The sequence below is a fragment of the Danaus plexippus genome, chromosome 19 (assembly GCF_018135715.1).
Source record: "Danaus plexippus chromosome 19, MEX_DaPlex, whole genome shotgun sequence".
In the NCBI taxonomy this organism is placed as follows: Eukaryota; Metazoa; Arthropoda; class Insecta; order Lepidoptera; family Nymphalidae; genus Danaus; species Danaus plexippus.
Window position 1 is genome coordinate 4,092,016 of NC_083549.1, and position 144,179 is coordinate 4,236,194.

General features: G+C 31.2%; 4 protein-coding genes across 6 annotated transcripts; 1 reads left to right on the forward strand and 3 right to left on the reverse strand.

Moving 5' to 3' along the window:
* Nucleotides 1–581: 581 nt before the first annotated feature.
* LOC116768096 (serine/arginine repetitive matrix protein 2) lies at nucleotides 582–94,716 on the forward strand. 2 transcript variants are annotated; one of them, XM_061523432.1, is made up of 8 exons: nucleotides 582–1,283; nucleotides 2,256–2,391; nucleotides 75,340–75,435; nucleotides 86,885–87,311; nucleotides 89,060–91,117; nucleotides 91,482–91,623; nucleotides 91,804–91,923; nucleotides 92,052–94,716. In XM_061523432.1, exons 1-8 carry the CDS (start codon nucleotides 895–897, stop codon nucleotides 92,236–92,238), a joined length of 3,555 nt encoding a protein of 1,184 aa, XP_061379416.1. In that variant the 5' UTR covers nucleotides 582–894; the 3' UTR covers nucleotides 92,239–94,716. The 2 variants fall into 2 exon arrangements, with proteins under 2 accessions (XP_061379416.1, XP_032514625.2); XM_032658734.2 differs by lacking the exons at nucleotides 582–1,283; nucleotides 2,256–2,391; nucleotides 75,340–75,435 and adding an exon at nucleotides 81,931–82,296.
* Nucleotides 11,045–14,022, reverse strand: LOC116768097 (uncharacterized). The gene is made up of 3 exons (XM_032658735.2): nucleotides 13,311–14,022; nucleotides 13,012–13,224; nucleotides 11,045–12,922 (listed from the first exon to the last, which is right to left on the reverse strand). The coding sequence occupies exons 1-3, from the start codon at nucleotides 14,012–14,014 to the stop codon at nucleotides 11,455–11,457; spliced, it is 2,385 nt and encodes a 794-aa protein (XP_032514626.2). The 5' UTR covers nucleotides 14,015–14,022; the 3' UTR covers nucleotides 11,045–11,454.
* LOC116768098 (putative mediator of RNA polymerase II transcription subunit 29) lies at nucleotides 15,323–19,182 on the reverse strand. The gene is made up of 4 exons (XM_032658736.2): nucleotides 19,071–19,182; nucleotides 18,189–18,769; nucleotides 16,735–16,947; nucleotides 15,323–15,946 (listed from the first exon to the last, which is right to left on the reverse strand). Exons 1-4 carry the CDS (start codon nucleotides 19,077–19,079, stop codon nucleotides 15,538–15,540), a joined length of 1,212 nt encoding a protein of 403 aa, XP_032514627.2. The 5' UTR covers nucleotides 19,080–19,182; the 3' UTR covers nucleotides 15,323–15,537.
* A 19,780-nt stretch (nucleotides 94,717–114,496) lies between the features above and the next one.
* Nucleotides 114,497–122,482, reverse strand: LOC116768036 (uncharacterized). 2 transcript variants are annotated; one of them, XM_061523644.1, is made up of 5 exons: nucleotides 122,026–122,482; nucleotides 116,501–116,788; nucleotides 116,286–116,421; nucleotides 115,692–115,800; nucleotides 114,497–115,570 (listed from the first exon to the last, which is right to left on the reverse strand). In XM_061523644.1, exons 1-5 carry the CDS (start codon nucleotides 122,357–122,359, stop codon nucleotides 115,517–115,519), a joined length of 921 nt encoding a protein of 306 aa, XP_061379628.1. In that variant the 5' UTR covers nucleotides 122,360–122,482; the 3' UTR covers nucleotides 114,497–115,516. The 2 variants fall into 2 exon arrangements, with proteins under 2 accessions (XP_061379628.1, XP_061379627.1); XM_061523643.1 differs by having other exon boundaries at nucleotides 115,640–115,800.
* Between the last annotated feature and the right edge of the window lie 21,697 nt (nucleotides 122,483–144,179).

Sequence of the window (144,179 nt, forward strand, 5' to 3'; positions counted from 1 at the left end):
TAGTATAATTTCGATTATATCAGGTATTGTAAAAAATATCTGTCACCATTAAAGTAATATTTAATGTAAAACAGCAATAAATTAAAATAAAATGTTGTTGTATAATTAATTATTATAAAAATGAATGCAACTAGCTAACTCAGTGATTTTTATGTATTAAAGTCAATGTGATTAGAGCTTTAGTGCTCGATGGAGACTGTGCAACAGGAGAAAAGGTATTGTACAATAGAAACGTCGCCGACAGTTCCCGAGGGAATGAATAGCATTAACCTATAAACCGGTGGAAAGAGTTCACTATAATATAAGTAGTTGGGTTAGCGCAACTGATTTGGTGTATAGCTACAATCTACATCAAATGCACGGATAAAATTAGATATTCAATAACGGGAAGGGGGATCTGAGGTCCGCCATTTTGAAACTTTGGTCGGGCGAGGGCTGTATGCGAGGGGGAATGCGCATGCGTAAAACGGACACCCGCACCCTGTCTATAGGGCTGGGACCTTACCAAATGTGATGTCAAAAAACAAGTTATTCTTTCCCCTCATTCCACTAACCTAGTACGTCTTAATAAAGGGGATTATTTATCGCCCTGATTTCTGTGAGTTGCCTGTAATGTGTTGTTTCGACGATCTCACCACCGACGTCCACAGGGAATCCAGTTAGGACGTTTATCTGGTGAACAATGACAGTGAGTGGGTGATGTTTAGAGTGATTTATAGCACTGGTCACTGAATTTGAACAACGAATGATAATATACTAGGCGAATTTTGTTCCAGTTACTAATAGTGTTTGTTAATTTATAACATCAATGTTGGTGTAATTGTGTATTGCTTTGTGTCGAGCGAGATATCAGTCGTAGAAAAAATATAATGGGATGACAGGAAATACAGATTCATGGAAAAGGTTTGGCGTCGAGTCGGTCTCCATTCCTCCCGAAAGAAAAGGGATGGAAGTGGGACTAGCAGGGAAGTGACGTCATCAGCCCCGCCGGAGGCTGAGTATCAAAATATCCACACATTGCGAACAGCTGATTTGATAAGGCAGAGACAAGGGGAAGAGAAGTCAACACTCCGTTCGTCCTATATCATTCGTAACGGAGATAACTTCATACTAGTAGAGAGGAGACGTCGGAGGCGCCGTAGAAGTGGTACCAGGGCTTCATCAGGTGGCAGGCATCACACTCCGCCTGTAGAGGAGAACGCTCGTACCGAACAAAAACGCCGACCTCCGGCTAAATTGAAAATATTTGGCATCCAATGGCCATTACACTCTAGTGACTCCAGGTGAATTGAAATTTGAATATACTGATATTTTTATTTTTTTAATTTCTTTTTGAACGTTGCTTATTCAACGTGTACGGAACACTTAATTTTATGTAATATCATTATTATCCATAATTTAGTACTGATAAGCGTAAATATTTGATTATTTGATCAAGGTGGATTGCATGACGTGATTACTCATATAAAATGCAATTATCGTATGAACACAGTCTAGTAAATTTGATTTCCAATTATCACTGGAAATCATCTAAATTTATTATTCTTTTTGCTAATATGTTTTATAAAAAAAACTTTTTTAACAGTTATGCAAAAATATTAAAATATTTTTATAGCAACTGTAAATAAAAAAAAGCTGTACTAATTATTTGTGTTACTTGTTGGTAATTAACAATTTGTTATTAATTTTACAAGAATTTGATTCCTAAACGATTCGTTACGTGACAAAGAAATTAATTGTAACCGTTGTTAGTTTGCATAATAATTTCTGTATGGGATAATGGGATCTATTGAGATAACATACGAACCAATGATATATTTCAATAATAATATTACTAGTATGAATTTAATAATAATAACCTAGTGTGAAACTTCTTCTAGAGATTTGTTGATTCCTATAAGATATTAAGTATATCAGAGCCTTATAAAGGTATAAAATTTTACGATAAATAAAAATGTAAAAAAAAAAAAAATATCTTGAATATAGTACTTATTACAAAATAATGATCACATTTTATTATGTATGTGTTTAATATAACTCGTTATTTCTCTTACACACGTGACACGAGTAACGACGTGATCAAAGTTAGTGTGTAAACGAATGTATGCAATTTATCGTTTTAACAAACTTTGACAAGGCCTTTATTTTAATATAAATATGAAAAAAAAAGATAAAACCCTTCAAAAAGTATTTTTATGTTGTACAATAACTATTATAGTATAAGTTTATAAGTGTATATTTTTTATAATTTCCAGACACACTTCAATAACTCGTCGTTTTTGTCGCGGTCGACGATCCCGAGACGACAACGAGCTCTATCGCTCCAATAGCTTTAAATTTGAGAGATTCGCGAGGGAGCAGCCCGCTGACGACTTCAGCACCGGATCACAGGTGACATATACGTATTATATATTTTAAAACTTATCATAGTACTTTAATGTCTTTGAATTTTTTTTAATGACAACTTGCGCTGGTTTTCAATTGTTATGTTAAAGGAACGTAGCTATAATAATAAAGAATTAAGAATTAATTTTAAAATACAAATGCTGTTGAAAAATGTTATTAAAATATGAATATGAATTTAAATTTTTAGCTACAAACCTATGAAATACATTTCATATATTATGTATAGATATTTAACTAACTGTACAATATCGTTCGAGTATCTTTCAAATTGCAGTAACTTATTCTTTAAACTTTAAGAATAATTGAAATAAAACAAAGACACAATTGCTTGTAAAGCATTCTACATGATAGTAGTGAAAAGATCTATAAAACATGTTGCCCATTTTTAAAAATGGAACACACAGACGCGTAGACAGACATTAATTCCACCGATATTGTTTTGGTTTCCTCAATGATAGCGGGTAATGGTTATCATATACCTACCATACTATACAGCTAACGTTTACGCCTAAATTGTATGTATATATGTTATAACACATTCTGAAAATTGCCCTCCCTACAAATCTCTTGTGATGTTACGAAGTGTTGGCGTCCTATAAGGATGCGTTCACTGTGAAAGCGTTACCCACTTATCTAGATGAGCCATCACACTCACAAAGAGCCCTTTTTTATAGTCTCCTCGCCTTGAGATTTCCGTAAGTCATTTTGAATGTTTTGATATTTCATACTCATGTCTTATATAATTTTTTTAAATTGCTGAAGAATATGAACACGAAAAATTATATTTTAAATTTAGATGTTAAAAAATGTTATTGAATAAAATTAATATTTAAATCATTCTGCAAAACGTTTAAATTGTATGTGGAAAGTTTTTCTATGAGATATTTTAAATAAAGTTTTATATAATTTAGAAGACAAACTTTATTTCTTAATATCAAGAGAGTAGAATATTCTTGGTAAGCATGTTTTGCCCAAAAAATTAATTTTCCAGCTTTCATATTTTATTAGAACCTCTATTATTTAAAGGGTTCCATTTTAACATTATAAGTTTTTTTATTTTGATACCTAATAAAGTTAATATCAAAAAGGACTTTCATTTAATAATAAATATTACAAATAACGCGATATCACATGCATTTATATTATCTTACTGCAGCATCGGTTTAAAAATTATATGTATTTGATTTGATGCCGTAACCGAGACATTGCCCTGCAAGAAAACTGAAAAAAGAATAAATATATGTGAATTCTTAACAGCGCCATCTACCGAAGTTTGTGACAAACGCTAGTGACCATGTTTATTTCCCAAGTAGTGTTGAAGGCGCCATCTACCCTAAAACTTTTAGAATATGCTGTTAGATGGCACTTATAGTAAAAATAATTTATTTTGTTCTATCTACAATCAGTTTTACTAAAAGTATTTTTAATTTTTGCTGTATATTCTTGGAGTCAATAAAAGATATGCCTGTTTTAAAAAAATATAAATAAACATGGTCTTAAATGCAAAGTTTTTAACATGTAAAAAAGTGTGTTTCCGTGAGTGTAGTTGTTAATGATCACCAAGAATGGAAAGTTCTATTGATTTACTATTCATACTTCATTAGTGTAAGGCGTAGTCATATCCAATAATTCATAAATCAATAATATTAATATTTTTTAAATTTAAAGGTGTATCTAGCAGCATTCTACAAAAGACTAGACAGCCTTCTGTATAATTTTGTCTTATCACATTAAGAAGGAAGTATTGCAATATGTCACATAAACTATAACCACGCGTTTCCAGGGATTGACCATTAATATCAAGTGTCCAATCAATTATAGCATCCGGCTTACTTGACAGGGTGATTAAGGATTCGCAAACAAAACATATATATTACAAAAATAATAACATTAACTTACATATTTGTATTTTGTAACTAACTTTACAGGTCTCGTATATATTTTTTGTCGACTAGTATTATCTTAATTGTGTTTTTTTTTGTTAATATTATTCAAGCTCAATTTTTTTCCTAATATATCATCAATTTCTAAATATACTTATATACTATTCGTGCGAGACACAATTAAGCAGTAATTACAAATAAGTAAGAAGAGATTTTTGGGTGTAAATGACTGTTATATTAGCCACTCTCTTACCCTTATAGCCAATATAAATCACGTTATCCTCAGATCTCGATTGCCTCATCAACATACTTGTGTACGCCAGACGCGCCCTAATCAAACTAGTCAAGTTGACTTATGGGGAATTCATATGAAGTAACAAAGATAATGTCTTTTTATTTCTTAGCAAAAAATCTTTAAGATTATTTTACACTCTTCACAAAAGATCTATGCTTCGATGTAACTTTAACACGATACATTTTTTAAATGTGATGCGGAATTATGATTCTGGGTTCAGGAATAAAATTATGTTTAATCAAAAGTACTGTTACTAATGAATGCTTTAAGTGTCGGTCAACGATCTCCGTTATAATATACAAGAAACATGATTGTGCGCTCCGATGCTTACAAAATAACAATTGGGTCACATCCCATTATAAAATTAAGAATATTAATCTTGTTTCTCAATCAATTTGTATTATTTATGAGCAAGTATCAATTAATTTATATTTAAAATAAATTTTCTTTTTATTAATATGTTTTAACTTCAATATAAAATACTTAAATTACTCTCTACTTGATCATCAAAATACGTTTAGTTAATCTGTTATTAAAAATCGTTTATAATCTCATTTCCTAAGATATGCGAATGAATAAATTTACTACTGGTGATTAGGTTTTTGCTTTGTGAATACGTTTTGAGCACTTGTGGAATATCGGTTTAATAATGAAATTGTCTCCAGTCTCTCACTGGATTTATCTGAACCAGTTGCGTCCACCAGACTGTATTATTGTGTGGCAAAACTACGTTGCGGAGTTCTTCCATAGGTACATCCACCTATTGTGCATAAACATATGTAGATATAAAATCGTACTGTTTTGTATTAGCCTTTTCATTTTTATTAATTAAAATTGAAATGATATACGTTTATCGTGACTATTCAAACAGTGCTCTTTAATCTTTACGAATTTGTAATGTAACCATTACGTCATATTTTTTTAATAATATTTTTAAAACGATACTAGTAAATAATAATATGAATAAAAAAGTTGAAACTGTTCGTGTCTGTGTAAACGATGAAAATTAGAATTAAGAATATAGGACGCTGAATACCAAGAGTGAATTCCTTTAGTTTTATTATTTTGAAAAAAATATATAATTAAGTTATACGATTCCTAATTTAAAGTACCTATAACTTTTATCTTTTAAATATGTAAAGGTTTTATGTTTATACATATCTTCGAGTTACTGGACCTATAAGAATTTCATTACATGTAAAGGGCGAGAAAAGGCTTTGTGAGTTTGAGGGAGTGAGTGAGTGAGTGAATATTTTTTAACAAACATTAATAAACCTGTTAAAAAACAATAAAAATAAACGAATACCTGCGTTAACTTTAACAACTACCTATACATTTCTTAAATACTGTTTTTTTTTAATTTTAAGTAGATAAAATTATAAGTTTTGTGATGTTAAAAATGGTTAGCTTAAAAGTTATTAAGACAGGAATAAAGGAAGGCCACAGACAACGAAGCCGGTGCAAGATCAAGGCGTATGCGAGATTTTAATCTGTATTTTAAAAAGAAATTAATATATTTTACGACAGGGTAGTTTATTGTTAAACAGTGAGTTTCTGTCTTTTTGTGTTGTTTTGGCTTTTATAAGAGTAAGAGTATCCCTATTTTTGGTTTTGTGTAAATGAAGTATATCAATATCCTTTGTCTATGCCTTGGTTGATGAAATAGGAATTATAAGAAATTACAATATAAGAAAAAGTTCGTCTAAACATACGAAATATGAGGTAATATGGACTATTGGTCCACATAATTCCCTTTCACGGGCAACATTTCGTCTTTGTGTAAAGAAAAATCCCCAGACTGCTTAACTCACCACTTCCGTTATGAGAAAACTTGTCTACGTCGTTTGCTTTTTATGAAAAGTTTTTTTTTCTCACAACAAGAGACGTTTATGGAAAGTGTAAAAATACTTTTCATCAAATAACACTAATTTCGGAGTAGGCAAAGGGATTGCGTTAAGTGAATCATATGAACATAAATACGTTGTAACAAAGCCATACGTTAATATCAGATCAATTTAGATAGACGTTATTTTCAAATATATATAAAAATTTCTTTAATGTATGAAATTTCATAAATTTTCTATTGAACAGCAATGTGATTTGCATGTGCATGTATAGGAAAAAATACATTGTTAATTATCAGTGATATAGTGAGTGCAATACGGAAGCCATTCATAGTTTGGATACAGGCATTATAGAACAAATCTGTCAATGACGCACTGTGATATTATATTTCGTATGAACACTTGTAGTTTTTAACTTTATTACGCGTGCATTAAGCCCGTCTATTCCCTTCGGCCTCTCTATAATCGGGTTGTGTTTCGGATAGCTGTAATTGAAAATGTCGAACGGTGTGATGTTCATTTTCCACTAATTAATCGCTGTGATGACATTCGTCCCGAGTCCCCCCAACGTAGCTATTCATTCACGGCAATATTTTGACTACACCTGTATTTAATATCAGTATAAATTAAATTAAACAACTGGTAATAAATATAAATATAACTAAGAGTTTTTATGGGAATGTATGTGTGTTATTGTGTGTTAGATAAAAGAACATTCCGAATTGTCATGATATTTAAAAATTAATTAATTTAATTAATATCGGAGTCAGCAGTCGAATCTGCCGGAGTGGGTTAGTGTTAGATAGATTTATTAAAATATTCATAATAAAAAAAAACATCAATAACTTCGATTTCACACCGGATATAAGGTTATAATTTAGTGAGATTTTCTCCGTTTCTTTGTGTAGTACCCATCATTTTGAGAGCCAATTAATTACGTTCAAGTTTTTTTTAGTAAGCAGTTTTCAATTTTTTATGTTATCTAAGTTATTTTTAAGTTATTTATAACAAAAGTAATTAAGATTAAGTGTACGGTGTTGTTGAATTGTAATTTATAAATCAAAGATAACAGGAAATAATATACACGAAAACTTTCAAAACCCGACATGTTTTATTAAACACTTTATTAGACACAACAATAAAGAAGGACATATAAATTAATTTTATTATGTATATCAAATATTTAATATTCGGGATTGCGAGGAGGTTATAACGTAAAGAAATTGGATTTGAAGTAAAAATATTCATTTAACTATTAATTCAAATTAAATGTTAAACGCTACAAAATTGAAATGTTAAAAAACCGAGTATGTTTGTTTTGAAGTACTGTATGCGGGATTTTATGTTCACTTAATAAAGTAAATATTTTAATATATTTAATAAGATACACATCTTGTCAAATAAATTATTATTAAATGCATTAATTAATAAATAAATTTTCTGCAAGCCTTTAAATTATAATGTAACTTTAAAAAGTTTTCCCTTTTTTATAATAATATTTTTTTAGGAAACATGACAAAGATCTTATTTTTCCATATACAGGTAAAATAAAATATATAATTTGGGATTCCCTAAAAAAGAACGCTGCTTTTAGTTTTGCATATTGGATTTTTTAACGGCCTTTTATGTCACGTTTTGTCCGAACCGTTATAATTTATTAATAAAAAAAAACTCGCTAAATAAGTGATCATAAAAATGTTAAACAGTCACAGGAATCCTAGATGTATAGCAGTAGGAAATATTAAAAAAAAAAAAAACGTAATAAATACATTAATCGGTTGCAAATAAAATATTTCATTATATATTTGTCATTAATTATATATGTGCATTAATAAATAATTATGAGACGAAACCTCTTAGCATTCAATGGATTCACCGTGCGGGTGCCGGGTCCATCGCTAATACGTAATACTAATAAGTTTTTCTCTATATATTTAGTCCCAAAATTGTATTGTTTGTTGTAAGGCAGGTAGCCTACAAGTTCATGTCCAATACATTAAATGCGTGTAAATTGTTCTCCTCGATATTGGTAAAGTTTCAGACCGTTCCAGTAAATCTCTGTAAGACAAATGTTAAGGGGCGAATGTCACGAAATCTTTTATAGAATGTTTTTGTAATTCACACTGAGTGTTTTGTTCGTAAGACAAGTTATTTCGTTGTACTAAGAATAATTTTAATTTTATAATTGTTCACTATATATATAATATTTAGAACATTAAGTATGTAGTACATTTTATACTTTTGTATAAAATAGACACTAAAACTTTATTACACTGTAACTTTGTTAAACTTAAATAAATTGAGTGTAAGCAAGTAAAGTAGCAATTGGAAGGATTAGGATGATGGAAGTGTTAAGTGACGATTTATCTTGTAATGAGTTTTTAAGGCTAAGTTCCTCCGACGACTCTTTTATTAAACGCACCTCTTTGCGTAAGATTGAATATTAAATAAAGGAAATATTAAAAATATTTAATTTATTAAAATGTATTTAAAATACTCATATCAGATGTTGTATACTAGTAATTTCGGATTTTTGTGTTCGTTACTTTCATTATATTTGTTATTTAGCAGTAAATTGCTAAAGTTTCGCTATTTTCTTTATGAGTCATTATCGTCCTATAAATGGTAAGGACCGGCATAATGTTAAATGATATTTAATTTATTATTATGGTATTAAATAATAGAACTACATATATTACGCCATTTACTGACTAAGTATTTATGTTTTGTTTCAATTCTAATCCGTTATTTCAATATGAATTAAAGTTTCTTGGTAATTATTTGAGATGATATTTTAAAATAATTGGTACGTAGAACTTAATATATTAAAAATATACATACGTTTTCGATAATTTTATACGTAGTAAATGTGAAAATTAATAACGTAGTAAGTACTAAGGAAGCAAATTATTTTTATGAAATATTGTACATATATCAATCTCAGTTAGTTTAAACTGAAATTGAGTACAGTCTGCAATGGTAATATTATAAGGGATGTCCCTCAAACACTGGGGATAGGGAAAATAAAAGAGCAAAGCGAAAATCAGTCGGCAGCCGTGCATTGACTTTGATGTTAACATCAGTTGCATTAAAATTTACATATTTTCTCCTTGTATTTGTGTTTTTACTTTGATGTTGTTTTCAATGTGGTTTGTATTCAGTGGGAATCGATTGCCACGAACTTGTTTATCACAAAGCGACAGAGTATAACTCACTTTGAGGTTTGCCCTTTGTTGTGAATTCGTTTTCGAAGTATGAAAAATGTTAGAATATTTGCTATCGACTAAATCTGATTTGTGGTCGTCCTGTTGTTACATTGGCTTTTATTTTATTCAACTTCTGAATGTTTTGTTGGTACGTCACTTTGTATGTCTATATAATATACATATATACAATGAACGATAAATATGTATTCTGTTATATTAGACAGGGTCATGATTAGAGGCAATGATAATGTACCAACAAGATTTGTTTAGGATCGTCTGGCGTCGCGTCGCAATCACAGTGGGGATTGTGAACATTTGAATATGCTTTACATTATTAGAATCCTATAAAAATTGTATAGAATTGAAGAAATATCTATGAAATTTCAGATGGTAAAATATAAATTGCCTAGATTTCCCATTTGTATTTCATTCCATTCAGTATGACTCGGTTGACGCAGTCTATGAATAAATCTAATCTTAAAGTTTTAGAAAATTTCAATTGAAATAAAACATGAAAACAAGCAATGCTAGCAATAATGACGTAATTGTATTGGAGATGAATTTAATAATGATATCTGTATAGTAAATATATTTAAAAAGGAAGTAATAAGTGCTTAGACAAAATAACTGAAGCGACTCACAGATTTTTCTTGTCACGCTTTCAGTATAAATAGCGAGATCTTGCATCCGACACGCGAGGGATCTTATCTTATTAGTGACTTTCCCGTGTAAGAAGAAGAGAATTAGAGCATCAGTATACAATTTCTAATAATAATTCATTGTACTCACATGAATGTTAAAAACACTAGCTTTTTACTTTTCCGTCAACACTATTTGAAAATGAAAAAATAATTGGATTTCGTTAACAATGATCGCTTCAAAGATTTTATTTAAGTTCCGGTATCTTTTCACAAAACCCCCATTTCCTGGAATGTCAGACAGTCTTATCCGGTCTAGGGTTGATCCTTCAACGGATAATAATTTAAATGATTTCAAAGTGTACCAACTGTAATTAATATTTAATAATTGTTAGTTATAGGTTAATTTTAACTTAGTTAATGCGATTCGGTATTAGTCAAAATCCCAGATGTAAGCTGATGATGTAAGTTATAATTCTGAATATTTACAATACAAACCTTTTTCACAATCCATATTTTCATACAGAGATAGTTTACATACCATTACTGAAAAATTATTATATGTATTGTTTATTTGGGAGGTCTTTAAGGTAAGGCTGTTACGAGTATAGTATTTTCACCACATTCGCCATCAATTCTAAGTGTTCGGTGGAATGACAGTCAAGATTTATACAGTTTGTTTTAAAATATATATATTTTACATCAGTAAATTTTTTAACCTAATAAATGCAAACATAATCGTTATATACATTTTTAATGGATCACAGTAAATTTATCGCTGTAAAGTTGGTGGGAAGTAAGTTTTCATAGATGGTCCCGCTCGTCCTAGCGGTGGTAGACCTGGGGAGTGGAAGGTCTTTATGTGGAGTTGGGGTTCGTACATAATTTGGCTCTTTGAGCTCACATTCTTCTGACGTTGAAGGACTTTATATTTTTTAATTAAACCATGTAATTCTTGCTGTTGTTGTTGATTTAGATTTGAATGATTTTTGTTTTCATCTTGAAAACTTTCGTCTTCATTTTTATCTATTTCTTTTACTGTTGGTATATACAATACAGGATTCTCTTTTTTGCTTAAGTTATTGTTGTATTGTATGAAATGTGTTGATTTACTTTTAGGCTTTGTTTTAGCTGATTCGAAATAATTTTTTGCCATTACATAGTTAAAAACCTCATTAAGATTTAAAGATTTATCTTTCGTCGTTTTTGTTTTATCGGGAAGATTTGCTTATTTTCGATTGCATTATTTGGTTTATTAAAGGGTTCTGGATTATAAAATTTATATATATTGCTATCATCGTTCCGAGGAAGTTCTGTTGTTGATGTATTTATTGTATTGGGTGTTTTAAATAAATTCCTTAGGAAAATATTTTCTTGTAACATTTGCTCTACCGATGATTCTGTGGTAGTCGATTGTTGTGTGAATGTTTCTGGTTTATTTTCATTTAAACTTGGTTTTTGGCTGTTCTGTTCTGTATATTGATAGTAATTGTAAGGTGTAACGTAAATATTTGTATATAAACTTGATGAAGGTGTAGACATATGTTTATGGTGATCTTGAGAAGGCTCCTCGTTGTTTAAAGCTTGAACTTTATATTTTTGTTCAAATTGTTTATACACCGTTGAATTCTCATTACTTTTACTTATTTTCACGGGTTCAAATGGAGGGTTTTCAGAATTATAGGATTGAGTTACTAACTGATTTTCTGGAGAAAAATCATGATTTTCAAATACATCTGATTTTGTATGTTGGTATTCCGTTTTTGCATCTGGTATATTTGTATGAAGATTTGCATTTTGGTTAATATTATATTTATTAGATTCTTGTCTATATAATGCTGTTGAATATAATGTTTCATACGTTGGTGTTGATGAACGCGTTTCTTCTCTTTTGTCGTTATTATTTACGCCAGTTTCTGGTTTTATATTATATATCTGTGAAAATGTATTAGGTTCATTTAAATTATTTTCCAAGTTCGAATCGAAATTAGATGGGGGGTAATGTTTTGCATTGTCGTTTTCAATATTGTTAGAATTTGCATCTGTCTGAGTTAATATTTGAGTCTGCATCATTCGAGTGTACTGCTCTGGTGTCATATCGCTGAAATTTATAATGACATCGTCCCCCTCGGTAAATGATCTAGATATTGAATTTTTATTAGGGTTTTCATTGGCGTTATAACCATACTGCCACCTCCATAGTTGCTTATTTCCTTCATGTTCAAGTTTTTTATCAGCTTCGTAGTTTATCAACTGAGGCAATTTATCTGAATTACTTGCTTTCTGCATTGTTGCCTGGGTTTGTTGTTGTGACAGTGGGCTATGTGCACCTTGAGATGCCAGAAAAGTAATTTGAGGAGTGATTGGTGTATTTAATTTCAATTGATTATGAAGAATATTTTCATTTTTAGGTTTAGTCTGAATATTAAAATTCGAACGTGATGTAATTTGATTGCTTTGTGGATTGGAACTATCTGAAAAGGAAAATGCTTCAGGAGTTTTTCCAGTAAACAAACTTCGTTGTGAAGGTATACTGAGGAAGTTTTGTTTGCTTTCTTCTTTACTTTCATCACTACTTCCTTCATTTTCCCATAAATTTCTTAAATGTGGAGGTTTTCTAGCTTCTTCTGCTAAATTATATTGAATTGCCCTGTAAAAAAATATTTTATATAAAATCCAAATTTCAATATTACAATAAAAACATCTATATTGGTAAAATACAGCAGAATTGAAAAATACCTTTGTATTATTTCGGGAACTGGGGGTGGTGACGGTAGATGGTCACCAGAAGCTCGGTAACCATTAGAGTCGGCGATATAATGTACAGTATATGTACGTCCATCATCCCCGATGTAGGAGTAAGATCCCTCTACGACCTGCTCTTCTTTGTCAGTACCCATATTTTCCATGCGACTATGTTGCACGTAATGGGTCTGATCAGCTCCTAATGCTCTAAAACATCATTGGTACTTTAAAAACTCTAGTAATTTAAACTATTAAATGAACATATTAATTTCTTTATATTTTAAAATGCTCACTCGTAACTAAAGCTGCCATCTAAATCCATTTCATTAGATAAGCGTATTATTGGTATAGCTGATTCTGTTGTTGTTCGTGCGATATGGCCTGGTGCTTGAATGTATTGGGCGTTTTGAGTCGAACCAGCTTTTGTTTCGTCAAGTCCTGGATCAGCCTTTTGAATTTCACTTGTCAGTATCATTCGACGAGCAGCTGGTTTTTGAGTTGCCGGAAAATTACTCGATGATTGCTTATTACCTATTACAACTTGGTTGGGTCGTCCTTTCTCATTTTGACGTTGTGTATTATACAGTCTTAAACTTGGTAAATTATCTATCCTTTCAAATGTTTTTCTATCCTTATTGGTAAATGTACGATTGACCTGATCTCTTGATGTGTAACTTGGCTTCGAGTTGTGATTATGTATATGCTCTTGTTCACCATCCTCAAAAACATTATCATCCGAATTAGGTCTTAGGGTTGAGGATAGAATTATAGAAATTGGAGTTGGAAAATGAGATGGTACTATTGATTGACTTGAAGGGAGAAATTGATAATTGATTTTATTCATATTGTTAATTGAATAATATGGAAGAGATGTTTCAGAATCCGCTGGTAAATAAATGGTACGATCTGGTGAATGAACGGAACTTGGAGTTTGAAACTGGGTTGAAAATAGATTTTCATTTTGTGTATACTTTTGGCTGTCAATCATTAAGGTCATATGAAACAGCAATATATTGAAAAATATCTGAAACAAGAAGATTTGTAATTTTACTATAAATCTTTACTTACATAATAATATAAAAATCCCTTTTATTTTTCTTAAAAACCACTTCCACTCACCCGTTTCATTTTGAACATGCATTAAACTCTATAGTACTTTAAACCAAAAGACACCGTCACTTCTCACTCGATAGAAAATAGACTGGTAATGAAAATGAATTCCGCATAAATTTATACACACGCAGAGATGTGGCCAGGCATTCGTGAAAATATCGTTCAAGTTTTCTCTTGTCTTGTTATTGTAGTCTGTTTTGATGTTGTGAAGTTACGGATGGTAAAAGATACAAGTGTTTTACTGATATACTCCATTCCTACGTATTTTATATGTGGGTAAGTATTTGACTAAAAATGATTTTTATGATGTACAAATAGACAAGTAACATTTTTATGACTTATTCTTGTATTGCTTCGCAATGTAACCAATTTTAACAATCTTTTATGTGCCTGGTATATACGTAAGTAACGGAATTACTAAACGTGATGTTTACGAGCTTGAGAACATTGAATTAGTAAAAAAAATCGTATTTATTAAGAACAGATGATGATTGAAATAGTTACACTGATCAGGAACTTCAGGATTAACGGATGAAAAAAATATTTACAGGAAAGTTGAAATTACTGTAAAGCCTACAAAAGAGAAGAGAATATTTTTCTATCAACTATAGTAAATTATCACAACATTACTGGTGACAAAGATCCCTTAAAAAATATAATAAATTTCAAAATTTATATCAAGCTTTCTTTTATCTTAATGATGTTCTTCTACAATAAAAGTTTTTTTATCAAACTTATACAAGAAAAATTATTGAATATTATTTATATTTTTCTATTTAAACATTAATTAAAAAATATATTTTTAAAAAAACTATAATTTGTAAGGTTTTATCCTGAACTATACCTTTCATTTCTGAATTATAAATCTCTTTCTAACCATTCATATTATATGTTGAATTTAAGAAACAAAATTAAAGTCTCTTGTAAGGTGTTTCGGGTGATGACTATAATTGTGTTTACAGACATCGAATCTTTAAATTTTAAATAAACAAATACATCTTGAGATTTAATTATTTGTTTATAAATAAAGAAACTTTATGATCAAATTTTTATTTTTAATCCGATTGTATCTTAACTCAGTCATTCCGAGAATGGTATTGTTATTCAAATATTGAATTTATTGACAAGAAGAGAATACGATCCACTTCAAGTACTTTGTTATTCGATGTTATATTTTAAATGAAACAGGATGTTTACTTACAAGTTTATTGAAGAAATTATTATGCGTACATCACATCTGTTATTGGCTTTCAGAGTTTATCACAAATTTCTTAAAACTTCAACAGTTATCGAGTTCACAATATATATCGTGATCAAGATAACTGCTTGTTTTGAGGTAACTTAAGACTTATATTTAAGACATGTCACATTCGACTAAACTCCGACTTGAAATCCTATTAAAGATTATTACTTTCCGTAAGAGGGGAAATTCTGAGCTTGAGAATTGTAATAGTTTTGTTCATTGGAGTTGTAGTTTTGTTGTTGTTGCTGTTGGGGATATCCTTGTTGAGGGTAGCCTTGCTGGTAGTTTCCTTGTTGGGGGTATCCTTGTTGAGGATATCCCTGTTGAGGGTAACCCTGTTGAGGGTATCCTTGTTGAGGGTAACCTTGTTGGGGGTTACTTTGTTGGGGATAGCTTTGTTGAGGGTAACCTTGTTGGGGAACATTTTGAATGGGCTGTTGAGGCGCTGGTTGGATTGGTTGGGGAGCAATGGGTTTCGGAGGTTCCTGAGCCTGAGGCTTGCTGCTCTGCTGTTGTTTATTCTTTTCAGCTTCAGCTTTCGCTGCTTCCTCTTTAGCGTTTTGGTCGAGAGCTCTGAAGTGTTTAATAAAAAAATTAAATTACTAAATTTTAATACATGTGATTCACGCATATTATTTGCTACAACTAATTTACATATTTTCAAGCAAAAAACCTGATAATGATGAAAACTTATTGATCAAATGGTATTTTATTTGATAATATTTTCATATAAATAAATTCATTTATGAATAATATACTTTTTTCATTAGAAGTCATTACACTCGGTTATTCATTCAAACATTTTTATATTAATATATTATGAGAAGTGATTCTTGTAACAGTGATATGGATATTTACATAAAAAAGAGAACTACAATAATTTCTTGCTATATTTAAATCGCAATATTATTGTTAAGCAAGTTCAGGTCAAGTATCGAAGTGGAGCCGCCAACAAAAAAACTGTAGTGTCGACTTTTTATGAATTCATATTGTGGTAAGGAATAAAAACGGGAGGTATTCGGTTGCCGTGCATATAACTTATGTCAATTTTTAAACTCGTTATTGCTTGAATATATGCTATGGATATTAAATTAAGCCTAATATCATTTCTCTGGTATAATTTGAATCAGTTAATTGTAATGATCTAAGACTTTTACGAGTATTCATTAAACTAATATTTACGGATTACTACGCGTTATTTTATTATTTAAAAAACTACATAATCCCGTTGTTTCTTTAACTTTGCGGCAACCGTGATCACGGGCAGACGACATGACAATGTCTGTCAGTTGGTCTTGTTATTTTTTTGATGTAATTGTTTTCGTGACTGTATAATATTTCTTTATATAACGATTACTTACGCCTGAATCGCGGGTGGGACTGCGGGTGGTTTAGGGAGATGGTCGCCGACTGCGTGGAAGCCAGTTTTATCTGCCCAGTAGGTTACGCTGTAGACCTTGCCGTCAGCAGCGGTGAAGGAGTAGAAGCCTTTCTTCACAATGCTTTCATCTTCAGTGTTAGGGTCTGTGAAGTAGCCTTCTTCGGCAACATGAGTCCCATCAGCGATCTCGTATCTACAGAAAAGAAAAATATTTTACATATGTTATTTAATTTTTAATTTTTATTATGTTATACATGAATGCTCTTAAAAAGGTCTTTGTCACCTTGTCTTACGATTTTATAATGAAATATAAGAAAGAATACAATTTGATTTAAATATAAAAATATTAGTATTGTACGGAAATACAGACTGCTTTTTTAAATTAAGCAGATAGTTAGGTTTTTTTTTAGCGGTCCACGATGTATACTTAATGAAGTTAGCATAGAGACTTTCTATCTTAATAACTTAATAGGCATCTTATTAAAAAAGTTCCTAGACGGTATAGCACAAAACGTTTTGAATTTTTATTCTTTTAAACTCTAGATTTCTGTGTATCTTGTACTTATAAAACATTTTATAAAGAAAGAAATAATTTGACGCATAAACAACAAAACACTTTAAGATAAATCGTACAATATATATTAAAAGTGCCTTCTTGACCTGAAAAATGATCACAATTAATTTACATAAAAAATGACACATATATAGAGAATACATTTTATTTTATTATAAATTAACTTTTCAAATGTTGCCGTAATATTAAGTTTGGGTTCAAAACCCAAAAAGCAATACAAAAGTAAAGCGTGGGATCAATATACGTTCGTTTTATTTTAGGATGTTTCTAATTATGCAAAGTTTTCGGACGGATATCTAAAAGCCGTTATAATGGATATAAAATAACAGGTTTTCTTGTCATTTCATTTCGCTAAAATACAATAGTTCAAACACCGTTACAAATTAAAAAGACATTTTCAACAGAAAATATATAATTTGTCGCGACTTAATTGATACTTTCTCATTAATATACAAATTTGTGAGATTTTCTATTATTTTTTAAATATATGAAATTTTACAGACTCTTCGAAGTTTTTTTTCGTTACTGAGTTCACCGCAGTTTTTAACTTCGTTTTAGTTGAGTTGTCTTTTTTAGGAATGTAAAGTGTCGTCAGTAAATTAACGTGGAAAAGGGTCAAGTCATCTCGATAAAGTATAAGTATGTCCCGTAAAATTTAAAATGACCAACAAGAGTTAGCCTTGAAGAAATGAATGCAGGTAAAAATTACGAATAAACCCTTTGATTATTGGGGCAAAAATTAAAAACACAATTTATTACGTCGCTTAAGAAAGTTAGTTAAATCTTTTATAAAAAGTTTGTGGAGAAGTTTCGGTTGTGTATATGTATGTATATATAAAATTTCTATTTTGATTACTTACTCATATTTGTAGCTGCCATTATCACCGATGATTTGTTCGTTCTTGATAACCGGGATTGGAGTGGTTGTTGAAGAACTTGGGCTTGGATTTTGGTTCCAGTTGTTTTGGGATCCGGCGACGGCTGGTTTGTTTGCCATGCCAGAATTTGCAGGTTTATTCCAATTATTTTGAGAGCTCGGGTTGGCTGGCTGATTTGCCCAAACATTTTGCTGGTTATTCCAGTTATTCTGGGGCTGATTTTGATTCCATGTATTGGGAGCAGCGGTGGACCAAGAATTTTGAACGTTATTTCCGTTATTTGACCAATTGTTTTGATTATTGTTATTCTGTGGTTGATTATAAGAGATCTGTTCGTTATCAATAGGGGAATATGAATTTTGTACTGGATCTGGCCTAGCGGGATCCTGGGCAGAATTTTGAGGATTCTGAGGGTTCCAGCTTCGGCGTCTTTGAACTACTCGTCGAAAGCTACGAGGTGCATGATGAACAGGCACATTAACAGATGCAGCGACGCGGAGATCGTCATTGGTTTCAATTTCGTCTGCTAGCGAAAATGCTAGGATGGCGATAGTAAAGAAAAGCTGCAAAGAAAGAACAATTTTAAAATTAATAAAGAGTAAAGCATAAAATTTTGCATTTATGTACATGTATTTGATAAAATAAATTATACTTATAAGTTTATACAATTATTTTAGTTACAAATAGGTAAATTTTGAGTTTCAATCACAGTTTGGGAGATTTTAATGAAATCTAATCTAATATAATATTATTTACAAAAATATTAAGAGTTTTAATACGTTTATTTTCTTTTATTCATATAAAAAAATATAATATTTCTAATATTATAAATTTCAAAATACTTCAACAAAGTCAAGGACTCACCAGCTTCATCTTGTTGTCCTTACTTCACCGCGCACTGTCGGAATCTGTTCTCTTATGGGGTCGTCTCACATTTTTATAGGAAAATATCCTGCGTCCTCGCATTCGCATCTCGAATTCTCGTTTGATCTGCCCGATTAGAGACACTGCCATAGAATTTTGGACACTAAGACGGTATCACATTACAGTGTTATATTCAATATTTTTCATATATTATTTTAATATTTTGTTTTAGAGCTTTTTTATGTTAATAGATACGGATAGCAATGAAGGCTTTTAACAGCATGAATGATATAAACTAGATCATATGTACAAACTGTCTACATACAATATTTTTTTTATGAATGACGACAGAGATATAGTCATTCATAAATGATTTAGGAGGTGCCTACGCTTGTTTGCTATATGTTTAACAACTTTTAATATAACGTGGTGAGAATTAATCTAATGGGATTTTGAGGACGTTCTACAACAAACTTTTAAATTTTGTGTATCCAATAACATTCTTGCGATTATAATAAAAATATGTATATACGTAACTTTATTTAGCATTTAATAACGTATTAAAAATGCTTTATTCAAAGTTCATTCACCTTAAGCTATTCTTATCATATATGATTTTGTAATCCATCATAGTAGGAACTAAAATGTAAATGGAAAAACTGTGTACCGAAATTTGACAAGGACGTCAAGTCACGTTCAAGCACCAATATAGAGCATAGATGTAGTCATGAAATGGTCTTATAAAATTTATTATAAAGACACAAAAACATCATATATATATATATATATACATTTAATGTAAGCTCATACCTAGTGTAAATAAATAATATATTTCATATCAGTCTAAATTAAATTCTGCTGTTAAAAATACATATAAAAATTCATAATTACTAAGAAATGTGTATAAATTTATAACTAAATGTGACTCATTTGCTTCGCGACATTGAAATATTGTTTTCAAATTATTTGAATTACTCCTGATAAAAAAGGACATCATTCCCAAAGTAAATAAGTATACAATGAGAGGCGTCTGTATGCCACAAAAAACATATCACCCGATCACAGCAATGTTTAAGCTTTTTTTATGGTTTGCTAATATTTTAAATTCTTTTTACCAACAATCATATTATAATTATAAAATATTACATCTTTATAATTAATAGATAGCATTCCAGTGACATGCCCATAAAATATAATTATCGGAACAAAATACATTTTGTAAATGATTAAACAAACAAAAAAAAGAAACATAATACTCCGTAATGAACGATATAATTCGATTTAATGTTTATCTTTCGCTTAAGTGGATTTATATCTTGACAATAAAACAGGGTTTCATATCAAGGACATCCTTTTATAAAATTTGCATGAAAGACATCCAAATTCATCCGAAAGTTCCACAACCATGGGGTGTGAGAACGGTTTCTACATTCGTTAATTAATTTAAACATTACTTGAACCATAGTGACTTTTAGTATAGACTCAAAATAAAATAAAATTTCCTCTTAATAAGCATATAATTTTATCTCTCAAATAAACACTTTGAGGTATGTAAAAAATTTAACTTTCCTTTGTACAGGATCCCAATTAGCATTGAATATGGGATGAATGTTCGGAATCTCCGCTGATTAAAAAGTATACTTTCATAATTATGTATGATATATAAGGACATCCTAAATAACATATTTGGAGTTAATTTGATAGCATATTCTATGGAATATAAGAATAAAAACGAATTCGTTTCTAACCAACAAAGTTACATGCGAGGATAGATAAATAAGGTTTGAGAACAGCTTTCTTTAAAAGTAGTAAAAATGTCTACGACCGTTTGAAACTTTAATATAATTCTGCCGAATATTTGTGGACGTCTTGTCTGTTCTTAAAGTGTTATTGAGTTATTGGGTTTTATCTCGGAATGTCTCTGCGGTTACGCGTAAATTTCGAATTATGAGGATTATACATCTATGTGGTTGAATGTAATGCGTGGGGTCCCCAAAATGTTTATTGATTTATATTAATGTCCAATGTACGAGACACTGATGTACAAGTTATGGATAAGGCGCGAGTGATGATATTCTTATTTGTTTTCTTTAATCAGACAAGTTGAGTGAACGAGAGTTAAAACAATAAATTCGCTAACGAAGTTATATTAATGATACGTAAGAATGACTAAATGGATACTAAATTACAAATTGCTTTCGATGTTAGTGACGCGCTGAATGTTTATGTATTGTGACAATTAGTATGGAGCCTTAATTTTTTTTACCAAATTTACAAAAGGTTCTTTGTTTGACCTATGTTTGTATATACATACATAACCGCGTTTTTTTGCTTATCACGTTTGACTTCAAAGATTGTTATGTCTGCATTTTTTTTTTCGAAAACTTGTGTTTTACTTTAGTATTGTTAAGATATCTTTGAACATTTACCTTTGAAGTTATGCATAGATATAATTTTAACCTTAAAATATAGGTACATACCTTTAAGGAATGCCTTTGTCGATATTTTGGTTTGATATAGTATTATCATCAGTCTGCAAATCCATCTAAATTCGTTGCATGGGGCCAATTAGTAACGTTTGTATGAAGGTTGTAAGGTTAATTCTTCTTTTTTTTCGAATACGCCATTTAATTATTCTTAAACTTATACAAAATATTGTAACATATTTCTTGTTTATAGCGACTTTCTCGAATATGAACAGAACCACAGCTTAAGTCTATTATATTTTTATATTCTTTACATAATTATGTTTGTCTTACTTCTGTGTTTTACCGTTTTGTTGATTTTAGATTTTTTTTACACACATTCTTTTGTTTTACGCTAATGAAGTGATCACTAATTAGTAAACATTTTCGGAACGCGAATGAATGATCATTTAAAATTATGTTCTAACTGTAAATTGCTTCTGTGGAAATAATAATTTAATTTTTTTAATATATTTTAACTAAATGTACAACCGTTTCATTTTTATATATGTTTTTTTTTTTTAATATTTGTTCAGGATCGAATTTGTTCTCGCGAGATAACAAACACTTATGTAGGTTTTGGGTAATGCAGTTGAAAATAAACAATTACTAAGACATTTTAGGTGTTTTGAATAAAATAAATTTTTTAGTTATTAATATAGTTATTATAGTTCAGATTTTACGATAGTAAAAATAGTTTTATTTTTCACAGTAGTCTTTATTGTTATGTAATTATATGTATACTTGTATAGAAGCTCATTTTAATATCATACAATAATGTATTGACATATTGCGTTTTATTTTTATAAGTAAACATTTCATGTTTAGTAGATGCTGACGTCACGTAAGATGTCTACGGTCAGTTTATAAGTTTATTGACTTATAAAATAAATTAGCAGATTTATATATAAATTTACGAAAAGATCTACATATATTTGTATGAAGTGAGAATATTTTAAAATCTAAACAATAAAAAAATGGATTCTCATGCTGAAGATAAAGTCAAAATACAATACAAATGTAAGAAATTAACTTGAATACATCTTGTTTAGACTCGTCGTGCCTTAGAACTGTCTTATTTGTGTTGTAGTTTCGATTTCAGACTTATATTAAACAGATCGGGTTCATGGTTTGTGGTCGTTTGTAAATTCCATTATTAATGGTCTGCACCACAAGTACACGTATTGTTGGTTTTTATATTAATTATTTGATAGAATTTGAAAAAAATAAATATGATTAAGAACAGCTGTTTTGCTATTTAAACAGAATATCATTAATAAAGAATAGTATTTCACAGCATAATTTGAAAAGTTTCAAAGTATTTTATAAATATAAAAATATCTATAAATTACAAATATAACAAGTCAAACATGAAGTTATCCATCCATCCTAAAATGACCTATTTCATACGTACTAAGTTACTTACGCCGTTTTGTGTGCTCGAATTTTAAGCTTAATATGATCTTTATCTGTTTATGACCAATCTAAATTATTGGTTAATAAAATGTAAGTAAAATATTTTGCTATATTTTCAAGACATTTACGATTTTATTCCCGTTGTACGGATTTCCTTCATGCTAACGGGTCCTTAGTGTCAAATTTTAGTATCTCGACGAAATGTTTGCTTTCTTACCGAAAAAAAAATTTTTATGTTCAAAACGGTAAGGGCCACCGTTTAAAACAAACACGTTTTAAGGTCACCTCGTATCCTAAAAAGTTACTTTTACTTGCTGACCTGTTTATTTACTTTTTCTTTTGATACAAAATATTAAATGTTTACGTGAACCATACATAAGTCCTATATCACAGGCAACCTGTTTTATTCCACACACCAATCCTTACGTATTGAGAAAACGGAATCGTAGTTAACGGAATCATTAATTATAAACGTACGAAATATTTATTATTTTATTATTCATATTACATATAACCTGCTAATAGGCAGGGTTAATTTAAAATGTAGGATCTTTATCATGGAGCTCGGTAGCTTCTAGTGTGGACTTAATAATTAACAATGCTCCTTTAATACATGTATATAATATGTCGCGTTATAATCAGTCAATGGTTGTTTTATATGGAAAAGGTATATTTCGTGTCACTTTTGGGCATCGGATCATTTGTAAATTGCGTATTATCTTAATTGCGATATAAATCACAAAACGTAGTGTGAATTTTTTAACATTGGAATTTTTGATAAGAATTTAAGGCTTTCAACCAACTTCAAAAAGACAGAGGATCTCAATTACCTACCGTCTATATAAGCGGTATATGTGATTATTAAAAAAAAAATCAAATTGTGATAAGTTTGTTCCTATATGTTATGATGATTTTCACAATGAAATAAAGCTGATAACTGTAAATAATTAATGCAATACAATTAACTTTCTTCACAGGTTGAAACGTTAAATTGGTAGAAAAATGTCGCTATTTTCCTTAAAATATTCATGAGACATAAAAAATACTTTATATATAAATGAAATACATGTATGTTATAATTATAACAGAAAAGGAATGTTTGCAATTTATCAATCTCGCAGTGAACTAATTTGACAAAACGATTATAATAATTTTAAATGCCTATAATTTAAAACTTAAGTGGTAATATTTGTAACGTGAAAGATGTCTTACTAGTTCCATATTATTTAATTCGTGTTTTTATTGTTATTGGTTTTAATAAGATGTGTATAAATTTCAGAAGTTGCAAAATTTTATTAAGTATAAATTTTAATATTCCTAAATTTATTTTTAAATTGTTATACTATTTGTGTAATATTTCGGTTTACACGTAATAAACAATATATATATATAAAGGGTATGTATGTTTCTAAGAATACTTAGTTTAAAAATTTTAACTCAGATTTGTATACTTGGAATGATCATTTGTTAAAGGAAAATCAAATCAAATCAAATATTCTTAAATTTGGACGTATTTTTTTTTGTATCTGTAATTTTTTATATTAAAATGATTCCAGGGCGTCCCAGTCCTATAATAGTGATTTACGACGTTTAATTATATGATTGACCCATTTTTATGGTGTCACAAGAATTCACGTTTAGTCGAAAAAATTCTCTGAATAATGCTATAATTTTGACTGACGACTACGAAAAAAATCCGGCTGTTTTATAATATGGTATTTTTGTAACTGGTTTCATATATCAAGATGTTACTGACCCCGTATGAGTCACTCCACTTGTTTACTCTATCTGCGTTATTCTGTGAGAGGTGTGATTGATATCTGATTTGACACTCATATTATCTGTTTAATTTCATAAAGATTTGATAGAAATTCAAAGTTATGTTTTTTACTATTCAAATATCAAGCTGTTCTATTTAACATATGTATATGTTGATATTTAACTTAATTGAATGTTTTAGAAGTCGGATATTATATTCTCATCCTTTTAAGTTGTTTTATACTCACGGATGTGATTCTTATCTAGACACAATCTCACTGTCTTACTCATGTTATAAGTTGAAAAGATTGTTACATTATGTTTTTTTTTGTGGATATCTGTTAGTTTACTAATTATAAGATCCATTGGATTTGAATTAGCAGTCTGAGAAAACTAGCAATTTGTTGTGAAGTAGATAATCATTAAAAATTTCCAGGACCTCATGCTGGTGAGCATAAAAGAAAGAGTACTGTTACAGAAATCTTTATTACCTTGACTTACCATGAGTCAAGGTCGGTCCGGGTTCGACGTACCTAATATCTTTTTTTCCTTAATTAATGAAAGGTGTACTGATTGGGTTTAACTGATTCCAGAGACCAGGTAACTCAGTCGTCCTTTTGTCACAGGGAACTGGACTCACGAAACTCGTATGTTTACATTTAAATGTTTCAAATAAGGTTTTTATCTGAAGATCTAATATTTTATGTTATTGCAATGTTCACAATATTTTTTTCTCATATCTTATGTGTGGTATAAGGCATACTTTAAAAGATATTAATTAGATTTCTTCGGACACTAACTGAATTTTTTGTACTTACCCCATCGAATATGTTACAAAATTGACGCTTTTTCAAGTATTGTTTATTAAAATAAATATTTATTTCAACTGTTATTTAATATAAGAAAATAAAAAGAAACCCCGATTCGTCTCTTCTGAGTTATCTTTACACTAAATTACGCTTAATATCTTTTAGATATTGAGAATATTATTCTTATTTATTAAGATAAGTTGAGAGAATCTTTTCAAGAGTTAAATATATAACATTCATAACTTGGTTTAAGTTTTAAATGCTGATGTATAAAGTACCTGTATTAAAGTTCTATATAACTCGCTACGTGTAACATATTTAGTGGGATGTAGGTCAGGTGCCATTTAAATGAAATTACTATTGACTTCACCTGACCTCCCCGCTTGCTAAGACTCTGCAATGCTTAAAGAACATTATTATAATTATTCTAATAAATGGCGTGTGATATAAAAATTTGTTAGATGTCCTTTCTACTTTAAGAATTTTAAACATAAAAGAAATCTGATGATTTATTTTTTTATAAGTTTATTTTGACTATTTAATTTGTGTAATAAACAGCATTTTACAAAACAACTAGCAATTAGCAGGCAACCTACAAAAATGACGCGTCTCTTAGATTAAAACATCGGCAACTTTCAAAGGGTTTCGTGAATGATGGTTGCTTTTATGGTCAGTGTCGGTTCAGCATCTGATAAATAACAATAATATTCCCCCAGTCAGTAATCATTTGTCATAACTTATTTTTTTAACCAAAGTTTTGCCTTTAAGGAAATTCAAGCTACATATATGTTTTTATAACATTTTTACACATCAACAGCATTACATCTTTATACGACACAACATTATTTAAATAATATAATTATATATAACTCCTTATAAAAAAATCTAATTTTAGAGAAATGGAAAGGACTGAATTTCCAAATACACAACGATAAAATAAGTGTAATGACCTACTTGGAAATCAGGTATGTGTAAGGAGGAAAAAAAATTACAAATAAAAAATATTTATTTAACAAGTAAATAACTTTAATATTTAGAACTTTACAGAGAGTTAGAAGTAAAAATATATAGAAATAATCTACATCACCTAATACCTATTCACCGTAGTGATTAACATCACTTTTGTTATATATATTTTATTGGTAATAATTTTTGTTCGTAATCGTACAAAGCGTTTCGATCTCAATTCCATTTTTAAACCATAAATTCCATTTAAAACGATCTACTGGAACGGATTTGAAGTTGGAAAAATTTAATCATACTATGGATTGCACAAATGCATTGTTCCAATATGGTTTTATAGAATTAATAACCTAATCTGATATATGTAATTGACTTTAGTCAAAGTGAGTTTAGCTTAAATGAATTTATCTTTGCAAATATTTACGTAGGTGTTGTCCAAGAATTGGTCATCGGAGTCCTTTTGCGTTTTTAAATTTGTGTGTGGGCAATGTCAATCCACTTATCCTTCTCATGCATTGTTTTAAATATAATTGTTTTAGTGCGGTTAGTCACTGATTGCTTCTAATATATATATCTGTAAGTATTTGTCTGTGTATGGTCTTTTAGACTTTTTATTGAAATATAAATTACAAAAAAAGATATTATAATACAATACAATAAAGTATCTTTTTTTTTGTTTCAGACTAAAAATCATATATGTATTTATTATCGTTTATACGATACATCTAGTTTATCGTGCTTGCCTCGGTTGTGATATTTTTTAAATTTCTATGTTTTATATGTTAATTTCAATTGTCAATATTTTATCAATACTTCATATAGAACAAAATTTTTCGTTAATAATCACCTAAATTCTAACAATATTATTAACTTTATTATGTGCTATAAAATGAAATCGAGTCTTAAAATTCGAATCTTCATATACAAAAACTTAAAGAACGACCTGAATCACATAAGTTTAATTTTAAGTTACTTGTTTGGTTTCTGGTCTAATCTCATAATGAAAAAATACGAGGAAGATTCCAACGACAACTAACATAGTTGGATAAGAGAATAATTTTGATCATTAAATATATTTTTTTTATTAGTTTATCGTAAAAAGAGGTTTCATTTAACAAGTATCAGGAAACCTTTTCCAGTACGTTGTTTTCATGTGTTAAATTTATATCCATGAATTTTAATGAGACAAAAATAAAATTCAAATAATTTTTATTATTTATTTATTCATGAATACCCTTTTAATAAAAAAATATAACTTTGTTTGATTGTTAAATAACATATAAATGAAAATTATGCACCTGATATAAAGTGTATTTTATTAAAATTAATGCCCGTGTTAGTTTTTTTTTTATATTAAGGAATAGGTGTTATACGTGTTTTTAATGTTTCAACTTTTATTAGCCATCTTAATTGCACAACTTAATTGACCTAAATCCGACAATTAAGGAGTCGTCAAAAGTCGTTTCGGACTTTGGGCAGAACAAAAAACAAACAGAATCGCGGAAATGTTTTTATTTGTATATGAGAATATACTGAATGTTCTTTTAATTTTCTAAGTCGATATGGACGGCCACAGATTGTGGTATTCCAAAACGATTGACATAGTGATTGATATGGAGCTGATTCGGATATAACACGACTCACGCCTCCATGACTGTGGGGTTTCGGGTTCTATTGTACAGATGTTTGTCAGATGAAAAGCGAATTCATATCGACGTATCTGACTATACACATTTTATATTAATGTCAAACTGCATCGCTTTAAATTATTTAAGTTTACCTTTTTAAAATATCCTCTAATTTATTCCTTGATTTTTAACCGTTGAATAACACGTTAGTCAAAATGAAATATAAACTTTTCATTAATATGAATTATTTCTGCCTGTGTATAACTTAGGTTGAAATAATTCATATTACTACGTAATGATCAATTATTTTTTATCCCAAATTAAATTGTCTTGATGTTTAAAAATATACGGAACTGTAATTTTTTGTTTGTATACTTGCTCGGATTTATATCTGAAACGATAGATTTCTATGTAAATGCAGATAACGTAAAAATAAAATATTTAAGGGAAAAATAGGAGAAGTCAAAACCAAAAAATTGTATGAAATTATAAGACATCACCAAACCTGCTTTAAGAATTATTGCTAATGAAATATAATAGTCAACAAGCTATTTATTTGTCTTATCTGATTCAGACGTTAGAGATATGATTTACAAGGCACCTCGTGTAATTTATAAACATAACACATATTTAATATCAGTTATTTATTATAAAAAAAGCATTTCGGTTATTAAAAATTTACCCATTTAAATTAATGAAACACTTTGCATATTTTCACTTTAATGTTATGTATATATTCAGATATGCCAATAGTTTTATCTATAGTGGAAACTATCGTCATATTTTTAGTGGATCCATATATATATCGATAAATATACATTCAGTTATAATTGATACTTAAATATTAATGTTTGTTATCGTTATAAATGTCGCTAATCGTAATAAGTTACTGATTTATGATTGTATTAAAAATCTCATTATTGAGAGGACCTCGTTAGTGTTCATATAATATAAGTTAATCCGTTTTAACACCAAAAAAATTAAGGGACCATGAAATGTTCATTCAGAAATCAATCAAAGGATTAAATAGATTTGTCCTGAACCTGTTTTTTTTCGAGGTTTCGTATTAAAATATCAATCTAATTGTATTTTATTTATGTGCATCAAACACATTGATATGTTATTTTAAATCCTTTGAGATGTGATATTTATGGTACTAATGAATAAGTAATTTATTTAATATGCTCATATCCTGCAAATGATATTTTGACTAAGTCACTGAATTAAATAATGACACATTTGTTTTTAATTTTATATATTTTTTTATTATCACGGTATAAAAAACAATAAGCGTTAGTTCCGATATATGTATGTATGTAGAATAGCAGTTTTTTTACGGGTTCACAAAAGACAAATAACTGAAATTGTTTAAAATTTGTATTTTATTTTGTCACAGTAATAAGAATTATGTTGTAAGAATCTGAAGGACAGGATCATTGCTTAGCTCTATCACGCTTATTACAGTATTCAATACTTTTCCATTCTCCTATTGACCCTTATTGTTCCTTGCACGGTTATATGTTACCTATAAAATTATCTCACATTATTTTAAAAGATACTCCATTTAGAACGTTTTATAAAAATTGGTCTCAGAATTGTCGAGGATAGTCAGAAAACCACATGACTTTAAAAGAGGTGTTGTCTTGTTATCATAAATAACAATAAGAACTTGAACAAATATAATATTAAATTGTAAAGATTTATTTATAACGGCGGTGTAAAAACGTGAACGGTAACAGTGCTTAAAAAGTAATAATTTTGGTGCCATTATTCAAAGTAAGGTGTCATCATTCGAAGAATTTAAACGGTACATTTAATCAATTTCGTTTCAGTTAGGGTTATTTAACGGTTAAACATAACGTATTGAATATTGTATCATGATTCGCGAAACATCACCAAAGGGCACCGGACCCCGTTTAATTGCTCTTCGATATTTTAATCCTCGATTTTATTTTAAGAGTATTCGTCATGCATGAGTCCTATAAATCACGATGGATATACTCTTTGAGAGCTTGTTTTATATTTGTGTGAAACATTGTTAGCCGTTTCTTATATCTTGATTAGCTCGTCTCAAACTTAAACAATGAACTGACTTATCTATCTTTTCTGATAAGACCACGGAAGTGCACTCCAACATAGTCTTTGAAAGGGCAAAAGCTTGACAGAATTTGCAACTAAATCTTTATGCCACACATGTGAGAGTGTTAATTTTCTATGCTTACTACGGATATTAATTAAGTTAAAATATGGAAACATTGATATTTACTTCTTAAAATTCTCACTTAACATTCAATGTTGCGGGAACAAAGTCAATTACGATACATGTAAGAATATTCTGATATATTTTTAGCCCGTCTCTTAGGTTATTGTAGGTTCAATAATGCCCTCTAGCAGAAGGGTAAAATTAATTTTATATTAATATGGTGTCCTATGAGTCAGAGATGTATTTCATTTATGTATAATCATAAAATATTACAACCTTGTATGCATTTATTAATTTATTATTCAAAATAATTACATCTTCACGTAACTTTTTTATTTCGTTTTAAACCGAGTTTTGATTTAAAGCGTCGTAAAATTATTTGTAAGTTTGATGTTTCATTTTCCATAATTTTTATTATGGCAATCTAAAAAGATTTATATGTAATTTCTATGTATATTATAAAAATACTTAACGCATTTTTTTTATTTGGTTAGATATATGATAAGTGAATATAAAATCGTTTTCAGATAACATCAGTGACAGTAGTTCGGCTTAGCTGAAGCCTCGGGTTATATTCGAACAATAAAATAGGTTTACGCGTCGATCGTTTTGATGCGCCATGAGCCCCGTCCGTACCATTTCCGGTTTGTCATCAACTGGCACTTTCGACCATTTCAAAATGGACCCTGATATAACACCACTATATGATTAATAATAATAAATTTATTTTGTCATTTTATATATGAAAAAACTTAAAGACAACATTCAAATTCTCTTGTTATATCTAAACTTGTCTTACTTAAGGATCAGGATTAATTTTTTATAATCGTATGGTCTTAACGATGTAATGTATGAGATCTGTATGGATGTATGTTTATATTTTTATTTGGGATAAAATAGCATGTATTGTTTGAAAGATCAAGTGTCAAGACTATTTCAATTATAAATTAGGCCACTTAATAAAAACGTTTTTATGTCACGGAAGAATATAACAATCCTTATGAAATATTCATATTATATAATTGTTTTTATAATACCAATAAAACGTTGATAAACGTTATTAAGGTTCGATTTGATTAAAAATATCATAAAATATATGGAAATTAACATCATAAATAGGTTAAATTATAAATAAAATGCAACAGTCATTTTGGAGTGGTAAATAAGTACAGGATGCAATAAATAACACAAAAATATGGCCGTCGGTGCGTCTGAAAAGGTGAATATCGTAGCTAGAGTGTAGCAATAATTTAGTCGTTGATCAAGCCCTCTAGTTTCGCCACATAACACCCTATGTAAAGTCTACCCTCCTATTGTTTTGGGATGATAAATTAGCTGAGCTTACCTGTCGCTAGGATTAGCGCCCCATCCACTACCCTTTGTGAAGCATTCGATTCCGCATTTTTATTTGCATTTGATCATTTGATTAATTTGTTGCCGAACAATGGAGTATGTTTTGGGATACTTGTACCATCATCCACCCTTTCCACATCTCGTTTGTGAAGATCATGTAGACAAATTACACGTTTGTATTTATAATTTGTTTGTAGAGGACGAGAATCCTTCAATCCCGCGAAAATATAACCTAAAACGTCCAATGAAAAGTGAGTTGTCCTTGAGGGATCCTTTGACTATTTTTCCAAACTAAGGATTCTTGTAAATACTTTTGAGTTATTGTGAAATGTGAAAAAAAGTGCTATTGTCAAATCTTACGTATTAAGGTAATTATATTACCGATACAAAAATATCACGTAACTCAAATATGATTCTCGTATATTGTTTTTGATATAACATAAAATTTATGATTCTTTTAAAGAGCTTTAGCTTGTTTTCAGAATGTACTTGCCAAACGCATTGATTGGATTTTCGGTAGATATCCGATATTCTTGTAACATTTAAAATACAAGTGCTATAAATCTATAAACTATAATAGTTGAGGGCACTTTTAGATGGCAAAACTTATTTTGAACATCTTAACTCTGCTCTGATCTTGCCAGAATCCTTGCTCTACTTTAGCCGGTATTTGGCAAATTTCCATCACACAGCGGCAATCACGCAATTATCATTGGGTAAAAACCAAAAAGGTGTTACTAGTTTGTATATACAGTACAGGATAAAATTGTCTAAAACTAATTATATTTTGGATACTATTCATTTGAAATTTACATGAATATTTTTGTCTTACTTTTGTTTATATCTTTTTCAATTTTTTTAAATGATGGATGATATTGATTTAATCGATATTATAAATAACAGTAAATTTCCTCGATGATTGGAACTAATTTTTTTTAAATGGATTATGAAATAATCACACTTACACACACACTTACACTTCCTCAATTTGTTTCATTATGCTACTTTCTAGAACACCTTTTAATGGTCTTATATACATAAATACAAACCTTTCTTTACATTAAGGGTTTTACAAAAATTTTCTTGTCTAAATTAAAAACAAATTTTTGATCTTCCTAATTTCATACCTTGTTAGTATGTATATATTTCTATAGAGCACTATAAGCGCATTTAAAAGAATTATATTTCTAATAACCTTTATTCGTGTAGGGTGACTGTCTCCATTAGGATCCCAATAAACCGTGTAAGGTTTATTTCTTTATGGTGCTTGAATCAAAGGATCAAATAATAAAAGCGTTTACCTCTTGTATCGAAAATTTTGTATATTTTAAGACGGTTTTTTAATACCATAATGAAGTTCGTGTTAAAAATAATTATGTTAGTGAACGTTGTTATCACCGTCTCGTCGCGTTTTGTTCGTTATGAATTATTACGTCAGCTATCAAGACGATAAATCACAACGTCTTGAGCATTTTGAGGATCTATTATCATCACGACCTAGCGTCTTAGGTTTCATTTTTATTTTTCCATGAAAAATATGATTAACGGCGTTTTTATTATTAAATATGCATTCTCAATATCCTTAAAATAATTGCACCACTGATGTTAAACTTATATTTCAACATGCATACTATGTTTAATTACAGATCGCATACATTACATATTACTCATTTAATTGTAATATTTTATGACTCGCATTTCATTTCAATGATTCACTTTTAGTTGCACGATATATTTCTATACACCTCACAGCAAACACTATTACGAGAGGGCAGGCTGTTAGGGTGCATACCGTTTTAGGGTTGCAATGCATCTTAGCGGCATACCAATGTGTAGTGCACTAAAGCAGAGACGTACAGAGTAATGACTCTTCACATACGTGTTATTTTAACTGAATCAACAAAATAGAGGCGAGAACTTTATTATTGTAGTCATTTCGGATTGTACCCTTTCACTGCTACAGCTATTGTTGCGAGACGGATGGCAAATTAAAATCTTTGCTGGTGCGATTGTGATTGAGTGTGAAAAAGCTCTCGCTCCAGACTACAATCCTACAAGAATAGGACCCCATCGATCAATATGCTCTATGTGTGATTAAAATCTGCCACGTGGAAATGTAACGTATGTTTCCATTCTTGATATGAAATGAACTGCTTACTAGTATGAATAAATAACATCTTAGAATCTGAGTTGAAAAATGTTAACTTTAAGATACATTGCTATTGAACAAGTATTTTATTTAAATAAATCAATTTGAATTGGTCAATGAAAGACATTTTTTATTTGTTGTTTGACTTCTAAGTTATTTATTTACACTCCCGTCTCTCGACTGCCGTAATTAATCCACCGGTCTTTTATAGCCATAGAACTTCACCCTTGCGCTGTGCAATGTTTGGCTTCGAAAAGGGCAAATTAAATCATATAACGTCTCAATTATTTGAAAAGCGCGGCATATCCACAGACGCAAAAAGAATGGTTCTGCTGGTCCTTTGAAAAGCCCATCGGGGGAGCTCTCAAAACTGTCACTACCAGAACACTTCACTATGAACGTAAACATCTAGGACTGCATTATTTCGGCGCAACTCATACACAGTCTGTCGTGTGGAGTTGGTATACAAAACGTTGTTAAGAAAAGCCGTAATGTATACAATGTTGAACTTCGCTGGGGAAATTTCCTCCACCAGTCGAGGTAATGGCGTCGTGACGGCTGACACGGAACGCATGCGTGGTAGATTCCACCCCATTGGTCTAGGATGACGTCATCGGGGTGAACCCGTAGGTCTGAGTGTCACTAGCAGTCACTCCGCAGTGGCCGGAGGGTGTTTACGTGCCTGTCATGGTGGTATACAAACAAACGTTCTAGTTACTGCCTAAGAGACTCTTTCGTGGTAAATATTGAAGAGATTCCAGTGACAATCGAGTGTTTCCAATATCATTACTAGCCAGTCATTAGAATCATCTTTCAGTGATATAAAGGTAATGTTTCATACATTGTTTACTGTATTTTCAACGAGAGCACAAGCCTAGTGGAGGTTTTTTTTTAGTATTTTTCTTGCTACGAAACATTGTGAAAAGATGAAAGCCAGTCGTTAAAATGTGCGCCATAATATTTTGATACTAGTTTTTTTTGTTCGTTTAAGTTTCCTTTACAAGGGTTTCAGATATAGTAATTTATGAAAGTTGCTATTACATGCGACCCTCATTATTTTACTTATTTATTTGTTGCTCGTCCCAACTTGTCTTTTGCAAAGATAAAAATAGGAATTTTGGACACTGCATCCGTAAATAAATTACAAGCAGATAAAAAAATTATACTATATCACGTATTTTAAACAAAAATATTTTCTATGTGCTCTAAGCTTATCCAAACATTAAAGGCTCGGGTAGAGGTATGAATAAAAGTTAAAAAAAATAAACATGTTGCAGGGTATATAATGCGTAAACACGTCCCCTTTCGACATTCCAAGTGCCACTTTTAAACGAAGTGTTACAAATATTATGATAATGTTGTATATATACTGTATACAAGAAATATAAAAAAAATTAATATAGGAATCTGTTATATTAAGATTCAAAAATAATTAAAAAAATATTCTTCTATTGTAAAACAGACATTTAAGGTTTCCCTTTGAACTATAAATATTAGTAAAATTCAGTTATAGAATCGCAATTAAATCGACTATGTAAATGTAATTGTCTCTTGTTTCCCACCTTACGTTGAGTCGCTAACAATTTGAATCAATATTAAGATCACGTTTTAGATACTGAGTAGCATCCATGTAACGCGATACGTTTGAGAATTAATGTTTTCTGTTGGGACCGAATACATTTCTGGTGTAACTAACCATTACCAACTCACTTCTCTACTTTGAATATTCAGAGGAACAAAACGTGCAATGGATATTTTACAAAGGTCTTTTAGTAAATCTTTTTGATTGTTGGGGGGATTATTTAAATAACCCTTGGGCTTAAAAGGATAACGTTTATTCGAAATAAATTTGTTAGTGTCAAATTCGGATAAAGAATAAAAAAAAAAAACAGCAAGAGGATTCTAAAAACTATACCTGTTCAGTGTAAAGGTTGCTGGTAAATTATAAAACTAAACACTAAATGTTTTAAGTTCAAAGTAACTACAAATAAAAACTCTTCCCAGATTAGTTGTTTATATTTTTTTATCTTGTCTGATAAATATACATGTATGTGAATATAAATATGCATATACGAAACAGATATTATCTTAAAGTATTATGAAAAATTACTTCAAAATTTATGATGGAAAGAACAAATGTTTACAGTTCAGTAAATTTTGTTTGATATTTTGTTTTTAACTATAAGAAGATTTAGCGTTTTAAATAATATAAGTTAATACATTTCATTAGAATGTTTCCAATGAGTCACATTTAAAAAATATTAAATACAGTCGAATAAGTTGCGTGTAATTTCTCACTATTATCCCAAACTTTCCCTCGGTGTATATATTAATTGTAACTATCGTGCAGGCGAAAACGATGGAAGGCTTTCCCTTTGACTCAACATTTCACGTTGAAATATGTTTATGTTTATAGAAAATAAAAAAATAAAAACATAAAATAATCCCCTCCGAAACTGTGACTAAGTGTAAGTTACGAAGTGGCAGTCTTCACGTCGTTACCATCTGCCCGAGTGCCAATCAAATTACTAACTGGCAGTGGCGATCTACCGATTAATAAGACGATTGATTAGCCAATCAAGATTATATTACAAGGGATTACAGAGGGACAAAAAAGCGTTTAAGGTTCATTTTTATCTCAGAGTTTTAAATCTCCTAAGAGCTTTAAAGTAGAGATTGATATGTTATACGTCTTATTATGTACGTCTGTTTATAACATTGATATTAGAAACATTTGTATTTAAACTAACTATTTATAGTCCAATTTATGACTAAGTCGCATCATATGATAGATTTCTTATATTTTTTGTTGTTCTGATTTACAGGTATAAGTAATACATAGCTGTCGTTTCACGACATTTCAACTAAGTATTTTCTCAGGAAATATAATGACTAAATTTATAATAGTATGTCTAAGAATTTAACAAACAAATTTATTGCTATAGTTCTTGAACGAGCACTCTATACATTTTTTTATTCTACTAAAAAAAGGTATGGATTTAATTTTTTTTATGGATTAATACTGACGCTTCAATCAGCGGATATGTTTCATTTATCTCCTTCGTTTTTTATGATGCTTTTACAATATTGGCGTATAATATTCTCTTAATATAGATAGTGTTTTCACATTATTTATACAATGGAAAGTTATTTAATCTCATGTTATAATTGTTTCCATAATATTCATTGCAATCGAACAATTAGTGAATATAAGTGCAATAATCATTGATTACATTACAGTTTCCCCTTTTAAGAGTAACATGAGAAACCACTCAGCTCGTTTGTACGTATTAATCTATTATTTATATTTACTCCTACTTGCCACACAGTCCTTCGGTTTTTTAATTGTATCATCCTGATTCTTTAATTTATAATTTGAATTTAATAACCAAATTATTTTATATCACACAAGCTTTATGAAAGTATTTTTATTTTATAGTACTAAATAAGTATATGTGGAATTATAACATCTATTTATGAACTAAGAATTGAATATAATTTATTTATTTTTTGTTTAATACAACATTAAAATTAAATTAATAATCTAATCTAATGGCAAATAAAAATTAATGTTTCCTCATATAAGTTAGGTAACCTTTAGGATTTAATTGAAATTATTATACTTCTTTAGTCTTATGCAAATAAAAGTTTAAATTAGATTTAAAACGTTAAATATAAGATTATAATAAGGTGAATTTAGTAATGAATAAATCTGTTAATAAATAAATAAAAAAGTCTGAGCACAACATAGCGTGGAAAATATTTATAACGTTTAAACTAATGAAAAGACCGAATATATCAATCTTTTGTTCTAAAGCGTGACGTTCTTAGGGACCGGGAACTTAAGACTGAAAAATGGGGTGGCCATTATGATAATTATTATTTGTTTTAAAAGATGCAACCTCCTTGCAAATTAAGATAATAGGGACGACATTTTGTAAATAATAAATTGCTTTACACGAAGGCTATGTCATTGCATCTTGTTTGTTTATGATAATTAATAAACATAGGTAAGCAAGCGATAACGATAGTTTATGTTTTACGAGGACATTAAGAACAGTTTCGCATTCTCAATCAAGTAGCTGTGTATCCAATACTTTTTATACAATTATTAATTTGCTTCCGCGGAGGATCTTCTCACGCAATTCTTGGATTTCGTTCAAATAAAATTATTTAACATCCTCGGGATCCTTTAAGCGATCTATCACCTTATAAATTATTACTAAACATTTCAAATTTAGCGGACGGATGGCGTTTCGCTAGGAGCGACGTACGATTGAAAAATTGTAGCAAAGCATCCGTAATTTCATACAAGGGGACTGGGGAGCCCGCGGGTAGGTCCGGGGAGGTCCCAGCACCAAGGTGCCGGGTAAATGTCGTAAATTCTTATGTTTAAGTGTCAAGTGAATATGTTTGAATTTGGACTGAATGAAAGCAATCGCCAAGTTTTATATTTATTATGTCTCATATAAAAATTGTAATGGGTGGAATTACTATGGCATTACACATTTTCATGTTTCAATCTCTTGGTTAACCATTAACTCAATGTTTAAATGCTTATCTTGTATAACAATAGACTGACGTAGTAATGAATTATGTATAATAAAAAGCGTACAAGGTATTTGGAGAGTGTAAACGGAACAGGTTGGTTTCATAAAATATTAATAGAGATGCAGCCGCACCCTCGCTGTGGGTCCGCTAGATACTCTTGAGATTTAATATGAACTTTATGTCTATAGAAATAAGCGCTATGCTTCAAACCTGGGTAGGTGTAATAAGTATTTAGTTGCGGGGATTCGTGTTAGGGTCTGATGAAAATACGATTCGATTTGAGATTAGTTCGATATTGTTAATTTTAGCTTTGAAAATGTAATCCTTTTTGGATAGAAAGAAGCCAAGGATTATTTCTTCAAAGAAATCTCTTTATTGTGGAGCAAAAATACAATAATGAAATTAAAGTCTGAATTAATCCTCATGAATTTCACGGAGACGTGAAGTTAATTCATCTATAAACAGTGGTATAATTATTTTATGCATAGAACCTAAAGAAATTTTAAGTTATACTTAAATTATTTTTTTCTATACGCTATCACCTGGAGGCTTGCTTGGTGAGCCAAGTTTGGCAACGCTTTTCGCCGCAGTCGCACATACGTTATATTTTATTTATAAACAACCCATGTTGTATTATCTGCGACAGGGGAATTTGTAATACTTTATGAGTCTATGTCTATCCACTTATTAACCGACCCGATAGAAAAGGTGCTCAAATCGTCCTGTGTTACTGATTCTTTAACTATTTTATACTTTTATAATTTGTTTACCTTAGACTTTAGAATGAGGTTTATAGAAATGCTGGTGGGTGATGGCAAAGGATAAAATTTTGGCGTTTGTTTAAGGTAGTTCCACACCAACAAATAAAATAACACAAAGTGGCTGTAGCAACTATATTCCCCCTGTTTTTTCTGTACATTCTACTAGGTCCTAATTTTTTTCCTAACACGACGATATATCTGACAGAACTCACAAGTCTCAATGATTAGACGTGGATCGATGAAACACGATAAATTATTAATACAAAAGCCCAACTACATCTGTTTCTTGTCTAATCAGGACCTTGGAAAATATCGTAGGCAATTATTAGAAAATCACATTAAATTCAAAGATTACATTAGTAATTAATGGCTTAAGAAATATTGTTTTTATATGTTCCATTACTGCAACTCCGTTAAAAGTAGAAAATAAATGATGGTTTATTTATTTTATTCCGTCATTCGCTTTGTCAGTATTACTAAATTTGAGAAATGTTCTAATTTATTAATAGTAAATAATTAATAGTTGAAGCTAAAAACTATCGTATGTTATCTTGAAAATACGTATTGATTTATTTCATTTATCTCATTTGTGTTTGTTTCTGAGTTCCAAGTTTTTTTTGACACATAAATTTATTCTTCACTTAAGATAACCGACACATTCCTTTTTGATTAGATTTTATATAAAAAGAGTCATATAATTGATAGCGTTAATAGAATTTATCAATGGAAACGTGTTAAATTATGACTTTGCATTATTTCCAAGATTACTATGCAGATTTTTCGTTAATTATTCTTATTAATATTAAGTTGACTTAAAATTGTGTTTGAGAAAGTATCAAAAGTAACTGTTTCAATTTAGAAATGAAATTCAATCAACACATAATATTTTCCTTTACTATAATAGATAAAAATTTTGGCAAACAAATTTATGGACCAGTTTTTATTCAAAATATATAAAATTTTGATATTACCTATAATTTCAAAGAAGGTTGTAGTAATACATAGAAAGTTCAGTGAGTTTCAATGAAATTATTCGTAGATAGGTAACAAAACACTTGAATTGATTACATTATCTTATCTCAATTTACTTGGAAAATTTACTCGATTCCATATAATTTGATGTTAGTATAAATTAATAATATAAGATGATGTTATAGGAATGTGTTGTGGTGAAATAATCAAGAATCGAAGTTTGCATAGTAATGAAATAACGGTCGCAAAGTTGCTTAGGACGTGACAACGACCTTAAGACAAGTTGGATACTGAAGATAGCCAAAACTAAAGATATTTTGGGAAGTTTGTAAATATTCAGATAGTTGCGTCAACTTCAATCCGTAAGACGTGCAACCCCTTGGGAATAGCAGTAATTTGTAACGCTAAGCATCACGGTCCAGACAAGATAAGGGTTTAAATATATGTTACCAAACGTTTATGAAACCTTATGACATTTGAAAAACAGTCATCTTGACATAATTAAAATATCTTCGGAAATAAAATTGCTTAGTACAATTTTTGTGATTTTGCAATAAAATTACTCCAGGCAAAAATTATTTTAAGCAGTGGTTTTTGTGGATTGTAGGGACGAATGGCACATTTAGGAGCGTTCAAATTCAAAGGCTTATCTTAAATAATGATTTTGGTTGTGGTTCTCTTAAACGCTGAATTAGGATTCTCTCAACTTTAACACGAGAATGAGAATTCACTCCTAGACACTTTATTGACAAAACGATTTCGCTTCGTTTTTAAAATTATATGCAGTAATTTAACACGGGGACCTTTAGCTTGTTCAGACATATCTATTTTCAAAAATATTCATATTTCTATTAGTATGACAATTGTACACAATATTACAAGTATCCTTTAATACTTCATTTGAATTATAATTGGGAGATTTTAATACACAAATTACTATAGTACATGAACGAAATAAAAAAAGCATGCAAAAATATTTAGTTTTGAAATATGTGTGAAAATTTAAACTTCATGTTAATTTATTCTGAAGTTTGTTGGAGGGTGTTGCTAACATTAAAATTTGAGCCTTGTCAGGTGCTAAGTCCATAATTTCCCGGGGGAACAATCCTGGATCGCGTTTTAAGGGTTTTCCTGAATGGGAACTCTAATTTCTATTGTTGTCTTGCTCTTTCATAGTAATATCAAGTAAAATTTATTTCTTTTGACCGTGAATTCTGAGACTTGAGACGCTTTTAAAATTTTGAGTTTACTCGGAGAAACTTTTCCATAAGATTTTCTACGTCGTTTCATTATTCGTAATTATGTTTTTTCTAGAGAAAGAAATATTTCATACTTTACTTAAGTGATAACGTACTTCTTATTCTCAATTTTCTTGCAGTTATATTTTTATTTAACAAAATGATATCATGACACATACTAGTCATTTAAATATTGATTTACTTAATCTGTAATGTTAACATGATATTGTTGTTGCTATATTAACATAGAAATGTGTTATTGAATAATACATTCAAGTTTATTTTGTTACAGGTATGATGTTACATGTATAAGCCGAAGCGCCTACGGTATTTTGGTGAGCAATTAAGTCTTTGCGAATTATTTCTCAGCCGTCAGTTAATAGAAGTAAGAAGGAAAATATTTCTGACGTTGTAGTTAGACTTCGTTGTTTTGCACTCAAAGTGAAAACTGCTGCCGTTTATTCATTTTAGGGAAAGAAGGAATTCTTAAAATGCTAACTAAACAACTATTTGAACTATCAAACACATCTTAGTAATGTAGATTAGTATCTACAGTTATAGTATGAAGGTATCCTACTGATTTAAAAAATATATATACTATTTCATTTTTCTCTTAAATTTTTATCATATCCAGGGAATGACAGCAAAATCTTTAAAACTGTAGACTTAAGTCCTGTGAATTCGTATTGTCCAAAGTAGATTTATTGCTCTGTTTCGGAAATGTATAACATCGCTATCTACTTTAACTTTGACCAGAACCTTCTCACAACTCACCGAATAGTAATAATATAGAGTCAGAGATCTATGAACAGTTTAGACTTTATTTACAGGGTTGTCACATTGATAACTTTTTCGTTTAAAACAATTTTTTCCAATTATTTTGACATAATATAAGTTCAATTAATATCTTTATTAAAAATGTGTTTTATTTAACATTAGGTTCTTGATACGTATAAAGAAAATGTGCATTAAAATAATGAAAATTTATATATTATGTGGTTTAAGATATATTTCTAATCCAATAGTTTTTTACTATCCTGATTGAATTGTCTGCGTAGTTAATGTTTGTTCACGGTCTGCGACGCTCCAGCCCTGTAAATAGTGGATCTGATACGATTAGTTGGATCTATTGTTAAGTTACTTAGCTTTGGATATATCCACATTATTATAATAAAATATATATTGACTTTATATTTAAATATATTTCTTTAGTATTAAATATTCAAATAGATTTTAATAAGAAAATCTTAATATTATCTGGTTTTTATATTCAGAATTTCCAAAAGATCTAATCCGATTTATTCAGTTGGTTATGTTGCTTAGATATCGGTCACATTAATTAACAACATTATAATTTTAACGCTCTCATAGTGAAGATGTATATTATTCAACAGTGTACTTAAAAAAAACATTCAACAGTGTATTTAAAAAAAAAACACAACACAGAATTTGCATTTATGCTTTTTCAAATCGATTGACTCTTTATAACGACATAATAAAACTTCACTTAACATTGAAGTCGAAATTTACTTCAGAATATCTTAAATGACAAATGAAAGAGGGGAAAATCGGATTCCTCATTACAACTTTTTAATTACTTGATAACCGAATGATTGCGATTCCTCGAAACAAATAATTTGAATTCAATTGATATTAAATTTTTAAAATAAGAAAATTTTTAATTTTTTATTTATAATTAGAAAAAAACACTATTTTTTTCTTCCTTTTTTTGTATGTGAGGGTGTAATAACTGTATTTTTTACATAAAAACATTAATATAAATCTCATTCTTAAGTCACAAGTAAAAGTATAATTTTTTTACCAAAAATAGGGGAAAACGGTGACGGCATTCAATTTGAAATTAGAGCGCGTCTTTATTCATCTCAGTGACATGTGACACTTGTGGACCAATCAAAACTCCCTGGCTGTATTTTTCCCTACGCTTAAAAATTCTGAACTCAAAGCTCGATCAAGTAGTGTGGAATAATTAAATGAAATCCTAAACTTAAATATTCAGAAAAGGTGATTTAAAATATGTTTCGTTGATAAGTATTAAAATTATATAAACATATTATTTATGTTGTTATTTTTATACATCAATTCTTTAAGGTTATACATAAGACGCGGTTCACGATTTAATAAATAAAAATCTCTACCCTAAAGGGTCATGTTAGGTCAACATAATATGTATTGAATATTAAACGCTCATTATAAACATCTTGAAATCCCCTCAAATAGTAAAAGGCATGTAAGGACTTCTTAACCTTCAACTCGCTGTCTGTCTAGCGACACTCCATATTGTATTTGAACTAAGCCAGTCTATTTTCGCTTCGTTTTTTCCATTTGTTTTAGTTTTAATTGTGTCATATTTTTTATTTACAATTTTTAATTTCATTTTAAGTAAATGTATCTGACGTTGTTTCAAGTTATTTCGACTTGACCCGCTTAAAGATAGTATGAAATGTTTTTTTTTATTGAATTGTAGATACAAAAGAAATTTTATTTTTATTTAATTCATCATATAATAAATTTCTTGCTCGTTACACAAGCTAAATATGTAAGCTTGTAAAGTCACCGATGTAAAGTTGTCATACACTTTAGAATTTCAATATGGGGTTTGAAGTGCGCCGCATGGGACACGAATCGCCCTGCGTCAAGGGACCTTTCCTTAAAGTTTGATTGTAGTACATATTGTGGCTTTTGTAGTCATTGTGTAAAATAATTGTAGTCTTGTAATAGTTTGGTCATTAACGTTCAGGATATTCATATCAAGCTATTGTATTGTTAATGTTAAAGAGGTGAAAGTTTAGAGTAAAACCGTTTAAGAGGCCACCATGCTTTATTTATTATAGTCAATAATTTTAAGAAAGAAAATGAAAAGATCTTGTTAATTTTAAAAGTTAAATACATTGTAACATACCATAAAATTTTTGGTTCAAATTATTTTTATTAAATCTTCCATTCAAACTTAATTCCTAATAAAGATGTGAATAATTCTTGAAATGTTCTTTATTACTGTATAAAGACAAAATTATCGATAAGTTATTTTTATCGTCCATTTATTCGTTCAGTGGATCGCGAGTGAACGGAAACTTTGTCGCTCCCAGAATTTCAATAAAGATGCCAAAAGAAATATCGGTTCAGAACTCGAATGTTCCATTAATGGATAGAACTAAGGAAGGTCCCTTTCAATATGTTGTCTTTTATGAGAAATTCGCGGTACGCAATATGTTTATTTAATGGGTCCATAATTTTGGTGTGGGCCGTTACCGTTTCACGATTAGGCAATCTGATCTATGTAAGGGAAACGTTATTATAATATCGATAATATTAGCCAGTGTTGTGGTCATTGATTTAGGATATGGATTTATGTTACTTCGATATTAAAATTAATTAATTTTCTGCTTTATATTGTTCGTATTATTTCGGTCCTTCATATGACTTAACCTATCCTTAATGTGACTTTTATAACTTAATCAAGCTTGACAGCTTTTTTGTTCTTCATTAATTTATAGGTATTGTATGTTAGTTATGTAGAGAAAACGTTGGTGAAACTATAGGTGCTTATGCGATGAACCAAACTTTGCAAAGAATTTTGTACTCACGATTTGACATTGACTCTACGGATAATAAATCTTTATTAAAGTCACTTTTCTGCTCTAATACGACATCGGTATTTCGATAATGTGCTTGTTATCTCCTGCCTGCCATATCTTCCGCTGCAAGAATTTATCTGGGGTAAAAATACCCCAATAATCAGTATCGAGGGTAGATCAACTTACTTGTTTACCGAAATGCACATGCAGTCTGAATACTAGTTGGGTGATCGATCGGGTGATTTGTCTAGCGATTTATACAACTTATAATGCTGGCTTGTTTGCAATCTGCGGGCCGATAGTAGCTTGGTGAGTGTGTCATCTCCTATTGTCATATGAGAGTGGTTGCTTTTAGACCGTATTTTAAAAATAGACTAGCATATTTTAATTAAAACACATACAAAGGGGTATGCCTTTGAAATTCAAAAGCTTATTTAAACACGAGTTGTTGCTGCATTTTCCTTTTATTATATTTGTTTTCCTCTTTATATTGTAAAATATTTATTAAAATATTTATGTGTATAAGCATTTTTTTTCTAAATTATTGAGATTATTTTTTATCTAATGCGATTTAAAATGTGTATTTTATTTGTAACCAAATATGTAAGATCTTCTTAAATTCTCTAATTATACATCTGAATAAATTGAACAAAACCCAGATTTGGCTTTAAGAAGCTTAGATGGGCCTATGAAATTTGATGACATATATTTTTCTTATATTGAAGGAATGCGATGAAGCAAATAGAAACAGGTTCGTATGTCGGTTAAGGAATCGAAATGTCAGCACAACTCATAAAAATGAATCGATAACACGAATTTAACCCTCGGTTTGAGACCCTTCTATTTTCCGCATTTTGATTTCTCTTGATTGAGTTTAAAATTCCTTTATTTTTCTTTAATATTTTTTTTATGTTTTGGGTATCATTTATACCCATCGTTAATCCTTGTTTAATATGAAATCGGTGTTAATTTTTATATTGGTTCTATGAGATACCCTCCTCGTGACACAGGATTCAGCAGCAGATGTTACTTGGCGATCTTGAGGGGGAATGGTCGGTGTCATCGTTTTATGAAACTATACACAATTTACAACTTTACTTAGACAAAGGAAATTTACATACCGTATATATTTTAGAATATATTAAGGCGCTAGAAAAATATAAAACTCATATTTTTTATGAAGTTTTTTTTTTATCTGCAATAGGAAATAATTATAATAAAAATTTATGTATCCCAACAATGTTTTCGAAGTATTATCAACATAATATCAAACGTCAGTTTGTTAAAATTTCGTTTAATTATTTTGTATTACAAAACAAAAGCAAATCTCGAGTCGTGAAATTACTTTTGAATATCACATTATATCCGCCTATATTAAATCAAAATGTGACAACGTAATATAATTCTTTAACTCAAAACTTTGTTCAAGTTATGAAAACAAACTCGTTTCCATTATCGAATTTTTTTTTTATAATACATGTATATTTTATATTCTAAAACAGCCACTGCAAGATGTAGTAAATAAAGTAGATTTTTCCTTGGCAAAAAAATATACATGTTTTCATTTTCACATCGTGACAGGAGGGAGGACGTATGACTGGCGTCCGCCTCGAAAATCCAATATGACAAATTCGGCGTTACGTGATTGGAATGAGCGTGGGTTCAAATTTATTAGTACTAGGCCCATAAGACACAGCCACCTGAGTTAAAATATCACTTCGATTTAAATATAAAACTAGTATTATTAAAAAAATCTTAAGTATGAATAGTTTAATTGTAATATATTGGATCATGTAAAGCGTAGAAATATTGTTATTAAGTTAACAATGAAAACGTTTGCACAAAATATATACTCCTGCATCACAAAAAGAAAATATTTTTTATTCTTCGTAACCTTTATTACTGTTACAGTTTAATATGTTGGTAAAAAAACATTAAAATATATAAAGATTATTCGTAGTGCTTTGTCTGCAATACAGTTCATTAAACTTTTAGGCCAGTTATCAATAGCAGCAGGTACTGTTTTTATGGGAAAATTATTCACAGCCAGTAATACAGATTATTGGAGTCCCTATTGATTATCATGGCGTTTAGAAGATACTTTCTTCTCTATATCTGATTCAGATTAAGACTAGGTAAAGTTCGGAATGTTTGGTTCTAGCTAAAATTATGAAGGTAGAGCTTTAAGACCTGCTGCCGAGTGTTGCAGAGAAGAGCATTCTTCATTTTTGAATATGATGTTATTAAGAGGCTTAGCTACCTTTTTAAGAATAGTCCCTTCATATAATTTGTGCTGATGTTTTGATACCTATTACTCATAAATGTGGCTCACTCATAGGTAATAAACAATCCACGGAACCGTCACTTAAGTCGGATAATTCCCACGTTGTATTCTGTTGATTAATAGGGTAGTTGCTTTAGTGTTTTTAACATAAAGATGGTCATTTTCTAACTTAGAACGTTGATAAGTTTTAAAATAAATCACTACCTTAAATAATATTCTCGAACGGCCCTATGGGTTAACTTACTACTTAAGGAGTTAAAAGTACATTAGCAACCTAGTTCTAAATTATATTTCTATGTCCCGAGAGAAAACCTTTTGCATTTGGTCAAGATTTTTCCAAATCATTCCTTATTGCTTTGATCGTCTTTTTTGTACGAATCCTGCATAGACAGATAAAATCTTTTTGTGACACGAATGAAGGAAGTTTCATTGTACCTATCAATAGGCCGGTACGAAAACATTTGACTAATACAAAGTTTATGGAGGATTTAAAAAAAAATGTTTATGGCTTGATATCACAGTGATTCACTTGTCCATTTTAATATCACACATTTTTTTACAATATATTGGCAAGAGAAAAAGGAAACAATAAATAAATTATCATATAAAAAAGTCAAATTCTTAATTCTATAGTGATATATTATTTGTCCTTTTTATTTATAACAGTATTTATGACCATACTCAGTGTATTGTTCGTAAAAAAGATTTCTATAGTAAGGTTACATAAAAAATACATACTATTTTATGAATTAATATTATTGTTATATTCTTTATTATATACCACAAAACAGAAAGAAATAAAATCTAACAATGAATTATCTTATTTCTTACAATAAGAGATATAATACATTTAAATTTTATCTACATCAAGACCTTGTAAAATACGAGTATCAGTTAAAATCCACCTACTAAATACTAAAAGATAGCAATGTTTTATTTTAAACTTTTTATGAAGTGCTTCCATTCAAAGATATCACAGTGTAAAATTTATGGGCATTGGAATGGACATGAAACAAAAAGGTTGTATATTTGTTACCCAAACATTGGAACTATTTGTTAACAGCGCAATAAAAGAGTGCAGAGTTTCCGAATAAGATAAATATTTGCGTCCACGACTCCCGAAAAGCATCGTCTGTAACGCTAAAAGGCCTAAAGCAATAGCCGCAGGGTATATTCAGTGAGTATTCCGAAGTGAAAGATTTAGTGGCAATAACGTGCGATGTTAGCTCTAAGCAATTTGATCTTATTGTGCCTTCGATTGGATTAGTCTCGCGGAGATTGAGATTCGGTCTTTTGTGTCTGCTTTAGCTATGGATGTGTTAACGCATCTGATTAAATTAAATGCCGATAATTATTAACGTCATATCATATAACAGAGTTTTACAATGGAAAAAAAAAATAAAAATCATATTGTAAAGAATTTGGCAGACCTTGGAATACAATAAAAATACGAAAAAAATGTCTGAGAAAAATATTTGTTGCAAATAGAAACACAGACATTAAAAGCTTTAAGTATCAAGTTGCTTTATTCGTCATTCGTTCTTTTGGTGCTTTGATTTAAAAATGTACAAAAGTATAATTTGGATACAACATTTGTAACAAGAATCAAACTTTTCCTAACTTTCTGTGTAGTTTGTAGAAGATTGAAACCGAATAAGTTCGAGTAAACAAAACTAGAAAGTTTGATTAATGCCAGTCTCATTGACATTAAGGATGTTACAATGTCAAACATTTTCATTACAAATAAATTTTATTTCTATATTGTGTCACACATACACGCGCTATTTTGAATATTTACAAAGAATAAAATTATAAATTTTCAATATCATGTATAGTATGCAGCATGGTATTTCAAAGAAATCCGCAATCAACTGAAGATTAATATTTTAAATATACAATATTAAATAACCTATTATAGTGAAGCCACCGTCTTTTTTTTTAAATAGAAACATCTCTTCAAAGTTTATTTAATAAAGAGCTTTAGCTAGATCTTATGCCTCTTTGTATCGCCGCCGACTTAAGCGCAGCGAGTCATTTGGTCATTCTTTTCTTAAGGGCTGAGGGGTGAAAATGAAATTAAATTCTCAATGAACGGAGGATCTTGCTTAAAGGGGCTGTATGAGTTATGAGCTGGTGATTCAGAAGGGTACCGATTGAACAATAGTGTAATCGTCCAATTAAGCGTTTCTATGTCTTTGACTTTAAAACGTTTCTTGGCATTCATGAAATCAGGAATCCTTACGGGGTTTCATATTTCATAGAAAGGTGTGAATAATGTTGCTCCAAGAAATAGTCCTTTATTTTCACACACATATACAAGTGACGTCGATATAGAATGTAAACAACTCTTAAAGCATATTAATCTTATTTCGTATACGTCAAGTTAAAATAGTGGTTATTTACTACATAATTTATGTGCTTCAGCAACTTATATACTGAAGTCTGCAAGTGAACCCGCACACATTACCGGAATTTCAGTATAAAACATTGACATTATACTAATAGCTTAAATCCATTCATATTCATAGATGCTGCGGCGCGGTAAAATCGTAAATTCCATGTGGCCCGTGCGTTGGACAGCCGCGATGCGAATCGCTCATAATTTTCGATTTTACGAACAATTGAATTCGCTCTTTAAAAGCTCAGCACTATAAGATATATGAACTTTATTGAACATAGCGATTTGAGAATTCGAGTCTAAATGCACTTCAGGAATAAACTTGAAAAGGCTTGAATTGTATAAAGTCATTAAATTACATTAAATTATATACAAACCTCAGGTTTCAGGATATAGAGTTTTTACAAATCAAGGTAAGTAACTAATCCTAAAGTAATTAGGTTTTGTGCTTTATACCACTTAGGTTAACGAGTCGGGAAACCCAAGGGATCAGTATGAAGATGAGATTTACCAAATTGGTACATGATAATTTTAATACTCTTAATAACCATGCTGTAAATTAATGTTATTTATTCTTTTTTTAACAAAGCAAGTCAGGTAATAAAATCAAGATTGCAGTTCTTCAAGTCTTCATAAGTATCACATAATACACTCAATACACCTTAAAATCTCGAAATATTAAATCCCTTTATTATTCTCGGATATCAAAGTTGGCTCCCTAACGATTAAGTCGGTCCAAATTTCAATCCTTGGAAGATGCAAATCGAATAACATCTGATGAGGGGGGGGGACAAGAGATTTCCTTATTTGTTCGTTTGTTTAGTCGCCTTCTTAAAATTTAAATTAGCAATGGCTTTTCGGTTTTCGAGACTTAAATTGGTTCATTACTTTGAACCACATTTAAAAACGAAAGAGTAAGTCCCTTCTGCATATTAATATTACAAGACGAAGTTGTGCTTCATAGTCTGTTTTTGATGTTCTGTTTGATTTTTTAAACTTAAAAATTATAAAGTAACTTTAATCACAATTTGTATTTGTCATTTTTAAAAATTCGTTACATTCAATATCTGGCATTATCTCATTTGTTTTTTCCTTCCAAATATTTTGTCGTAATAAATCTTGGGAATATGCTAATTTTATTTCATTAAAGCGGTTAGACTATAAGCATTATTGCTGGGTTGAATTATTGCGGGCTTGCCCTTGGATTAACTAATGGTTATTTATCTTGTAAAGGTACCCCTCTAAGAGCATTAACAGCGTGGCTCAATTATTAATACGGTAATTTTAAGAAATTGCATTTACTTCTTAAGATTGTTCTTGTTTAAAGAATTCAAGAAGAGCCCATTAGTCCCTATACGTAATTTTATCTCCCTGTATGTTACTCAGACAAAATTAAAAAACGAATGATTAACTATCACAATTTTTATATATTTTTTTTTGGTCATAATAAAACGACACTAGTTTTATTAGTTACAGTTAGTGTGTGATCGCTGGACTGAGTTATGACTGTATTGCACAAGAATGCCATGAAACATCAATTATCTATTCAAAACACGGTTGAATTTCCCCAAATCAAACAAAAGCTCCAAGCTAGCGATTTATTTCATTCATACGTGATTCAATCATCACCGATTACCATTCGCATCTGATAATCCCGTCTGACCATTTTAATTGTGAGCTCTGACGCCGGAAAATGGGGCATAAATCATCAATTCATTGGCAACTTTTAAATTATTGTCTAGCAACGATAACGACTCGCTTTTGAAGTTTTAATTTGATTTGAATAAAGTGTTTTTGTTTTAATAAAGTTCTGACATAATGGATCTTTTTCGAATGACGATGGAAGAAGAAACAACTTTTGCAATGGTTTTTTTTGAGCACTTGGATGTTTAAAGCACCTTTGATTTTCAAAACCGCTCTCTTCAAAATGAGAATGCGTCTGTTATGTTTTCACACAATGATTAAAGTGAAGTGTCAAAAACAAAATGGTTACACAACCGGTGGGGGGATGTAGTCATTTGGCATACTTTAAAACGTAGAGACGTAGGGATATTAGAGGCTCGGCGGTTAATACTTGAAACGTTGTTTTATAATTTACTTTGTATTTTTCTGACAAATGATCCTTAGTATGAAAATTTCGCCATATGTACATGTACTACTGATTTAGTGGAGCGGGGAACTTCGAATTATACTCATTGAATTTTAAATCTTTTTCAACTGGCGGGGCTCTACCTTATCTGTAAGGTGCAGTCTTTAAACAAACGCTAGAGTGCACTCTATCTCCAAGGCGGTTAGTGTGACGACAGCTCGCTACTGAGAAAATCCTAAGAGATTACGCACTGAGTGATTGCTCTTTCAAAACTGTTAATGTTCGTTGAAAGTGAAATGCACGCATCTCATGATTTACTATCTCGGGTATTTGTTTTTCCACTACATTATTCTCTAGAATATATTTTATTTAAATAATGCGTTTTAAGTCATATTTTAAAACTTTGAGCACATAAGTTATATAAAGTTTGTATTTGTCGTTTCGTAAGTGTTTCATTGAAGCTTTTCTAAATGTGTCTTTGACTTACTTTATTTTGTCACAAGGAATGTAATTTTTTCAACCCGTAAATTTTTAAAACCTTATCCGAGTATGGATTAATATACATTTCTTGTTTAAAATATCCGCATATTATCTCTGAATGTGGCAGCTCTATTGTTTATTATTAAAGTAAAGTAAGAGATTGCAGTCTGTATAAAGGAGAACAATGTTGGTTTATGCCTCAATAAAAAGTATATTCAAACAAAAGTGTTCCATTTTATTGCTAGTTCTTCTAAACTATATCATAAAACGTTCATTTTAAAATTAAAAAGAGGTTATTGGTACAAAGTAGGAATAATTTATAGTTTATTTAGCTGCTTTTGTAAGGATTTCATATATAAATACACAGTGAGTGAGGTCTTCATGTCGTATATGATACACTATTTCCAACTTATCCCGATTTCTGAGGATGTTGTCTTTATCGATCAGACCTTGACAAATATTCGTCGCAGCCATATTTGCTTCGTATTCAACCCAAGAGCAATAATTCGGAGCCTGGGATCATGATATCTATGTATATAAAATATTTTTTACATTTCCGTCTTTTTTGGTCTTAGAAAGGAGTTTTCAAAACTCTATGAAATATTTTTCTTTATAGTTTTCATAATTGCTCTCATACTAAAAATCACGAAATAGTAAATGATATAAACACAAGTGAATATTATTAATCGTCCGTACCTGTCTTAATATAATATAATCGTTGACGTTATTTTTTTTTGATTATAAACATAATATATCAATGTAACGAGCTCGTAAATGGACGCGGTTTTATATTAAACGTAATTAAAATGCAAAACACCAAACATTTCATTTATTTCGTGAGCAATGAATGGTAATAATTTTCCCTGTCGATAGCCAGGGGTTGATCACTACTACTGGATGCGAACGACACCCGATATAACCCGCGTCCGGCTACACTTCCGCATCCGTTCGTTTGTGTCATTGTTCGTTTAATTTGCAATCATTAAATTAAAGATCGTCTATTAATATATATTTTTATAAATCCGGCTATTCGTTAAACATAAGTTATTTTTAAACTTTAAGTCAATGAATAAAGTCTTTAATATTATTGTCATAATTTACAAATTAATTTTCAATAAATGAACAAGTTCAGTCATTTATTCCACTTTATTTCAAACTCACATCCAAAAATGATTTCGCGAATGACTCAGCGATAACTGTTTCCATTTACCTGAATTATAAAGGCACATCCTAAATCCGTTAAGCGAAATCTTCCGAGCATCTGGCTATTGTTGAAAAAAGTCCGGTCAGCCACAAAAAATATAATACGTTCTTCTATGATAACGTCATTCGGATTTAAAAGAAAAACCCGCATTATTGAGAAAATGCGAAAATTTTCATCATAAATCTGATCTTATTTAGATTCACATTTTTAGATTTTATTCTACAAATACTGTTTTTCGGACTGAAATTTTATCTGCTTGATAATTATATATTATTTTTTCGTGAAAACAAAAGCTTATTTTTCTCTTTTAATTATCACACGATGAAAAAAATACTTCTCAGGTATATCGGCAGTTTTTTTAAACGTTTCTATCCTTAAAAAATTGTAGGGAATAAGTAAAAACACTTGTAAAAAGCGTACTTGATGAAATAATGTATATTATTATAAATTAAACATAATTCTTTTCCTAACTCCGTTTATATTGCATAATAAAAATATCGCTTAAATATAACAGATTAAGAATGATGGGGCTACAAGTTCCTTCAGTACTATTGTTCTGCGATAGTATGCTTCTTTGGTTTGTTTAATTTTCCTCTCAATGTAAAATAAAATTTGAGTAAAACTCACTTTTAACGATTCTCGATATACTGTCCGTTTGAAAATTTGCTTATTTAAATAATATTAATATGATTACTTTAACTTACTAACCACCTACTAAGTTTTAGTCACAGTTTGGTTTGAATTACGCCTATTTAGCTGTTTAATTAATATTTTTAATTTTTTAATTGCTTGATGTCTGTTCTTTCTTTCGTTTAGATTTTTATCATATTATTTTGTAACCCTATTAATTGTGATCTATTTAGTATACAATAATTTAATACTCATTAAATGCGACATCAGCATTGGCCTACGTGAAAGTGCTGTAAAAACAATTAAGGATTTTTTTCCTACGCCGCGTAATTACGAACAGATGACGGCGGTCGTTAGTGCACGATTAGTTATTCATCGCATGAATGAAATATGAAAATTTATATGACACGGTTTAAATTGGTTATTTTAAGTGCTCTTCAGGAAAAAAAGTTTGATATATAACTCTGTCAAGTTCTCAAAACTTAAATATAAATATAAAATACAATTTACATGTGTTAAAAAGTTTTTTCTATTCCTCTTTCAGTATAAAAAACTAAGATTTACAAGCTATCCTTTGTCAAACTACTTTGTCTTCAAATACATAAAAGAAATGTATATATTAATAAATTTATCCAAAATATATTTTAATTCAATATCAGCGCACAAAACATCGCATTTAAACAACAAAAAATATTTAACCAAAGTCTTTATTCAACCGTAACATCCTATAAATAGTTTCGCTACAGAACCCTAACCATGACTAATAACATTTCGTAGACTCGGACGTCAACCATTTTAATTATGTTATTTGATGGTATAATTAATATTTGCTTTCATTCTCATATTTCTGCAAGTCACCAAATCTGAAACTATCTCGTCAAGCTCATAATGTCTGAAGTTATACTGTTTATTTGACTTAACTAGTTACGGATAATCAGATTTAATTAAATACACATGTCTATAATATACAATTTTCTATTTCTTCATGTTTGTATGAAACTTTATTTGAGACTAAAATACATATTACTCTACATTTGAGTTGGCGTTTTTGAATTAGCTTCTACTTTCTTCACTATAGTTTATTTTATATAAACTGACTTCAATACAAAACATTAAAAATGATTTTAATACATTGAGTTACAAACATAATTCTCTAAATTTACAATATCGTGGAATAGTTACATAAAATTTCTAATAAACTCGTTATAATCAACAACCTACATGTTATGTGAATATATTTTTCTACTTCAGAGGCACCCCACAATTCATTTTTATTCAAGGATTTAGTTTGAATAATATTATGTTACTCTGAAAACCATAAATAAGACTGTTGATGCTTTCAAAGCCAAGGATATTCCTATTCAGACGAGTTTCAAAGGCTGACATTGATTTCATTCACGTAATTCTAGATACTCATGAAATAACATTTCATCACTAAAGGAAATATTCTTTTTCTGCATCTTAAAATTATTCTAAAATACAAAAAAAATCTTTATATAAGAATATAATATTTGAAAAAATAAAGAACGTATTGCGGATGAAATTCTCTTAGTATACTTAAAATACAGAATATTTCTCAATATTAATATTGAAAGTCAACTAAATGTGAATTATATTCTTGGCTTACAATAGATTGGGCACGTTTGAGACCCCTCCAACCACAATAAGAACATCTTACAGACGGTCGCTTTAATAATGTATAATATACAATATAATATAACATCTCTTCTATATTCTCTTCAGCCCTTAAATCCACTCGGGCTGTCATAAGAAAGAAATGTAATTAAAATAAAAAGTAAGGTAAGTCTTATAAAGGTTATAAACTGTTTGTATTAAATTTCTATCAACTCCTACAATCAAAACCCCATAAATTTGTTCTGTAATAAAGAATGACAAATACTACTTAAGGTAAAATATTTATGATTTAATAATAGTAATGAAATTAAAAGAAACTAACTTTGAAATTTGTGTGTTTTTAAATAGGCATTCATAATCTTGTAATAATGAGGGGCATTATAAGAAGATTCAAGTCTTTTCTTTAAGTGCGTAAAAAGAAAATATTTAATTTGCAAATAAATTAAGCACATCAAAGGAACATTAGCATATTATTCAATCAAAGGCGAAATCGTCTTCTTTTTGTTTTTTTTTTTAAATCAAACTCGAAAAACAGTTTGTTTTCCTTTATAATTATTAACTAGACTTTCATGTCTGTAGTATATAACATTATTGTAAAAAAGTTTGTTAAACTAGTTAGAAAAAGTTATAATTTTTAAACAAAAACATTTCTTAATACCTGTAACAAAAAATTCAAGTAACATCTGCTTTTTTGTTAAAACGTCTTCCAATTTCTTTTCAATAAACTTTAACTAAAAGCTTTTTAGAATATTCATGAAGTGTCTGTCCTTTCAGGTGGGGTATTGAATCTTTTCTGGTAGGCAAAGACTCTCCCTTAACGTAAAAACTTACTTACGATTTCAGTTTTCTCCTTTTGCAGTTCCTAATAGACTCAGACTTTTAATTGCAAATGCAATCAGATCTTTTTATTTCATCGTATTATAATTTAATTTTAAACAATGTAACTTTATTGCGAGAATCACATTAGCCGTACAGAATCATAAATATAGTATTTACTTATTAGTTTATGATATGATATTTCGTTATTAATGTTCTAGACTTTACAAACGCTATCTGGTTTAGCGTCAATATAAATTCATAAAATATTAGACGAAAATTTTGAACGAGCTGTGAGAATGGCGGTAATTTAAAAACCTAGGCAGGGGCAGACGTGTTCTCGAAATTATTATTAATATAGGGGCTCCAGTGACAACATTCTTTGTAGGAAAGATGAGAACGTACGTCCGACAAAGGACACGCATCAACCTTTGACATCATTACAAAGAACGCCTTTATACCCTTATAACATGTAACATAAATTAGGTTAACTTTATCAATCAAACGAAATTGCAAACTGCGGTCATATAGCATGATACCCTCAGATAATATTTAATTACGGTCGTATAAATTGTTGTTTCATTCACGTTGAAAGTATCAGAACACAAATCATTACCGATATAATATATGAGGGTGACTAATGCTTGTAATAAAAATCATAAATTTTGTGAACAAGTTTCTTGTTGTTAGTTAAAGTAGCGGATCCAATTTATAAATAACTTATTATGAATTTGTTTTATATATTTTTTGAGATTTCTTAAATCACGTACTTTAGCATGGCCACGAATGGCACCCAAGGGAATGGACATAAGATTAACGTGGCACGTCTGTCCTCGGGCTTAAATCACATTATAGCTACACGTTTAATGCCTTAAGAGTTCGTGTAGAGACGTTTTAAGAACAAACACTCTCTTATACGGATTTTTAACGTAATATTTGAGTTATTGACATGATATATTGCTCTTACGATATAAATATACCTTCATCAAGTTGTTAAAACATCAGTATCCCTGTATTATAATCTTTTGTGTAAAAAACAGATTGTTCGTTTTGATTGCCAAAGTTTTACGGATCAACATTTAACAAAAACTGCCTTTTTTGTGTTGTTTGGTGGCAGCCACACTGTTATAACGATATATTTATGTGCGTTGAGCGCGTGAGGTCACTGAAGGTGTGGACTTTGTTTTGCCAACATCCCGTCCCTATACTATTATTTGAGTGCCCCCGAATGTAATATGGGGCTGTAAAATAAATTACAGCGATTACAGAACAGTATTTTGTAATTTCGTTCAATTTGTGTTCCATTTAAATAATGCGTAAAAAAATCATTAATTCTACAGCAGTGAATTACGAATTCATTTATGTAAATAAAGTCTGTATTCTAAAGAATGATTGAAATAATACCATTTGACATCTATTCTCACATATATTACGTTTTATTAACGTTAGACAATTCCAATAACTATAGTATTATGCAGATCAATAAACTGTTCACGTTACAGGGGTGCTTAATGATGTTGTAGCACATGTTCCAACATGGCGCCTGTGTCGGATGAATTGTTGCTCCGCCACATTGGGAATTAACCTTATTAATACACTAGGAAAAGTTTCTATTCACTAAGACGGATGAGTTTGAATGTGCTTGGAACAAACTCATTATTATGCCCCTTGGTTGTTAAATATTAGAAAGAAGATTACTTCTTATCAATTTTTTGTTTATCGTAGGTGAATTAATGGAATGATTGAATTATCTCTAATAATGTTTTCTATGTTATATCGTTTTAAAATGCACAGTTAAAATTCTATATATACTTAGATAAAGCATATATAAACACAAATATCCATAATGGCAAATAGAAATTGTAAGATTATGAAATAGGCAAGCTATAAAAGTTATATTTTTATTTCAAATCATAAAATTTTATATCGTATCCAATCATTAGTACTTTGCAGAATTTAAAATTATAAAAATAATTCAATTACTTATAATGTTATTATAACTATAACAAATTGTACGTCATGAAGTCGGTTTGTATGTAACGAGATGTTGCTGTAATCCGTTTTATACTTATAAAAATATGTACATACATTATATGGGTTTATATGATCCTATTATTTTTAACCAAAACCCAGATAACTTACAAGAACTTATATAACGAGGTAATTTAATAACACTATACATGAAAAATAATCCACTCTTTATTTATTATTTTATTTTTAATGATAATAATTTTATAAATAAATTATAATTAATAATATCATAAAATTTTCTATTTTTTTGTAGGTTATTACTGCACTTTTCTTCCGTATAATAATATTCACCATCTAAATAATAAAGCCATGAAAATTTATGTGAAAAAAAAATCCTTTTTTACTTCCTCGTGGTAAAGTTAAAAAAAATGTTTTAAATCAAAAATTTTCATCATCTTACTTCTTAAACATAATTTTGTATTAACAGAATTCACGTTGAGAAGTTGTAATAAAGATGAGAATATAATAAAGCGATCTTGATTTAAATCTGATTTTAACCAGGTGTATGAAGTGATGTTAATGCGGACAGATAAGCATGAGTAAATCATCCTAAGTAATGTTTTATGAACTTTCCTGGGAAGACACAGACGGTAGACAACTTCCCAATTCCAATAAAATGGTTCTTACATCGCATCCAAAGTTAGGGGTCTTAGAATTGTCCTGCATATTTTAGAGGGAATTTTCGGTTGATCGGATTTCTACGATTTCTCATTTGCGCTATTTATGTTTTACTATTAAGTTTCTAACCTTACAATACATAATTAAGTTGAATGTTCTATTTTTATTTTATTTAGGTCCTTTTCTTTTAAGGATATTAAAATATAATTTCACACAAATGAGCCAAATAATATGTTTACATAAATCTTTCAAATGGAAATTATTTAATTTTAATATATTTGGTAAAATTATTATTAATTTAAACTAGATATCATAAATTCATCAGCGAACCAGCCTTTTAATTTGGGTCATCGCGTTATCGATTCAGACTCCACATTCCCTAGACCATAACAGTTCAGTGAATTAATTTAATAGTTGTTATTTCACCGCTAAACGGTTCACGATTTAGAATCTTGTACTAGAGAATTTTTCTTACACAAAAAACACTGCCAAAACGTATAACACTCGAATAAGAACTTTATATTTATCTAATATTACGATGAAGTTTCATTAAACAAATGCCAACGAAGGAAAATCGTTGTTTAAGCAAATGTAGGTCGAATTGCAATGAGCGTAAGGGAAGTAATTGCGAATTCAAAGACGAAGGCGCCAGTATTCGTCACGTTTAGATATGATTTATGCAAGTAATTTAGCTAAGTACATAGAGACATTACGAGCGTGGTGGATAGATTAAAATGTTTTTGGGGCTGCTTTGTGGGAAACATCACTTGACGTCATCAATTATGTATTTTAGTGAAATACAAGTCTGTGTATTATATGGGTTAAGTATTGAGATAGTTCGTTTATTTTTTAAATAACCGTAAATTTTATAAGGTTGAAAAATTTATATAATTTTGTTTTCTCATCTCTTGCTATAGGTTTAAGTATAAATTAACTTTTGCAGCGTGTATGATTATATTATATAAAAAAAAATTTTCATGATATAACACACAATTTATTACGTAATTTGCAATCGAAGAACGCCATTTAAGTATTCTTACAACGTTGAACAGTAGTAAAGTTTCCACGAGTCCGGAGTTCAAGGCAATGACAGATTTAAGCGAAGAGCTAGCGACAATAGCCTAAAGTGTTGACAGAATAATGAAAGCGGACTATATGTAGAAACTGACACCTGTTAAAGATCTGATTTAAAAATAACTAACTCAAGACATTCCTTCCGACCCAAAAAAAATATAATTTTACTTTTGTTTCGATAAACATTCCTTTCTTTTTTAATATATAGACGTTATTTACTTCTCTGTGTCCTATGTTTTGTACCAATCATCGTGAATCACTTATAAATAACGCACTGGGAAACTCTTCACAAATCACGTGATAATCCCGTGACGAATGAATGCGTACGCGTCGTTGACACTGGAATTTTATTATGCAAATCATCTTAAATCTGGCAACAGCGATGTCTTTCGTGACTCACGATTTTATTCTTGGACTGACCTTTGAGATTTTTTTTATGTTTTTGCGTTTCAAATTTGCAATCTATTTTAATTACAAGGATGAATACTGAGTTAATATAAATAATTTATATTGATTAGAAAATTGTTTTATTACGTCTCTTTATTATGAGTTAATAGATTGTGCATGATTATATAATTAATAGTTTTAAGAGTAATTACAGAACAAATGATTCACTTAAAAATTCCTCTTTTCTTAACCATGTCCACACAAGTCTAGTTATTTTCATATATCGGACATAACATCATTTTATACTTCTTATTTGCAAATTTTCATTGAGACGTCTTGTCCACATTCAGTCAAACATATTCGAAACGTTTACCTCACCAATAACAACAAATAAATTATGGAATGTTCTATGTTATATGGCGCTTATCCTCTTACTTTGGATGTAAATGATTTATTTCGGTTATAAATGGCGATTAACTTGCAATTTGGGATGACCCATGCAACTGCAGGGATGAAACAGGGAACGGCTAACTCACACGCGATCGTATATTACTTAGTGTGGCCGGATTAAGTGTTTAACATTTGGCAACACGCATATAGATATTTTTAATATAGCATATATTATATATCATCATTTCTATAAAAATGAACACTGGAGATAATATAATTTTATGGTTGAACTTGTTATTATTAAGTGTACGTCGACGTCTTGACACTGTGATATCGTTTTGTTATTAATCGAGAATCATGAATTGGAATTCTGATTAATTATCAGACTGTATACAATTAATATGGACAAACAAAGAGATAATCGGATATATAAATGTATGCATGTACTGTATATAAATGTATAAGCACTCTCTTACCAACGACCTTAAGTGAGAGGAAAACTTTAATGAGAGCGGGGCAGTGCCAAAAAGGAAGGTATTAAGATAAGTACACACACTTGAAAGTAAACTTAGATAGATATTAAACACTAATATACTTAAAGTTATATATGTACACATACAAACATATGCTTATATATTATTATTTCATATATATTTATCACATCTTAGGATCAGAATCTTTCCAATAGTCTTAATGTACCTACAAGGATTTCCCCTTGTAATGCTATTGCGTAAGAATGAATTCTTGGAATAAAATCATTTGTATGAGATTTAAAGATAATTAGTTTTAGAAGGAAACAATATAAGGATATTACGTATCTATATGTTGTTTTAAAATTCATAATATTACAGAATACATATATAAATATACTGCTTGTTAATTATAAAGGCTTCTGATAAAAAATAAGAATTAATTCATTAATTTAAAACTGGGAGCATTGACTTTAAATAGCTATCAGTGTTGCTTATTTCAAAAAATAAAAATACTTATGGCCACAAAATGTTTGAATAGTCAACTCAACAGTTGTTTTTTTATTAAAGATCTAAGTTTTTATATTTTCTGAAGCATTACTTTTTCATATAAAATGAATAGATGATGACATTAAAGTTTGTTTACATTTTTTGTGCAGATAGGTACTATCAACAGATTAATATAAGAATTAATTCTGTTTTATATATAAAGGTGTGTATTTGGTAGATCAATATTACTTAAACGCATAAGATTGCGTGACCGACCCAAGAAGGTACAGGGATCATTGGATCCCTTGAGATACATAACTTCAACTGGCTTAGAGAAACACGCGAACTCTCGTGATTATTTCAAGTGGAAGCAATTTGATCTGATTTCAATTGCACTAATAGAGGGAGCTCTTAGTTGTCTTCAACTTGGAGTATTTAACTTACTTGTATATTATCTCGTAAACGTTCTTACCCTTACTATATTGTTCACATCTGGGATTCAACTAGCTCTATTAATAGGCATTGATATAGAATGTATTTGGAATGAATTTATTTCAACATCGTAGTTATTGGTGATAAGAATTTTTTTACATGAAGTGTTTTGTGACGTCAAAAATATAAAACTTTTACGATTTTCATATTTTGTTTACTGACATCAGCTATAAAACAATTGGGCGGAAACAACAACTCTTCATTATTTTAACAGCCTACATTGAGATGGAAGGGATTATGGCAATTTCATTTTTAACGGAGTCTACAGGAAATGTAATGTGATTTGAGATTTTATGTTCCTTCATTTTGGAGCTACAACCTTTAAATACTTTACAAAAAACTAACGATTTTTAATTCAAAATAATAAATTGATATTGTTTAAATATTTCAATTAATTTATTCTTAAAAATAAATTAATTTATAAAAAAAATATTTATAGAAGCAAGACATGATTTTGTTTATAATATTTTAGTTACTTAATTAAATATTAATTGATTTCATCTTCTTTTCATATATGCTAGTGAATGTTTTATTCATATTTAAATAATGTATTGTTCGTGCTATCAAAACTGTTATGGCGTGGTATAAATCTCGCAAATCCATGTGGATCATAGCTCGCGAATGATGAATGCGTATTTTTTGCTATATTTATACTCCGAGATCATGATATGAAGTGGCGTACTTTTTAGGGAAATGCGTGGAATAACGCTATATTAATTTTCTTTTTAAGCCTTGTCAAAGATAAAAAGTACTTTCCCTCCCTTGTGGATGGTTGGTTGTGAGTGATTTAATGAACATTTCTTTGTTTTTATTCTTGTTTCGTATATTCAACTTGGCGATTCTAAGCAGTGATATATTAAAATTATGATTATTATATTTGATTTTGGTTTGAACAAAAATATGTCTATTTTTGTTCCCGATAATATTAATTTTTAGCAAAGGAGGTTTTACACTTGAGAGTTAGTTCGTTTTTTATGGAAAACAAAGTCGTGTATTCAGATTGAATGAGGTGGATGTATTAAACATATATATGTATAATATATTACAACCATACAAAAAGACGCGAGGTAAAACGGCTTTTTTAAATTCTATTTACAGTATATTTCACAATCATTTGCTCTTCTAAAACGGTTGTACTTGTTTGTTCAAACATTACGTATTTTTTTTTGTTCTCGATTAAACTTTGTCACCACCCCCGTAATAAAAAAAATCGTCAAACAGAACTTTCCGTATGAATGTTATGAGCAAGTCTAGTTTACAAGCCACTAACAAAGTTTGTGTTGCTCACAATTACACAGTTTGTTTAGTCGTCTATTTCCTTATATTTTATTATACATGTATCGTCTTGTTTAAAGCAAATTATTAATTAACTTATTTCATCATATCTCATTTGCGTCAATCAATGATGAGTTTGACATTATAATGTTTTCACTTACTAATCGTTTAAAAAATAATTGTTTAAAGCAACCGTGTTTCAGTAGGTAAATTATTTTAAATTCTACAAACAATGATTGTTTCAAAAGACAAAATTATTGTCTATAGAATGTAATGATCCTTGATGACTTACATTAATACAATGTTTATCTGAATTAATCATTTTAAGTCACTTACGGTCTTCGACTCAATAAGTGTTAATAATAATTGAAATAAATTATTCAATAATTAGTTCTTATAACTGATGTAGTTTTCGGCGATGTTTTCTTAGAAGCAACAGCTTCTAAAAATCGCGTCCGGTGTTATGATTCAAAATATTTACATATAATGACAGTCATTGTAGAAAAATCTTGTTCCGTCCGTCAAGATGTGTCATGAATTCTTGGTAGAAAAACTTTAACGCAATTCTCTTAGCTATAACTTCATTATTTACGTAATATTAAAATATAATATACTATTAATGAGTATTTACGTTCTATTAATATATTTCATGAGTAATGGAATATTGAAATTCAGAAGCACGTCTTCGGGGTTGAAAATATTCACGACTTTTTAAATTACGCAAACCAATTTAATGACGGTTCAAGTTACCATTTACGGAAGCAAATACCGGCTTGATAAAAAATATTATAAAACTGATGAAACCAACTTCACAAGCGGGTTTTGAATTTCATATTACTTATATGAGTCTGTTTTTGAGACCTGAATAACATTTTTTAGGTTTTAAGTTTCATATTAGTGGAGTCTTCATTAAATTGAAATCGTATATATTTCTCGATGCTACCAACTAACTTTGTATTATTCTATGATTGTGAAAGTATATATATTTTTTCTGAAAATAGAGTAACATACGAAAAAGCATCATTAATTAAATACATCTATTATTAAATTTACTGTTCCATCGAAGTAAAACACAGGTTCTATTTATTACATGCGAGGTATACTTTCGTGCGATCGATATTATGCAAAGGTATCGTTTAACAACCTCCGAAGGTCGTTCGAAGGATGACTCATGCTTGGGAATTGGAACACTGTATTTGCGGTTTGTGTGTATTTTCTATTCAAGTTATTCTGGGTTAGGCTTTGCTGCTTTGTGTAATTTAAATATTTGGAACATAATATATATATTTTATATAATATTTGGGTTATAGAAAATATGAAACTCTAACCCATTGGTGTTTACCAAAATGAATTCTTAAAATTTTCAAATTAAGTCTATTCTTAAGTTAGTTTTCCATAACTAAATCAATATACACTTATTATAGTAATCTATTTCGAGTTCTTATAGATTTTTGCTTTTATTCAAACCTTTAGCGCTCTGAACATGCGACACGCACAACTAATCCCATAAACAGATTTAGTAATTTTCTAGAACATTCAGTACTAAGGAATAATTCTTATTTCAAATAACACTGTAAATAAAGTTTTGTCAATTATTTTCTAAGTTCTCTGGTCAACTTACTATGTATAGTCGTATTTAAATGTGAAACGTATCGAACAAATCAAACAATTTATATCTACGCGAGATATTTAAAGTGTTTATCTTCGTTAATCTAAAAATTAAATAGTAAACTATATAAGAATAAACTGATATGAGCTTTTTAACTATAATATGTTGTATTCCATGGTGTTTTAAGTATCTTAGGGACTCGGAAGATTTTTGTACATAATAATCACGTACTCGTAGACAATGAGGAAGTAATTACCGGCTAAGTAAAGTAAGCTCTAAGTTAAATTGTCTAGGAGGGAAACATTACGTAGCTTTCTGATATTTCATTGTGTTGCAACGGTTTAGAATTGCTAGCAATTTATCATGGATTTCACTAAAGAGTAAATTTATTTAATATTTAAATCTCATATTGTTAACTCTATATCATTGTTTGTATGAGTATTACATTTATATTGTCCACTTTTTTCACGCATCTGAATAAATTTATTTATTGCATCAGCATCTGGTAATGGAAAACGTGGACGTCACCTCACCTACGTTAGGGGACATAAAGATAAATACCACTATCTTGACTTAATGGCTTTCTGTCTCGTGTCTTAGGGTGTCCATCCATGTACCCATCAGGTCAGAGACTTTGATTTGTCTTCGTTACTTGGACATTTCTCTTCGTGCGTACAATGTTTTGAACTTCTGGATTTACAAAGCCCATTTTGTTCCGTATTAAATTAACTGTCTCCCAAATTAATTGTTTTGCGGTTTTCCAATTGATATAAAGTTAAGTTATAATATTAATGCCATACGAATTGCTTTGGAAATGTCTTGTTTCATTTTTAATATATCACCTGTATGAAATAAGGAATAATATTGATTAATAGTCTCAAGACAGACATTTACATAAATATTAAAAACGTGTAGAATAAAAATGTCTACCCCAGGATAGGTATTACATACTCCTTGTTTTCCACTCGCGAACAATATTTATTCTTAAGATTTTATTGCAGCGTGCATTTTCCTGGCTTCAATTGTTGCATTGTAATCTAACTCCTAAAATCAAGGTTTTAAGAGTCAGTTTAGACTGAAACATCTAATCAAATAAGTTACTTTCCTCACCTGAGTGAATGTAGCTCGGTCCAACAACAGGTTTATATCAATTTTCCGCTGAGTGCGTCTGGATTGTGGAAAATATTCCCTTAACATATGTTCTATTAAGAGTGAAGTTGTTTTTGCATGTACTCGTATATATCCTTATTTTATCATGCTCTTATTTAGGTGTATATTAAATTTAAATATCTTCAAATACGTTATGGACAATATTAACGTCTTAATGCAGCAAATTAAGACGATCAATGTAAAGAATCCTGGAGAAATAGAAAATAAAACAAACAATATACATATACAGGTTATATTGAAGACGTTTTAGGAAAAGTCATCTGCAGAAACAACATCAGAACAAATATTTGATGAAGACATTCCATATTACTTATAGAAAAACAAGTTTTGTTTACAAGCGCGAAATTGACAAATATGGGTGTAGACTTGGAGTGTTGTAAGCGATTATTATAATGTTTGATTTTGTGCTGTTTAATAAATATGTCTTTATTTAATTATTCTAAAATAAAGTTAGCCGAGTTAATGATACAATATTTAATCAGTAGTCTTAGCTTTGATAGAATAACTAAAACCAGTCAAATATTATTTAAACGACAATTTTTTCGGTTGTAAAATAAAAGTAGTAATTATTAAGTGATAAGTAATTTTGTAAGACATAGAATTTTTTTTTTATGAAAAAGATCCTGGTTTTCAGCTTATTATGTAGTTGACGTAAAAGTATTTGAATATAGTGTTGCCATTAAAATAATTAGTCTATTCTGTCTCTATTTTATGGGAGAAACAGGAAAACCGTTATACTTAGATGAAAGTAGGGAAACATTTAAAGCCAATTGCACACATGTTGGTTCCCTAGCTAAGGTTTTTTATCCTTTTACACAACTGAAGATAATGGTTTTTTGTTGTTCCCTTTTTAAAGTTTTCTGTGCCCTTAAAACTGCTAAAGGTACCTATTCGCACTTTTATAAGACAATCTTTCAATAAAAGTTTCTTTTGAATTTTTCAAATGTAAAATACGATTTTCTTCATTGGACATCCGTGTGAAGGCTTAGATTTTGTCATAAACTTTTCGGGTCTGAATAATAATATCATAAATAATACGATATAATTGTTATTTGGCATTTGCCAACGAAACAATTTTCTCGGATAAACTCATAACAATTTATCGTTTCAACTTCCAATTATATTATTACTAATTTGTATATTCTTACACAACATTGAAATAATTTTTTATGCACATAATCACATTTAACGAATGAATGTCTTAGTGTCATTGTAGAAAAAAGCTAGTTTATTATAATATATTATTACGATAAAGCTTATATGCAACAGTTGCTAAGTCTGGCAACATCAGCATTGAGAATAAAAACAATTCCGCAATTAAGAATACCCGCTTCCGCGTGTGTTTTTCAAAAAAGCCTCGTTGGCAGTAGTTAACGGCGTTGTCTGGGTTACAGTGCGAAAATAAAATACATTTCCCATCCAATCCACAGCAATTTAGTCGCCGTGTCGCATTCTAGCCAATTCCCTTGTATGTTAGCTATGGAACAAGCTACCCTTAATTGAAATCGAAATTTTTTCTCTAATTACATATCACCTACATGGCACTTCATTAATTTCGACATATCCACTACCACTTTAGTGTTTTGGAAAATTATATTCGCCACATTCATTATACGAAATTAATTAATATATATTGTTTGGTTAATATACATCTACCAGCTAACTTTGGAACGAAACAATCATTGTTCTTAAATAACAATAAAGTGGAAATTTATTGCTTTTCTAAGAATTACATTAGCATCCAGTACTTTCAGAAATGCGATATGCAATGAAAACAATTTATCAAATGTTGTTTCAATTGTCATTGTACAAATGATGTTAGAGAAATTCAAATAATTTAATCTTGTAATGAAACCAAATATAATGAAATCCCAGCAACCGCGAATGGTAACACGATTAAGTGCGTCCCGTCTACTCCGACGTTGAGCACAGATTAATAACTAAAATTAAACGATGCCGAGGTGTTACTAACAAATTTCATTTTAGCTTTAACAAATCCACTAACGGTTAGGAATTTATTTATTATTACGATAGATGGAAGCATTTATCAGAACAAAGGAATTTTGAGAAGAAGGTGACGAAACAAAAGCATCAAACGGAGAAGTAACAGCGACCTCAACTCATCAGGGTAATTATAACATTAGTAAGAGTTTTAATCGAAAAATAAGAGACTTGCCTGAAAATTTTCAGAACAGATGATACATCTCGAAATGAAGCAGCGAAACATCAACCTAAAGCTGATGACACCACTCCTTTGTTTGATATGCTTTCAACGTTGCAATGATCCAAAACTCTCAAGCTATTACAGTGATGTCTTGGAAATGACGTTGACATCTATTGTCTCGTTTTCTGTGTTATTGTTTTTTATTATCCAAATTCTTCGAGAGCTTTTAAACTGTCATATCGAATTTGTTATGAGTGGCTTCAAAATTTGTTGTATTGTTGTGTATAAATAGCATTTGACGTATTGCAGTATCTTCATGACCCAATTTCTTTGGGAATACTCTTGTATTCTACTATTTAATAAATTTATTTAAAGTTACTGTGCTAATTTTATAACATAAATAAATTTCTGAGAAACATTGTTATATTAAGTCTAACAGGATAAGCATTCATTTATATTCTTTTTGTATGTGACCTTTCAAGTTAATAAGCTGGTAAACAAAACAACCATAATAATATATATTTTGGTTGTATTTTCAAACGCGGTACACGTACTGTATCAACAAACGCTGAAGGGTTAACAGTCTGCTGCGTAACACAGCGTGCAAAAGAATCCCTTTGCCCGGTGGGGGTTCGATTAAAAAGAAACAAAAAGAAAACGATATACGGCCAAGTGAGTGATTTTGACGCCGATTGTTTTCCGCGCGTTTTGTGATATCCCAGCATTGGAAAAGTCTTTGTCAAAAAACTTTTCTAGAGAAGTTCGTTTCATGTTGTCAACCGCACCTGTTATCTACCATCAATGAAATAGTAATAAACGGAAATAATGGATAATAACACAAATAGTGGTTTAAACTGAAAGCTCCTCTGCTCCTTTGAAAAAAGGAACCAATTTTCAAGCAGTTTGTTGAATAGTGTTCACAAAATATATTTGCTATAATGCTCATAGCATAGACGGGATGAGAACTGACTGACAGTCATAAATCAGTAACTCTGATATCGACTAGTGCCCCATCAAGTTGATAAATGCTTGTAACAGGAGCCCCTCATAGCCCTACAGCTCTAGGGTATGAAAAATATAAAGCCAGCCGCCCAAAAGCACTTTTAAGTCGTTGGATGATGCGGATAATTTTTCACAGTTTATCTTATACTTTCATCCAACCAGTGAAAGTGGATAAGTGGTTCCTAATGTCAAAGAACCCCCACTATATGATTCTTTTGCTTTTTAATGCGTTTTTTTGTATGCTATTTGTTAATGTATTTTTCTTCATCATGTATCGGGTGTATGAAATAAACGATACAAAAATTTTGAAATAAAAGAACATTCTTTCTCTCTTTATGCTATTCATTTGGTTAATTGCATCCTTAGACAAGTCTATAAAATGAGTTCAATAATATTATTTGTTTACGGTTTTACAAGGGATTTCTCGCAAAAGCAAGTAAACTAGTAATTCGTTAGGTTAAAAATGCTATTCAAAAAATATTTACGAACTCTTGAAACATATTCACATTGTTTTGATATTTTAACGTATTAAACAATATAAGTAACTTAAAACAGAAAAGTTTTTTTTTTTACCTCGCAGATGAATATTTCGTACCTTTTATACTTACAATATTTACTGTCTTTTACATCTTAATAAATTTTATTAATAATAATTAATCTCAAAACACTTCTAGGAAAGCTTATACTTAAATATTTTATTGTTATCTATAAATTTTAAAATAGTTTTCGAGGGAATTTATTTTATGTTTAAGATTCACTTCTTTGACCTCAGAGCTGTGCTTGATCTCAAAAGTTGCAAAATTAAAACCGTTCGGATGTTCGAGATTCCCTGTAGGGTTCCCGATGTCTGAGGTTAGGGTTACGCACGACTCGATTGAATGTGGTCTGTGGCGAAGGGAGCTCAGAATACCCGATGCGGTGTGATTAAATAAGGTAGAAAAGAGACAGACGTCCGCAATACTATGTAAGCTCAAAGTTGCTAATGAGTTGGCAAATGAACGCCTCTGGCTAAGATAAATGTAGAATAAAATACCATTACACTGATAGTATCGACTAGTATATTTATCAATATATGTAAGTATTTCGTATCAATGAATTAAACATGACAATCAAAACAACGAATCCATTGAATTGTGGATTTCTGAAATACTATAAATTGAACCAGGTTTGGTAAAGGCATTCGCAAAGGATTGTATTAATGCAAAGGGTGCTTCGTTTCCTGTCTTGGCGACATTCGAAATGTTAATTTAACGGAAATTAAAGTTGTTTCCACTCGTTACCCTTCGGACATAGCTGATTCATAGCTCTGTAGAATAAATCTTTATAAAGGGGCAAGTGTTTATAAAACCTATCACATGAATATAAACTTTTATAAAAAGATGTGTAAAAGGTAACAGCACTCTTATCCTCTGATCAACTATTTAAATTTGTTAAATTAAGATTTCCGCTAATTAAACATAAATTATGAACATCATTCATGATATGTATATATTTTTATAGCCCTTATAACACATCAGATGACTAAACAAGTTGGCACGCACAATTGCATCAGTAATGTGCCTTCTTTGTGTCGAACACTTTAATATTGTAATCCTTTTAAAGCGTTATCCAATGATTCTATAGAGGCTTTGGGATAATCTAATAAAAACTTTATTGTGTTGGCAATAGGAAATATATTAGCACTTAAATTGAATATATACGCTGTATGCTTATGTAGAAATTATTAACATTGTGATCATGCATCGGTCAATGTTGCGAAAACAAGCGTTTAATTATTTACTGTGATACAATCATCTAATAATTGAAGTTTGGTACATGTAATTAATACATACACAATATATTTTATGTTTATATAGAAGTTAAAGATAAAAACTTTGAGCAACCGTAGTACATATCTTTAAGATTTTAGCATATTATATTGGATAAAATTGAAAAATTACTTATATTGTAAATAGTTTTGAATTTTTTATTGTGCCTTATTATTCTTCACGTCTAAGTTCAAACTGCTGGTTTCAAGTACCATTATTCAATACTCTAAGTTATTGGCATTTTCGTTAATGAAACCAAATGTTACTTTTGAAGTAATAAGTACTCAAATGAGTTATTTAGATGTATAATTAGATCCTTTATAGTCACATCCTTCTTACAATATATGTAAATACTTGTCTTTTTATGTGTTTGTTTATGAATTAAATCAATTTAAAAAGTATGTAAATAGTTTAGCTGATAGTGTTACATTGAAATATTTAGAGATCGGAAGTAAAAATATGTTAAAAAAAAAGTTATTCTGTATAACAGACTGTCAAAGTAATCAGAGGCTGTATGAGTAAATACAGGTATATATAAATTATTATTAATTATTCATCGCAAGTATTGTTGTTGAGAGCCATGTATAAACGCATGATTGATTCCGTACAATCTATTGCGCGTGTTATGTATCTGACTAATGGCATTGTAAACAATTAAAATATTTCATTCAATTCAATTAGTCCCTTCTAATTAGATTATTGACCTGATTTTTATTTATCAAAGTTATTTATTAACCTTGAATGTGATCGTAGTTTTGATATAATTCGATAAGACAACTTAAATGTTTTTACAACGAATCTGTGTCAATTGTAGATTGGCTCGTTGCTTCGTAATCTTTAAAAATACGTGCGGAAAATCACCAGTTTTATGATGTGTTGTATTTGAACTCGTGTCAACAACATCTTTTTTTGTTACTACTAATGATAAAACTGTTTAAATTAATAAAATAGACATATACATTAATAAATTATATATACACGAACATACATATATACACGTTATTACATTAGTCTTGACAACAATAATGAATTAGTTTTATAGAGACAATCAAATTGAATTATGGGCCAGTGTCGACTTCATTTAGAATGTAGAGTACTGTCACTTATGTTAGTTTAATTATATCATTGCACATATATTATTGTTTTTAAGGAATAAGTTTTTATAAAAAATTAGACTATATGGGTGAAATGAAATAATATTGAAAACATAACTGATTTATAACAAAAAATAAACACGTGTATCGCTTGGTATTATATAAAATGATGTTAATTGATTTTGGTACGTAGTAATTTTATATAGACTGCCTAGACTGTTTGTAATTATTATTATCTAAACCTAATCCGTGTTAATGGAGGGTCCTAGTGTATCGGTGGGGTGGTTAATTAAATTTCAGACTGTCTAGTATTTCAGCTATGCACCTCAGTCCGCCCCGTCCGTATTCTATCTGTAAACAAACACTTGTATGTACCATGTATTGAATCTGCTTGCAAGATACGTTTAATCATTATGGTTTATACATAATAATATTATATGTATCGTCTGGTGCGAAATATTATTATGTATTAAATTTAAATTGACATAGTACATTGAAAATAAAATACATACCTAACAAAATTTTTAACTAAAAAGTTACATGTGAAAAGTTTGTGGGTAATAAAAAAGGATTATTAAATAAATACTCTTAGAGCGGTAAATTTATTAGGGCAGCAACAAGTTTCGTTTTAAGCAGTCCACTTTATGTTTAAAAATATGTTTATGTTGAAAATACCTTACTTTAGACATAAAGAAATAAATCTTCAAAGGGATTTTAAAGCTATCTAAAGATGTTGCTAACGACGCAGTATTGTGAGTGTTTTAATTGCAAAATTATTTATATCAGACTGTATGAAATAAATGATAAATAGTTATATAAGTCTTACTGGAAACTATTGTGTAATAGTTTTGTTGTTTACTCTCTGTATACCTTTATTTTTACGAAAATATAGTCGTCTGTCAGATTAAACAGCTTATTTGCTATTGAATTCAGTTCTTAGTACTTCTCATTCTAGGGATGTACAAAATGGGAGACACGTGTGGATTTGATTTATACTTATCAAGTTGAGAGATAAAATATTGAAGATTAAGTTTCGAATTTTTAATTTATTTTCCTTATTCGTATCTATAACGTGAGATATATTTATCTATATTTTACTTTATTTAAGTTGATAATCCATTATCTCTTTTCTTTATTGACAGCTCTTATATTTAATGTTATTTATAAGACAGCTATAAAAGCGGTACATCTAAAAGTATTCAAAATCGGTTTATAGATTTTAATAAGTTAAGATAATAATTATTCATTATAAAAGTTAGTCAAGTACATTGAACTGTGCAGATGATAAAACAATTAAAATTCCCTTTGTCACCGATAATTTTATCTTCACGCTCCGTTGATCTGTGACTTGTGATAATCTGATTGGAGGGAGCGACTTGAATGGACCTTGAATACGTGCCTTTTGTCGTACAAAGTTTATTATTTACTATGAAAGAGTACTGAAGAATTGCTTAAGAACCGGGACTTCCTCGGATAATGATAATCATGGATAAAAGATTTTTTTTCCATTAATGTTAAACGCCGCAGCTGCTGAGATGTGACCGTTGATCTTTGAATGTGTTTATTGTCTGTTAGATCTTTACATTTAACAATAAAATTTTATATATAGCTTTCGTTTTTATAAATATTTTTAAATCTTCAAATAACAAAAACAGTGTTCAATAAAGGTCACCCTTTTTTGTGGCAGAATGAAGAATATAGTATATTAATACATAAATTTCATAAACGAAATGATAAAAGTCGTATAATAATAAAATTTTATCATTATTAATTCGTCGTACTTATCTTGAGATAGATCAAAACTTTTAAAATAAAATCCAATAATTGAGTTAAATTGTCTTAAAGGCAATATATAAATTGTGATATCGTTGTGACTGGTATAAAAAAGACCAGGAACCGATTATAATTACACCGATTCTTAAAAGTGATATCGCTAAACTCGTTTGATTGCACCTCTATAGTTCCATAACATTGTTGGAAATTCATTAAGATTTATTATATTTATTAAAATGTACGTCAAGACTGTGACGCATCTAAGTATTCACATGTAAATAAGCTATATCTATGAAACAATAAATCGCCAGACGCTTAATATAACCGTCTGCATAGCTCAATATCAGAAGTATGCGAAGCTATAACCTCATAGTGATCGACTTCCGCTTGACAAAATGACAGGACTTACCGGACCCGAGCTCAAAGGATTTTCAGCCTGTTTTCAGACGCATTTTATTAATCCTTTCACGTTATTAAGCCCTCATATGCATGGAATTATTAATTAAGGTGACAAAAACTGATATCCATTTAGCTAGGTGATGCAAATTACATCGTTATGGTTTCTCGAACTTCTAATTGCCATAGGTTATAATCAATGTTGAGACGATTCATTTGGGATAAAACGAAAAGATAATAGCAGCCAATTAATTGCTCCTGAATAGGGGAACCCTTTAGCCTTTTATTAGACCCGAACGATATCAAGACCGGTTTGTTGTTTTACACTTTAAATTGAATACCATTGGTACTTAGCAACCAATTATGATTCTTATTCAAAGAGGTTCCCCTGCCATGATATATTAGGATCAAGTGAACTAAAATAAATTAGAAGCAAAATTTTCTCAAAGAAATTCCATTCAACAATGTAAAGGTAAAAGTCATTGTATTAACCTCAAATTGCATATCTATTGTCTTGACAAACAAAAAGCAACTTAGGATACCCACCACGGACGTTAGAAAGGAATAAAACCAAGTACACAGATTTTAATAAAATTGATATTTATTTTTCCTATTTTTTTTTGTTTCAGGCTGCTCTGTGCGCTGATTACAGCGTACCTGTAGACTGCGTTGCTGCGGGCCCAGCTCCCAGACCAAGCTCTTTCCACGAGATATCCGCTCCTAAGGTGAGTTTTTAAAGGAAATTAGTTTAGAAAGTGTAGTAACAAGATATTTAAGGATAAATCAATCACATTGAATAAACATTGCAAATGTTTCATTGAGATAATGATTACTTCCTTTCGCAATCCAGATAAAATACTAATAGGAATCATCGGTTTTATAATTAGTATACATAATAAAAATATTCACAATAAATGGGGCCTATTTGCCATTTATTAAAGGTTTACTTACACCTTATATACTTCCTATATCAAATATTAAAATTATTATTATTTTTGTGCTTCAATTTAAGTCCCATAGTAAAATAAGTAATTGTGTTTTTTGTATGGATATTTCCTAAGACTAAAATAAGTAATAATTTGAATAAAAAACTGTTTTGATAGAGTAATTTCAGATAAGCAGAAACAAAGAACGTAAGATTTAGATTTGTTTTAAAAGCCATAAACTGCATTCAAACAAGAGATGGGCGTATCTGTGATAATTTACACAGAGATATAATTCTACACTTGAAACGGTACAGTTATTTAAATGGTTATTTGTATTTAATGTATAGTCCATTATATTTTTATGACTCAGAAAATATATAAATGAAAAGCCTCATGATCCACCTACTGATATTTTTAGCAATATATTGCCACCTACGATATCTTACAAGCGACTTTCTTTTTTAATATACACATACCTATGGACGGTGAAAGTCGGATTCAATTTGAAACTATTAGATCTTAGGAATAAATTGAAGTAATAATATATTATAGGTATGTTGCATTGTTTATCATAAAGGGAGCATTTATTGGTTTGGTGGGTTCTACTTTCATACAACTCGAATTAGTTTTGAACACTATATTTTTAAAATGTATAAGAATGTACTCATCCTTACATTATAATCTCGAACACATGTCAGTAAACAAAATGTTATCAAATCATTTAATATTATCACATGATAACTTGATTTCAGTTATCTATTTTTTTTTATGTGTGGCCATGGAGTTTCTAAATAAAATAAAAAATAAATCACATGATTACCTTTAAAATAGTCCTCGAAAATATCTCAAAATATTTATATTTTTAGCACATACCATTGGAATGCAAATTTTTCAGCTACTTATTAACAAATGACAATTGTTTGCGTTGCCATTCTTTTCTGTTGTCCGCCCTACATAGTAAATTGTTTTGAAACATGTTCTCTCTAGAGGTAGATCAGTTTTACTTTATTATTGGCCAATGCTTAGTAATGAGGTCTCTAACCTTTTCAAATGTCAAGAATTTTATCTTGCGCAATATGTACCTTGTTTACATGTATTAGATACAAAATACTAAAGATAGCCTCTTCCACTATTAAATATGCATTAATTAAGAAAAGTGAATTCAATCTAATTCTGTAATTTATTATAACATAAAATTTCTTTTGAAATTGCTCGAGTTTTAGCTTTTCCGAGTCAACATATTTTTAAATACACATCTGCAGATTGGAACAGAATCAATCATTCTTTTAGATATTCCTAATTCAAATTTAAACAATCAAGCTCTCATTAGTAACTTTCATAAAAGTGATTACTGATTATAATGACAGATTTGAAACTTATTCCTTTTTTTATTATATGTATAAAGACTTCATATATATCCAGTAAGTGAAAAAACACAGTTATATTTTACAGCCCGAACTAAGGTTTCTAAGACGACCGTAGTGTTCTGAATCCTTAGTTTATACTATCAACGAAAACACGATTGTAAGCAAGTTTGTTCCTTTAAAGTATGAAAACAAAAATTGTTTGTTTTGTTTGAAAACGATAACCCGTACTTAAATCCCACACAATTGTATACTTATTACTATTAAGTATTATAGGCGTCATTCTTATAACTTTGTGAATAGCGAACTCAATCAATTATCAACACTATCTTAAGTACACCCTCTTTAAATCCACTGACTCATACTTACTTGAGTATTTACGATAGATTAATATTTAATTAAGATAATTGTGTTATTAGTTTTCTTTTATTTCCAATAATTTATTATATAACCTATATTCATAACATAAAGTTTTTATGGTTTTAGTGCTTATAATTTTTAATTTAAGTTAAAACTTTCACAAATGACTACAACCGCTGAAGTAAATTATCTGTATATAAGGACAAGTTCGTTTTAACTTTGCACAATTCACCTTAAAATAAAAATTAAGATTATATGTAATGCATTTTCTAAAACAGATCTTCAGCTTTATTATTCTATTATTTTAAATACTGTATTGGTTAAATTCTTAACGTTCCTCGTTAGAGATTTTGTAGCGTAGAGATATTTGCCCTATATACGTGTAAACATTGCACGGTGAGTGATATTTTGGGCGCCATATTCATCCAGCAAGTAAGGTACCTTAGATGAGAAAATAATACGTAAGATGAGAAAAGCCTTCCTGTAGTTGAGACACCGTGCCGGCAAAGAGTATGTATCCTATGGCCCAGTTAACTGAAAACCTGAGAAAAATAAGGGGAAACAAAATTCTGATACTTGATATTGCAAAACGAAATATAAACAGAAAACATTATTTATTATATAGCAACATTATATAAAAAAGTAATAAATTAAATGTAATACTTTTTATTTGCTAACCCGTTTTTAATATAAGGATAAAGTTATGAATTATTTAAACAATTAACCATTCAATTAGTAATTGAACAATTCAAAAACAATCGGGGCTGCGTTTAGAATTTTTATAAGCCACTTCATTCATACGACACAACAAATAAAACAATAACTCATTGAATTAATCATCAGCTATTGCGTGACCCTGTGACTCAATATGTGAGTAAGATTTATCCCTTACTGGATTATTAAAAACAACACAAAATTGTGTAGCCTTTGAACAATATATTGTAGATGGTTATTATTAATTGAATCAAAACAAAACAGTGTTCGGTGCAAAGTTTTCTGATTTCTGGAGAATATCCTGAGTAATAGTGGTTTTTATTCATAAAATTCCTATTATATTTAGTCATGAAGTGAAAAGGAGATGTCCTTTAAAAGCGAAAAGTGATTCAGTTGTCTTTACGTCATGTGAGGATACAGAGCAATAAAAAGTTACAACTATCGGTTCTAAGATCTAAATTCTAATGCGTTATTCAAACCTACGTTATTAAAAAAACATTAAGACATCAAGAAAATATAGGTAATAAATTGGTACAGTGAGCTTCTTTCAAATCAATTAATCAATATAGAAGATATCGTGTATAGCTTTAGCTAGAACTTTCGTTGAGGTAAATTGTGCAGCATTAGTTTTATAATTGACTTACATAATTAGTGTAAGTACTAAACATTTCCCTTTTTTAATTATGTAATCATATAATATTATATTATATTTCTTGTTTGTTTTCTTACAAAATAGTATATTACTATAAAGTGTATATTTGATGCCTCCTTGAGGTAGGCTATGATTTATCAGCAATAGTAAACATTCGGCATGTGTTAATATCGCTTTATATTGACTTCACCTTTAAAGGTATTTAAATTTATTTTTAGTCTGTCCATGTGTCAGGAAACATGCGTCACAAAGCTTCCCTTGCATGACGTCAAAATGACGTGTCTACATATTTTTATGACACAGCTTTTCTGCTATCGCATTATGCTGGACTTGACACCGGCAACTGATAAGTATGAAAGGCATAAACTTTTCTGCTAAACCTTTGTTTGTAGCTAAACTTTTAACACTCGTCATTATTATGCATTCTTTTGTTTTGTTCTTACATAATATAAAGCGATAAGTATCGTTTTAGATCCAGAAATATCTTATCTATATCTTTTACGCTTATGTTCAACAATGTTTGTTAAAGTGAGTGTTTTGTTAAGTGATTGCCCATGTAGTCAATTCATCAGGGGAAGCAATTTCATTCGTCGAATATGGAACACCTGTATCAAAAGTGAGTCATTTTACGTGAGCTGTTAGAACATGTGACCCTAAGGGTAACACGGGGGCTAATGAGTCATTTTATAATACAATGACTTAGTCAAAAATACTTTTGTAAATAAAATATATATCGTTTCAGTAAAAATGTTAATTATCTAAGAATAAATTATACAATTTCTTATTAATATGTAAAGAAAATAAAAATAAGAATAAGACCATATATCGACAAAATTGTTAATCTCTGAATGGACTGGTACAGCCATTATGAAATGTTACATTTTTATATCAAAGGTACATGATATGATTAATCTCACCCGATGAGTCATTATCCATGTGACTAATTGTTATCATGATAACACGAAGCTTAAAAAGGTTATCAAATAAATGCACTTACATACAAAGTGCTAATAACCAGCACGTTGAAGCAACGAATTTATCCGTGAATGCGGGTATCGTGACTTCATTGATCAAATTGAAATTAAAATGAGACGAGATTTTTAATTATATATAAAAACGTAATTTTTTTAATCAACTATAAAATAAAAAAATTCCAAATTTAGATTTTTTTTTCCATTCTAGTAACTTTTGTTAAGAAAATTTAATTATTTACATTAATATCAATTTTTTTGTTTTTCAAAAATTCAATAGCAATAAGTTTTGGGGTTATAGGAAATGTAGAGTATTTTTATTTACAATGTAGTTATCATTATCTTTAAATTACACGTATATAGCTGAATCCAATTATATTTTTAATATAAACCCACATATATAACCTAAATAATGTTTTAATCAAATTTATCATATCAGTGTTTTGTTAGGAATTTATCGGGCAACAGTTTGGCAATGACGGTCTGACTCACTCGTGTATTTCGTCCTTGCGCCAAATGAGCGTATTTAATTTAAATTACACGTTTTAAATAATTTCTGAACATCGTAAATAGTTGTGAATCAATTATCAATATTTTAAACGAATATTAAAGTTATATTGGCAGAGAAGTTATTTATATTTTATTTCGTAATGACATAGTAAATTTAACTTACTATAATCGTTACGGAATAGTAATTCTTATAATTCAAATATATATGTTTGGTTCTGAATAAAGAAACATTACTTCACTTCATATTTGCTGAAAAACGATGCAACGAACGCTATATTTTTTTGTTAAATAAAAAATGTCATAAAAGATGGCGTCTAAATATTTATATGCGTCATTTAAGAAATAACATTCAAATGTCTTTCAGTGTAGGTATCTATAGTTATGTCGGATGGCGTCACCGGTTAAAACTAACTAAGTGCATTCACCCGGCAACTCGTTCATCTTTTGATTTGCTAACTGCCTACACATTCGACAACTTAGCGACTGACTGATTTTGTTTCTTTTTTTTTATGAAAATGTATGAACACAAACGTCATTGATGAATTCAAAGTATTACCTTGAATTTAAATCAAATATTTCTTCGTTTTTTTTTTCAGGTTGTCGGTATATCTTATCTGTAACTTTAGATTTTTCTAAAACGCCTCAGTTGAGCTACAAATGTCATAGGTATACATTTAAAAAAGAAAATTGTTTATTTAGTTTTTGTGTCTGTTCATCAATAGGATTTGAGAATATTTTTTCAATTTAAGTGTCGTAACTAAAGTTATACAAAACAAAAAAGCCAAGCTACCTTTGGTCTTTAATTATATAATATTTTATGTACTAGTTTGTCTTGTTTACATTTTTTACTAGATATAAAATTTAATATATTTCTTTTTCTTCATATGATAAATATGTAAGAGAATCTTATATACAAAAAAAAAATCATTTGAGCAAGTTAAATAATTCGAATTGGTAATAAGTTATTATCTTCAAAGTACAATTTGAAAGTCAACTTCAATCTGCAGGGAACTTATTTTTTGGTAATTTCATTGGATGAAAAAAATAATGCCAGGACTTAGTTATTCAGTATAAGCTATCCGCCTCCATTTCAGTCATTCCGGCATGAAAATAAATGATACATTCTATAGGTCATGTATTCCGTTAATTTAAGATACACGCCAAAACCTTATGTAAAACAAATATAAATGTAGGTTCAATCTATTATTTCTTAATACATCGATCCTTTTCGAATTTATTTGCAACCCGGTTCGTAAATACAGTCATTATGCATTCAAAGACGGTAGGCATTCCTCATGGCGCTGTATTACTCACCTTTCTCTTTATCTTTGATGCAGATACTTCTCAACGTAAACGACCTCAAAACGGCATTCGACCTAGTCGAGCCTGTAATGTAACATAACAAGTCAAAATCCTAACGCAAAAGTTAGCTATGCTCAGTTAAATTTACAACATTCTAATTTATGCTTTGTTTAAAAGTAATAAAGTTCACAGTGGCGTATTATACTTAAGGACACGTGCGGAATCGAGGTATTAATGGAGTGTTTTTTATACAATAAAGCACTCTAGCGCTTTCGATATTGTGTTCATTATAACCGGTATTATAAACAGCTCCCTACCAAGCGCTGTATCGCTGATTGGTTTATTCCACTGCGATGACTCAAGCCTCGGTAAACAGTATGCGGGGCGATGAGTCACCGTTTTACACATTCGCGTATAGTGTTTGAGCTGTGTTGTCAGTCTACAGTGAACTCGTCAAGCAGGCAACAGATCCGTTTAAGGCGTTCATATTGCAGGGTTTTTACTGCCAAACGCCTAGACCTAAACAAGACTTAGACGGGATAAGGAACTATTAAATATTTAATGCTTTTGAAACAAGAACTCTTTGTGAAAGTGTGTTAGTTCTAGTTAAATAGTTTAAGTGTGCGTGTCACTAGTGAAACGGTCGATAAAGTTGATGATCTTTGTGGTATATATTTGTAAATTGTGTACATACCTATAGGTATTAGTGATAGTGACAATGCCTTCAAATAAAAAGTTGATGGCCAAAATGAAACAAATAGCCCAGTGGATTTTGGTTGTCCATGTGGTACGTATCAATAATAAATTTTAATATATTACAGTTGTATAGAATTTTGTCAATTGATCTTTCATAGTATTTTAGTTAACAGTAAGTTTGTACTACATAGTAGCGTCTTATGTAACCATACAGATTACATGTACATACAATAAACAGCTTTCTTTACAACGATTTAGAATGTGTGTAGGTATAATAAAAACCCATTAAATTGAATTTACATTTGACCATTATTTGCTGTTCGTTATAGAAATGATATTAATTTCCTAATTTTATTAGACTGATTTGATGGTGGAAATCTTCGTCTTAGTACTTTTAAATCGTCTTAAGAACATACTCTACGTTTAATCCTATTTGTTGAAACAGCAAAAGTACATCACTAATAACGTAAATACGTCAGAAATGACATTGGAGTTACTAAATGTACTTGTAGCTATCTTCCATGTATTCATATAGTCAAACCGGTAAGGATTTTATAGAATTTATGTATCGGTAACGTTTCATACCATGACTACATCGAAAAATGTACAAGATTTATGTGGCAGCAGTAGTATATTGATTGGAAAATACTTTTGATCTCAGGGGTTGGCTTAACTTAGTTACAAGTTGAAAAAGCAAAGTTTTGCTTGTCGATCGTAGTATCAGCCAATCTTTATTTGTAGTAAAATATTGAATTACGATTCTTTAAATTGAATTGTACCTACTTTATTTTTGGAAACTTTTTATAGTTCAATCAATTTGAAGATAATACAGTCTTCCTTGGTTACATAGTGTGTAACCAAGGAAGTTTGATATCATTATAAAGATAATCACTTCTCTGATATAATATTTTTATTTGCAGTTGGTAGGTATATATACAAACTGACAATACTTGTAATATACTTCGATAAAACTATGATTTTCGGATCATAGGTACGCGTTTCATTATGTTATTTTACATTTTATTCGACGTTTCGGTTACCTAACTGTGAACACGGACAGACGAGAACTTTTTTAAATTGATAAACATAAATAATTTATTTAAGTGACCTGAAAATCACGCACTGCTTTTAATGGCACAAAGTAAATTTAATACGTAATTGCGTCCTTCATCGAAATATTTTAAGGGTCTACTCAAGACAGTCCCGGTCCTTCAGGCTACGGACTTGTAACTTCGTAATTAAGCCTATTTCCCTTCTCCGCTTGTTTTGTCATTTGCGACAATTGTGTGTCTAATTTAGTCACGTTAGCCCTCAAGACTCCAGACGCTCTTTTAGTGAACACCATTAATTAATTCTGTTTATTTATTGCGTGAATATATATAAAGTGTCCGTATTATTAGTTATATCCTATCCATGTTGATCTGAACTCATGTATGGTGAGTACCTCAAAGGAGTTATGCTTTATATGTAAACATTCGTAAATTATTATAGAGGCATTACTTAGGGCTTTGAGCCAAAACTTGCTAATGATTGAGAAGCACGTTCCGAACTTATGAAAGTGAAAATAAAAGACACTGTTTTATTCTGTATAGAACCTGTTTGCTGTGTCGGGTTTGCAGAACGTGACTAGACAGTGGTTCACAAAGCAGAGTTGACCGAACCAATTGTGGAAAACGAGGAGAGAATTTCAATACAGTCATAGTATTTACTTTAAATAATTAACTTTGGCTTTTTAGTTTCAATTGTCTTTCACGTTATGGAAGTTTCCTTGCCTCTCTAGTTTACAAGCGTAGGTATCTAATATTGCTTTGTAAATATTTTTGTTAGCTCTGTCGATGACTATGTTTACAACATTGATATAAGATGCAACACAGTGGAATATTTGTAAACAAATTTTAAATTTTTCGATAAAGTGATGCAATGACAATGTTTTTTTATTTGAAATGTTTTATATTATATAAGAATATATTAGCAATCTGCGATATAATTATTTCATCAATCCGCCGGAATGTCTGCTGTATCGTCTATATAAACATTTCCATGTCCGATGACTGATCAAAGAAACATTCAGTGTTTATGTTATACGACACTGCATTGTACTATTTTAGGCTGGGCGGCCAGGAGGCGTGTCTCCGGTATTTATAAAACGCCGCTGACTCACCGACCGTCTGAAACATCTTGTCCCACATCCTTATGTTGCTATTACTCATAGCGGGTGAACCCGGAATCATACTTTCTCTGTTATAATCTATATTTACTTACATATGACACTTAAATATACCTTGGCTCTGCTTATTGGCTGTTGTTCGTTTTTACTCTTGATCAACAATTTATAATAAGGTGTTAAGAAAACGGGCAGTTAATATTCAAAGTATACGAAATCACACAAGGCAATTATATTTTCATTTATTATATTAAGATGTATTTTTAATGTTAACCATATATTACTAGTTTTTTTGAGAATTTTTTTGTACCTCAAATATCTTATCATGCCTCAAGCTTCTTGTGAGTTTTTATCTTTAAATTTAATATATCATTAGATAGCTATAACGATAAACATTATTTTATATAAAAAAAAAATTAAACATTTTTGTATGATTACTTGAATTAAAAAATTATGCTCGTTTATCATTACTTATCACAGAATGACTCAACATATAACCTAATTATATAAAACTAAGATAAATAGTGTCTTCTCTGTTTGAACGTGTATAAGGATGATGAAGAATTTAAAAACTTTATAGAATCCATGACAGACCGTAATGTCCGCGTGACATTAAAGGAAATATGTTTGCGGAACACTGGTATTTTAGCCTTGGTTCTTGTTCGATTCAGAGGAAGTAAGCTATTAGTTTTATACGTGTAATTGTCGAGGAAGTGAGCTGCAGTCTAGTCCCCCATTATATGATACAATTGATGAATAGTCAACGAACATGTGTGCTTGAGCAGATTCAATTCATTCCCTTTTAGCTAACCCCTTCCCATTCAATGAGAAAATTGATTTCAATGGGTAAATAAAACATACCGAATGTTCTTTTATCAACCTCCATACATATGTACTATGTATAACTTATACATATATATGCTAAAATAGTTGAATTTGCATATTTTTTCCTTGTGCACTAATAATAAATATTCTTAATCAGATTTTAATCTATGATTGTCTATCAACTATGAAAACACATGCCAATTCATTATAAAGACAATCAGTATATTGTTTAGGATGAAATACTTTAGTTTAATATTATCATTGTTTAGATAGGAAAACAGGCGTAAACAATTGAACTGTTCCTTCATTGTTTTTTTAATATATAGGTATAAATTAGTAGACTCATTACATAGAGCGGCGTTAAATAATTTTTAAATGTTGGCATAGCCATTATTTGTTATTACTAGAGGAGAGCTTTGGAACTAAATCTAATTAAGCGAAACAAAATATGCAAATAGCGTAGAAAATCTCGTAGACATCGCAAATCAAAACGAGGGTGGCGCAGCCGATGTTTAATTATGTAAATAAATTTTCATGCGTAGAAGGAATCGTTAAACAATGCGCCAGATGAGGCTATCCCCAGCCTCACTCAATGGTAAAAGTTTGAATAAAGAACAGGCCTCGGGCCAGCTTCGAAACCGGTACGCGCTCCTCTTTTTTTTTCAAGGCCCTCGCCTTGTAATAATTGTCTATGCTTTTAATTTCTTATACAAAAATACACATATAGTTCTACAGCAGATAAAAATTAATTGTTAGTTTAATATTACATTCAAAAGCCAAAATTAATACGTTTGTTTATGTGCTTTGTCCATTTTTAAAAGATTAAGTACTTATTTGCACTTGCTAGTTCAAGTTGTTTCGTGAACTTTTGCTTGCGTAAACATTTCTCGTGATTAAATGCTCTCGAATCCTAAATTCACCCTTAATGAGAGCTTAGGACCCTCGGCCCGGAGGCGCGGAAGTGGGAACTCATCAGTGTCTCTAATAGCTTGAACCACCTTTACTGTATTAAGTAAATCCGATACTTTCTAATGAGTATGTCGCTTTAACCTTTGTTTTGAAGCTACCGAAGGTGTTTGTGTTACAAAACTTAACTCGTATTTAAACTCATTTTGGATTTCTATTTAATTATAGTAAAGATCCTAAGAAAAAATTGCCAACCTGTAAATATATTTAAATATATATTACTGTTACAATTGGTTAGATTTACAAAGATATTAATGTCAATGTGATTTGAATTTCAATACAAAACATTTTTAAAAGCCCCACTGCCGATTACAATAAAAAACTACATCCAGAACTAAATTTGGCTTGTCCCTTGAATGTTATCACCTCATCGCATCGTCAAAGCAAGCACAATATCTCATAATATTCTTTATGACCCTTCTCATAAACAGAAACGGTCCCCAGTAATGACACCCCGTCGAGGGGAAGGAACGTCTAACCGACCGTTACGGTCGCCGGATATGTGGCCGCTGCATTTTATTACCACTTTACTCTGCCACATAATCGACCTTCATGATGAAGGGCTTCTCCAATGCTAATAGCCAGTTTATATTACGCGGTCATCACGTACTTCTAACTCTGAAAATAGTCTTCGCAACCGATATTTGAATTGTAACTAGAAAATCAAACATTGTTTAGATAATAATTATTAAGCATAGTACTCATTCATTGCAATTTGTTTCAGGTTGAATTTATAGAAGCTTATTGCACACCACGCGACACAGCGAGAAGATCACCACAGCGTAGTCGTCGCTCGAGGGAGCCTCGTCGTTCCCCAGATACATCCCGATGGCGTTACGATTCTCGTCGCCACAACTACGACTTTGATTCACGAAGACCTTACGAGTACGAATCTAGGAAGTATTGCGGAAGAGAATACGACGCGGATTCGGGAAGACGACCAGCGTTTGACGCGGAATCAGCCCGTCGGCGTGCGGATTACGAATCAGCTCGAAGGACCGACTTTGATTTGTCCGCTCCCGAGGTCTCTAGGCGGAGTCCCGAAAGTGCACCAGAAGGTTCAGCAGATTCCCCCCCTGAACCAGCTCCTTCCGCTCCACTACGTCAAGAAAGACATTCAAGACATCGATCACAGCCATATTACGAATCTGGTAAATAGTTCATAATGTCTTTATTTCAATATAACTAACACTTAAGTAGTTTCAAAAGTAATTCAACCGATGAGATTGCGAAATAGAGGAAGCAAATTTCGTGTCTATTTTTTTGGTTTGCTGGTTTCACACAACCAGCACATAACACTCCAGCTCATTTCCAAAGAACGCACAAAGCCGCTTCTTTGTCATAACAATCGCGCTAGAGACTTGTTAAGGCATTGTTCTCGAGTCTAGAGATTGTATCTAATCCTGTCCGTTTGCCACAAAAATGAAAAGAAAACAACTCGCACGCCATTCCTCGTTACACATATTCTCGGGGTGGGTTAATTAACTCGTTCACGTTTCATTTTTAAAATGTAAACTGTGTCAGAACAACTGGAGAGGTACCTCGGAAATTGTGACAGAATACTTATAAGTCAGACAATGCTGTTGCATGACAAGCTGCTTATGTAGATTTTATATATATTCATAAAATACTGAACTACGAAATCAAAGTGAAATCTGAAATTGAAGGTAAATAAAGGCGGCCCTATAGATATTCAATAGCTTGACATTTGGTACAAACAATTACGCTGGATGAAATAATACCCGCACTACATCAGCAACAATAGCAACTTTTAATCAGCCCTTTTTCTGTTAGTTCGTCCGTCTAGACTGGGAAAAATGTCCCGACGTAATAAACAGAGGCTTTTTGATTGCGATGTCGTTTGTCCATGAAAAGAAATTCTCTTTTATTCTGATTAATACATCCAATTCATTTACTGTATTGATTTTTCTGGAATAACTATGCAATTAATAATTAATATTGCAATAATGTTATAGTTTAACTTACACATTTAAATTGTTTGAAACTTATTTAATTGAAGTCGATATTCTTGACATTAAATTTTCTACTGCTTCAAAAAGACATTTAACACGTTAATCGCAGCAATTCAACAATATTTGATGCTCAGGGGTTCATGTCCACTCACGTGGAAAAGCAATTACGTCACCTAATGACGTCACTTTACAACCCCCTATACTGAATGGACAATTTACAATGTTTTGCTACGCTTATATACATTCTATTAGCAATGAAATATGTATTGATGTATGTTGCATGGCTAAAAAAAATCGTCTTGCATGCCCTATACAGGTCCTACCTAACCGTATGTCACATCCTGAAGTTTCAAATCCAAACTTTTTGTGTTCGACATGCATTCAGAAGGATGCCTTTGTTATGCAAGCAAGGAATTCTCATTAGGGTATTTCTACGTGCCTTTGAAATAACATTAGCATCGTATGCACGAGTTAAAGGGGATTTATCGCATTCATTAACCTAGCGTAATAAGGGTGCTTCGTTTAAAGGAAAGTAATGTAAAATTGGCTTTTATAAAAATGTTATTGAGTTTATTATTAACATAAATAATTTTAATTCAAGGTTATGACTATATATCCAAAAGAAAATATGTCGTTTTCAAAATGTGTAAATTAATGACTGGTGTTTTGTTTGCTTCAATGTTATGGTTCTTTAAGTTAAAGAAATTCGTCGTAAAATATAATTTGAATGTTCATTTAAACGACGCCACTTGAGACTAACTGCGGTCTCAGACTTGTAGAATGTTACGAACTCGGTCCTTATTCGTGACTTTCATCTAAGAAAAGATTTAAATTTAAATATTTTTTTTAAGCGTTCGAAAGAATAGTTGTATAGATATAGTTAAATCAAACATTTTACATTAAATAATTAAAGAATTTTGTTTTAGAATCATCTTCAGAAGATCGATCATCTTCAACTGAGGAGGAAGACGAGTTCGGTGAATTAGATCCGTTCGCTACAGCACCTTCACTACACTCGCCGGACAGTGGACGTTCTGATCCCCGATACGCGAACGCACCCAGACGAAACCCAAGCCCTTATTATTACGGCGACCTATTTAAATCAGCGCCGCCACCCCCAGCTCCTTCAGCGCCAACTGTATCATCAACATCTTCATCACGTGGCCCTCGCTATAGGAAATCTGCGAGTCTCGACGCTCCACACGTCGCACAGAGACCAAATCTGCCTAAAAGGTTCTCCGTGGCAGAAGATGGCTTTCGTGAATTAGAGCGGTCATCATCATCGTCCGGTGAGAGCGCGTGGATGCCGCCGAGGCGCCGCGGGCGCGACGCGGCCGGCTGCGCATGCGCCGCGCCCGAAGATGTAGAGGAGCATAGGTCCTCGAGAAGTGTGTTCTACGTGCCAGCGCCATTGCCACGCTGGCCTCAAGAAATGACGACTCGACAGATATACGAAACAGCCTTCGACTGTAAAATAGCCCGCTCTGATGATGACTTGGACGACTTTGATCGTGTCAGCAATCATCCGGCCTTATTGCAAGCGGAAGAGCGGAAGGTTGTTTCTTCTGCATCATCAGCGTTTGAGGCTGTTGAACGGAGTGAACCTGACTACAAAGGCCGGCGTAAAGTGACCATGAAAACTGACAGCGTACGACGCTCTAAAATTCCTACGATACGACAAAAAAGAGAAAATGAAAGTAATGCTTCAGCTTTATCAGAAGAGCTAGAAAAAGTACACATTGAAGAAGAGGATCGTACTTCAACATCTCAACTTCCATTGCGCGGTTATACTCCATCACCGCCTTCTACGGCACCGTTACCCACGAAATTTCAGCAAAAGGATGGGTCTGCTATGAACAGTATTAAAAGTGCTCCAAATTTACCTCAAACCCAACCATCACATCCCCGCCTTAAAGATTTGCGGTTACCTGTTAAATCACTAAGAGCTCGTGAGACTCCAACCAGTAGTGATGCGAGTTTGACTGATGTGAAAGCCTCAGTATCAACTGAACTTGACGTTGGACAACGACTCAGGGATTCGAGCCGCGAATCCCGTGATGGTGACGACGAGAGGGTACAATCTAAAGACGGTATTTTTTTAGAGATTAAGGGTCGACCCACTTCCGATTCTGATACACCTGAAATGAATCGATATAAGGGCCCTAAAGGGGTCGGCCCTATAATGGAGTTCAAAGGTAGGCCCGGTGTTGCACGTCCACGGCGAAAATATTCGAGCACAGAGAGTATGGCTACTAGTAGCAGTGGTGGAAGCATGGAATCACTGCGAAGTAGCAACAGTGAGGGAGATAGAAGTAGTAGTAGCTCAGAGAGTAGACATTCATCGTCTTTGAGTTCACACAGCTCGGATTCTGGTAATGTGCCATTTGTTAAGTCACATCACATGCAACTATCGGGGTTTGGGCATCATCCTAATAAACTACACATTCTAAGTCCTATATCAGATAAATCGTCTCAAGAACCGGCTTCCGAAACATCTGATAATAACAAGAATAACAATTCACAGAAAGTTTCACCCGAAGACGCCGAAACTGGTAATGTAACAATGCAGACCACCGTTGAAATCTTACCCAAACCTAAAAGACGTGCTTTACAGAATAGAAATTTGCTAAACCTAACGTTCAGACATTCAACGCCTGGCGATACAGAAATCCAAGGATCAGATAGTGGAATATCAATACATTCAAGAGAAGGAGTTGATTCGAGAAATGCATTCGTTAACTTCAAGAACAGCAACACTGAAGAGGAAAGGAAAGATGAAGACGTTGATTTGTCTGATCTTCCATTCGATATGCCGAAACTGCGAAGACGTAGGGCTGAGGCCGAGGTTGACCTTAGATCTTTGCCCTTCGATATGCCTAAACTAAGACGTAAACTCCGCGGACAATCTTTACAATTAAATAGTGACTTCGGCGAAGCCATCTCTAATGCTTCATCCAGTCAAAGCGTACAAGACCTGAATCAAGGTTAGTTAATAAAACTTACTTTATATAAACTTACGAACTATTGAATTATGTCAGAGTCCATTCGTCTAATGTCTAAATCATTTACGAAGGTAGTTATACAAAAAGCAAATCTAAGAAGGGACTGTCGCATTTTATTTCTTTCGTTGTTGAATATCTTTTCGTAATTCGATGTGACTCGAACAAAATTATGCCGATCAAGACGTATGACTTCAGGCCGTTCAAACTGCTACAACGCCCTCCCAATATTTAATTTACTTGAGTGCTTCACGTAGGAACTTTTTCCTGCATGTTACCTTCAATTTGTAAACTGAGAGATGATTTAGATAGTAATAGTTTTCCATCTAACAATATATATTTTTTTCAGATAAGAAACATCGCGATAAATTGACTTTGAACTTCGAAAGTGGCAGTGGTTCTGGTAGTACCAAAGGGTTGCATTTGAATCTGGGACCGATCGCTCCGCCACGAGACTTGATTGATGCCTCTCTTCCACTTGACCGTCAAGGGTAAGCAACACTAATTTAATTATAGGAATTGTAATTAACTAATTAATTCCTTTGTAAGACTTCGTGAATATTGTTACCTCATCATTCAATAATATAATTCCTTAAAATTTAAGCTGGTTTTGGATACTTTATATAATTAAAAATAGAGCAGTTTTTTATATAATATTGTTATCATTACAGGTGGTATCATGGAACGTTGTCGCGTTTGGAAGCTGAGGGTCTGTTGCGAGACGCGGACGAGGGAGCTTTTCTAGTACGAAACAGTGAATCCGCGAAACACGACTACTCCCTCAGCTTAAAGTGAGTTTTATACAAATATATTTGACATTAATTTTATATATTTTAAAGCTTATGTATGACAAACAAAACTTCTATGCTATTGAAGTTAAGGAGTACGTATAATTAATATATTATATTAATGTTTCTAGATCGACACGTGGGTTTATGCATATGCGCATATGTCGTGGAGGTGAAGGTTATACTTTGGGAGGTGCGACTACCGCCTTCCCCACCGTGCCGGCTCTCATGAGACATTACGTCACAGCCCAAAGACTCCCTGTCAGGGGAGCTGAACATATGGCACTGTCCACACCACTGCCAGCTGTTATGCTATGAAGAAATCACCTTCATCAGTACAGTAACACACTTATCATACACTGGAACTGTGAATGATGTACGTTATAAAAATGTCGGCGACAACTGTGCATAATGACGCCGACGTCGAGTTGTGTCCAGTTTTTTTGATACTTACGTAATATAGCAGCAGTTTTTTGTATGTATAGTTTTAGTAACCAGTAAATGATACCAAAGAAACTTTAGTATGTACGTAATGTTAGCGATTATTTCCGAAGGGGCTTGCAAATTAATTTAGCTCATGTGAGTGCGACGTTGTGCTCAGGATCTAAACTGAATGCCACCATTTAGTCAATCAAAGCTATATATTGGAACATATATAAACCAACCAATCTTGAGACTGTAACGTCCCCCCCTAATGTCTATGCTAGTCCCGAAACCACAGCAACCTGCGACGTAAATGTATGTGATTATAAATAAGTTCAACGTTAATATTAATATTTATTATAATAATTTGTGTATCAAGTAGTTTTGTTTACAGTATAATTATTTACTCATTCATATAAACAATATTAGTTGTATAAAACATATTCGTATATATACGATGACGCATATGGATCATGATAAACTATAACCAAGGTCAAGACGGCCGCAGATAAATATATGAACCGAATATTTATTATCTTATAATTAATTACGTCAAATATTTTGCTCTGAATAATCATTTACGTTCAAACATATATGAAGGCCTAAAATTTGAGCTTTTCAATTTATTTATTTTGAATTATTATAAGTAACCATGCTTTGTAAATGCCAAATAATTAATTTTATTCGTGTATGTATGAAAATGAGGTCGAATGTACTATAATGACAATTACCTTAAATAAACAATTTGTGAGTGAATTTTTAACGTTCATTACTATCGTCGCGACCATGGACTCTGCTGTGACGCAATAAGGTTGATTTTCCTTGAGATCTTCACGTGTGACTCATCGGTTGTTTTGGTCAGTAACATACTATCAGGCTGTGCCATTAGCACAAGTTTGTATCCTCAATCTACTTACGGAGCGTATCTAGTTTCTCGTTCATAAATCTTTGCATATGACAGTCTGGTTTATGAATAAAAAACTGTAAACGCTCCGTATATAGTTAGTTTGTAACTTGTGTTAAGGTTACGGTATACAACCTGTGGCACACCATTTCAATACAATTCTATTCTATTTAGCCACAATATTTATAAGTAATAAATTCGCACTTTAATTATAAACAATAGTATCACATTATTTCAAGCTAGTATAAGTTCTAAGTACAACACTGACATGGTTTAAAATAGTCCGAATATAGGGATTAGTGAATTTTGTAGTGTTACCATGTTTTGATACCGCTTTCATACTGTATTTGTAGATGGACTTTCTCTTTATAGTAGATGACGGTAGCACGAATAAGATCATAGTAAAGAATGCACATGTTATAAAACATTCACATTTACTTATTATATTTTTTGTTATTAGATTTAAGTAGGTTAAAATTATGGACCCCCGTGTTTATATTAATAGATTTAGTCGCATTCGCTGTCACTTTGTTTTCTATTTGATTGATCGTATGTCAGCTGAAGGATTTAATCATTCCTCATTCATTCACTATCCACTCATTAACTCATTCACTCACTAATGACATTTCAAAAGCGGTTACAGTCAATTGCATTTAAAATCAAGTGGCAGGTGAGTGATGTTTGTCAGCTATTATTTTTATAGTTATTTCTGTGATTTAGTTTGATAAAACAAAACGCCAAAAAAAATAATTAGTGTGTAATTGTAAAAAAAAAATGTATGTGGAATAACGCTTTATGTCCAGATAATTGATTGATCTCATTTTTCTTCCCCTGGATGCTTCAGTTACCTTAGAATTATTTTCTATTAATTTGTACCTGATTTTTTGAAAACTAACGATGTTGTTTGATACTTAAATTACGTTTTGACAGATTTATTTTGTTATATAAACACATTAGTATTAATGGTATAGTTGTGTATGGGAACGAGCGAATTTCTATATATGTGAGACATTTACTTGTACGTAACCATAAGCCACCGCAGAGCAGCTTGTGCAAGCGTGCAACTAATTTTAATACATAACTTAATATAAATATTTATTACTAAGTGTGATATATGAACAAGATAAAAACAATGCCTCAACGAAGTTTTTTTTAAGGATAGCTTTATGTAATCTCATATCACAAGATATGGTTTATTAAACTATAAATATGAGATGAATAATCGCATCCTGTGCATTTTTCTTCTTGTTCATGTAAACTATTCATTTGTATTTAATGTAGTAAGTGCATATTGGAAGGTAGGATAATATTCCTGTTGGAATTTTTTGAAGTGTCAAAATTTTTTCCATGAACGACGTAGTCTCTTGTCGTCTGTTAGATAAAATTATAGCTTGTCGTAGTTATAATCAATTATAATTTTTGAAGGTGTAGTTTGAAATGAATGAACAATAAAAAAAAAGTGAAAAAGACATTTCTTTTATTTATGCTAGATGTTTAACCGCCCTACATTTTTAAAACATGGATTTTTTTGACAATAAAAACTATTATACTTGTATATAAAGTATATTTACAGTGTCAATATAAAGTCTTAAGAGCCAATTTGTTTATGGTATTTACTATAAAATAGACAACAAAAAGGTATCTGTTCTGGCTAATCTTTGCAATTGTTGGTCAGATGTTTAAAGAATTTCAACCATTGGAATGTTGATATTTTAAATTCAACAAAGCTTTTTACTGAAAAAAATCAAACGTTATTTATGAAAAGCAATAAAAGAAAATTAGATTTTATTAATATTGATACAAAAATTTACTTAAATTTTAATTATCTAATCAAGTCATAAATGCAATCGTTGTTATTATTAAGTGGTAATCACGCAAAAAAAGTTGAACCTCTGGATAGCATATTGTATTTTAGTGAGTACCTATGTGTAGAGCTCGAATAACACAGGCTTGGCAGAAAAAATCTATGACGTAGGCAAAAACTATGTAGCCATATTAAGCAATGAAGGTAGCATATTATTTTTTGAGTGAACTTCTTATGCGACTTCCAAGAAGGTTGCGTTTAACGTTTAAAGCTTCCTTAAAAAGAGACAGCGAGAGGAAATGCGTGGCGCTCATACGCATGCGCGGAATCAGTTGTTATTTGTAAGTAATGTTAATAAAGTTTTTGTTAAAGAAACACTAAAAAATCGTTAAAAATAAATTTCTATTCTATTCTGTTTTCATTCCAATATTACGAAGTTTCGCTTCTTCCGCGCGGAGGGACTCCAGGCACAATTAATTTTTTTTGTTACATTCATTTAACATTTTAAGTGTAGCGCCATCTTCTATGTTCTGTTTAAACTAACGGTAAAAGCGTAACATTTGCAGGAGTTGTATTTAGTTACGCCTAGATGTCATCATAGCCACAGAAAATTTAAACGTAATATAATTTTTATATGGTTAAAAAAATACCGAAACATAAAAATAAAAGAATACTATTTAACGCTACACATTCTATTTACCAGTATACTAACAATAAAATAAAATACCAACTAACTGAATACAAAAAAACCCATTAGGTACATAAGAAAGTATTACTTTTTTTTAAAACAATTACACGTCCTCTCGCTATTACAGAGGTACCTGTTATAAATACAAAATTCAAACTTACATGTGTTTCAAAATGTTACTTAGAAAATCTATTTATCGTTTGTACTTTATACCAATGTCCAATATTTTTATTTCCAACAATCATGAATAAGTCATTAATATGCATAGGTTCATATATAGGTATATCGACGTTACACAACATATAATTCTGATTTAGAACAAACGTAACCTAAATATAAAGGAAGCAAACGAAATTCCTGTCACGGACTGATGACAAGTTACCGTTTGAATAAAGCTTTAGCATTTGGTCCGTAGAGAATATTTGATTTCGGGTTCAAACGTTCTGTTCATCAGAACATTATAGGAAAACCTGTCAGTAGCAATGATTTACTCAGTGCGTTCAGGAATCAAATATAATTTACTTCATTTAACTGCTGACGAATTAAATTGAAACTACGAACTATTTCGCGAGAAACCATTATGAGTTAAAAATAGGTTTAAATATTTAAAAATAAATTTAGAAATTTCTTTTAAATTCTTATTAAATAAATAAAGTTACTAACTAAGTTCTCAAGCTATAACAGTAATAAACCTTAATAATGTGGAAGTTTCTAAATGTATTGTTTTACTTCGGTTATTTATTCCCAAAGGCATATGAAATGTTAATAGAGACGTTATCCATCTGCCATGTATCTCTAAGTCTCTGGCATCTTTGAGTATCTGATAATTAAGACAGAATAGTGTATCAGAGAGATATTCTTGTGTACATACGCCATGTTTATCATTGTTGATCTTTGAGATTACAAATTACAATTTTTTGGGACTAACATTTCTTATATCATCTTTATGTTCATAATATATTTTTAATGGATCCTACACAAACAGATGATTGTTCTTCGTGTGTAAATTTTTTAAGTCTCACGTATCTTGAATGATGTCGTTTTTAAACATGTCTCTTTTTGAACTTTCTGTGTCTGTTATAAAATGAATCTCTTTTAGTAGATGTTATGAGTTTTTGAAAGATTATATTTCTTTATTGTTTCTTTTATCAAAGTTTTTTAATCAAACGGAGTAGTTGAGTTATAAAAAAACGTTCCGATTAGATTTTTTTGATCAAACCCGTTTATGCTAGCAGTACTACGTACCTATATACATATGTACATATGTGTTGCCAACCAAAATTTATTACTATATGGTTGACAGTACAGCTGAGGCTTTCTATACTAGTCTAGCAAATATCTCTTGAGATTAAATTTGAAGGTATTAAACGGCATTGACCTTTGACTTTGTTATAACAAATACATTGTCTTTAAGTTTCGACTAGTTATATCGTTGTGATGATCCGTATTGCAGGAACTTGAAAATCGATATCTATTAGTTGTCATAACTCAATGAAATAACAACAGCGGTTATAATACCATCAATAAACTTGATGGCCTTTATTTCTAATTATTTTAAAAATTAATTGGCTTCAATAACTAAAATCTGTTATTATTTTAACTATAGGACGTAATTACTTCTTGTATAACGACGTGTGTAGTACAACCTAGTTGTCGGAGGATTATCCGTCTTTGTGTCTTTCACTTTATTCGATCTTAGCATAATTTTCCTATTGTTATCAACTATCGAATGAAAAAAGAAATATCAAAACATGTTCTGAAAGTAGTATTATGAAGTAGATAGCGCAAACATGCCTAATAAAGATAAGTTTTTTTTTTATATTTCAAATGCGGCAAACGAGCAGATGGCTTACCTGATGAAAGGTAGTTACCGTCCCCTAAGGACATCTGCTACATAAGGGATGATGCAAATGCGTTGCCGACCTTGAATGTGAAAAAGGAGAGGAAAGGTTGGGAAAAGGGGAAAGGGCAACCGGCGCTCCCACTCATCGGACGAAAAGCAGCCATTAAAGACTACTTCACGCCGATCTTCTGTGAGAGGGTGGTACTCTCCTGATTGAGCCAGCCCATGTTTGAGGTGTAATTACTTGACCACAGCTAAATTTTACCACCTTACAAGTATGAAGTGAACTTCAAAAATTTTATCGGTAAAAGTTAAAAATATAAATAACCTTTATTACATGATAATTATTAATTCTCTTAATATATGTGTATTTCGTATTTTAAAGAAATGTTATACCAGCATAATAGTAAAAATTCCATAACATGTCTAGGTGTACCAATTATTTTGTAAATAATAAATATCTGTGATAACGATCTTACTAACTTCAGTCCTCTTTAAATAATTGATATTCAGAATTACTTTCATTTCAATTTAAATGAAAATATAATAATTAGGAAAAGAAGTGTAAGACGCATATTGCTTAACGCCACTTTAATTGGGACCTTCCTCAACAAATTAATCTCAAATTTATTTGACGACAGTGAACGCAATATTTAGACCAAAATTATACAAATAAAGTCTATATCGTTAAAACTATTAAGATTCCTAAGTCGGAACATAAATAACAAAGTGTAATGCTGCAAAGTAACATACTGCCGGAGGCACTTGGGATTGTTGATAAAGGGATCACATTATTTACTCGAATTACATCACTTCCATCCTTTTATTGTTATACAAATCTGTTTTACATTAACTTTCTACAAGGTTAAAGTTTATTTCTAAAGATAAATAAGTGAAGCGAGCGAAGACTAATGAATTATACATGTAAAGTTTATCAGAGAAGTGTTATTCTATTTTAAAGTAAAATGTTCGAAATATATTTTTGGATGTGTTAAAGATAACACTGTTCCCTTAGTTAAGATAATATTCAGCGCACTCATCCCCTGAAGCGCTTCAAGAGGGGGTCGATACTAATCTGGTCAAGTTAAATTATTCTAAAACCAGGGGTTGAACGAAGTTTCCGAAATTCCGAAAACTCTCCAAGTTTCCGAAATGTCAACGTATCGATTATCTTGTGCATTTGATTGAAACGAAATGTACCCCACAATATAAATTTATACCTACTGTAACTAAAAACGAACCCGGAAATTGTGTTAAAAAAAAATTTTTTACGTAATAATGAGTTAAAATCTCCATTGTCCTAAAGAGCTTGTACACACCTAGATAATGTGTATTACAATTCCTGATATCATCCATATTCCACTAAAATATTTTCTTAACGAAGGGATAGCCTTTCGGCAGTAACAGCTAGTTTTGTACTCGTACGTGATACAGTTATTTTTTTTCTATTTAATATTTTCTATGAATTGTGTTGCTTAGAATGCGTGTGATAAATTAAATCCCTATTATTATTCCATATATATACATATAATCTGAAGAAGAGGTTTCTAAAAAGCATGACGTCAGTTGTGCTGATTTCACAAATGTGTTGTTCTTGATTATCGTTCATTTCCAAAGATTCAAAAGAAACTATAAAGACTTTTATACCAATTTTCAACTCTGAGGAGATCAGATTTCTTTAAGGGTCGTGTAAGAATGTCTAGAGAGGTAATCGAGTGATTTTCTTTTTGTCTTTTTATGTCAAAGTCAGGTCTGGGATTTGAAAAAACATTTCTTCACAGTAGTATATTTCTATAGCACTAAGTACTACTTATAAAATAATGCAACACAATTAATAATTTGTTTTTATTTTTCTAATAAAAATATTATTTTTTGAGTCTAGAACTTAGACTAGAAAAGGCCTACACTCTAGGTCATTCTGACCACGTCTCTTTATTCATACCAACCGGCTATCCGTCGACATACATAGATAAAATTATAATACATTCTAATAATAAAATACAGAATTGTGTCTGTTACTCCTTCTTTACTTTGTATTTCAAAACCTTTGTAAAAAATATCGTATCTATGAATGAAAATGCAAGTTATATAGTCGTATATAATCGATAAAGCGTGTTTTTAATATACGAGTATATAATAATTTAAGAAATTAATGTGTGTGTATGTGTTTAAAAAGATGTTAATAGCGTGCCAACTAAGTGTTTCATTAGTTTGTATTACATTAAGTCAAAAGAAACTTGACGAATTTTATGAACCAGTGTTAGTCAAACTTTTTATTAAATATAAAACTGATATCTCATCTGGACTTTCAGTAGAACTTCTTTTATCTACCGGCAAAGATTTATTACGAGCTAAAAGATCATCGCTGTTTGAAGTCAAGTTTAGTAATGTGCAAATTTTAATAGTTATTATATAATTGTTTACACTAAAAATTAATATTTTTTTGAGTTAAAGCCTAATAATGGTTTAGGTTTACTTCTGAATAATGAGGATTTAGATTGTAGCCCTAAGAGCGTCCAGAAAATCAACAATATTTTATAATTTTTGTAATTCGCTATATCATTTCTTCTCTTTTAGTTCGTGTTTGAAATAAAGATCATGTCCGTAGATGCGGTCAATGTTTTAATTTCTTCTCAGATTGATTATATAAATCACATAAAATATAATTTCTAAGAACAATGTAAAACATAAATATAAAAATTTTTATTTCGAAATATTGAACCAAATTTTATCAAAGGAAAAACTGAGTAAAAATAAAAATATATATAAATGTATTTAAAATACAATATTAATCTTTTGATAATATAATAATGTAATAAAATTATGCTATGCAAAAGTAGAAGCTTGAAGACTGCTTGACCTCTTAAAATGCATGAAAACAAGGGTCATCAAATAAACAACACTTTGTTTTATTGTTAGAGTTAGATTGCAACTATTTACATTTCTTTTTATATCCGAGCAAATTTAAAAGAAAATGTAAAATAGCTTAAACATTTTATTTCGGAGAATACTATAGAAACCACTTTGATTTTATAGGATTTCTGTTAAAGTTGTACTTTAATTTTTGGTGAGATATTTATAATATTCTAATAAAAGAAATTAGTGTGCTATTAACAATACCGACAGATAGCATTTCATCGACAGTGATTGCATCCTCACACTATGGAACCTTTACGGTCACATATAGTGTAGTTACAAAAGAATTTTATACCGCGAAGGCTCGTCTTTGGGATAGATTTTTGCTGAAGATTTCCTAGGGGACTACAGTATGGGTCTTTTCAAGAAATAGTGAACCGGTATTTAAAGGGTACGGCAACGTGGCTATGGTAGGTGATTAACATCAGCCAGACCGTACGCTTGTTGACTTCCGATGTGGTGTATGGTTCCGATGTCCTTTGAATTCTTTTTAAGAAAAGTGGGATATTTAAATGAACATTGCGACATGACTCTGTTCAAATACTTTATTCGCACAAAGTTACTTGTCACTTGAAATAAATAGAGCAGCATTCGATTTGATTACGTGGTTTTTAGTTAAATTAGTTTTCTATTAAGACATTGATGAATGAAAGTATTGGGACATAATGTCATAGTGATAAACGTATAAGATTTTTAAAAGAGTTCGGTCATTTAGACTACTGAAGACTAGTTCAGAACTATTATTGTTATTTTATTTTCCCCAAAATAATGGAGTCCAATTAATATCATTAGCATTCATTGATAAGTATTATTATCATAATTATTAATTGAAAAGTTATAACTTATTCATTATGGTTTTTATCAAAAAATATCAAAGTAGCTTTTTTAAATTTAAATCTAACGGTATAACAAAAATTATTTTTAGTGTAATTTTCAGAATCTCTTGGTAATATGTTTTATTATCATAAAAGTAATAAATACATATGATTATGAATGTGCATTAACTATGGATGAATTAATATTATATCACTGTTGTTACAATTTTTTTTTTTCAAAAAATTGCCGCCGCGTCTGAGCTGACATATTAATGCGGGAATAGATTACATAAAATAGATTAGATTATAGATACGGTTATAGAAAAAATTGGGTTATAAAGCATAACAATGAAGTTGCTTTTATTGAAATTATCATCTTTCTTCTTGAGAAGCCTTAATTAAAATATCAAAAGAGATTAATGTTGTAGTAATAAACATAATACAAACTTTAGCTCATAAAAATTTTGGCAAAATCAATATTACGTTTACCCTTTACTCAAAAGTTCTTAAAGATCAACACCGACAACATAAGTTCTATTGAGCAAGAAAGTTACAAGTAATTTAACACACTTTTCATGACTTACTTTTTGAATATCTTGTTATGCTTTAGGTACGAACATGTAAGTCGGTAAAGTATTGAAAGTTACAATAATACGTTAAAGATTTTGACGTTTTCAACAAAGTCAGATTAACTTTAGAATATACTTTTATATATGTTGGAAATGCAATGATTTAGAATTGTTAAATAATATTTATAATTTCATTAAGTAACTTAAAAAATATTATTGTATATTTTATATAAAATATCTTTTTGTTGTTCCAACTATGTGATCTTACAAATATATATATGAGTAATAAATCTAATTAAGAATTAGTTTTTGATGTTCGAAGTTAAATTAAGTAATTATAATAAACATAAGTTTTATTTTGTTTTATCGTTATACGTTTATGGATGTCATAAATTTTGAAATTCAGATTTGTCTTTTTTGACAAGACCTTACGTTAAACCGTGTGACAGATCCACTCGACATTAATATTAATGATCTAGCGATGGTATTGTCACTTACAAAGATGAAAAAGGAGATTATTAATATGGAAAGAAACCTTATTTTTTTGTTGAACAAGAATTTTATAACTAAGTTTATTGCTTACTATAATAAAAACTACTTCGGTGTAAACTTTAAAAATAAAAATACTTTAAATTACCTTGAAAGCGATTTATCAACAGTCGTCACCAAATATATATATATATATATTTGTGGTAAATATTTGGTTTCGTTCCAAGCAAGCGCGAAATGTGGAATAATTTCTTTATAGATTTTCTTTTTCCAAAAGCTGGAACATGAGGATTTTCAAAGTTAGATTTATGGTCCACGGCGGCAGTAACTACACATTTATTTTTATTACGTCAGATTATGTTTTATTAAGCTAGCACAATGAAATACAGAAAACAAATACAAAATAAGCGTGAGTCTGGGCTTGATTAAAAGTATTGGCAATGGGTAAAAAAATTATAACCCCAATCATTATATAAGCTGGGTTGGGTAATCAGGAAAGTGATATGTGAAACTTACCTTTCAGCATAATCTCATTAACAGAATCTGTTTGTAAGAGAGCCCACGAGATTACAGTTTACATCACAATATCTTGTTAAAATGTTGTCTGAATTAGATCTTGTGGAACAGAAGTTAATTAATGTTTTATACTTAGTCGGTATTAAATACCCAGTCAGCAGTACCGTGTACTCTGTTGTTTGAATTATGTTAAATGTAATACGTAAGTTGATCCTTTGTGGATTTTTGGTGTTACCAGAAAGTATTTGAAAATTCTAGTTAAGGCTAATATATATTGTTGACGAAAATTTCAAGTAAAGTATATAAAAAAAAAATTAAGATATAAAAAATTGAAAACATTTTAAAATAGCAAAAATTCTAATATTTTTTTAACACAAATTGAAACTTCAAATCTAACTGAACGATTTATGTATCAACTGTTCAAACGAAAAATGTATTGGAAAAATAACAAAGCCAAGTTCTGGTTCAGGCACGGTAGATTAGATAGTAAATCGAATCAGATTTCAATTTAAATTCTAATTTATTTCTTCTCAGTACAAGAAGTTTCACCCATAGCGTTATTTAAGATAAGTTTTTATTTCTCTGACCTAATATATTACCTTAATATAATTAAATCACAAAATATTTAAATGGTTGAAGTGTGATTTTATGTAACCACGATGTAAGTGATTTTTTTTTTAAGGCATTGCTTTCATGGAAGAATTTTAAAAATTTCAGTCGGTGTCATACTTTTATATTAAAAATGTTTACAACCCAAACTTCTGTCGTGTCCTCATTTTTGTCTCAGCGGTGGTTAATTGTATCTGTGTACAATGTTTACTGGGATTTGTGTAAAGCCTTATACCAAATCAGGGACGGGTAGCTGTGAATAGGATTTGAGCTTATCCTACCCATGGCTTTAGAGTTATTCCTCAGATATGCAGACTGTCTGACGGTATTATCGTTTATCTATAAAAGCTGAACAAGTATAAGAATTTAATGTTTTTAATTCCATTATGATAATAGTAAAAGGATAAAATTCCTGTATTTGAAAATTTTATACTATTTTCAAAGCAAACGTTCACTTTCAGACATGTACTCGTATGTCTTTTGTCTTTATAGTTCTTTGTTCTTCCTTCACTACCTTAATTAAAATTAAGGAGAACGACAAGAAGTGACATACGCATGTACATATTTATATCATCTTAAACAAAACTTCGTGTATTTAATTACTTCGTCACTTCATTATTAATAAGCATGTTTCTTTGTCGGTTGATGAACTATCGTGTACATTGCCACCTACACTCTAGAATCTGTTTCAAAACATTGTAATAGGAAAATTCAGTATCGTGTGAAAAACAACTACGTGAATTATGTTATGTCATTTATTATCTATACATAATTATTTATTAACTAAATTGTTTAATTGAGGATAGATTTCTAGAAATATCATTAAAAGTTCTAAATTTAAAATTTAAAATATGGGGTTTTCCAATAGGGACGCTTGAACTTTGACAGCTGATTGCGGCCATGTTGTTTGAGTGACAGCTGTCAAATGCAGTGTGTTATATTCATTCCGTCCTCCCAAACCACCATGGCAGGTTACAGTGTCGAGTAGCACGTGCAAATCATAAAATTGTTTTATGAAAATGGGTCTTCAGTTCGAGCAACGTTCCGCGCACTTCGCCCGTTTTACGGTCGCGATGATCGTCCTGCCGAGTCGACTATCCGTCGATTGGTGGACAAATTCGAGTCAACCGGGTCAGTTAACAATCAGCCGGTTCCCGTGCGTCAACGTAACGCGAGATCTGCCGAGAATATCGCCGCTGTGCGCGACAGTGTCCTCGAAAACCCGCGGCAGTCAATTCCGCGTCGCGCACAGGAACTCGGCCTTTCGCAGACGACAACTTGGCGAATTTTGCGTTGTGACCTGAGCCTGCACCCGTACAAGATCCAGCTGACCCAAGAGCTCAAGGTTAATGACCATAGACAGCGCCGTGTGTTCGCTGACTGGGCATTAGAGCAGTTGGAAGTTGACGCCGATTTTGGCAAAAAAATCATCTTCAGCGACGAGGCGCATTTTTGGATGAATGGCTATGTCAACAAGCAAAATTGCCGTATTTGGGACGAGACCAATCCACACGAGGTTCACCAAGTGGCAATGCACCCGCAGAAAGTGACTGTTTGGTGCGGATTTTGGGCCGGAGGCGTGATTGGTCCGTATTTTTTCGAAAACGATAATGGTGTGGCCGTCACCGTCAATGGTGAGCGATACCGGTCGATGATAACCAACTTCTTTTGGCCTGAAATCGAGAATATGGATCTGGACAACATGTGGTTTCAACAGGACGGCGCTACGTGCCACACAGCACACGCTACGATGGAAGTTCTGCACGAGCAATTTCTGGACATGGTCATCTCGCGCGGAGGCGACGTGAACTGGCCACCGAGATCGTGCGATTTGACCCCGCTGGACTTTTTCTTGTGGGGTTTTCTTAAGTCGCAGGTCTATGCCAACAAGCCGCAAACCACCGATGCCCTCAAAGTCAACATACGCCACGCCATCGATCAAATACAGCCCGATTTGTGCGCCAGAGTCATCGAAAATTGGACCTTTCGTGTGCGCGCCACCAACCGAAGCCGTGGCGGTCATTTGAATGATGTCATATTCCATACATAATGGGGTCAATAGACCTTCCAAATAAAAAAAAAATTTCGCAAATATCTTTCCTACATGTATTTTTTTTTGCATTTCAAAGATCAAGCGCCCTTAATGGAAAACCCTATAAAATCGATATTATTATTAGCCACATATATGTGCACAGTCTTTTAAATATTTTTATGTCATCTTACGTCACTTTTTTTATCGAACATTTTTTTACAAAACGCTAGTTTTTATTTTAGTATAAATAAAACTTCCTTTTGGCAAAATTTTACTCGTACTTATTTTTTTCATCAGAATACCAACGAAATATTAACTTTGAGTAAAAATTATATTATTTATCGTATATTTCAGTATATTAAATATCTTTTACATTAAGTATAACTAAATAATTGTTGTTTTCATTTTTTTATATATCAAACTACACTGGTCATATTGTTATTTTTAAAAGTAAAAGCGTGCTTATTACGAGATTGCATCGTCACAATACACACACAACGTTTACCGTTTTTCATTTAATAACTTATATAAATTTATTATAATGTGAAAAAAATTAAGAATGAAAAACTGGTAATACTCTGGTTGTAGTGTGGCGATGTATACTTGAGATAAGCTACTAAGCATTGTGTAAAAGTATTTTCTAGTAATTTTTTTTTCTTAAATTCATACTATCATTAGATCATAAATAAATATACATACATATATGAATATTACATACACTGAAATTAATATTATGAAATATGATTTAATATCCTGTAGGCCATAAAGATTTTTAATATAAGTAACTTAATTTTTTATTTGAAGTTTAATTAATTCAACGCGCACTATATCAACAACGGAGCATAAGTGTTGCTCGACTTATATTAAATATCACATTCTATTGTTCCGATAAATCTGCATAGAAATAAAAAGGTGAGCTAGATAAATGGAGGAGTTCTCTCTCTCGACAGCTGAATGGTATTGTTATAAAGAACTAACGGCATATAACTGTTTCACAAAATTTTCTTCTAATATTTTTATTGATGAATAATATAAAAAAAATGTACATCTATTAAAGCTAAGGACGCTATTGCTGGTAATATTTCGACACAAATTGTTTACCATCAAAATAATTTGGTAACTAATGGCAGCAGATCCAATATCGCACCATTAAATTGATTAGCCCTTAGTCAACTATCGCAGAGTGCGAGAAACATAGACACGCCCATGATACTTAATTAAGTTGCACATTTTTTTAAATCATTGCGTTTGTTGTAATAAAATTAAGTTTTAATAATTATTTAGCAATAAAATCCGAATCTAAAAATAGTCCTATAACAATATTGTACCACATTTTGTGAAATAGTAATTCATCTATTCTTCTTAGGTAAAACATATTTATTTGTAACATTTAATATTATTTTCTTGTAAATTTGCTCCAAAGTGTGATTAACTAAGACACATGCTTACTAAGTATATGGTACTATGAACTTAGTATTAAAGAGGAAACTTGTAGGCACTAGTTTCTTTTTCTTTACAAATATTAGTAAATTATTATTTTTGTCACATAATTTTCATTGTGATATTATTTAATTTAACTTGTATCGATTTTTATAAATATACTTTAAGTAAATGAAACTAATATATTTCGTGTTACTACGAGTATTTTATTATTTTTAAAAATACATACTCCTGACGTTTTGCTTACTTTGAAGCAACCGTGTTCACGGTTGTAGTTTTTAAAATAATAAAATACGCGTAGTAATACGAAAGATATTAGTTTCATTCAAATGAATACTCGCGAAAGTCTTAGAACTCATTACTCTAAGTGAATGTTGCGTTTGAAAAGCATTACTAGGAAATACTTGCGTTGAAACGCTATTTTGCATTTGTTAAAAATTTTATATGACTATAGTCGTTATATTTTAAAGAAGACTTGTTTTTTAAAAAGCAGAGACAAAAATTTTATACATTGAGTGAAATAATTTTTGTAAAGTAATCCTTTGTTTTATTATAGGTAATATAAAAAATGATGAAAATATTAATATAATATATTTGTAATAGTATTAAATGTTTTATTTGTTGATTATTTAAAAAAAATATATAAATTTAACAGATTTGGTCTCGACAAGTAAATACGAATCTCGAGTTTTTTGATTCCTTAGCTATCCTGTCAAAATCACTGAAATCAAATGTAAGGTTTTGAAATTGATTAATATATAAAATAATGAAACTAGTTACAATAACATTAACCACATAAAAATAAACCAATCGTTAGCAATACAAAGCAACAAATCGCGGATACTATTACACGGAGAACAGAGTGTGTGAATATGAATAACAAAAGGGTATTGGGGATGTGACTCATAATATAAATCATATTTGTACTCGTTCTATTCATTTTTTACAGATATTAATATCACTATGACAAAGGAATTCGGCTGATCGTATGCCGAATATCGTGTTTCGGATATGGAATGTACAATTCGAACCTCTTCAATTCTTTGTCCGAGAAAATATAAATATTTTCAAGTTACGGAAACTGTGAAGATTAATTAACACTATTTCTTATTTAAATATGAAGCATGAATAACTATTATTGTTTGGTTTTGAAGCAGTGATTATAATATTTTGAATGTCCATACAATTTTTATTTCAACTTTTGTATTAAAAGACATTTTATACTAAAAAAATTATAATGATTTCTTAAAAAATACGCAATTTAGGTAGATGAAATTACTACAGTTTCTTATAAAGAAACTCCATAGGAATATTTCGTAGTTAAATAGAAATATTATTTATTTAATAGCTTATCATAGTTATATCACAGCTTAATGGCTTTATATATAAACACTATAGTTTCTTTTCTTTTGTAGAACACGTGGATATGCATTCCTTATACTTAATCAACTTTCGCTTATGAAATAAACTGCAAAAATAATTCATGTTTTTACTTTTATGGAATAATCATAATCTGACATGGAAGCAGTAGGACATAAGTTTAATAGCAAAAGGCTTTGTCAATGTAGATGTTGGGGAAACATTCCGCTTTCATGTTCGGATCAAAATCCTTCTATCCGATCTAACCGCGAATCCTTTACCCTAAACTGAGAATTGAGTGCAAAAGAATTATCAAAATTGATAAAAAAATAGAAAGTACTTAGACAACATATATAATTTAAAATACATTAGATTATTTCGTTTTTTTTTTATTAAGTCACCAACAATTATAAAGCATTTAATTTATATGATATGCTAGTATAAAATAATTCCATTCTCTTAACTATTCCTGCAGTCATTTGGGTATAGCAAATGCTAAATAGTTATGCCATTAATATTTAAATTTAAGTCCTTGTGAAGTATAAAGTATGCAGGATTCTTTTATTTATGTTTTATATATAAATATTTAATATGAACAGTACTTTTAAATTGTAATTAATAACACATATTTGGATATAATTTAGTACTAATAAAGGTTTAACGTTTAAACTATTTAGAATTCAATGGTGGGACAGACATAAATAACAAAGGGTAGTAAACATACTTCCGGGGGCCCTTGGAATTGTTGCTAAATGTTTTAAATTATTTTCTCGAAATACAAATCTCTTTCTGTTTCTTATGAATTTATTACACTTTAAATATAAATATAATTATGAACATATTATTAGAACATTATGGTGAGTTTTTTTAAATATTTATTTCTGCTTCCAAATTTTCTATATAACTGACTGGTCTAATAACAACAATAACCTGAATTTTTGTCATTCAAGATATTAGGTCACGAGACAACTGAATATGCTACGTCGCTGTTAGGGAATAGAGAAACAACGTACCTATGTTTTACTTTAAATAATACGTATGTTATATATAGAAAATTTATTTTATGTATATCATTCAATTCAATTAAGTCATAAAAATAATACCTACAGTTCACTCAAGTACATGTACATAAAAAAAGGCCGTTTGACATCTGATTTCCACACAACATAGTTTTATCTAATGGAAATAATCAGATAATGATACTTCAAATGTGTCAAACAAATGTTTTATATATATATAGTTTATCATTGTGTGACTTCCATAATCCTTTGTATTAAAACAAAATAAGGTATTTGGATAAATTTTACGGCACAGATTGTGTAATGATCTGGCGTATCAGATTAAGTAAGTCATCATAAATATTATCAACGCTAAGTAATAAAATAATTTCAAGCTTACAAGCGTATAAAATATGTTCATGTACATTAGCGTAAAACAAAGTAAATAACTTGCAGACTAGTTTGTTAATTAGTTTGTATTTAGTTAACGGAATGTTTACAAACTCTTACCGCACTGAAAATAGTCCGCTGGAAAGAAATCACTCAGACGATTACTCCATTGTTTAAAAATATATAATTTACCTCAGTGTACAAAGGACGATTAATAATTTAGTTAAACGAAGTGTCTTTAATAGTTTTATTATATATCAGAATCATTTTTGGAGAACTAGATATAAACTGATTCTTGTGTGGTACATGGAATTTTTTTTATAGAAGTATAATATTTGCTTCTGATTACCAAACAGTTAAGAATACTTTAAAAGTAAAATTAAGATTCAGAAAATCCTAACAATTGGGCATTTAGTAAATTTTGGGTATAATTATAGAATTTGTTTTATTTTATTAAAATGTAATAAAAAAAGATTTCAATTATTTTCATATTGAAATTTTGGGCGATTCCGTTCTAGACGATCCTCGATATCAATTTTTAAATCTCAGTATTTATCACTTAGAAGGTCGAATTAATTTAAAAATATTTTTTTCCGGTGAAACTTATTATTTATTGTGTTACAAAATATAGAGGTATAATATAATAAACGATTTATAATTAACTAACTTTTGAATTTTTGTACTGAAATCTGGAAAGGCTAGGTTAATTTTGTTGCACCCGTTACTTACTTTAAACCTCCTCCAGTGTATTTATATATTTTATGCAAATTCTTATAAAAGTATTATAATAGAACGTGTTAAAATGTAGCTCTTTAGATAATAATTGTTTAAAAATTTGAATGCTTCTAAATGTTGAACCAGCGAGAATGGAATCGCCCTTTTACTTTGAAATAAAGATATCAACAAATACTGATTTTAATTACAATTTTGGACAGATAAACAAAGATAAATATATAACAAAAATGATCTCTCTATAATATATATACTTAATAAAAATAATATTTCTGAAACGACACTTAAAATTTTACAAGGGTTTGATCTCCAAAGTGCATGAAAACCAAGGTTATACAATAACAACTACAAAACAACTAAAATTTAACAATGCTTTGTTCTATTGTTGCAGTGAGATTGCAACAATTACATTTCTTTTATTATCATTGGCCGAAGAATTTATTTGAGTGAATTTACAAAAGAAAACTTAATCGTGGTAACATCTCATCTCAGAAAACACAATTGTAACTCTTTTGATCTTATATTACTATTTTAAATTGAAATATTCATTATTGTTTTGTGTATCAAAACTCATATAATATAAAATTATTTCAAGTACTAATAATAGTTACTAAAATATAATAATAATAATAATAATCATCATCAATCAATCAATCTTTATTAAAACCAAAAACAGTTTTTTAAAATATAAATAATGTCATACATGTATGCAGTAATAAAAGCTTGTACACTGCTAACAATAGCTACGTTATACCCATAACAATAGCTGGATCTTAATAATAAGATGGTTATTTTAATTTCTAAAAATTATAACACAAGAAACCTCATCGAAACCGAACCGAACCTCTTTGTTAATTCCGTACAAAGAGGTTACCCATGAGGGGTCAAAGGACGTAAAGGTCATTTAGTGATAAATAAAATGAATCTTTAAAGAATCTTGTTTGGCTTTGAGATTACAGAATAATATTTCTCAGGATTAATGTTTGATTTTTTTTTTACTTTTCGAATGTCAAAATATTATTTTTAGTTTCGGTATTCAAGGTGGTCAGTTGCAAAACAATTTGGTAACCAGGGGTCAGGCGAAGAAGACGAAGACGAGGCATATTTAAATCAGATAAAAGATGTGACCTCTTATTTTATATACCGTGAAATCCAATATCATATATTTTAATCAATTATTTGTTAGATTTACAACCTACAAATTAAAAGATAATATATAGATGATTTCAAATAATATGCTAAACGTTTAAACTTGGTAAAGCACTTTCAAAAATTTAACAGGTTTGTAGTGATTGAATTTGGTTTGGACAAATGTAACATGTAGTCTTTGACACCTGGAAGAAAAAAAACGCGAAAGTGCAGATGAGAGTTATATACTACCCAGTGAAACTACATGTTAAAACTTAGTCTACATATGAAGCCGTCGAAATAGAGCATAATTCAGAAGTAAATACAGAAAGAATACTATTGTAGACACAATACTATGACCAAATTTCATTATTTTCACTGACGTCTAGTAAAAGCAGAAAAATTTCTTGACAATGGCAGTATTAATATACATATTTGGAATAAAAACTTTAAAGATAAATTACTTTTTAAAAGAGACAGTAAAACTCTTAGCCATAATCATAACTAAAAAAGACAGAGTACATATTTAATACAGACAACTAGCAATACGAGTGTATTTAAAAAATGTTAACTAATAAGGGAAGGAGTTTTTGTAACCGAGGACTCTGAAAATACCTCTCAGTATAAGAGATATACTTAATTCTACACGTGTGAAAAGAGAATAATAGTGAAACAATTTATTTAACCACAGAAATACAATAAACTGGGTAACGTAATATGTATTATTAACAGAGCTTACATAAGTATTGTAAATTTAGTTAACAGTAGGTAAGAACGCTGTTGTAATATTAGAAATACGCCTCTATACCTTTGCTTACACAATCTATTTGTACAATTAAATTAGAGGTGACATTACAATTACGTCGTAAATTGAACCAGTTCCTTCGAGCAGAAGGAAACGGATCGTTAATTACTTAATTAATGTTTTATACATTGCCAGCGTTAAATTCTTCATGCATGTGTATGTTTTTCTATAATGTTTTTGTTATTTACCTTGTATTTAGGAATTAATTAGAGGGTGTTTTTCACTAGTTCTATAAAATCGTCGATATTTTCAACAGTTATCAAATGCAACAAAACACTAACACATATATATTTTTTTTTTTTTTTTTTTTTTTTTGATGACGCAGGGAAACTCTTTTTACGAGCCGTCTCACCGGCCTTGGTGGGGCCGGAGAGGATGTGTGAGACTCGACCTGGGCAGGTCCCTACTCACTAAAACCACTGCGAAAGCCATCGGCCGCTATGTTGGTGCACCCCGGATCTGTCAGCGACAGGGCACACCAGCGACTGGCCGGTCCTGGCAAAGACCGGACTTACTGCCTCGGAGAAAGGGGGCGATCCCGGCAATTAGGATCGCCCCGACGACGCCGGGCTTTCACAGGAGCCGGGTTACCAGCCCGACCCCAGCCCGGGGCGCAGGGGCGCTATTGGAGGAGGCGTTGATATCGCCCCCGGCGCGCCCCCGTCCGTCGTCTGCGGAGGGAGGGTGCATCAGCCGCAACCTCCCGTTCCCGCTCAGATGCCTCCTTCGTGGACATGACCGTCTCACAGAAGGAGGACACCGCCATCCAGGACCTGTCACTCTCGAGCATCTTCTCCGCGACACTCGAAAGCGACAAGTCCACTCCGCCGAGTGCCGCCACAAGGTCTTGGCGCTGCGCAGCCCATCTCGGGCACACCTCGAGGGTGTGCTGGGCTGTGTCCACCGCAGCGCCGCACTCATGGCAGCCTCCTTCCGGCTCTCTCCTGGCCACCCGACACAAGTAGTCACCGAAGCAGCCGTGCCCGGTGAAAACCTGCGTCAGACGGAAAGTGAGAGGCTTGCGTTTCCGCCTCATCCAACGCTCTAGGACCGGACGGAGCGCAGCCGTTGTACGTTTACCGTACGGCTGCCCCGCCAGGTCCTCCCCCCACTCCCGCATAAGGCGCGACTCCCCCTGCCGGCGAACCGCCCGGATCTCCTCTGTCGAAGGGTTCTCTCCGAGAGCCCTCCTACCCGAGACGTAAGAGAACACCTCGGCCAGAACCGACGCCACAAGATCCCAAGGCGGATCGCCGGCAAGAGCCGTCGCTGCGGCCCAGGAGACCGTACGGTACCCCCTAACCACCCTCACCGCGGGCGCCCTTTGCGCGGAGCGCAGAAGGGCCTTGACCCCGCGGCTCATCGGGCGATCAGCCCAAACGGGAGCACCGTACGTGGCTATACTCCGACAGACCCCAGAGTATAGCCGCCTGCAAGCTGCGCTGGGACCTCCGAGGTTCGGGAGGAATTTCCCCAGCGCACCTGCCGTCCTCATGACCTTCGGCACCAACTCTCTGAAATGGGGCACGAAGGTCCACCCTCCGTCAAGGGTGAGCCCCAGATATTTCATGGTAGGGCTCACCCTGACCCTCCCTCCTCCTATGAGGAGGGTGGCACCCGGCGGGGGTCCTTTCCGCCCAGTCCCACGGAAGAGGAGGGCTTCGGTCTTGTCGATTCTGACCCGAAGCCCCAACCTCTCTATGCGGCTGACCACGAGAGCAGTTCCGACCTCGGCCAGCCGCGCCGCCTCCTTGTAGCTCCGTCCCCGGGATAAGACGAGGGTGTCATCAGCGTAGCATATGACACCCATCCCGGGGAGGAGGCGGCTCCGCAGGACCCAGTCATACCCGACGTTCCACAGGACAGGTCCCAATACCGAACCCTGTGGAACGCCGTTGTCGACTGTCCACCACTCTATGGACCCCCTCCGGTTCTCGACTGCCACCCTCCTCTGGGAGAGGTAGCTGCCTAACAGCCTCCTCAGATACAGGGGCACTCCGAAGTATACGAGTGCCGCCTGTATCGCGCTGTGTGGGAGGCTGTTGAAGGCGTTGGCGATGTCCAACGACACCGCCAACACTACCTCTCCTCTGCGTTCCGCCTCTTCCGTCACCAACACATATATATTTCACCAATATAAAAGTATACTCCGATAACTTTTATATTTGACTTTTAGTGCGTTATTTCAAAAATCAATAAGCTTAAACGAAATTTCGACTTCCAATAAGAGGTCAAGCATCTTGTGAATCAACTTTATTGCAATTTAGAATTTACTGGCGCACCAACAAAGCTAACCCCTGGTTCAGGAATGTTAGATTAGATCGTAAATCTATTCAAATTTCAATTTAAACTCTAATTTACTTCAACTCGATACCAGAAGTATCGACCCATGGCTATACGTAAATGCAGTTTTAATTATATTTTCATCTAACATTTAAACGATATTCAAGGCTTTATAAATTCTTATTGTTATCAAGCTTTTAGTTAAAACGTTATTTAAAATCATTTTCGTTCGGCTAGTTAAGATGAGTTCTAATTCAGAGAGGTTGAAAGTTATTTAAAAATAAAATTATTATTCATTTGTATGTCTTTTGGGATATGGTAAATATTGCACATAATAATAATAGACTTTAATATTTCACTTTATTACTTTGGAATTTCATAAAACAGGAGGAATTTACGCCTCCCGACAACTATACGAACAGTATATAGAAGTAGGTAAACTACGTTAGTTTTCTAACAATTCTTAATATATTGTATTCATTGTTGATCCTATCCAAGAGAGTATTGTTATTGTAGCTTGGTGTGGGTTGTTTATTGAAATAACACTTCTTGTTAAGATTTGTTGAGTAAAATATACTTCAACCGATATTATTTCATAAAATTTTTATATCCAAAAAGTAGGAACTACCAAAATCTACATTTATATAAATATATATATTGATTTTAAACGAAACTGCTCTCGATGTTATATTGGTTTGCTTATATTTGCTATAAACTAATATTCACTGTTCTCTATTATCAGGTTTACACTACTTTCTTCCAACACATTCACTTCACTATGTTAAAACTAATTTGCCTTTCTTATCGACTATGCCAACACGCTGCATCCAACCGATGAAGCCTCTGTTTTGTGTCATATCAGCTTTGCGTCCACCCACGCATTCTGATAGCGGTCTAAGATGCCAAGCTAGAAAATAATTTTATTTTAGTTATTGCCATAAAATTTAATACATTATTATAAAAAAATATTACTAACCAAGTTTATGCGAACAGGAATTCAAATCTAGTTGACAGTGGTTCAGAAATACCTTTTTTGCACCGGCAGCATTTATAGCGCATTGGGGCTTGTAATCATCAGTACAGGAGGCAGGACATTCATGGTCACAATTACGACCTTCTACACTCTTGGTCAAAGACCTATTAAAAATACATAAAGTATTGTATGAGGAACATATATTATCCAATAAGGCTTATTTGTTGTGTTACAAGGCATGTTTGATTTGATGGCGAATGTTGTCTAATAAAAAATTCAACATCAAAAGATGACATTGTTTTGTGTGGAATTGTTAGAGATCAAAGTATACATATGAAAAGAAATTGTTTTTTTAAATATTGCTATTTATTTCAATATTTCTAATACATATTACGATAGGAAATAAGTGAGACATGAGTTTTAGAGACCTTTTTTGCATTATTTCAAAATTATTAGGAATCATGTTATATGTTATGTTATGGGTTTGTTATAAGAAGAAAGAAATAATTTTTTAATGGTAAAATCCTTTTAAGACTGTTATAAAATAGACATTGATATAATGTTGTCTTTAAAGTATATTTCCGGATTTTATTTACTCGTAAAATTAAGGAGTGCAACGAAAATTGACAGATATGAATATTTACGTTACCTTCTAGAAACAATACTTCGTCTTGTATCAATGTTCTTGTCTTTTAGTCTCGGACCTGGCATGTACATTGGTATGGGGACTCTAGAACCATGCCGTGCAATACCTTTGCAGTAATCCATAGAAACTACTGAGTATCCTGTAATGAAACAATGATCAAAGTTAAATAGACTGCAAACAGTTCAAATTAATGTGTGCATATCATAATCTACACTTACTATTTATTTCATTTTGGAATCCACAATTAACCTTTCTAAAGAAACAATCATTGAGGAATAATCGATACTTCCATTGCTTATTTTCTTCTTTGCCTCCACAAACAGACGAAACTGTACTATTGCAATCAAGATTCTTGCAATTTAATTTTTTATTCGAAGTTTTCTTCCGACTTGTTCTTATTATTTCAGAGTTTTTATTTAACTCCGTTTTTTTTTCGAACGCTAAAGGTTTTTCAACGTTCTCGTTGTTTCGCCCAGATATAAACAAAATTTCTCCAAGAGGTGATTCTGAAAAATATTATATAAGTGTTTGTGACGAATAAATAGCGTAATATATTCTGATAGGCTAAATCAGGAGGGTGTCCTACAAAGTATTTTTCCGATATTTAGCCTTGGGCATACGGGTACACGACCCCGGATTCTCGAGCCTCCACTTTCATACCTTTATTCTCAGTCCATGAAGGTGGTGTCCTGTACCTCCCCCATTCCCCTTCGTAACCTCATTGCCCCCTTCTCTATCTTTTCCTTTCCTGGTTTTACCCCTAAAACGGAGTTTTGGAGGTCAGACGGCAGTCGCTCCGTTAAAACCACTCCTAGCCACTCACATAGTTGACAACGTAAATGGACTGGGCGTCGCCGATAAACGACGCGCAGGCACATTGCCCTACACCTGCGATAAGTGGGCAAGGGCTACCTTGTCAAGTACGGGCACGGCTAAAGACGTCAGTACCCCAAAGGAAACTCCGCTTTGCAACGTGGAATACTGGCTCTCTAACCGGACGATGCAGAGAACTCGCAGATGTACTCATGGGACGTCGGGTCCAGTGTGCGTTCCTCCAGGAAACTCGCTGGAAGGGCAATAGGTCTCGGAACATCGGACAGGGTTACTTACTGGGTGATATATACTGGGTCGCCTTCAGGTAAAGCTGGTGTAGCGGTAGTGCTATCTGAAGAGCTTCGGAATGGTCTTTTTGAAGTTGACCGTCGCTGCGACCGCCTGATGCGGGTGCGGGTACTGATCGAGGGAGTGATTACTAACTTGATCACTGCTTATACTCCTCGGGCGGGATGTAGCGGGTCCGAAAAAGAGTCATTCTGGGAGCAATTTGAAGAGGTTCTATGTGCTATACCAGCTGCAGAAGTAATCATAGTTGGGGGGGACTTAAATGGCCACGTAGGTAGGGCTGCGGAAACGTTTTATCGTGTACACGGTGGTTTTGGTCATGGTCGCCGCAATGCAGAGGGAGAAAATATTCTCAGAACCTGTATTGCGTCTGACTTAGCCGTCGTGAACACGTTCTTCCAAAAGACTCCACAGCACCTTATCACGTATAAGAGCGGGTCCCACTTAACCATAATAGATTATCTGCTGACCAGACGGTGTCATATCGGCAAGGTGACTCACTGTAAAGTCATTCCTGGTGAAAGCTTGACGGCCCAACATCGTCTTTTTGTCATGGACTATGTCGTTACCTGGAAAAAGAAAGTAGCCGAGAAACGTAAGCCTCGGATCAGGTGGTGGTTGCTGAATGGAACGATGCAGACCAGCTTTCGGGCAGAGGTTCAGAGTCAAAATCTATCGACTAATACCGAAACTGCTCAGGAAGTTTGGAATCGAGCCCAGTCAGCAATTATCACAGCAGGTAAACGAGTTCTAGGCCTTTCTAAGGGAGGACGGGTCATTGACAGGGAGACATAGTGGTGGAAGGAAGAAGTGCAGGAAGTATTTCGTGAAAAGAAGACTGCCTTTAAGAAGTGGCAGCAAGCAAGACTAGAGTACATAGCAGCGAAACGTGCCAGTAAAAGGGATGTTGCCAGAGCCCACAATAATAGGTTATTACCGTTATATGATACACTTGAAACTGCGGAGGGGCAGAAGCTCATTTACAAATTGGCACGAGCTCGGGATAAGACGACGCAAGATATCGCAAAATGTCTTAGCGTCAAAGATTCCCAAGGCACGCTGCTGTGTAATCATGCCTCTGTGAAGGAGAGATGGAGATGCTACTTCAAGGAGTAGCTAAATACTCAGCACCCGTGCAGTTTTCCAACCGAACCACCTCCTAATCTTGGACTTATTGCCCTGATAACACCTGATGAAACTCGGAATTGTCTTCGACGCATGAAAAATCGGAAAGCGGTGGGACCTGACGATATTCCGATCGAAGCGTGGAAATCATTGGACTCCCTTGGTGTGCTCATAATGATGGACCTTTTTAATCGCGTCTTGAACACTGGGACTATGTCACATCAGTGGTGTTATAGTTACATTACCCCTATATACAAAGGCAGGGGCAGTGTTCAAGATTGTAGTAGTTATAGGGGCGTTAAGATAATGAGTCACACCATGAAGCTCTTTGAGCGCATGATCGACTTCAGGTTCCACCGAGAGTGTACTGTCTCAGAATGTCAATATGGATTTCAGCCAGGATCGGCACCTTGGACGCCATTTTTGCCTTCAGAACTCTGATGGAGGCATACAGGGAAAAAAGGAGAGCTCTGCATGTTGCGTTCCTAGGTCTACAGAAGGCCTTTGACTGCGTGCCTCGTCAATGTATCTGGTGGGCATTGCGATTCAAAGGGATCCCTGAGGCCTATATTGACATCCTCAGAGACATGTACCGCGATTCCGTTTTTATGGTTAGGACTGCTGTTGGCGGTACAAAACCCTTTCCGATCTTAGTAGGGGTTCACCAAGGCTCGGCTCTTAGCCCCTTCTTGTTCAATGTAGTGCTGGACACTGTCTCGGCTAACATCCAGGACCAGCCTCCATGGCTGATGATGTATGCCGATGACATAGCGCTCATTGATGAGAGCAGGTTGATGCTAGAGCGAAGGGTGAACCTCTGGAAGGGTACGCTTGAGAACGGTGGTCTTAAACTAAATGTGACGAAGACCGAGTACATGGCTTGCGGAAGCCCGGACTCCTGCACTATCTATATAGGTCCTGAACCAGCCGTTAAGTTGGAAAAGTTCAGGTACCTTGGATCCATTCTGCATGAGTCCGGAGGCATCGATCACGATGTCCAAGCCCGGATCAGCACTGCTTGGGCGAAATGGTGTGAGGTCACAGGTGTAGTCTGCGACCGCAGAATACCGCTCAAGCTCAAGGGACTAATATACAAGAGCATAATCCGACCGGTTCTGTTATATGGCAGCGAATTTTGGCCAGCACTGTCCAGGCACACTCAGGAGCTTCACGTCTCGGGGATAAAGATGTTGAGGTGGATGTGTGGCGTTACGCGGGCTGACCGTACACGTAACACATTTATCCGAGATAGTCTTGGAGTCCGTGACGTAGCAGATAAGCTTCAAGAGAGTCGCCTGAGATGGTATGGCCACGTTGCACGCCGGCCTGAGAACTACGTCAGAAAAAATTGCCTTGATATGTCGGTCCCTGGACAAGACCCCCAGGACGCCCAAGAAAGCGATGGCTGGACACCGTGAAGCAGGATATGAGAGCCAATGGACTTACCACCGAGAATGCCAAAGACCTTGCAAAGTGGAGGTTTGAGCAGGAAGGCAGACCCTGGCTAATGCTGGGATAAATTGCCAGGAAGAAGGAGGCTAAAGAAGTTTTTGATTTACTTTATTTGGTTCACTTATTCCTGTTAACATATTTTTTTAGTATCGACTTGACTGTAGCTGTTAGCTCTAATGGCTTTGATAGCGTCACCGGGACGGATGGGTGGCCCTTTCGGACCTACCCGTTAAATTCGGGCCTGAAGGGTCCGGGGGCCACACCAGTCCCCATTTTGCCTCTAAGAGGCTGGACCTCGGTTTAGGACGTCGTTGAAGGGGAGGATGGCAGCGGGTGATGGGACTGTCTGATGCCCCCCGATGGCAGAAAGCCGAAGTGACGTGTATGAAAAGTGACCTCTTCATCGCCGGCGAAAGCGATGTGTGTTGGTGTAGAAATTTTGTGTCATGGCGGTCTTCCCATTTTCTGCTGAGTTTTGTAGTCTAAGATTTGGGATAGGAGTATGACTATAGGAGATGTTTTAGCAGGTTATATAGCAGATAATAGTTTTTGTTTGGATTGCTGCGGTTTAAGGGAGTCCTAGCTGGATTAGTACTGGTCTGTGGTGTCAATTTACCTGGAATAGCCCCTCGATCGAATGTAAATGGAGTGTTATGTTCTTTAGGAAGACTATGTTGAGCACATCCGGTCTGTCTTGTGAGCAGTCATGGAAGGGGTATTGCGTCGGATTAAGAGTAGCGGTAATCTTTATGTTTAAATTGTTCGTCAGTTGATGTAAATTGTGTCGTCAAGCGTTTCCTCATGGGGATTTCCATCGGGGGTGCTTGCGGTTAAGGCCAGAAAGACCGAGTTCGTAGTCAGACCGAGTTCGAAAGTCGCTCTCTTCTAGCCTTTTTGCTGGGGATAAGTAAACGGATGCTAGTAAGATGGGCTGATGGTTTGTCATACTCACCTGATACATTGACGCTTCTATATTATGTAGTTGGGTAGGATCAAGGGGGATGCAATGAAGAGCCCTTCTGTAGTAGATAAATGTACCTCCTCAGGTGGAGAGGGGGTCGTTTCTAATTATGTTGCATGGTTTCAAGAAGGACTCTTGCACTAAAAGTATATCTATCTGATGCTTTACTATGAAGTACTGCACCAGATCTATCTGCGGAGAGAGGCCGTTCGTATTGTACGCAGCGACAGACAAAGAGCGTGGCTTTAGCCCATTAGTAGTCTTAGGCTTGGTACGCACCAACGACACTTAACGTGCCCGTGCTGACCCATTGCTAATATGCGGGTCGGAGGCCCTCCGCTTGTCGGCAAAAGTCTGTACCACCCGTCCAAAATATTCGAAAAGTTGCAAAAAAAGTTGTAGATTGGCTGCTAGGCCGACTGCCGGTGGTTGCGCGGGTGCCTTAGGGGTCTTTGGTGCTGGAGGGGGTGCTAGTGCCTGAGGGGTCTGGGGAGCCTGGTCGCCTAGGTACTTAGTGTTGCGCGGGCGTGCGTAACAGAACCTTTGTAAGTGACCATATAACTTTCATCGGTGGCATTTCCCTGTGGCGCCGCGCTTTCTAGGGTTCTCTACTTGTAAGCCAGATAGCAACAACATAATAATATAGGAATTGAAGGAGGGGAAAATTTAACAACAGAACTGATTAACTACATGAAACAAAAATTCCAAAAAGAATTAGGCATTACTTTAAGAGATTATGACATCAACATTATATACATATCATCATAATAATATACATATAACAATAATATACATATCATTATCTTCATTAAACAACAGCAGAACTAATGCTTTTCATTTAATGAGAGGCCGGTCGAACTCTCTAACCATAACCCGTCAGGAAAAGAACATTAGCAATTCGTTATCGGCGAACGAAAACAAGAATCAGTTAATCAATTAAAATATGTAACAACAAAAAACAATGTTTGTAAGTTTAAATTATGAAACAGTGTTTGTAAGTTAAAATAACAACAAAGGATAATTTTAATTTAATTTTTAGTTGTTAACAGAAATGAAACGATCGATAATATAGTCATGACTCACCCGTATCTGCCATTTTAATATTTCTATTTCGCATTAAGTCACTAGTTTTTGTTTTATCGATAACGTCGCTTATTCTGACATTATCAAACATGTCCTCATTACGAAACACGGGTTTATCATTCGGTACAAATACAACATCTTCTACTGGTTCGTCATACATTATTGTCGTAATTGGTTCATGTTTGGTGCTTCCAGTTTCAATGACCGTTTTCGGTATAACCTTTGCTTCAGCATCACTATGACTGCCATACGCAATGAACACATTTGTATCATTTCTATCAGAATGCCCACAAAATATTGTCACAATAGGTAACATTAAAAACGTATATTTCATTATTCTTCAATTTATTTTTATCTTAATTAAAACACTTATTCTAGTACATCATATGAAAAAATATCTTTATGAAAATAATTTACAATGCATTAAATACTGCAATGTAGCAATGCACTGGTTATATCGTAATTACGAAATCGAATTCAGCATTGTGTGTACTGGACCATAATAGGTATGTTTACATTTACGTAAAACTTTTGTTTATAAATTCGAAAGAGGTTTGGATTTTATATAAGGTTACCCCTTAATTAAAACAATAAAAATGTTTTACACAAATATATGAAAGTTATGAACTATTAAATATTAACGCCATAACGGTTTAAACGGTAACGATATTGAACCACAAAATGTTTACCATTAAAATAATTTGTCTACTAATGGTCGTAATTCCAATATCGCACCATTAAAATGATTAGCTTTAAGCTAGATGTAAAGTGCGAGAAACCAAAGGTTTACCAAAGGCTAAAAGCTTTGTGAACCTATTTTATGGGGTGACAAAATTGAAGTTTATTTTTTTCGCGTAAAATAGTGTATCACCTCTGCTTCTCCCCCATTTGACTGCGAAATAATAAACATGAACAGAATTTAGACCGTGGTTGGGTTTCCATCTGTGTATTTTTCTAAACATTAATAATTACTTCTTGATAAATTATTTTCATAGATGCTATTATTTAAATCATTCATCCAAATAAAATACAACGTAACTAAAATTTGTAGGCACCAAAATACTAGCGGTGATTAAAAATTTTTTAGACAGTTATTGAACACTTTAAATTCAGCTTGAATGTATATAAAAAATATCCTTTTTTATGTCAACGAAAAACATCGTAATCACAACAGAAGTCCATAAATATAAAGTCCATAAGTCTTCTTGTTACACATACAGTGAAATAAACACATTGAAAAAAATTCACGGATTGAGATATTATACGTGCGTGTTGAAGTAGCGGTAGCGTGCTATGTTTATTTAAAAAATATATATTAAATAAATTTTATATAAAAAAATTACGTTACTTCTACATATAAATGTAGTTTGTCACATATAACTGTGTTAAAATCCGTATATGAATGCTCTAATGTAAAAGAATTTGGCTACACTTAACATTGTTGCGATGTTACGTAACATAAATATTTTATGTCAATCTCTTAAATTTGAAACATTTTTTTCGAACGTCATTTATGACTTGCTAATTGATGTAAATAAAAGAAAATCTTTTTAATTTAGTTTTTTGGTTTTTAAAAATAGAATCTAATTCCTCTATTTGAAATGCATTCAAAATATAAAGACCAAAACAAAGATAATACAAACTAATAAAAATAATCTACAACAATAAGATAATAAATTGTAGAGATTGGTATGGAGATTACGGGTTAGGTTTGTAATAGAAAAATAACATTTTACTCTTTTTGTTCACTTTATATAGACATTTATATCAATATGATATGGGAATTTGACTCATCGTAATCGGAATATCGCATTTCGGATATGGATTGTACAATTTAATCCTATTCGATTCTTTACCCACATAAACATATTTTTTTGTTTCACATATAAAAAAGACTATGCAGATTATTGTTACATACCAACAGACTTATAGTTATTAATACCAAAAGACGTTTTTAAAGAATTGTAGAGAATGTTATTTTGTACTAGATATATAAATTACTAAATAAGATTTAAAAAAAAGATTAAAGAAAGATTAAGAATTAAAGATTTAAAGCGCAAAAATAAGATTTATTTCCCCATCCCATCCACAGCTCTAAATCCTTTGATTTTTTAGTTAAGAGGATAACTTAAATTAGGGTTTTATTTTAGGATGAAAATTATCCACAAGATCTTGAGGGGTCAATTGAAATATAGCCAATAAATGTTGGCTTTCATCAAACCAATTCTCAATGGTTTTCATCAAATGTCATTAAAGGTTGACATTATCTATATATTCCACCAAACATTCCCAATAAACCTTGGTTTTTTCTAGACATAAAAGCTAAGCTCTCTATAACATCCACAATAAGTCGTCAAGTTAATACTGCTAGTTCACTTGGCAAAAAGTAGGATAAGATATTACTCTTTATGTGAATGTGGCTTGGATGAGGGTTCAATTTCTCACATATATTATTTTTGGTCCAAAAACAATTTATTTCTTATTTGATGTTTTCCTAATAATATGCCCCGGCGAATTAATGTCGAGTATTTTTAAATTTGTTTTATAGTCTTTTTTCTGGAGAATTAACAAATTCATTAAACCTAATAACTTGAAACTTTTCTTAACCAATTTTATACATTCCAACTAAGTTGCTAACATAATTACTTATGTGTTCAAAATTCCAGTGTGAATTAAGCCATAGGTAATTTAAAAAAAATGAATTATTTTAACACATTTATGAACATATTTGTAGTATCTGTTTTAAAATAAATAAATATTTTATTACAACTACTAAATTATTTTAAATATTTTAAATTATATTTCAGTTCTGTTAGTAATAAATGATAGACATGAAAGTATCATGAAAATTGGTGAAAAATATTTTAAAGAAACAAAGGAATATTCAATATTATATTTATATGGGTAACACTTATTAATGACTTTGACAATACAATAATGTCTGCTTCCAATTTATGAAAAGCTTCATTCTTATTGTTAGGGATTTATTTGTATTCATACATTGTATGAATAATAATTGTTATTTTCTGAAGCAGTGATTGTAATAACTGAAAGTCTTTCACACCTATTGAAAAAGCCACAGGTTTCATTAATTTTGCTTCTTTAGTACATATATTGTTCAATCTCTCTGACAGACTCGTACACAAAAGTTTTTCGAGTTTTAAAACTGCTATAAATTACAAAATTACATATTTTTCTGTCATGTGATGCCTTATACTATCTTTTGTTAAAAATATTATTGTGGAATTGCTAGTTCTTATGATATAAGAAAGAAATTTATTCGTTTAAGTCACTACTGCCGATTGAAAACTATGATAGTGTATATGTGTCATGTATGATCGCTATAAAAGTTTGTATAACGCAATTCATAGAGAATTTAATTCATATTCATATTTCAATAATTTCATAAATCAACTTCAAGCTCAACATGGACATCAAACTACTAGCAATAAAAAGATTTATTTGCAACTGCTTAAACAAATATAGTTTCTGATATATAAATAACAGTCTCTTTCCATTTTAACATACCACAGCACTCCGACTCTACTCCGCCCTATAAGACGTTTTTATTCGTCAACAACAAGTTTCATAAAATTTTGTTGATTAATAGTTAGTTAATAGTTCGCGATTTACTTGGCACCCGCACGGTGAATCTATGAAATGCTGAGAAATTTCATCTCAACTTTATAATATGGACTATTTTTGCGATCCATTCCTTAGAGGTTTTTCAAGAATAATAACACAGACTGCACAGTAAACGAATTATGTTCAAACTTAAAGAGTTTCGCTGCATTCGACAGAATGAATCCTCACTTACAATATATATCGAAGTTCATACCAATTATAACGGTATAAAATTTATATTATTAGCGGTAACGTGACTATCGTCGCTACATCCCACAATAATTCAAAATAAAGCTTTAACTCTTTTAAATATCCTTGTATTACTCGAAGGTTCTATATTCTTTAAACGAAAGGACAGGTAATATAAATCGCCTATAATGTACACAGCCACAATAAGAATTTTTCGAATAAAAAGTTCAAAAGTGTATTGCATTGCATATGAAATTTCAATATAGCAGTTTATCACGCTAAAAATCGTTTACTAGAGAGCCACATATGATTCTATAGAAGTAGAAGGCGTATGCTTAAAGACACGCTAAATAACATCATTTTAGTTATGAAAATTTTAATGGACATTCTCGAATTAATAAACACCTTTACTTTGTAAATAACATTGAAGATATATTTCTATGAAGCATTTTAAATCAGTTCTGATTTATAAATATAACCAATTTACCAAAGACAAGGGAGAAACATATTTTTAATTATCATAACTCGGCCCCCCGGCTTTCACACTGTTTCCATTTTACGTGTGGTTACTTGTACATATTTAACTTAATGGATAATGATATTATTTTCATTTCCATCTTAAAGCTTGTTCTATGTCCAGGCTCCTTGAAGTTTGTATTTATATTTTTGATTACTCACTGTTACAAGTACATTGTATAAAATGTAATATTGACATAACTTTCAAATTTATTATTTTAAGACATTGTAAATCACGAAGAAAAATAAATGTACCGTACATGAAAGAATGGGTTAGGCTCGTCTAAAATAGTGTTCTCGTGAAATCACGACGTTAATACTCTGAAAGAAAAATGAGCCCAGACAGTAAATACTCGCCATGAATAAAACAAAAAAGACGTGTTAAAGAAGTGTTATTTTTACAAAAAGTTTTATTTATACATTCTCTTATTTGTACAAAATATACAAGGAATAATGAGACCTAAGACGTTCGCGAGTATTCATTTAAATGAAACTGATTACGGTTGCTGCAAGGTAAACGAAAAATCTTGAGTATGTAGTTTTTAAAATGAAAAAATACCCGTAGGATAATCCAAAAAATATTAGTTTCATTTATACAAAGAATAATTAAAAAGAATCCATTCAAAATAAAAAGGAAAAATGCTGTGTATCAAATTTTAAAATTAACTCAATGGATACGAAAATCAGTGCGTATATTCGTATTATTTGAGTGGTCCAACAGTGTAGAATATTTTGGGGTTACGGTTTCCTTAAACAATCTGATGTATTGAATAACAATAAAATCTTGTCCGCAAGATTTTTACAAACTTTGAGATCCGTCTCAAAGTTTGTAAAAAGTATTTCTTTTTTATTTAAAAGTACTTTATTATTATTAACATAGTAAAATTTAACTGAAATGTTTCAGAAATTTCTCCGAATTGGTGCGGTTTGCTGTTAAAGATGTTTGGACGAGCTATTTAGAAAAGATTAATTAAGATAATATAACGTTTGAATATGATATTCAAGAACTGTTCAAACGTTTTAATACAGAGAAATAAGTACAATTTAAGAAAATTACATATTTTGAACGCAGCCAGTGACCTAGTAACCGAAGAGCCGTAGTGTAGGAAATATGTAAGTCCAATTAAAATTTTACGGTCAATGGCCGTTGTCGCGACTACGAAATCTCTGATAAAACTGCCAAACAATTTTTTTCTAAACGTAACTATAAAATTCTATTTATAATGTATATTTGCGCTGATTGCCTACCCACAAAAGTTTGGTTAATTTTTTTTATGTGGACATAAAACATTCACAATAAATATATGAAAGACCTTTATAATTATTAGTCAGGGGTCTTTATATTACTAATAGAGCTTATGCATCTTCATTAAATGCTACGTCAAGTTATTTTCTCTTGTGGAATAGTTTCAATACAATCGAATGTTCAAACATGACAGTATTTCAAAGCTTCAATTTCTCGAAATGCAATTTGCTCTGAACAGAATTAGCTTTCAGTTGAACAAATATTGAAGATATGATAGTAAACTACTGTTTAAATGAAATGAGGAATGATCGTTATTTGTACTGTCGTGAAGAATGAAAACGTTATACTAGCACAGAAGTGAAGAATAATATTTTATAGACAAACGGGAATCTATTTAAAGAACTTGCGAAGCTAGAAAAATCAACTTTAATGTAATTTATAAATAGAAATCCACTGTGTATTTTTTAGAGTCCATTGCTTAATTGAAAATTGGTAAATATTATGTCCGATAGATGAAAATACATAAATAATAATTTGTTTCAAGTAATGCCCTTCTTGGCGGCAATAAAAAAATCCTGCTGAAATAATTTTTATATTAACTAAATTATTTGTTTTATGTTATAAAAACTAGTTAGAATATTTAAAATGAAAAAAAGCAGTTTCCGAAATATGTAATAAATAAAGTTGGTCCATGTAAAAACGTATATAAGTTATAACTGTAGTACTGATACGATAAATAAGGACACAAAAGTTATCTTTGCCCATTTCAAACTAAATTGTTACATAATATATTTAAAACTATTGTTATAACACATAATCGTGAAATAAGTCATAACATATTTTAGAAACAACAGTTTTGGTGTATATATATGGCTAGGCAATATATAAATTTAAAGTTTTAATAATTGAGCTTTTTCAACACTGTGGTTGTGAGTGGTGAGCAAAAGCCTGCAATCTCTTGAGTAAAGGATTAAGGTACTTTTTTCTTATTTCCTCGCAAAGTCACGCTTTCGAACCGAAGCAAAGGATAATAAAAATGTTTTGATTAATAAGTGGATATTTCACTAGCGCTTATGGATTATCCATAGCTACTAATCCTACCTACAGTAAAGTTTTTGCTGAAACGTGATGTCCTCTTACCTAGCAGCAATTTTAGCGTAATGTTTCGCTATTATCTCAAAAATATACATAATTTTCTTAAGATCGGTTCTTGTGAAAGTAAAAATTTTCTGCTGCTTGGATTATTCGATCAAAATGAAAACAATTAAGAAAAATTTTAATAATGGTCCTTGACTGAGTAATAAAAATAAAGTATGAAGTTAAAAACATGACAGCAATAATGACTATTTCGTCAAAATAAGCTTGAGAAAATGGAAACAGAAAAACCATAAATTACTTAATATCTCCATAGTCTATTATTTCGATGAAAAACCCATAGAATAGTTACACTTCGCATGTGGTCGAGGCTGGTAATTTGGTCTTAACAAAATAGTAGTAACCAGTAAGCCTTTTAAACAAGCGAAAATATTTGAATGTAAAATATCAAAATAAAAATTACAATCGCTAACATAATTTTTTATGATTAATAAAAAAAAATCAGTGAAACTGTGAAATTAGATAAAAAGAATGCTAAAATTTAAAAAAAATCGAAAAATACATACCACTGAGATCTTTTTTATTAAGTTTCCAAAGAAAACATTTTTATACTCTAACAAAGCTAATGGCCCGCATGGCAATCTATGTACAGTGTTAAAATATCCGATTAGTATTCGGTTTAACATACTGCCTTTCTATAAGGTCTAGTGTGCCTAAATCTTGGAAGTTTGCCAACGAGATACCCATATTAAAAAAGGGAAACCGTGCAAACATCGCTTATTCATTATAGTCCGTAACGAATTAGTTCTATATGCTGTGAAAGATTATGGACTGTATATTGAAAGGATATTTCGTTGCACACCTAGAACATATTTAAGATTTTGTCTTCAAGAAAGTTGTGAATAGGATTTTACTGAGATATTTGGCTTACCATCTTAGCCTACATTTCTACTTACCATAAGCTAAGAAGACACACAAGCAATATAAAGAATTATTAAAAAAAACTTCATGAGAAAGAAGTTATTAAAATAGATAATGATTTTGAACCTATTAATAGTAGGTACCAAAGGGGATAAATAACGTATTTTTCCGGAAATTCTCTAGTTTCATTTTCTTTTCATACTATATCCTTGACACTTATAATTTTATATTTTTTTTGTAGTTTATATATATTTTTTAAGTTTAACTGTTTTATTAATTTTGTTTTGGCTTTCTTTTGTTGTATTTTTATATTTAGAATTATTACTTTAAAAATTTGCGTAAGCGGATTCTTTTGAATCTGCTATAATGGAAAAATATAAATTGTTTGAAGACTGTTTTAAATGGAACGTAGTAACTCGAGATTCCTTCAAATAGAATTTCTGCATATCCTGCTTAATGGATTTATTTCCGGGTAAAATTTGATGTATATAAAATAAAAATTTGTTGTATCATATATGTATTTTTTTTATATATAAACAAATAATATCATCTTAGTTTGTTATTAGCTACAGAGAAACATCCTTCTAAAAAAAACTGTAAGGTATGTTTTTATGTAATTTTTTGTAGGTTTTGTATTATGGATAACTTTTTCTTCTATAAATTAAACAAATTCCTTTATCAAATATGATTATCCGCATGATTTTTTTATTGTTAAAAAGTAATTAATTTAAATTGAAATTTTCGCAAGTGGTACATATGTACCTTTGCAAATAATAACATAAAAAGCACTTTTTATTGGCCTTCCATTGAATAAAATGCTAGAAGTTTTCTATTTTATTTAATTTTCATGATTTTTATAATCAATACTCTTTAGTACAACCGTGACCACGTTCGGTGAAAAGTAATTGAAACGTCGGGCAAATGTTAAATAATAAATACGCGACTTAAATTCGAAAAACTTCTTTGTGTTTTGAATTTTGCAGAGACAAACAGCTGAACAGAATAAATCATTTAACGCAAAATATTGAGCTGTCAAATAATGTGGGTCGTATTATAATTAAATCCTTCCCCGTAATGTAACCCAAAATTATATAAATTTGCATATGATAGACCAGAGAGGTTAATAAAGGAGATTTATCATGAATACACAAAATAAGTCCCTCGTATTATACTAACGATCCAAAGTATTTTATTTATTAAAGACATAATACTTGTTATTATAATTAATTACTTCTAAACATCGAGTTAAGTCGTTTTTTTTATTATCAAGATTAATTCTTTATTAAATTGTTCATATTTTCATTATTGACACTGAACCGTTCTTTGTATTAAATAATTATTTGGAATTTTACTATCAGCTTGAAGAGTTTTTTTTAAATAACTTTAATAAAGAGTTTTAAAGTTATACAAAAATAACTCTTATTTCATATTTATTAGAAAAAGGATTAAATTCACTTGTAACTATTTGTTCATTTTTTATCTTCTTAAATATATCTGAATTAAAACTGAATTTATTTCAGGTATTTATTATTAAAGATATCTTTATATTCGCCACAAACTATCTGAAAAAGAAAATAAATCCAAAAACATTTCGTTGACATTTCCTTGAATTCCTTTTCAAAATTTGTTTAATCATCCTTATTTTTTTATTGGATTTGATTGCTGCTTAACATTGGACGTACTAAAATATTTAGGCTTCTGAATCGGATTAACGTACGTGGATTATCACAAAGCTCAATATTAACGTATTCTCTAAAAAAATTTACAAATCAAGACTACTATTATAATGTTTAACATTTTTAGGTATATTTAATTAAACCGTACAATTAGTTTAATACGTATCTTTAAGAAATATATAAGTTTCAGTATATAATATTATATAAATGAAATCAGCAAGGACATAGCATAAACATTAAATCTTAAGAGTAAAGTACTAACTTAATATTCTCAAAATTTAAATATAAATTAATCGCTGGTTGCTACCTGAACAAACTTGCACAAAATGGAATATATAATTTGATTGAGTACAAAAACTATACGAACAAAATTTTCTTTTGTTTAAAATTTAATAAATAGATTGCGGTTATTCTAACAAACGATCTCCCTACCTTAATCAATTAAAGGTGCTTTGTTTGTGGTTTACACTAATTACTTTTATAATTTAAGTTCCCAATACTATTGCTTACTTTGGTCTTACAAACAACGACATGGTGAATTATAGGCAAAGTATAAATTTTCATAAGGGATAGCTTATTGAAGTAGCCTATATTGCTCTATTGAAGAAGTGTATACGTGCACTTTTTTAAGAAACAAATACATTCTGAATTTAAAGCACATGAAAATATTTTGGATGAATAGAATAAATTATAACTAATAAATACTACGAAAAATAAAGTTTTAGTTAGTGTTCGAAATTAAAATAAGAAAAATAAGACGTCGCAGTTTTAAAACATTGTCGTTGAAGAATTTGTTTATAGAGGAATGCATATATTATTAAACTAAAATCAGTAGAAACAAATTTAAAAGAAACAGAATGTAAACAAACACATTTACCTCAAAGCAATGAAAAATGTTTTGGATCATCTAGCAAATGAAAAGGATGTCGTAAAAAGGTAAAGGTCAGTCAGAGCAGACAGTAAAACATGATTGTTACTTTTCCTGGTAGTTTTTTATTTATTTAGATAGTATTTATTTTCATATTTTAAAACAAAATAGAGATCTGGCCTATTTGGTTTATATTAAGTACTCTACTGGTATTACTGGTATTACTCTACTGTACCATTCTTCATTTTACCAATTTGCATTAAGTTATTAATTGTAATTGTCAAGGTGGGGGGAGGATATCCCTTGATCCATTGAGCGATATGTATAATTTTTAAAAATTAATGAAGTCATCTAAAACTCCGTATACTAATTTGGTACCATGTGCTTGATTAAGTATATTCACCTAATGTAAGGCTACAAAAATATATATTTTAATATTGGTGTTATTAAGTAATTTTTTTTTGAATTGTAAATTTTAAATACATAATAACAAATTTAAAAGAAGAAATTCGAAACCAAATTCAATAATTAGTTAGTTAGTGTTTTAAATAAGTTTTTTAAAGTTTATTATTCCATTTCAATTTTAGTATAACAGCCAATTAACGTTACTTAATTCTGCTTAATATGGATTTTTTATTGCAGTTTCGGTTGGCTAATTGATTAACATTATCATATCAAGTAAGTATATTTAAATCAGTGAAATAGTTATCATCTGTTTAATGTTTACCGATAGCATTTAGATAGCATTTACTTATCGTTTATATTGGAAAGACTCTACAGATATAGTGAAATCAAATAAATTAAATAGGCATAGAAAATATAATATAATATATTTCAATTTTTTCCAAAAAAAAAGAAGTTTCCTTTATAAATTTTGTAGTGAAAACTTCACAGACACAAGTTTTGTAATTCGTTTAGCATAGAATTGTGTTGAACTAGTATAAAATTAAAGTATTAGTAATAACTATTCCAAGAATAACTACTCCTCAATTTGTTTTACATTAAACAATTTATTTTGTTTTGTTTTAAGATTGAAGACAGTATTATTCTAATCATTCATGAATATTCGTCTAAAATTATATCCTTTTATATCATATCGTACATATGTAAGGCGGAATAATTGTTGGTAGCATTACTTAATTCATTAAAAAGAACTCCTTTACGGGGAATCCGGATGTAACAGTTTAACCTGACCTACTTTTTTTTATTCGATCAATATTTTGGACGAACACGATACATATTTTAGTTAGTTTCATGATTCGGTAAAAGTTTTTTGGCGGAAGAATTCATTTTAAAATGTACTAAATTGTATCAATCGCTACTGGTTTTATACTAGTATTTTTTATTCTATATAAAAGGGGAGTAGAATAACCTTGGTTAACTAAACCGACTTACGATAAATATTTTCGATTTTTATATACGATATTCGATATTATAGTTAAGTGTTGAAGGATTTTAATTCTAAATATAAAAGTAATCAAAGCTACACTAGATTCTTCTCCAACATTCTGTGAGAAATGTTTTACTGTTAATGTCCATTAGTGTATTAATGAGGTTTGTAACAAAACAGTAAATGGAACGAAATAAGTGAAAAGAGCTCCGAAAAGAATATAAGATAATAAAAGATAAGAATAAGAGTTAATACAGATAAATATTTACACAACAGCTGTTTTTTTTTGTGAATTTTATTAGCTTTTATACTTGACAAAATTAATGTTTACAATATTAATGATATAATTATACTACTCTTAAGATCAAATAAGTTCTACGTTTTAATTGCTATAATTGAAAAAAAAAATTCTGAATAGTTTGAAAGGGAATGCTCCAATTAAAATTCTTTGCATTTCAGGGGTTTTTATTAATCAAACACTGTGTATAGTTGTATACAAATGTCTGCCTAAAGTTAACAGTGTCATATTGAATTAAATTTTAAATATAATTTCATACATTCATAACTTTATAATTATCAAAATATATATTTAAATAAATCATATATCAAACAAGTTACAATTAACAAAGCTGCCTGATTAAGTAGCATTCATATACATATTTTTGTAAATCCCAGTCTTTTTTAGCATATAAAATAAATTTTAAAAACGTAAATTAATAGGTCTTGTATCGTCTGTCGTATTAAATAAAAATTAATTCGAAAATTCACGATGTTGTTATCTGTTCAAGGCATGTTTAGCTAATTGGCTATTGTGTTGATATCGATTGAAGACATTCGTTCATTAACGTTCTTGTTGCTACCGTGTCATTATTAATGTAGATTCAACATTGGAATTCCTCAATGAAGTTGTATGTTTGTTTCATAAGTTACTATTCTACAGACAGTTCCAGTATTTCAAACCTCGATAGTTTCATCCAAAATCCATAGACAGAAGTTTTTTAAGAAGTTTCATGTGTCGAGTCATTATGTTTTATGAAATTATTTATCATCGAACCACGTTACATAATTAAAATGTGAAAAAATGTATGATTTTGTTAACTGGTTAGTTGCTTTGATTTTTTTTATAAAACTACTGTGATGTTATATTATTATACTGTGGTGTTATATATATATGTGTTATAAAAAGACGCTGTGATTTCATATTTTTGTTGTTATTGTCACGATCGTTTAATAATGTTATATATAATTAAGTTATTACAATAACAAGATGTTATTCAATATGTAACGAATGCGAAGGACGTACCATTATGTTAAATAATTAGTTTATACGGCGACAAGCTCTGCGCCACTGGGAAATGACAAATGTGAGGGTTAATATTACCAAGAATATGGTATTTACTGCATTATAATTAAATATAATGTTAATTTCTCTTTTATTTCAAATAAAATATATTTTAAATTTTAAGACACATGTCCGATTTCTAAGAGATATTTAACAATGATGTCAAAGGGTCTAATATATTTTATTTTACCTACTTACTGCAACAAAAATTCTGATAATATTAATGTTTATTAGAAAAGTATTTCTATGACAATTTGATACTTAAAATATATTTAAGTTACAGTTTACTCTTTTGTCTAATCTAGCCTGTAAACATAAGGACTGTTGTTGAAACGGTCGTTGCTAAGATCCGCCAGTTAGGACTCGACGTGGCACTCCATAATTCCGAGGCCATGAGCTTTTACGATCGTCGGAATGCACCACCTCCAGATGGGTCCCGAATAACAACAGGAGGGGTTATCATCGACATCGAGTCGACGATGAAGTACCTAGGTCTTGTCCTCGATAGCCGGTGGAACCTTGCGGAACACTTTCGGCGTTTGGCTCCTACGTTGGAACAGACAGGGTCTGCGCTCAAGCGACTCCTGCCTAACTTAGGGGGGCCGAACGCCTTCTGCCGGGTGGTGGATTCGGAGATCGTGTAGTGTATGGCACTCCACGGGGCCACTGTGTGGTCGCCAAATTTGAATCGGCGACCAGCCCGTGCGTTCATGCGCTCGTTTCAGAGCGTTATTCCAATTGTCCAATTTGATTCGTTATTCGGATAATCCATGGTTATCGCACGATCTCCGGGGAGGCAGCAAACCTCATTGCCGAATCACTGTCATAGGATCTAGAGGCGGAGGCGCTTGCGAACATCTTCAGTTTGCGCGCTGGAGAGATGCCACGACGTCCTCACCTTCCGCCTGACGCAGGTGCTTCCCTGATACGGAAGCTTCGGGAGGTACATGTTTCGGATTCAGAGGAAGAAAACGCCAAGGGGTCGACATTGCGACAACTAACCAGAGGACACGGTGGAGCATACGGTGGCGAAGTGCGCAGCTTGGGCTGTTCAACCGTGTATACATCAACACCGCCGTGTTCTCAGGGTAGCCATCGGCGGCGGCGACCTCTCGCACCCGGCCTTAGTTCAGGCCATGGTGCGGAGCGAGAGGCGCTAGGAAGCCATCTCATTCTTCTGCGAAGCAGTCATGCTAGCTAAGGAAAATGTGAAGCGCGTGAGGGAAGGATTCTCCTCGCGCCCCAGCCATCGTAGGAGACACTCCAGGCGTTGGACATCGCGAGATTATCTCCAGTCACCGTAAGCGAGGGTCAGAACCAGAACCAAGCATACGGCACGTAGCGTACCGCGCGCCTTAAAGAGCCGTCAAACTACTACAGGTGGGGCCCTAGCCGATGAAAAGCCGGATTGCGGGTGCAAGAACAATGATGTACCGCGCCTGGATCGGGGCAGGAGAAGGTACGGGGGGTTTTTAGTCAGTAGGAGTCTGACACTCCCTCTTGCCACACCCAGGACAAGACAAGTTGAAGATTTTCCCCTTAAAAAAACGTAAGGTCTTATTTGTTTATTATTTATTTATCATGAAATATTCAGGAATATGTTCTGTTTTAATATCAACTTTTTTTTATTTTAGACATTTAATTAAAACTTGCAACTATTTGCAAATAAAAAAATGCACAATAACACCGCATTGCAGTTTGGTGGTTATTTGACAAACATTGGATCAACTCTCGAAAGCGGAATCACAATTTCACCGCAAAACTAGACGTGTATTTCTAGTGTTTGTCATTGTTATCTTTATACTTTCGAACGTGGTTGTAGCGTTATGGTCGAAGAGAATGTCGTTTGGCCGTCTCATATATAAAGCAAGTAAGAATAGGGAAAGCTACGTATCACTACTTTGTATTAAAAAACTAAGGATATAAATTTAATAAGTATAAAAAGATAAAATTAACAATTTACTATTAATGTCGATATTGTGAACACTTATTTGCTAGAGTTTTAAATTGTTTTATACGGAAATTAAAAGAAAGAAAGTCTGGAAAATGAAAATAATAATTTATAAACAATTTCCTTAATAGTAAAAAAATTCTATGAAAGTTATCCATCATTCTTTTTCAGGAATGTTACACATGAAAATACATATCAAACATCACGGTTTTCATTTGAAAATGAATTTATAACTTTACAAATAATTTATACAAATTTCCGTTACATTATTTCCCAAAACAAATAAAATGTCAGATGAAGTTTAAACTATCAGTCAATTAACGTCTACTGGGATTACAATGCCTTGTATCTGATGTCAAGTAAAACCGTTAACTTCGAAGCCCACGTGCAAATTGATGATTTATTGTCCGTCTGTTGACTGTCCAATTTGATTCAGAAAAAATATTTATACATCCAACATAATTAAATATCACCATTCAGTTTTTGTAAGGAAATTTGTATTTATAAAACTCAATAGGGATTTAACTGTAGCAGACAATATTTTTAATAATTCAACAGTATCTATCTGCAACACTAATACATATGAACATAAATAAAAATGTTATTTAATATATTTAATGTAGACCACAAGGTATAATTTTTTTGCTGGTTATGTGAGACAGCAAAATCTGAAGGTAAAACCTCGTAAAAGAATTAGAATTTTAAATCTTATCTTTGATCCTTATGATTTTAAGCTTAAAAGAGTTTCCTGCTCTTGATCTTTGAAAACTCTTAACTTTTTTTCTATACATGTTGTAATTCAGTAATATTTTACGAAGTCTTTCCTTAATTTTCTGACATAACTATAGTCATATATAATTATGTACTTGTTTAATTAACATTTTATTTATTGGAATATTTATATTGATTTTTTTAACTATAATTTCTTTTGACTTTTTCTTTTTAATAAAGTAGCTACCTTATTCAATGTTTAAATGCGTTAAGAATAAAGAATAATAAATATATACCTAAAGCTATTTCCAAGTTAATTTACGGAAGTATGTAGTTTTCTAAGTAAGTTTTTACGTCGATTCGATTTGGAAATTGAGTTTTGAAACTTGTTTTCCTAACATTCCACGTTTAAAGGCTGTTTCCGTGATCTATTGTTACGCGATACTATACCGCCTGGGTCAGAGGTGAAAGAACTCTTGCCTGACCCGTATTATATAGACTGTAGTGTCTGTGAAGTGCTATGTAAGTGAGATTAAATACTAACCCAAATCTGGTTTTGTTATTTATAAGAGGGAATGTACTCTGAAAAAATTGTTATAAAAATACAAAATGAAAAAAATAAATGTATAAAGAATATTATAATTTGTTCATCGAGGTGACATCAAATCTACGAAACAGATAATAGTTTGTAGGCTTAAATAGTATATAACATTTTATACTGTATTGCTATAAATATTGTTTATATTTTTTATTGTACATAACAATTATTACTATAAAGTGTATAAGAATCAAGCATTAATATTAAAACATTAAAAATATATACAGTTTATTCGAAGTAATCTCCATTTACTGCTATTCAATTCATTAAAAGTTGTCAAAAGCAGCACGCACTCGTTTTTTTCTTGCTTCTTTTTGCAAGAAATATTTACTGCAAATGCTATGAACCTTTTTAAGGGAATACAAATTATTATGCCGTTTAGGGCAAGCCCTACTCCGTGACGCTGACCATAAATCATATTCCAGTGGTTTAAGATCAGGACAAGACGACTCATAACTCTTGTTAAATAGATGAAACTGCTATTGGTATTGTTGAATGCATAACTTATTAATGTTTTGAATTTCAAATAAAGGTATATTCCGATTTTTTGTTCCATTCAGATGGGTACATACCTACAAGGATACTTTAAATCTTTGACGCTAAATTAATTATAAGAAGTTATTACACCATAAATTATTTTGTATTCAGATCTCTGTATCCTGAATATAACAGAACAAAAGGATACTCTGAATTAATCTAGCGCTATGGTAATAACTGATCAAAACAAGATGTTTAATATACTTACTATGTTTAATATATTTACAATATCGATTTCTATATGCAACAGAGTTTAGATAACAAAAAATTAGGAACTATAAAATAAATCTATCGTTAAGATTACTCGTTAAAGGAACAAAACTAAAGTGGAACCGTTTAGCCAACATTATTCACGATAATCGATTGGGTATGAAGTTGAAAAAAGAAATATAAAAATATTGAAGAGCTGGCATATGAATTTAATAACATGGATACTATCTTGTTTTTCTGTACATAACCATAAATTGTAACTTTAACGTTACAAACTATTCTTTTTAATATAAATAATACGAATTTTTATAGATATAATCAACTCCGCCTACAACAAAAATACATGAGAGTACAAAATTATAAAATTTATATATAAGAATTTAAATAACAAAGGTCAGTACTTTTTGTGTGAATTAACAACCAAGAGCCAACAATCATATAAATTATTTTTAATATTTTGAATTCTTTATAAAAGTACTTTTTTTTTGCATTTAAAAATAATCATGGATACTCATCGGTCCTTTTAAATATTGATTTTTATAAAAAGAAGTCTTAAGAAAATAGTGGAAGTTTATAAAACGAACGACAGCAAAATTAACGTAGCTTTTTATCTATTAACCAAGAGACGTGACCTGACCTGATTAAATGATAATACGTATTTTCATTTTTACATATAAATAAAGTATTACAATATAATAATTTCTTTGAATACAAAAATAGATTTACTTTACTTTACACTTCAAATAAAACTAATATTTTTCAGATTTACTACACGTTTATAATTATTTTTAACAACATACTTCCGACGTTTCGTTTACTATGCAGCAACCGTGATTACCGGCAGACGAGATGTGAATGTTAAAGGTATTAGTTTTATTTCAATGAATACTCGCAAAAATCTTATATCTCATTAATTTAGACTCATTTTATTTAAGGCTCTTATGAAATTTATTTGCTAACATTATCTTGTTAGTAATATTTTTAAATAGCACGTTATTTAAAATTTTTGAAAATTGTATTGTAATATTGGTGAGAGAGACATTAATTTTGTTGAATTTTTATGATCGTCATTGGTTCATCATATAATAAAAGTTGCGAAGAGAAAATTAGATTAAAGACCTTGTAAATATATTTCTAATTATAAATCTGGTGGTCGCCGATATCAATAATCTAATCCTCTGTGAGTGATCCGCAAAGTACTTTTAAATATTATAATTTTCTTGTTCCCTTTTTCTCAGTTTTCTTTAGATATTTTCCTATCTCAGTAACCGTTATTTGATTATTTAATATTAATTTTTATTTTATCGGTTTTTGACCACAGATTAATTTTGTAAAAAGACCGGTTCTGATAGCTCCATCAAGACCTATTAGTAAAAGCAATAGATATTAAGATTAAGATAAAATTAGTAATAAATTTATTAAATAAAACTGGAAAATAAGGATTTAATTATTTTAGGATTTAAATAACTAAAATGAGTTATTTAGACTATAGTGAAACAAACTGGCCAATGGACCGATAGTGTTCAAGGGTGTCATAGATTTGAGATTTAGGGACTAATTTATAGCTGTTAGCCCTATAGGAAGTGACAGTTTTACCAAGGGGTGTGGGTAGTACGAATGATATCTACTATGCAAGACATTTGGCTTTGAAGGGTGCCGAGGTTGCCTCTAAGAGCCCGGACCTTGGCTAAGGACATCGTTGAAGATATGGTGACATTAAGAAATATAAAAGCATGCCGTTTTCTGACGGCCGCAAGGAGTATGAAGTTCCCACTCCCGATCTCGCGATCGTATTTGTCAGCCAAAGCTATTTATGTTTGTGAAGTTATGGTGTGTTGCACCTGGTATCTTACATATACATGTGTAACTGTTTTATTTATTGTCTAGGTATTAGCACAACTTTACGATGTCTCTTGTTTAGGAAGAAATTGAAGATGGGGATTAGTTTGCCGATTTCATAACGAGCGGGTTTGAATGTGTTACTGCCGCTAAAAAAATCTTCTTGAAAAATCGGAGGTCTTCAATACGTTAATATTTGAGCGAGGAAATTATGTAGGTTGTCATTAGATACTTGGCTCTATTTCGCTAAGGAACAGTTCGGCCACACGGTTTGGTTAGACGATTTAGAGTGCCAAAACCGATATTTATACATAGTCGAGTGTGCTGCCATTTTCATTCACTTAAGGTCCTAGTTCCCTTGTGTAGGCGAGTCATGATGTACTGGACGGAGCTATGAGAGACTTTCCAGGGAGGGTTGAGAAGAAGGTGACTACGTGGAGTTGAGAAATAGACTTATGTGATTTGCACGGGTTTCTCTGACAGCTTTACTTACAACAGCTTTCAAATCAGTCTATTCACTGAGTAGACTTTGTGCAACACTTTCACTTCATCGAAAAAAATTGCGCTCGCAATATGAAGGCGTCTATTGCGTAGTTCCTTGGGAATGTGACTTGTTCAGCCATGCACTGGGTGGATACTAGAGTATTATGCTCTAAAACCAACTAAGCACTCCTGGAACGATTTAATTTTTTTTCACTTTTGCTTCAGTTTGTTATGGCAATCTTATCACTGATTTTTTTGAGAGAGCTGCCTATTAGGTTTTGAGGATTACCAGCGTTATAAAAACCTATTACGATGGCCTATAATAATAATTACTCAGAACTGGCTCATCTCTTGGCAAGTGGCAAGTTGAATATAAGGATCAATAGATATAAAATTTGTGCCGGAAGAAGGACCTAGTTCGTGATGTCTTCTTCTTCTTCTTCTTTGATTAGGTTCCGACACTCAGATATTTGGGTTTTTCTTGTTCATGGAAAGCAGACGGAAGGTTCCGCTTTTTTTAGCGAAGGCATAACGAATAAGGTATATCATTCTTTTCAAGAATGACTGGTGCCGTCTATTCCGACCCCACTGCCCTAAGCTAAGTCTAAGCTGCCCTCTTTTACATTTGCACATTTATCGGAGACCTCTCAGCTTAGCTTTTGATGGCTCTAGTGACGATGTTTTTATTTCTTAGTAAATGTAACTTTGGGAGGGAAATCACAGCATTCTCTTTGGGGCACAATGATCTCTTTCTTCAAGTTAACTATCTTAGCCTACTCATCGGAGTCAAGTTGTCAGAAATTCAGTATAGCTGTTAAGAGCTGCTTTTGTTGTTGCTGTTTCAGCAGCTTCCAATCGATTATAGTTTTGTTTCAATTGAAATGGTTTGGAGGAGGGTGGGGAGGGTCACAGTTGGATTAGTTGAGGTCTGCGGTTTGAATTTAGTTCGGATAGTAAAGTAGATAGAATTCAACTGGAGGATCATTTTCTTTACGTCGTCTTACCTACTTTTATGGAAAAAAATCGCCGTGTGAGACATATTATAATAGTTATAATATTTTGTGATAGTTTTAAAAAGCGAAGTATACATTTTAATTGCTTTTTAAAAACCAATTAAGTCCACAACTATAAATAATGAATCAAAATCGATAAAAAAATTATTGAAACATTAAACTTTTTACGAGCAGCGGTGACAGAGAGGTTTGTGCACATATTTGAATATGAAAAGTACAGTAATACTTCATAAAAAACTTTTATAGTTTATTGTTAATAGATGCTATATAAATGGTTAAGCATTTTATTTTTTTTTTTTAGTAATGCTGTAAACAAAATATTTATCTGATTGAGATCATGAAAGTTTATTATATGCTCAAGATTTCAATAATAAATAATATGAGTTTTTACATATTTGTAGATATAAATATAAGCTTATAATCAGACATATGAAATATTTTATGAAATGGATAGCAATTGGAACGAGACTCCTGGGACCGTTATATTAAAGTTAAATAGACATCTAACATGATTTATTCTGAACTCGCTGTTGTAAGAAGCTTTTCCTGTATACTCAATCGTGTGGTAATATCAAATAGTGTTCCTATAAGTTTTTGGCTAATTTAAATCATTTGTAAGTCTTTTTATTAAACTATTCCTTTTTACTCTAATTTTATTTATTACATTAAACTAAAGTTATCTTGTATATAAATCACCAAAGCCAAGTAACTTTATCTAAGTTTTAAACACGTAGAAATGTAGTGAAAAGTTTATTAATTGCCGTGAATGTCTGTAATGCTGTATCACATGTATAAGAATTTGTTTAAAGTATAGGGCCTCAACTAAAACATTAATAGTTTTTTATAAAAAGTTTTATTACAACTACTTCGTCGCCTTTATGTAACTTGGAATTTACAATATAGATTCTATTGACTTGTCTACTTTTTGGGTATAATTCATTAAATAAAGTCGGATTAAAGTCATATGTTTATTATAGTGTTATACTACAAAATATATCTATGACATGTTATATAAAGATATTAACATAGATAAAAATCTTTTATTTAACAATTATTATAGATATTATACGTACATAACATAAAGCAGTTGAAAGAATATTTTTTCCTAACTATGATATATACTTTGAACTTAGATATTAATTCTGTGTCAAGTGAATATTATTTAAATTGTTTATTTATAAACTTGGTATAACCCTGCAGTATGCTGTGTAGAAACAGGGATTTTCCTTCATGTCGCCAAGGGACTGTGAAATATTACCTGCGTGCTAAATCCACCTTATTTATGGTAGGGGATTTTATTGTAAGTATATTACCTAGGAAATGTAACTTCATCCGAAGAAAAAGAAATATGGAATTGTTTAATTTTTAGTTTTTCTGCTACTGGAGTTTGATTTGAATTTGAAAAGGATTTTTACACATCATATAACAATAATATCATATGAGGTAAATTGAGGTAAAAATGAAATGAGGGTAAAGCAAGGAACGTATATCTTTTTGAGTTTTCATTAAACTGTTTTAGCGTACATAAAAAATTCTACCTGCTTTATTTTATAATATCCTCTTTCTTTCGGTAATTACAGGTTCAAGTACCTAAATTGCTCATTTCAACTTCATGTATGAGGATACTGTAAAAGTTCTGTGGAAATTGTTTGGCCCAAAATTTTAATGAGAGGATTAATTATCATTATAAGATATTTTGACTTTCCTTTCTGACTATACTCTTTAATAATAATACTATCTACTTGATACAATTTTAACTTGGTCTATGGGAAAATCTTATGAAATTAACTTTTGTAAATATAAATTCTTTTAAAGACGAAAGTTTTTTTGTACTGGGTTCCAATTTCAGGATATATATGTTTCAATAAGTTCGATAGTAACTTTTTACGACGGATGCGTCAAGTACGTCGCTGTTAGAGTCGGTTTTCTTTTAATACGTGGGAAT

Excerpts from the sequence above, each read along its gene's own strand:
- LOC116768096 (XM_061523432.1), top strand. The coding sequence starts at position 895 with ATGGAAAAGGTTTGGCGTCGAGTCGGTCTCCATTCCTCCCGAAAGAAA. Across the intron at positions 1,284-2,255 it reads TTACACTCTAGTGACTCCAG|ACACACTTCAATAACTCGTC; the intron begins GTGAATTGAAAT and ends TATAATTTCCAG. Across the intron at positions 2,392-75,339 it reads ACTTCAGCACCGGATCACAG|GCTGCTCTGTGCGCTGATTA; the intron begins GTGACATATACG and ends TTTTTGTTTCAG.
- LOC116768097 (XM_032658735.2), bottom strand. The coding sequence starts at position 14,014 with ATGACCTTAATGATTGACAGCCAAAAGTATACACAAAATGAAAATCTA. Across the intron at positions 13,225-13,310 it reads GATGGCAGCTTTAGTTACGA|AGCATTAGGAGCTGATCAGA; the intron begins GTGAGCATTTTA and ends ATGATGTTTTAG. Across the intron at positions 12,923-13,011 it reads GTTCCCGAAATAATACAAAG|GGCAATTCAATATAATTTAG; the intron begins GTATTTTTCAAT and ends ATTTTTTTACAG.
- LOC116768098 (XM_032658736.2), bottom strand. Across the intron at positions 16,948-18,188 it reads AATGGCAGCTACAAATATGA|ATACGAGATCGCTGATGGGA; the intron begins GTAAGTAATCAA and ends TCTTTTCTGTAG. Across the intron at positions 15,947-16,734 it reads GTCCCACCCGCGATTCAGGC|AGCTCTCGACCAAAACGCTA; the intron begins GTAAGTAATCGT and ends TAAACACTTCAG.
- LOC116768036 (XM_061523643.1), bottom strand. The coding sequence starts at position 122,359 with ATGAAATATACGTTTTTAATGTTACCTATTGTGACAATATTTTGTGGG. Across the intron at positions 116,789-122,025 it reads TATTAAAATGGCAGATACGG|AATCACCTCTTGGAGAAATT; the intron begins GTGAGTCATGAC and ends AATATTTTTCAG. Across the intron at positions 116,422-116,500 it reads ATTCCAAAATGAAATAAATA|GATACTCAGTAGTTTCTATG; the intron begins GTAAGTGTAGAT and ends GTTTCATTACAG.